The sequence below is a fragment of the Rhinichthys klamathensis genome, unplaced genomic scaffold, assembly GCF_029890125.1.
Source record: "Rhinichthys klamathensis goyatoka isolate OS25496 unplaced genomic scaffold, OSU_Roscu_1.1 h1tg000152l_1, whole genome shotgun sequence".
NCBI lineage: Eukaryota > Metazoa > Chordata > Actinopteri > Cypriniformes > Leuciscidae > Rhinichthys > Rhinichthys klamathensis.
The window spans coordinates 472,156-591,551 of record NW_026606687.1 but is presented as its reverse complement, the minus strand read 5'-3'; the positions used below and the strand labels follow the sequence as shown (position 1 = coordinate 591,551).

Genomic DNA, 119,396 nt, shown 5'->3' with positions numbered 1-119,396 from the left:
ACGAAAAATTATTTTCTCAGTGAAAACAGTGCACATGAATTAATTGCACTTGGTATCATTAACGGCAAAGGATAAATAACCGAGACAAATAATTTAAGTATATCTTTTGGTATGTAATTAATTCTATAACTATAGTGTCAGCTTCAGATGCCGTTCCCACAGTATGTGATTGACTGATGCATATGGCACAAAACTGTATATTCTACTTTTTTTCTTATGTCTGGGAAATAATCCATAGTTATTTTCTGTACTGTACATTTTCAACTATATTTACATGCATTTTATGCACAATTGATCATAAACTGCTACACCATTTGTTCATAACAATATGTTATTGTGGGGTATTATATTAATCAATCTCAGATAAACCTGCCCTTATCTGTCACGTAAAAACAAAAAATCAATCGCTTTACATTAGGGTCAAACAGCAAGAGGGCAGCAGGTGGCCAGAATAAGCGGAAATATGGACCAGACCTTTTGCTGTTTAGTCCAGCTATGCAATAATAGGATGTAATGAAGTATTTACCTGACAGGAACAAAATATTTTATTGACTCCAGTATCAGCAGCAAAGAGATGTTCTTAGTCTCACAATAATGTCTTGTCCATGGTTTAATGCTGATGTCTCATATTTGTACAGGAAAACAACTGATGCAGATCTTAATGATGACATTTTTACAGCAGCCTATTTGCTTCATGTACTGTCAGCACAAATACAGGCAAACAAGAGGTTTTCCTGTTCGCCCGTTTTTCCCAAGTCACCTGATGCCAATAAAAGTGATGCAGAGGCCAGATCGATGGCTTTTAGGAAGCAATCAGTCATTTTAAATGGTCTTCACACTTTCCACCTGCTAATTTCTTGTCCGATCACAAAACGGTTCCGCATATTCTAGACTTAGTGAATTAATGCCTTTGTTAGCTAATAAAACCCAAACTGATCTCTGTCTCTCCTTTGCCTTTTCCGTGCCAATTCAGGAAAGTAGGCGTTGTTGTATGGTCTGTCTCTATCACCCATCTCTCGCTCGTGCTCTTTTTCCTTCCCGCCTCCACTCCTCTGTTCCAGTAAAGCCTTTGTCCTTTTCCTCTCCTCCGCTTCTCTCTGCAGTCGTTCAGCCCGTAACCTCTCAATTGAACTGTCATGAGAGTAAAATAAATCATTACAGGATGAAAAACAAGATGTTACTACTGCAGTGGGCATCTACTGAGTGTAACTAACTTATGTAATACTTCATCATTTCTTTTTCTATATCCAGTAATTCTAAACTGACTGGAAAATGACATCAGGAAAATATTTAAAAGCAAATTATAGATGCATATATACCGTTCAAAAGATTTGGAAAAAGTAATACTTTTAGTCAGCATGAACATGTTAAGATGATCAAAAGTAACAGTGAAAACATTTATAATGTTACGAAAGATTTCTATTTAAAATAAATGCTGTACATTTGATGCATTATTTAAAGGATCCTGCAAGAATATTAAGCAGCACAACTGTTTTCAACATTGATAATAATAAGAAATGTTACTTGAGCAGCAATATTGTAATATCAGCATTTTAGAATGATTTCTGAAGGATCATGTGACACTGAATATTGCATTAATGGCTGCTAACAATTCAGCTTTGCCATTAAAGCAACCAATTACATTTTAAAATACATTATAAAGGTATTTTATATTGTAATAATATTTAACAACATTACTTTTTTACTGTATTTTTTTTTTTTATCAAATAAATGCAGCTATGATGAGCATAAGAGACTTCTTGCAAAAATATGAACATAATTATATCAAATTCTTGCAGGTTGCAAATAATCATGGTCACATTTTCACTTTCAAGAAATGGCTCAGTAATCATTATGACTTGTGAAGTATGACTAAATTGTTGTGTAGCCAGGCAAGATGCTTTACTGGTGTTGACAGAAATAGAAAAATGATTTCGCACCTCTCTCCACTCCTCTTCTCTCCTCTGTCATTCTTCTCCTTCTTCTTATGCTTTTTCAGCTTTCTGTCTTTCACTGCCAGTGCCTTTTTCATTTCTTTAAGAGGATCCAAACTGTCTTTCAGCTTCCTGTCTTTCTTTTCTCTTTCCTCTTCAGTCATGGTTCTTTGCTTGCTTTTGCCTTTTTCTTTTTTGTCTCTCTCTTCCTCTTTGTCTTTTCCGTCTTTCAGGTACCAGGGAGTGGCTTCTGTTCCAGGAGCGGGACCTAGAGACACTAAAATACCAATAGCACGCTCCTGCTTCTCCTAGAATAAAATATTTGGGGGAAAAAACAGCTTTAAAATTACAATTTTAAGTAGACTATGTCACAATGGCAGTATGGAAAGTATACAGCTAAATCTTAAAGTCAGCATGAAACGGATTGCTGTGACCTCAGTGACAGGTCATCCTGCCCTCGCGCCAGTAAACACGTCATCAGAGAAAAGATGTCGTTGCAAGGAGGGAGGGGAAGTTATTTTGATTCAAGATTACAAGGGCATTTGAATTTTAAAAATATGATATGCCCGGATAAATCATTTATAAAAAATATAGAAATATTCCATAAAAAAATTAAGAATTGTCATTAAAAAAACATACATTACAACTGTAGAAAGGATGTTTTTAATCGTTTAGACACACCTTCTCTTCCTTCTTCTCTTTGAGGTATTCTGCATTTCCTTTCTTTTCAGACGAGTCCTCTAGAGGAAAAAGATTTAGGTGTTCTATCTCTCTGGCTCCCCGGCTTGTCTCCGCCGCCTCTCCGTCCTCTGTCCATTCCCCTGTCTGCTGCAGGCCTGCTTGAGCTTTCTTTCTCAAATACTCGGTTCGGGCCTGAGGGATTATGGGACAGACATTCAGCTCAAAATGCAAGCCATAAAATATAGATAGCAACGTAGGTGGAATACAGACTGCATTTTTAAGCATGCATTATAATTATGATACATGCAAAACCAACAAAGACTGACAAAATCAAGCACGTTTTATTTTAAACATATTATTTTGTTTTTTTTTTCTCCATGAGGGGCTGAGAATGTAGTGAATTAACCTAGAAACAGTGGAAGGATGCTGGGTTGCTATGGTTACCTCTTGCTCTGCGCGTTCCACTCGCCTTTGAATCTCGCGTTCTTCCTCTGCTGCATTAGCCTCGTCGCGGCGCACGCGCGCAATGTTGTCCTTATTGCGCACATGCCAGCTCTTTTTAGGCAAAATGTTCATTGCGAAATACTTAGGAGAACAGCCAAACGGACAAATATAATTGCGGGTTCGTAGCGAGTGTGTCAGGCCACATACAAGATCCAACAATTGCGGAAATAGCTCAGTTTATGACTCGAAATAAACAGCCTCGTCGACTAACGTTACGCAACGAAATTCGAACTCGTCAGTGTATCTCGTCGGTAAATGTCAGATTCGTTTATTTCATACTGCCTATTCACAACCAAACACATTTAAACATCTGTCGAAAAATACACCTACTGAGTGGTATGGAAAGAGCTTTGTAAACACCGGAAGTTGTCGTAGTGTGACCTACGTCACACGTAAAATATTTGTGACGCAGTGTAGAACGTGTAGAGTACCACACGAGGGCGCACCTAAAAAAACATAAAAGAAAGCCTTTTGTTTACCAGAGATGCAATTCTCATAGCTCAATTCATGAAATACTTACTCATGTGAGGAATATCTTCGTAGTCATCATAACGCTCAGCATTGTATACTGATAGTGTATTTACATTTTTTGAAAATGTTTTTAAAATAGAAGCAGTTTGTGTAGAGGTCCTCAGTTTTTTGTGTGATGTTTTCATGGTTTAAAAAAGAATGGAATACTCATCCAAATTAATAAAGACTTGAGTAAAAAAATAATTAGGATTTTATGCTTAAGGAGGTACAGCATAACAAAGCCCAGGACACTAGAGTACATTATCCATCACAAAAGTTTTGAGAGGCAAAGCACTCAAGGCATTTCACACAAAGTAAGAAATGTGTACATTGACTCTTAAACATGCATATATTGTATACATAAACATTTATACACTGCTGTTCAAAGGTATGGGGTTGTTAATGTTATAAAATGTTTTTGAAAGAAGTCTCTTAAGCTCACCAAGACTTTATAATTTGATCACAGTAAAACAGTAATATTGTGAAATATTACTCATCAAAAAAACACTATATTTATTTTACAGTTAAAGTTAAAATATAGCTCTGTTCTACTATATTTTAAAATGTAATTTATTCCTGTGATGACAAAGCTGAATTTTCAGCATCATTACTCCACTCTTCAGTGTCACATGATTCTACAGAAATCATTCTAATATGCTAATTTGCTGCTCAAGAAACATTTCTTATTATTATTGAAAACGGTTGTGCTTATTAATATTTTTTTTAGAAACCATGATACTTTTTTTAGGATTCTTTGATGAATAGAAAGTTGAAAAGAACAGCATTTGTTCAGAACAGAAATCTATCTATCAGAAAATATCTTACTGACCCCGAACTTTTTAACGGCCGTAAAAGTATCATTGGATGTATTTGTGTAAAATAATGGAGTGCACGATTTTTTTTAATTCCAGCATACACTGCACTTTATCAACAAAGTCTTAATATGGCCTTGGATCTTCATCGTGGTCAAATGCATAATTGTCATGTTGATTCCACCGTGTTGCTGTGTCAGTCTCTCTCTGGGGCTGCTGTGGTTCACGTTGTTCCTTCTGCACTGTGGCATTCAGCTCTTCAATTTGTCGGACCAGGAATTGCTTGTCACGCTGTTCCTGTTACACCCAGATAAATACAGATTAAAGGAGGGATTAATAATGGTTCCAGTCAGAGGTTAAACTGGAAAAAAGAAAGTCTTAGCTTAGGTAGGTAATCACACCCCTTATTTTAAATGTTATATTATTTTATCGTGGCTTTCAGTGTTATTTATATTATATCCAGACCTCAAACACTTTTTGCTTAAATGTATACCAATGGAATTTATTGTAAATAAATATTATTGTATAATACAATGACACAAATTTACAGCCTGTGTCCCTGTCGGGGTTGTATTCGCTATAACAACCACCTCGCTCTACATTATCCCTTACATAACCATTCTAGTCTGCGAATTTGGATTAATAACCAAGCACTTACCAGCTTACACTGAGATTTCAGGAGTGCTACACTTTTCCCATGGACAGATGTTAAAGCGCTTACATAGCACAGGAGCACACTGTGTATAAAATATCAAATACATGTAATGCATAAATGTACGTTTTTATCACATTTTCATCAACAATTATATCATAAGCAGTCCTATCTTTACAGCATTATTTATCAATCTAAATCAATGATTTAGTAAACTGATAGAATGCATGTTGAGTAAAGTTTTACATGAAACCATAAGAAATTCTGAATTGACCCATGGCTGTTTATACTGACCAGGAGAAGATGAAGAGTGGGATAGAGAATTTCTGGGAGCCGATATAAAACAGGAATTCTGCACTCGTGCTGTTTAGCATTTCGGCAGATCGTGGTACAACCTCCCACATTGTTGGGTAAAACCGGAAAGGCCCACAGCCATAAGATGGATGGATCCTACCAAAACAAAAAAAAGCATGACATACATGATCATACTTGAATATTCTCTCTCTGTCATTAAAAACCATTCATGGAGAGTGGCAGGCCTCACTCACTTAGTCACACTGTAAAGGAGAACCATGGTGGCCAACATCCATCCAAAGAGCAGAACCAAAAGGAAGAAGAAGTTGGAGGTGGTGGACCGGAAGTTTCTTGTTGCTGGTTGACAGTTCTGGAAGAGAGTTATCTGATACAAGCAAACATGGACAAAATTAGCAATTTCAATCAATTGCGTGTACGTGTCTGAGAAGGTTGTCCTCATGCCATGGTACCTTTTTGCAGTAATAAAAGAGGATGAATTTGATGGTGTTGATGAATGGCAGCAATGGACAGAAAAGAGCTCCAGTCCAAACCACCGTTTGACTGTAAACTAGAGCAAGAACATTTGGGGCAACCAGAAACTCTTGCCGTCCCACCCACTGAGTTAGTTTGCATGAGCAATGATCCACCACAATCCTGAACATGGCAAAAATAAGTTAAAGACATACATTTTTAATATAGAATTATATGACCTAACACACACAAACAGACCTGCGTGGGAATTCTACCAGGATCAGTGTAGCAATTGTAATCAGGAAGTCAAAAAGAGTCAGTTTATACATTTCCTGTCCAACTCGTGTCTCCCAGCACTATGTGGTTGTGAAAGAGGGATTTGAAGTAAAAAAAGAAAAGGAAATAAGCAGCATTTATACTCTTTTGGCATTAAACAGTAAGACATTGATTAGAACTTATACTATTCTGTTCAAAAGTTTGGTCTCAGTAAGATTTTTAAACAATTAATTTTATATAGCCATTTAAGACTTACATTTTTACAAAATATTTCTATTTCAAATAAATGCTGTTCTTTTAAACTTTCTATTCATCAAAAATCCTGAAGAAAGATACATCACTGTTTACACAAAAATATTAAGCAGCACAACTGTTTTTAACATTGATAATAATAAGAAATGTTTCTTGAGCACAAAATTAGCAAATTTGAATGATCAAATGACACTGAAGACTGATGCTGAAAACTCAGCTTCGTCATCACAGGAATAAATTACATTACACTTTTTTTCCAAATACATTTAAAAATCTTACCGACCCCAAATTTTGGAACGTTAGTGTATCTGACAAATTATGAATGAGTGCATATCTTATGTTGTTTACCTTATATTCGTTGTAATAATAATGGCAGGGTATACAGTTTTGTTTGTCGATATCTCCCTCACAGGTAATCTGTTCCCACAGAGTGTACAGCAAAACACCCAAACTCACCAAACGCAGGAAGACTGCCCTACAATGACAAATGGAGAGAATGAGTAAAAGTGAGCAAGCAGAATACGTTTCTAAAAGAACAATGACAAAGATCAAATCAAAGAGAGCAGTGGTTGAACAAACAATGTGATATTTAGCGAAAATGATGGTGCTTTATTTGAAATGATTCATTTTGAAAGCTATTAAATGAACAAAAGAAACTGCAGGCTAATAGCTCTCAATGAGGTTTTAACCAAGGCTAAACGTAGTACTGCTCTTCATTTTCTGCTCTTTGTTCTCTTTGATATCTTTATTTGGTGTGGGTGCGAGAATTGATCTAACCGCAGCAAGGCCAGGATGACCGTGGTACTGGGAGAATACTTCTCCAGTAATGCAATCTTGTCACACAGTAAAGGCACCACAAAATTGCTTGCTGTTATGACCATGGAGGGTAAGTATTGCAACAGCAGCCCCTTAAAGCCTGTTGTTTTCATAAGCTGAAAGGAAGAGAGATTTAATCAATTCATTGTCAAAAAACATAAAGCCCAAAAAGGTAATCAGAACCTCAACCAAATAAATAAACACAATGACATGGATTTTTATATTCTTACTTGTAAATCATCTTAAAACATCCTCTAAGGAAAAAAACAGACCTACGCTGTGTCCGAAATCATATGCTGTATAGTAGGTGCTACACTTGGTTTGAAACTTACTATGTGGCCATTAAAAAAGTGCATTCTGTACAGTATTAATGTGTGTGGTATGAATGAAATTCGGACGTACTACATCCGCCATGTTGTCACTGTCATGTGATCAGTTCTGGATAGATTACTTACAAACTGTAATCCATTACTAAATACAAATTACATGATGAAAACTTTTTATTTAGTAATGTAATCTATTATTTAACATTTCACATTTTATTAATATAATCTGATTACTTTTGCCCTAACTCATTTATCATTTTGAATAGAATCATCTAGTAGCATATTGATTTAAAAAAGCAAAGAGAAAGAATAGGTATTCCACTCTTTGTTATCAACAGCGTGAAGTGCATTAAACATATGTCAGGCTGTCTCAAACCGGCGTTTGCGTAGGAATTGCAGGGGGTTCGGAAACTGATGAAAAGCTAATAATTAATCTAATCTAAAAAATGGTAAATTGACAGAAAAATATTTTTCTTGTTTATGCTGTGCGGCCTCTCAATTTTCCATGTAATTATAGCTGTGTAACTAGTGCGTAATCATTCTTGTGTGCGCAATTCCACAAAACTGGAAGACTTTCCGAACATATAAATAAGATAAAGGCTTTTTTTGAAAGGAACATGTAATAAATAAGGAGAATTGAATTATTAATAATTTACTGCCATTTTGTGAATGTTAAGTAATCATGTAATCAATAAATAAGTACTGTAGTCTGATTACAAGTACTTTTTTAAATGTAATATAATCCAACTACAAGTATGTAATTTTAACAATCTGATTACGTAATACAGGATTATGTATAATCATTTACTACCCAGCAATGCATGTGACCTAAGGTTTTAGTTGCACCGCTTTACCGCCATTCAAAACTCCTCTCCTATGGCCTCATGGGACAGTAAAGTGTCCACCGAATGCACATTTCAAAACCTCTGCGGAAGTAGTAGGTCATCCATTCAGGTACTGTTTTTCGAATACTATTTATTCAGACATACTATGTCTGTTGGCATACAGTTTTTCACATATTCTACAGTAGGGAAGTATTTGATTTCAGACGCAGCACTAGACAAATTCATCTCCACATAAGTTTTAATGTGACTGTTTAGTTTTAGTTACTGTTTTGGTCTTTTTTAACTTCAGCTAACCTGGCTGAACTGTGTTGCCTCAGCAATGCCATAGAAAGTTGCACCGATGAGAATTAAGACAACTATGTTGAGGAAAACACGGAGCGCGTAGAGAGAGACTGTTTGGCCCAAAGTCAGGGAGGCAGCCTTTTTTTTTAGTCTTTCCTCTTCTAGATCCACCTGAGGGAAAGAGACACGGTGAGAAAGATAAAATATATATATGTTGTCAAGATAATTATAAACATAATTCTGCACTAGCAGTTTCCTTTTAATGATTCCTTCTCCAAAAGGAACCTGCTCCTACACAATACCTGAAGGTATTTAATTTAAAACTTGTTTTCCAAACAGACCTGTAACCGGTAGCGAAAATTGCTCTGTTTAAGTTTTGTTGTACGGTCTCCTTGGAGACCGTGATCCCATCCTGTAAACACCAGCGTACTGTAACCCCCTGTCGCTCCTCCACCCGTCACAACGGCAACACGTGCCGTGCCGCCCATTCTATTGGTTAATCAGGGATGTCGGCTTAATACTTCAGCAATGTTCTTTTAATATGCTGGTAGAAAATTCTGAAAAAGCTGATAAAACTCACCTAATAATCATACAAATGAAGCAGAAGAGGAAGTAGAAGGCTGCCGTCAACAGATACGCAAGAGGGATGTTGTAAGAGAAGCCATTACTCTCAACCATTGAATTGTTATAGTAGCCATAAAACAGGTATGAATACTCCATAAATCCCTGAAGGAAGACATGACCGTGATGAGTGAAGATCGTTTAGAAGATATTCACAATAAAAAATAAGATGTGACAGACTAATAAACAGGTATTTAATACAAAATAAATTATATTTTAAAATGTATTACAATAGAAAAGATATACTAGGGCCCGGTTTCACAGACAGGACTTAGATTAAGCCAGGATTAGATCAATTGGGACATTTAAGTAGCTTTCATAAATGTGCCTTAGAAAAAAACATTACTGATGTGCATCTTGAGACAAAACAATGGCACTGACATGTTTTAAGATATATCACTGCAAGTTGCTTTCAGTTAAAACAGCTCAAACGTGCATTTTAGTCTGCGACTAGCTTAAAGAGGTGGTATAATGCTCATTTCACAAGATGTTAAATAAATCTCCGATGCCCCCAGAGAGTGTATGTGAAGTGTTAGCTCAAAATACCCCACAGATATTTTTATATAGCATGTTAAAATTGTCACTTTTTGAGGGTGAGCAAAAACGCACCGTTTTTGTCTGTCCCTTTAAATGCGGCACAGAGGGCGGAGCCACAACAACTTGTGTCCTTTTACCTCACACACACCGAACATTTCAAAAACGTTTCGCCTTTTATGTTCAAACCGGAGTCAGAATTTTTGTAGAAGTGTAAATTGTAGGGTTCGTGATGTCACTAACCCGGGAGGAATGTGTGTAGTCCCTACCAGCCGTTTGTTGTAGTCCTTAAAAAGCAAATTATTTTAAAGCAAATATCTCCCTTTGCTTTCAACTTTGAGCGTCGTAACTTTGCAGATGTTGTTTATGCTCAAACAGCAGCATTACACACTAACTAAAGTTAGAAAAGTGAAATCATAATCAACCACCCCTTTAAGCTTTGTCTGTGAAACCGGGGGTATTTAGAAATGTATTCATTAAGTGCGTCCATACAGTTCCTGAGATCAGATCCAGAAAGTATGTGATGAACACCATCAGGGTATCAGGTTTTGGATCATACTGCAAGCATATTTCCACACCTGTTTCAAACAAAATAATTGAACATTTGACTGCAGAATTTTTTTTTTAAGTGAACTGAATTAAAAACTAGTTCATTGTATTTAATGAGAACAGTATTTCAACAAAGAGGGTTATTTCCTGATAGTGTTGTGTACTCTTAATCCAATAAAATTAGGAGTAGAGGGTTAGTAAAATGACAGCAAACTATTTATTAATAACTACAGGAAACAACTTTCCCTAATAATAGTTCAACTGTTTCTAAAGTGATATAAGGTTTTCTTTTAAAGGATTAGTTATTACAATGAATTATTAACCAATTCAACAAATACATTTGAACTGATGTCTTCAACCCCGGTCCTGGGGACCCACTGTCCTGCAGTTTAGCTCAAGCCCTAAAATTAAACACAGATGAACCAGCTTATCAAGCTCTCCAGGATCGCCTGCAAATCACAGGCAGGTGTGCTGAAGCAGGTTTAAAATAAACTTTGAAGAACAGTGGATCTCCAGGAGCAGGGTTGAAGACCCCTGCTTATGAACATGACATGACATCAGCACTGTTTTATTTATTTTATTTAATATGACTGTTTGTTTCTTAGTTAGACTGTGAAGGTACTAATGCTAAACATGTTGTCAGGGTCTTGCAGCTTTACCAGATATTATAAAGGGTCTCAGTCCAGAGAAAGAGGATTGTGTTATCCAGTAACCAGCTAGCTTCTCATTCTGAAGCATGGAAATTAGTTTTTTATACCAGAGAGACAATGTTCCTACCGGTTAGATTGACTGTAGGGATGGTGGAGTTGAAGTTCATAGAGCGAAACACAATGCTGGGAATGAGGACAAATGCTGCGATTAACAAGGAAGACAGGAAGTTGAGAATCACAAGAAATCTCAGGAACAGGAAGTAGGATTGGACTCCTCCACCAAAGTGACCTACAAGAAAACAAGTGGATAAAGGAAAGGGGAAAAAAATAAATGAATAATTTTTTTATTTTTGAATACAAAGTTTCTTTCATCTCCACTAGGCTTTTATACTATCTTGTTATTGGTGTCTTTTCTTAGATGACCAGTTGATTTACTTCCTATGTATGTGCTGATGAAAGCAGAATGTCTATTTTATATTTTTATAATTTTTTTATTTCACCTCCTATCCTTTGGATTCCCCTTTTCCACAGAACAAAATAGCTGAGAACATATTTGACAACCTCACAGAAACGGCGAAATGTCTGTGACTGTTTGATATTCCAAGAGCTAGAAACAACTGGAATTCTCATCTGTTGCACCTGCCTGGAATAAAGTGAGAGAGAAACAAGCCCTATTACGATTTAACCTTTTGAAACTAAAAGTTTCAATGGATAATTCTGTCTGAAACCTTTGGGAGCTAGTGTTAAGAGTACAGCTGAAATTTTGGTAATGTAAAAATGTAATTTGTTGACCCTGGTATGTAATGAGATAATGCATTTATACCATACTGCTCTCTTCAGGCCCATGTGCAGCGGCAGCTCGCGGAGATCTCGAGGCTCATTAGAGTCTTCAGCATCTTCAGGGGGGGAGGCCCAATCAAACTGAACCGCACTGGTGGTCTCTTGGGCTGGAACTGTCCGTAACCTCAATGAATGCTGGGAACCATAAGGACTAGGGTAGTCTTTTGGTGTTCAGAGAAAACAGATGTATTTTAGTGCAGTAATAATTACAAAAGTTGCTAAATGATATATGGCAAGTAAACTATAATACTGAAGTTTAACTGTACTATGAGACATTACAGTATAATACAGGAAAAATAGGACTGAGAACAAACTGGAGCAGCATTTTCCCATCAGCTCTGAAAATATTCTATGCACCACATTTCTATACATAGCCATGACCCATATATCCCTGCCACTTCTCCTTCTCCTATTTTGTAAAATAACAGACTTTACATCATAGACTTCACACTGAACATGGTTAAAACTAAGGACATACATCATTAGTCATTGTAATAAATAAAGAACATAAAAAAGCAACAGTAAAAAGCTAAATAACTGATTAGTTACCTCACCAAATACAGTAATCGAAAAAAGGTAGTTAGTAAATATAATGATTATTTACACACACACACACACACACACACACACACACACACACACACACACACACACACACACACACACACACACACACACACACACACACGCACACACACACACACACACACACACACACACACACACACACAATATTTGGAAATGGCATTCTTGGAATTCCCTAAATTACATTTGTTTAGATTTTACTCAAAATGTTTGGTTATTTTTATGTACATTGTAGTGTTATTTAACAGTGCATTTTACAGTAAGAAACATGTTTTAATAGCTCAAACAAGTTGATAAAGAAATGACATAATTTAATGATATACATACAGTTAAAGAACTGTCAAATATATACAGTATCCAAAATGATGCCTTATAGTAGCTTAAGATTTTCCAGTTATTCAGCAGTAAATTAAAACATGTATAGCTCCCCTAGTGAAAAATAAATAATATGTATTTGAAATAGGGCCAATACTTCAATATGTATTTGAATTATAATATCCTTTTAGTTCCTAATTCTTAACTAGAAACTAACTGGCCAAGCTAAACCTTGACCCCCATTGGTTGAACCAGAAGTTGACATGTCAGACCACCATGGTTGATCTAAGTTTGGAACACGCCATAGAGCCAATGCCATCACACTCATCAACAATCGGTTTTGGTGTACTTTGGCTAAACAACCGAACTCGCCTAGAGTGCACACTGCACACTATTGGGAATCTGTATTGCAGATTTGGCACATTTGTCAGAAGGACACATTTAGAGTCTAGAAATTAATTGCAGCTAAAGACACAAGTCTCACCATTGTCACAGTTCCGTGTATCACTACGTACACTACATGTCCCATCATCCTCTCTGGTTCACACCTGCACTCACTACATCATTTTCCACACCTGCCAGTGATCATCATTATCACAGCTGTCTGGTCTTTATCTGTGTACTTAAGTTCCTGCTTGTCTGTTGTTCTTTGTCCAGTCTCGTATGTGTTTGGTTGTGTCTGCACTAGTCTATTGTATAACCTTGTTGATCATTAAATTTATCTTGGAAACCTTTCATCCTCATCTTCGTGCCTTCATTGACAGAGCAACCGCTACAACCATGTATTTCAAATCTGAGAATGATGAAATTATCTTTAGATGATGCTATGTAATTTTTTTTAGATGAGACTATTTTTGTGCAAACCAAAGAAAATGTGAGGTATGAACTGAAACATCTAGTTTGTTTCTGCTAACATGTGCTGTAAGGGCAGAATTTCCATACACGTTTTCCTACAGCGCAAATGTAACAATGAGCAATTTGCAAATAAAATTATTTAATTTGTTAAATATTTAAGTATTACGTCAGCAATTTATTTTTGTTGAATCCTCTGTTGACCTGTTATGATTAAATGTACAATACAATGAACTGTATTTGAGTTCTACTTGTTGAGTATAAAAATAATATAGCCTAGATAAAAGTTTACAGGAAATGTGTTTTGAGAAATAATTTGCCTACACTTTGAATATCAGGTAGGCTATTGCTTAATTCAGTGGTTCTTCAACTACAGGCACTTTTGGCCTTGTGAACTTGAGGGGGAAAAAAGTGTTCAAATCAAAATTGTCACAGTCTAACAGTTAAATATAACTAGTCTAGTTTAATGATCCATAAGAGAACGCACTTACATTATAAGACAAATGGGTGTTTTTTTGCATATTTTCCGATCCGCACTGAACAAATGTCATTTCCATCACATGTAAATATTTGATTATTATTTTAAAATATTATAATATAGATCATTTCGCAGTGTAAGACCACTTTCACACATAGTATTACCAGTTTATGCCTATATTGCAATTACCATAGATTTGTGGATTAAGTAAATTAATTGTCATGAGGCCCAAACACAAAGCTTACATCCACCACAACCTGAAATATAATATTGGATTGGTTAGATACATTTAAGAAAAATAACTACTTGTGTTATTACATTAAGTGGACCATTATCCCATAAACTATGCAGAAGTTTTTAATGAGTGATTAGAATTTTGTATATATTTTTTAAAAAGTTATGAGGGGGTGGAAATGACTGGTGTTGTGGAAATGACAATGAATGGACGTCCATGTAGAAAAACAGAAGACTTTTATTTGAAACTTTCTGAAACAGACAATTCCATTTAACAAATCATTAATCTCATTAGTCATTAGTTTGTTTGGTTCTGTTTTGGTATAGGACTGAGACCTTTCTGCAGTTGACTTCCGCGGCATCTTAAAAATAGATGAAAAGGCATTTCAACAAATATATATTTGAATAAATACATTAGCATTGCACATTTCAATAAATAAACTATACATATGTAGCCCCACAATCTATGAATTGCACCTTGTAAGCATAAATGTCATTTCCACCTCACCTTTGTCATTTCCACCCAAGAAGGAATGTGTTGGAAATGACAGTGGTGGAAATGACAATCCTGCAGTATTTTGTAAAAAAATCCAAGCTAGTATTACAGATTAGCTATGAATTGGTAGCTAGCATTGCATGCATGCAAAATACATCTATTTATGTTAAAAAATCTATTTATTTACAAACTCAATTGATGTTACGCCATTTTTGGAAATGACATACAATAAAAATATTTTCATTTCAAGCAATATTTACCTTGAGTTTTCTTCTCCAAGTTGGTGAAGAAATGAAAAATTTCCTCCATGTCAGACATGTGCTGTGATGTCATTGTTCATCTCCATAGAAACTACCCAAACAATCTTTCAAAAAAAACTTTTAAAAGGGACATTACAGCGTTGTGGTGGAAATGACGGCAATACTGTGGGACAACTACATTTTGTATATAAAATCACATTAATAGTTGTCTGACCTTAAATACCACAATTATGTTTTGATTATTTTACTGATACTGTATACAGTCATATTAAAAAAAAATAGATACATCATTTTTTTACACTTCTTTTTCATTATTGAAGATCAGAAGTCTGGGTGTGGGACAAGCATAAAACAGCAATATTTGCATCTATAATGATGTTTAAAAAGGTGAAAAAATCATCGTAGACTACCGGTAAAAAGTTTCTAAAGTACTTTCATTGTAAAGTTAACTATGAAAGTGTGAATTTTTCTAAATTAAATGTTTTTTCATAAAATATGATCAAAGGACATGAAAGTGCCCATAGTCTAAGAATTGCCCACTTTTCACAATTTTGCATGTTTGCAAAGCAGCTTTACATACATAGGCTATAGAAAGTAGTTACTAAAGTAAATATATGTAATTGAAATGGTGAAAGAAATTCACGTACCTGATCAGAAGTTTTATTAGGCTACTTTAGTGTATTCTCCAATGCACCTACTGTAATACTCTTTTCCCATTAATGGTACTTTAATGGCCCGTTGCACTTTGAAATATGGACTGCAGCCATTTGGACTGTCAAAATATTATGGATTATTAAACAAATTATTAAAATTATGGTGGCTCCACTGGTAAAAAGTCCATAGTATTTCCTACATATGTATCTGTTCCCATTGTCTCACTGATGATGTTGTCCGGATTTGTGAGAACTGAGTGGTTTCAGTAAGGCAAATTCTTAAGCTGTGCCATATAAAGATTACTTGTTCAACACTCTTACAGTGAACGCAAATTGAATTGCAATTGTACCTAAATATATTTTAAGTTTATGCTTAGTGAATTCTGCATTTGAAAACTTAAATGTAAGAGTATATTTAAAGTGTACTCAAGTATACTTGGAATATTTCCACTGCTTTTGGACTAAAATGCATCACAATTAGTTTTTCCAATTTAAGAATTTAAGTCAATTTATAGTGTGCCACAAATACATTTAGTTATAATAAAGTACATACGAATAAATTGTTCTTAAGTAGGCATATAGGCTACTATTTTTACACTTATAGGGTCTTTCTTGTACTCGGGGAAACTAGTTTAAACTGCAACGTTATCACATTAGCTCTCAGTTACACATAATCTCTTACCTGGAGTTGGATGGACTTGATTGTTGAAATTTCTCAGCTCCATCAGAAATCAGTAATTATCAACATAGATTCCACATAAAACAAACACGAAGACAACCAACACAATCCAAAAAATGCAGTTGTCAGATGTGCATAGCTATAGTTTGGCCAATTCCCACTGACGGAGAACGCAGGTGTGATCTGGACTTTGTATCTCATGAAAATAAACTTTGGAAACACTTCCTTGTACTTACTGCCAGCTGAACACCAGTTTTACACGCTATAAGACTAATGACAAAGAGACAAAGGCAACCTTGACAGATCCCGTTACCAAAGACAACTCTCTTCAATCGGAAAATTTCCTTTCTCTGTGGATTGATAGCAATTTACTAAATTGGCTGATTTTTTTTTTTGAATAATGACTTATAAATGAATAATAAAGTTTTAAATATGTTGAAAAATAAGTCTTGCATGTTATGAGCCTTGGTAAGCATATTCCTGTGGTTTATTATTGCCTGTTAATAATGTTGTCATGGAGACGAGGGGCATAACCTTTTTGTCGCATAAGCCAGTAACAACAGAGTAGACTAATCAAATCATTTCACTAAACTTACACACCATTACTCAACACGAGAACTAAATAATACAAAATTTCAATGCAACTTATGAAACATTCACTAAAATGGGCAAAAGTATTCCGACAATTGGTATCCTACTATAAAAAATAAAGGTTTAATGTCAGTCAATTTTTTAAAAGAAATTAATACTTTTATCCAGAACATTAAACATTAAATTGATCAAAAGAGACCGTATAGACATGTATAGTGCTATAAAACATTTCTAATTTAAATAAATGCTGTTCTTTTGAATTTTCATCAAAGAATAAAAAATATTTCACGGTTTCCAAAAAAATAATTTCTGAAGGATCATGTGACACTCACAGGAATAAATCACATTTTATATTAAAATATCACAGTTTTTTTGAATCAAATAAATATACGTTGGTGAGCATAAAATACTTTTTTTTAAAAAGAAGAAAAAATCGTGCCCACCTTTGAAAAGTAGGGCAGGTCAAGGCAGAATGTGAGCAATTACAGCGAGAGAAAAATAGGAATAACAAAAATGTTTGAGGCAATAATGAAAAATCAGGTGAGACTTTTTAATATACAGTGTCTCACAAAAGTGAGTACACCCCTCACATTTCATATCTTCTCAAGGCACAATACTATAGAAATGAAACTCGGATATATTTTAGAGTTGTCAATGTGCTGCTTGTATAGCAGTATATATTTACTGTCTGAAAATAACTTAACATACAGCCATTATTGTCAAAATAGCTGGCAACAAAAGTGTGTACACAAGTGAATATGTCAAAACTGTGTCCAAAGTGTCAATATTTTGTGTGAGCACCATTGTTATCTAGCACTGTCTTAATCCTCCTGGGCATGGATTTCACCAGAGCTGCACAGGTTGTTGCTGGGACCCTCTTCCACTCCTCCATAATGACATCACGGAGCTGCTGGATGTTAGACACATGTAGCTTCTCCACCTTCCGCTTCAGGATGACCCACGGGTGCTCAATAGAGTTCAGAACAAGTTTATCTTAATCTCATCAGACCACAGGACATGGTTCCAGTAATTCATGCTCTTGGACCGGTTGCTTTCAGCTGACCTTCCGCTTCTGCAACCTCTAAAGCAATGCTGGCTGCACTCATGCGTCTGTTTTTTGAAGCCAGCTTCTGCACCTGACGCACAGCACGAGGACTCAACTTCTTTGATTGACCCTTGCGAGGCCTGTTCCAAGTGGAACCTGTCTTGGAAAACTTCTGTATGTCCCTGGCCTATACTCAGTTTCAGGGTGTTACCAATCTTCTTATAGACTAGGTAAACTTTGTGGAGAGCAACAATTCTAATTCTCAAATCCTTAGAGAGTTATTTGCCATGAAGTGCCATGTTGAACATCCAGTGGTCAGTATGAGAGAATTGTACTCATAGCACAAATTTTAACTGCTCTACTACAAGATACAAACATTTGTCCTGTCAAGCAGACAAAAACATGAACATGATGAATAGGACATGTGGCTTTGCATGGTTAAACGACGTACAGCTATTATCACTTAGGGTGTACTCACTTATTTGCCAGCTATTTTGACAATAATGGCTGCATGTTGAGTTATTTTCAGAGGACAGTAAATATATACTGCTATACAAGCAGCAAATTGACAACTCTAAAATATATCCAAGTTTCATTTCTATGGTGTTGTCCCTTGAGTATATATACTAAAATGTTTGCTGAAATGTGAGGGGTGTACTCACTTTTGTGAGATACTGTACTTTGTATCCAAACAAAGAAATTACATCAGGAGAAGGAAGTTTGGCAGGGATAAAAATCACTTATTTTATTGAAAACACTGATTTTTCAAACAAAACCTGAAAGGATATGAGTGGTACATCCTGTGTCCAATATATATAGTCCAGAAGGTAAACATTAGAGGTAAAATATAGCAGGTAGACATTATAGGAACCAGCATACAATCTGAAACGATCAATACACTAAACACCAGCACTATCCTCCAGTGTACGAGAACAAAAAAAAAATCAGAATGTTTTGGAATATTATTGTTTTTATATAATAATTTAATTTTGCAGGAAAGAATTTACATCTGATCTTTTGAGAAGATCTTTCATACTTATTCAGACTCAACCAGACTTTAATTGCTCTTAGTAATAACATATTACTTTGTTGATACATGTTTAGCAACACTTAACATTAGGTTGCACTTTACATCTGGTATCAAACTAAAGAGCAAATGAACAAAATAGCAAAAACATTCACTCCTACTTTCTGAAAATGTGAGAAAAAGAAAGTTTCCAAATACTTTCACATTCTTTGTAGAATAATAAAAATAATAGTGATACATAACCATCAATGGATACTCAGAATGGATGAAAAAAAAAGGCAGAGCAACTTTTAATATCCCATATATACAACTTTGTTATCACAAAGGTTGTGTGACCTCATTGACACTATTACAGAGTGTAAATCTCCACAAATTTGAACTCAATGTAGTGATCGGGCCGGGGTCTAACATTCATCAGTGTTGGTGTGTGTGTGTGTATACGGATGGATTCAGTTATAAGTCCTCTGTGTGGTAGCTGAATTCGAGTCCCATGGCCACTGATTAGCAGAAAAACTCTATTAATATAAATACAATACTGACCTGGTCAGGATGAATCTATAAGGTTGCACTGTTTTTCACCGGACAACAAAAATAAGCATTTTACAATATATGTAATAAAAAAACAAATTATAACATTAAAAGTATGGAAATTAATTGAAAGCTATTTTCACTGTTAATAAAAGAAAGATTGATATCCTTGGCTTTATCACAAATTACGCTTCTCTCTGTGTTGCTTTTTAAAAACAAAATCCGTTAAATGGCAGTTGATGGCTATTACAGTGCATGTTGGGAAATGTTTTTTTTTTGTGTGAGTGTGTGTGTAAACATACCAACTCTCCAGTTATCATCACAATCATCACATCACACATTTGTTTCACTCAGCCTTCTCTCTTACCACATCCTGTTTCTCTCCTTCAGCTCCTTCCCTCCTCTCTCTCTTTTTCCCTCCTTTCATCATTTGTCCTACTCCTATACAAACAATGGCGATGATATGAATTATGAAGTATATGGAGCTCCAGTAGTTGACGGTGTCGCTGGCCTTTAGGAGAACAAATCCCATGCACATGCAGTCGTAAGCCCTCATCTTGAGGAACCAGTGGATCCAGTCGAAGATGCTCTGGCCCTTTGGCCCCAGACGGGCTCTGACAGAAGCCTCCATGGACGATTCTGCTGCGATACACAGTGGGATGGTGAGAAAAGAGAGGTAGTAACCAGCATGGAGGCCATGCCAGTAAGCGCTGATTAACATTGTCCATCCAGCCCTGCCACAATGTGAGAAAAAAGACAAAACAAAGATTGTGTAGGTCAATAACAGAGCCTTTTAACCACAGTGCAGTTGAAAGGTCAAATGTACATGCTCGTACCTGAGAGCGTATGCTCTGAAAGGGGCATTGGGGTAGATATAGTGGTGAAGCCACCACTGCACCGTCATGTTCCAGTAGCGCATGCCATGCCGAACCTTGACGCAGAAATCTGTATTATAACAGTCAATGTTCTGGATAGTTTTGAAGTCATACTCCACAGCTGTGTCTGGATCAGGACTGAAACATACAACAACATCAACCACATGACTAAACCTCAAATGAGATTGTAATTTCCTGTAGATAATCTCGCTTAATGCGTCTTATAGGTACAGGCTGAAGAAACTGACGTTTTTTATTGTGAGTACTGTTTACACTAATGATTTACAATATATCGTTACCAGTGACTGTCTGATATTAACAGATTTTTTTATTTACTTTATTTAATTTTCACTTAAAGCTAATCTTTAAAAAAGCAATGAATTTATTAACACTGTTAAATATGATCTTTAGCAATTATTATCAAACTTGGAATAAGTAAATAAATATTTTCATTTTTTTTCTATATTTTCACAGTTGAAAACAGTTGTGCTGCTTGAACTGCTGTTCAAAAATCACTTGAGATCACCTAGAAATTTCCTTGTTTTCCATGAAAACACACATGAAATTAGTTTGAAGAGGAAATATAGCAAATGAATAGGAAATGCAGTAATTGACAGATTTAATGATTGTGATCAACAAACTTTGCTTTCATCAAAAAAGCCACATTTCGCAGCATTTACAGCCTTACAGATGGCATTCTAGCTGTCCATTTTTTAAGGTAATCTGACGAGATTAAACCCCATGCTTCCAGAAGCATCCCGCACAAGATGGATTGGCTTGATGGACACGCTTGATGGACACTTCCTCCGTACTATACGATCAAGGTGTTCCTACAACAGCTCGATAGGGTTCAGATCCGGAGACTGTGCTGCCCACTCCATTACAGACAGAATTCCTGCAGACTGCTTCTTCCCTAAATAATTCTGGCATAGTTTGGAAGTGTGTTTTGAGTCATTATCCTGTTGTAGGACGTAATAGGCCCCAATCAAGAGCTGTCCACAGGGTACGGCATGCATGGCGTTGCAAAATGTCAAGGTCTTCAAGGTCTGTTTTACTATACTGTACTGTATGATATCCTTACTGTACAAATGTCCCATTGTACCACCACCAAAGCACCCTCAGACCATCACACTGCCTCCACCATGCTTGACAGATCCTCTTGCATCGTTTCCATTGTTCAGCATCTCACAAATGTTCTTCTGTTTGACCCCGAAAACCTCAAACTTGGACTCATCGGTCCACAACATATTTCTCCAGTCTTCCTCTGTCCAGTGTCTGTGCTCTTTTGCCCATCTTAATCTTTTCTTTTTATTGGCCAGCCTGAGATATGGCTTTTTGTTTGCTACTCTGCCTAAAAGCCCAGAATCCCAGAGTTGCCTCTTCACTGTTGATGACACTGGTGTTTAGAAGGTACTATTTAGTGAAGCTGTCATTTGAGGACCTGTGAGGAGTCTGTTTCTAAACTAGAAACAGTATTGTTTTTAAACAAGACACTCTAAGGTATTTGTCCTCTTTCGCATTTGGGCACAGGGGCCTCCCCTTCCTCTTTCTATTCTGGTTAGAAGCAGTCTGTGCTGTTCTATGAAGGAAGTAGTTCAATATCTCACAAGGCTTAAATAGCCTTCATTTCTCAGCACAAAAATAGACTGGCGCGTTTCCAAAGAACAGTCTTTGTTTCTGGTCATTTTAAGCCTGTAATCAAACCCATAACTCCTGATGCAGCAGAGACTCAACTAATCTAAAGAAGGCCACTTTTATTGCTTCCTTAAGCAGTGCAACAGTTTTCAGCTGTGCAAAAGGGATTTCTAATGATCAATTAGCCTTTTAAAATGATTAACTTGGATTAGCAAACATAACATGAGATTAAAAAAGGACTGATGGTTGCTGACAATGGGACTTTGAGCAACTGTAGATCTTTAAAAATCAGCTGTTTCCAGCCACAATTATTATTATGTCTGCACTGTATTTGTGATCAATTTTAAGCTTTTGTAATGGATAAAAAATGTGTTTAATTGCTTCTCCTATTCTAATGTAACATGTTTGTCTTGACATGTACAGTTTAATATTGCCTAACTGTAACCCTGCTGACCTCTGATGTTGTGCTTTGATCCTGCTTCAAGTCTATTACTGTAACATGTAAATTTCTATTCTTGGATAATTCAAGTTCTATCATATCCTTTTATAGAACATGCCATGTTTTCCCTGATATACCTCCTTATTAGATAAAATCCTCAAAGTTCAGGTCATCATATTTACAAGTTACAGTCAAACTGTAAAAGCACATTAAAAAGCTATCAGGAAATAAAGCTACCTATATTTCACCGTTGGTCCTCCCCCAGGTTTGGACAGCGCCCCCTGGGGGTAACAGCCAAGACCTGCGCTGATGCAACCTGCCTCTGCCCCACACCATGCGGAGTAGAAACGCATCCGGAATACAAAGAATATTGCCACCATGTAGAAAAATCTGAAACATAACCACTATGAATCTTAATATGGTAGAAAAAAAAATTGTGATAAAGTGTGATTTAAATATAATTATGTCCTTTGGACTTTAGTTTTAGATTCAGTCTGGATTGGTCCTTTAATCCAGAAAAACAAACCTGTAAAAATAGTTGTGCTCCAGGAATTCTTCAGTACGGACATAGGACAAGGGAAAGACAGAGTTGACAGCCATAAAGAGAACTCCGTAAACGGGCACCATCTTCAGCCTCTGCAGGCAGGGCTCTTTACCCGGCAGCGACAGGGGACAGGACTGCTGCAACCAGTCTGCATACGTCTGATAGCGGAAGAAGGGACCTGGGGGACACCGGCAAGAGTGGGTGGGACAAAGAATGGAAAATGAAGGAATGTGAGGAGAGCATGGTAAGAGTTATCAATGGAGACATGGCGTAGATGGGCAAAGATGACACATGATATTGGGATAGAATGGAGTATAGGTATGGAATCGAATGCAATAGTGAGCCAGATCAATGTGCCACAGGGGATGACAAAATGAAGCATATGGATGTATGGTTTGGGAGGACAAATCATGGTAAAAGAGGAGCAATAATAACAATCAGTTATAAAAAGAAATTGGACTCACACATTACTGAACTAGTAGCAGAGAGAAACAGAGAAAGACAAGTTAGCATACATGCAAAACATACAGCACAGAACGTTTGAACAGACTCAATAGCATTCGAGGAAATTCCAGTCAATATGCAAAATACCTGTCATTATGCCCACATAGCAGTAGCTATATGATATCATTTCATAGAGTGAAGGCTCATGGGAAAGTCCTCCAACAACTGGGGACTTGGTGAAGGTGCTCACTTCCTTTTTCTTCTCCAAGTAATAACTTTGAACCTCATTAGCTAAGCTGACCATCTGTGTATTCAAAACAAAACTCATTCAATAATTATATCAAGAGATTAAAACATGGAAAATGTGTCTAATCTTGTTGCGTTTTACCTTTAATGTTAAAAGAAGCTGAATGGCATTGGCAAAAGGTGTTGGCTGAGGGAGGCCAAACCAGGTGACCAGACGGAAAAAGAGGAGGTACAGAAACGTCCAGCCCAAAGACAGAGCAGGGGCACTTCTAAATAAAAAAATAAGAGCACAGGGAAATAGCTCCGAATCTAATGTAAAATTCCAGACAGCTACATATCACACTTACCTCCAACTGATCTTTATAATCAGCCATGTTCCTAAAACTGTAAAGAAAGAGTGTAGAGTGTGGATCCCACAGGTAGCAATGGAGATGATCAAACCCAAGAGCAATGCCGCCCCCTGCTTGACTGGAGGGCCTGGAAAATAATGCACACAAAAGTGATCAAGAGTTGTTAAAATCATGATAAAACAGAAGTAGTGACACTTTATTCACCCTATTATTAACACATTTTAATATGTGGGCTCTAACTTAAAGAAGACATAGTCAGACTTACTTAGGTAGCGGAAGAGGAATCCTACAGGTATTGATGCACCAAGGATTCCTAGATAGACTAATTCATCTGGTGACATCTTTCTGTTTACACCAATAACAAAGCATAACAATTATCATACTGTTTATATATTCAAGCTTATCCATCCAACATTAAAATAGTGTTTGGGTTAATCAGTTTAAAGAACTCCCAACATTTAGCCAGCTATCCCATCTTTGACTATCCCATCCCTGAGCATATTTAATCTTTTCTTAGATTTAATTAATGATTTTATTGAACCAAACATTTCCAATTTGTCATGGCAGGAGCAGGCAGGTCTGTAAATCATACACTTCCTGACACTATAGTCATCCAACACTTCTTAACAACGTTAAAATAGTTTTTAGAAAACTGACATTTGAAAAGTGATTTGAATCATATGGGATGCATCTAATAGACTGGCCTTACAGAAGCAGACAGCCTTTGGCACAGTGAGACTGGATAATATATACATACCACCTATAATTATTAAATGACCACAGCAATACTTACAGCAGTGAGGTATGAAGGTGTGCTATCAAAGACTAGTTATTCTGACGGATATTGTATTTCCCAAAGTCCCCTTTAACCGCCCAAGCACTAGCCTGTTCTCTCCTCATTCACCACTTCCACTTCCTACTACCGCATATGTGCACTGCATGCGTCGCATTCGAGTTGCCAGATATTCACAAAAACTGCAACAGCAAATACCGGTAACTGTCTAAGAAACCGTAACAGCAGATAATTAATTAATCATATTGATTTTTTTCTTTATCTGTTTTTTTATACTTAAAAAAAGTGCTGTTCATAACAGTGATGTTTCAACAACACAACTATTCCGCTTCTGAGAACCCCGGAAATGTGGTCAATTAATAGGCTACATCTAAAAAAAATACGTAAAGAACCTTCATGGTCTTATAAAAAATAGTTTTATAAATGTTTTGTAATAAATGTTTTAATTTATCCAAGCCCTTGTGTATTGTGGTAACTTAGTTTGCATTTTTTTTTATTAATTTTCTTATTGTAAAAGAGACTACATTTTAAAATATATTAGAATATCAGAAAAAACTGCAGGTTCACAATTTTTACTACATTTGTGACTATGGTATTTATGATGTTTACAATATAAACGTAATTTATTTTTCCATATATCCAACATAACAAGACGTACTAACTGAAAAAAATAATAATCTGGCAACCACTTTAACAGACGGGAACCTTCACTTTGACTGCTAGGGGGCGGAGCATCAGTGTATGAGCTCAAGCACTACGGAAACATTTGGAATTCGTTGTTTGTTAATGAACGAATTCCATTTACTTAAATTGAAACTACATTCGTTCAATATCACCACTGTCATGTTATTATAATACAAATGTATAAAAAAATAAAAAAATAATTGTTTTAAATCGAAAGTGTATCGTGCAAAAAAGCTGGCGATTAGTTTTTAATCAGAAGCCAGTTATTTTTATTGCATTTACTTTTTTCTTCAGCAGGTCTAAAAAAATTCAATAAATTCTGAACTTTACGTGCTGCTCACGCCTATTTCGGAAGATGTTGTGGGAGAAACGAAGCTTTTTAAAGCTTCGAATCAAGTGAACCAATTGCTTCGCATTTCGCAAAATGATTCACTGTTTCGAAGCGTTCGAAACACCACACGCTAGTGAACCCTGCTGGTCAGAACAGTGGAAATGCAAAAACTCAGGCCAAGCATGCATAAAAGATCTTTTACAAACACCTTGCAAATGTTTTATTGACAGTAAAATCTATCAAATGCAATGAACTAATCATCTAATAAGATTAAATATCAAGTGTCTATGTAATGTGCTCTTTTATCAAATTTCAAGGCGTTGTTTTGTTTGTTGCATCATGGATTGCTCAGCTAATCACAGGCCAATAAGAGACTAACTAGTACTATTATTCCTTTTAATTATACTAATGTTTAAACACAAATGTATACATCTTCTGATCAGAGATCAGGTAAAATGGGTAAAACCCATAGACACTTGTTCAATGGTTTACCGCTGGGGGCGATCTCTGTAAACTCATGAATCATGCGGATTGCATGAGTTTACACCAAAGCCCGTCTATACAGATATATCCCCCCCAGCGGTAAACCTTTTTTTACTTTCTTCTACTAAAATCACGTGACTTTGTTTGATACACGCTCCGAACCACTGATTCGAAACAAAAGATTCAAAAATGTTTCGAAGCTTCATGAAGCAGTGTTAATGCGAAATCGCCCGACACTACCTTGTGAACGTCCTTCACAATTTATACAAATACAATTTGTTGTAGAATTTAGACAATCGTTGCTAGACTCTCGTAGCAAATGAACGGTATTCTGCCATAAACAGTGGGTCTATTTGTTTCTCGATCTAATTGTGTTGAACTTTGACAGTTTCTTTTCAAGTACAGCAGTGAGACTGACTGACGCCACCAGGGTAATGTGTACTACGCATGCACGTAAATGACATTGTTCGAATACTTTTTAGTGTATGTAATGCGAATATCCTTATTCGTTACAGATGTCCAGTCCCAGAAAAGTCGTCGAGTTGTTTTATGATGTCGTTTCTCCGTATTCCTGGCTGGCATTTGAGGTACATGATGTTTTCGCCCCTTAGTATAGTTCATTGAAATCCAAGCTGCTTAATATGTTTTCATGTTTGTATTAATTGTGTGTGTTAAGGTGCTGTGTCGCTATAGAAATATTTGGAACATCGACCTCAAATTTAAACCAGCATTTTTAGGGGGAGTCATGCAAGGCTCAGGTAGGCTAATAAAGAAATAACATGTCCACAATCACAAAATATACAAAAATCATGATCAGAAAGAGCTTTATTGCCAAGTGTGCTTGCACATACAATGAATTTACCTTGGCATTGAAGCATTCAGTACACACATATAAATATAACAAGACACATAATAGCGTTTAAAAATAACAAATATAAAAAAGTATAAAACATGTATAGAGTAATTTTATTAAACATTAAGATATGTTTTTAGAAAAGTTTGGGTACTATGTGATTAAAACCAGGAGGCTTTTGGCCTCAGTCACTATGACCCACAACTGTGGGTCAGAGTACAAACTTGCACCTGGACAATGATAATAAACTGCTCTTTTGATTTGCATGGCCTTCAATGTTCTCTTGTTTAATGTTTCTTTTTAAAAACAGACCAGCTGGTGGCACGCCATAATTAAAAAGAAGCCAGAAAGACAGGAAATTAATTGGGGCAGGTGAAGGAAGATGGGCTACGAGTGAGATTGTCAGATGTTCTGAGTGCAGGCATCTCAGCTTTGTTGTCTCAACCAATAAAGTCTTAAATTTTGGCATCTGGAACTCCGTGACTTGGGTACTTTTTGCAAAGAGAAGAAGACTTTGTTCCACAACACGTCACATTAACCTTCATACTGTCATGAGAACGTTACGTCACCTACCTGTGATCATTTGGGCAAATTTGTCGCAACCTGAAAACCATTAAAAACAACTAGATTCAGTTCAAGTTTTATATAGTTTTAAAGGTGACATTTTATGTCCATTTTCACAAGATGTAATATAAATCTATGGTGTCACCAGAACCCCCCCAGATAATTTATTATAGCGTGTCAAATTTGCCCCTTTTTGGTTGTGAACCAAAAAGCGCCGTTTTTGTCTGTGTCCCTTTAAATGCAACTGCTGCTCTCTGCCTCCCTTCAGAAGACCGCCGATCCTTTACACGAGCTTTGGATACGCAGGCAATAACAAAACACGCAAATCTCATCCAACATCACAGAAATAACCAGTAGCAGTGTGCAGCCTTATGGAGAGACTCAGGGAAAGGTTGCAACTTTTAGAATGCACCTGGATGTTTCTCAATGGTTAGTGGATCCATTTATGTAGTTGTTATGGATTTGCAGACATTCATGTTTAACTTTTTACACAAGTTGACACAGTTCCCTGAGATCTTTATAAGACAGCTGGGACATTTTTTGGTCAAAATACCACAAGTATGAAGCCTGAGCAAGAAATGCTTTGCTCAAACCTTTGCCATTGCATTAGAACTGGTTACACTGTTGTCTCTTGTGAAAACCAAATGGCGGCGCTGTGGGAGGAAACGTGCAGATTAAGGGGCGGTAATATTATAATAAGATACCCTTCCTAAGTCAGAAGGGGAGAGAAATCTGATCGGCTTATTTTTTGACATGCTTGAAGAGAAAGGCTTACCAAAACAAAGATACTGTGTTGTCACTTTTCACATTTTCTGGATTGGTAGATGCACTGGGGACCTGGTTATAGCATGGAAAAAGTCAGATTCTCATGACATGTCCCCTTTAAAACATATTATGATATATATTTTTCTAAATGAATGTTGATGGATGTGTGACATTGTACTTTTATAGATGATAAGATAATACATGATCAAGTTTCTTCTATTCCTAGGTAACCGCCCCCCTGCAGTGATCCCTAATAAGTTTTATTATATGAACACCGATCTGAAACGGCTGTCTGAGTACTTTGTGGTCCCTTTGAATCCACCTTCAAATCCTGTTGAGGCGATGTTTGAGAAAGGTATTCAAACTGCTGTTTATTTACGATGACACTGATGACTACATGCACAATGCAAGCCATACTTGTAGATTTCTTTCTCTCATAGAAAAAAGGATGTTGGACTGTTTCTAGAGTATTTTTTTGCTTACTTGGATTTATTTTACAATCTAAAAAGGATAATCTTGTGTTTTTAGGTAAATCCTTTCTGTCACAGTCTCTTTTATTTTCTCTTGTCCTCCATCTTTCCATGTAGGCTCTTTGAATGCGATGCGTTTTGTGACAGCTGTAGCAGAAAAGGACAAAGAGGGAGACGTGCTGGTGGAGAGGGTGTCTAGAGAGCTGTGGAAAAGAATCTGGAGCACTGATCAGGACATTACCCAGCCTGCCTCATTCATTGAGGTATCAAATACCCTAGATTAGCGCTTGTTAAAGTCTGCATGAAACGGAAGTTGGGATAGACTTTTCTACCCAATTGTTATGTAAATCAGAATGTAGGCCGGGACTTGATTTTGTCTTTTGGGAATTGATTGGATTTTAGGAAGTTGGGCATTGATAACTTAATGGAGGCAGATCTGAATGCCAGTTTTCAGTCAGTAAATTGACATGTTAATCTTCTATTACTTCATAAAACTATATACATGAAAACATTTGATATCATCCATTGTACTTCACCACGGACTTTGACTTCAGTGTGTTCACTAATGTCTTGCCTTTCTGTTTTGCACAGGTGGGATTAAAGGCAGGTCTCTCAGCCAATGAGGTGGAGGAAATTCTGACCCTCGCCAAATCTCAGCCAATCAAAGACAAGCTGAAGAGTGTCACACAGGAAGTACTGGAGTATAGAGTCAGTGCCTTTTACTTGCGTCTTTGCACCCTTTGTCTTTCTAACTAAAATGTTCCTTACAGTGATTTTCCCTTCCGTTTTTGTAGTGCTTTGGTTTTCCGTGCACTGTGTGTCATGTGAACGGAAAGGCTGAGGTCTTCTTTGGCTCTGACAGATTTGAGCTCATGGCTCATTGCATTGGTAACTTTGGATTTCTACTTCTTTTATTAGATAGGATAATGGTTATATTTATCATACCCAGTTTACTTGATGGTTTATTGCACTTTATCATGTTTTAAACCATAAATTCTGAAGTAATCTTGGGATATTACAATCTTAGGTTATATATCGTTCATTGTCCAATCACTTTCTTTCTTTTTGTGATCCAGGGGAGAAGTGGATGGGGCCTCAGCCTCTCAAACCCACAGCCAAAATGTGATCACTACTCCTCCATACTCTGTATATTTCAACAACTTCTAAATAAAAATTTAATTTGATGTAAATTCACTTTTTTTATTCAACAGCAAACATAAACACACAAAATAATAAAGGAAAGCCATGGAGACAGAAATAAGATTTATGTCTATATGCTTATCAAGGCTGCATTTATTTGATCAAAAATACAGTAAAAACAGTAATAATGTGAAATGTGTAAATGTTTTCTATTTTAATATATTTTAAAATGTAATTTATTTCTGTGATGGCAAAGCTGTATTTCAGTTAATATGGGTAATATACTATCGAACGTTGTTGATTCTGACTCCAGTCTAGTAGGTGGCAGAAAAGCACTATAAACTAGTCTGACAACCGCTATTAAACCGAATCAGAAGAAGAAACCGAAGGAGAGGGCGAAAGGGTTACTAACGCTAGCTAAGGGTAAGTTGAGGACATGCATTTAAATACAATTTTCCAGTTTTCAAGTGTGAACACCGTAACCAAATGCAGCTGGTAAAAAGTCGCAGCACATCAGCCATGGTTCTCAACTCTTGTGAACATCAGATTCAAGGACACCTTCAAATTTCATATCAAGCAACTATCGAAATCACAGCAAATATTTAATATGTGAACAACTTTTTTAAAGCTTAGTATCTTATTCTTAATGCTTACAATTGGTCAATGTTTCCAGGTCAACTGTAAAGACAAAATCATGCCACATATATTTGCAAAAATAAATCAATAAAATAAAAGTATCACAAACAATAAAGCTGTATTTAAATGCATGTAACTGATGTTAATTGTGTTAATTGATTATAATTTAATTGGCAATAAAAAAAACTGATGAATTAATGGCTGAGTGGAGATATAGGTTTTTTTTTTCAACGGGGATACAGACTCACAAAGCAGATAAATCCACATATACATATTTAACAGTTTCACACTTTTTTTCTTCATAACTTATTCCCACAGAGACCATACTTATCTTAAAAGTCTTGCAGGGATCTTGAAGGATTGTAGTTGTTTTTAAACGGATGATAAAGGAATTGTGCATGACAAAATGAAATTCCTATGGGTAAATTCCTGATGGAGTCCTGTAGGTTGATCCACATACTTGTCCTGCAAGATTGCATAATGTTATATTTATTATGATTTATTATATACCTGTAAGACTTCAGTATTGACTGGTGCTTTTTAGCAATTGAAAAAAACTGTAAATGGCCTGCAGAGAAGTCAATGTCCTAAGAGAAAAGAATCAAGAACTAAAGGGCCTGAACTTGTTTTTTTTTTTGCAAAAAGGTACCATATTCATACACATGATTCTAGAACTTTTCGTGTGAACATTATTTTTAACATTTAGAGATTAATAACAGATTTGAACTAAAATTATTTTGACATTGCATTTTTAACATCGCTTTGTCTCCTGCGTCCTGCTCATCCCCTGCCTCTGTCTGGGCTGATAGAACTGAGTTTTTGTTTACCATTTTGAATATCAATAGCTGTTGATAGTGTTAGTCAATAGCTGTTGTAATTACGAGTTCTACGGGAATGACGTATTTTTGTAGGCCAAAACCCAGAAATGAGTTAGCATTTTAGCACTTTTGTTCCATTGTCCTGAAGTCAATAGATTTTTTTGAATGGGTTTTTTGGTTAAATGCTTGAAATAAAGTCTGTGGTGAACACAAGCTCAAGGTATTTTCACCATGTATTCGACAATATAAAATACATCAGTAATACCCTCTTCTGATTTGTAAAAGGCGATTGCTAACAAGTAGCTAACTGGGACTATAGAGGTTGTCGGGGACATTAAACGTCCTCAAGCAGAACACATAAAATCATCTACTCACCAGTCTGCTTTCATATCCTCGGTGTGTTCATAACTGTGCTCTTGCAAACTATTATAACTCGAACTCTCAGGGAAAATGTTTTTAAACAAAGTGATGGTGACGTTGAAGTCATGTGGCAGTGGTGTATTTCGTTTATAGCCTACGTTTAGCTTTTGACTACTGCCGATTGTATTTACTCTTCAAAATTCATGAAAGTTGTGTTCATGATGAACAAATTGTGTAAGAATCTTAAGCTTAAGCTTTTCACAGATCTTATTTTCTGCAATAATTAGTTAAGAAAAAACTATTCTTAACCCCGGTTTTTGTCGAGGGAACCAGGCTGATGCTAACTTCCAGTTTGGCCAACAAAAATACGTCATCCCTGCACCACTCTATTCCTGACGACTCGTTTCAGCAGTTCAGAATCTATTCTTCTTTTTAGTAGACAATAATTTTACTTGTCATACACTTTGATCTTGAAAATTTTGCAGACCTTTTACATTCACAAACAGCTATTATACATGAAAGGTAATATTTAAAATAAATAAAGCATAATATTGGCACTTTAAAATATCTATATTTCTGCACTGACTAATAAAATTTAGTCTGGTCTTAATTTAACTCACAAATTGGGTAAACACAAACAATTGCACTTTTCACATTTTTATTGAGTACAATATGAGTGATCATTCACAGTCCTTGGGAAAATAAGTGAACCCATGAATTTAGTAAAGTGTAGATCTGCATTTTGTAGCAAAGCATCCACCAAATATTTTCTGTAGTTGCTTATTTACCTCTTGACCATCCCTCCCTTCAGTGTATACATATATATCTGGGTTGTCTCATTGGCACAGTCCTCTTTATGTTATTCATGAACACCCAAGTCTTGATGTAGCCTTTTTTCAGCCTGTACTGTAAATGATAACCCAATGTTTTAAAATTATAAACATAAATTATATGTTTATCTCTGTAAAGCTGCTTTGAAACAATCTCCATTGTTAAAAGCGCTATATAAATGAGGATGACTTGACTTTTCAACATTTTGAAAAGTACAACTGTTTGTCAAGCTGTTATCAGTTAAGAGAGCGTTTGTGACTATAATTGTGACATGAAAAGCGGCTCACTTTTCATCAATGTAGAAATCCACAAACTTGCCACTATAGATGATTATGAAGATATGTTTAAAATATTTTTCAAGCGATACTTTCTATTTTTATGTACTTTTCATTTTTGCTGTTGTGGTGCATATCCTATACAAATGTATTGTGAGGCTGTAATGTGCACTGAGGCAGCCACCATCCCTTCCTCTTCTCTTACCAAAAGTAAACTTAAAAAAGTAGCCTATTAACAAATTACTTTCATAGTAGCACATGAATGACCCCAAAAAGCTCTGATGAATCAATGAAAAAATAAAGATTCCAAAAGTATTTTCACTCAGTGATGCGAAGAATAATTTTTGGTTCCCCAAAGAACTTTTGCGCGATATTTTAACATTGCGCGATATTTCAAAATGCTTTTCGTCAATTTGACATAACAAATAACGAATTTCCCATTTGAAACCTTCCCGTTAACGCTGGCAATATGGATTAGAAGTGAAAAGGCTGAGAATATTGCGAGATAAACCGGGGGAAACGTGAGTGAGGATTTAGGGAGAAGAACAAAAGATTATTAGATTCAATTCATGGATACTATTAAATCTGAAGAGCGTAGCCTACCACAGTGCGCAGTGCCTGTTGTCTTTGAATATTATTACAGCGGAAAAGAAAAAGGAAATAATCAGGGGCAGAACACAGAAAATAACTCTTACCATATTAGGTGATCATTCATCTGTCTTCTTTTTTGAACCTTAAAAAGTGTTTCATATAGCCTAAAATGTCCAGGATTTGTTTTCCTATTGACGTGCTCTCTGCGACCCTTCTGTGTCTGTGACAGATAGTGGTATTTTCAATGTGTTGACCGTTCTCTCCAATAGTATCCAGCTGCAGACCCGCAGCAACACCAGTTTCAGAACCCCAGCGCCAGAACCGGAAGTAAGGGGTGGAGCTTACGTTCTAACACCAGCGCCAGGACCGGAAGTGAGGGGCGGAGCTTACGTTCTAAACCGAGTAACGCCACCTAACGTTTTGGAGCGTAATTTGCTTAGACACGAAACGGCATTATTACTTATACGTATTATAATGATACATTAAGGTATAGTACAATAAGCATTTTAAAACATTGATTTTGTGTAATATAATTCTATATAGTTATCCGTTTCATTGTATTATGAGAGTTACTTCCTGATCATGATGGTGAAAAATAATGCTTGAAACTTATGGCCATTTTATATAAAATATACTTTATTTCACAAGAACATGTGCAGCATGCATTTTCCTTTACGTAAAATAATGTCAAAAATCTAAAAAGAGAGAGAAAATCCGGCATTGTTTTAAAATAAACAATAAAAATGTACCGTACTTCAAATAATAGCCGAGTCCCAAATAGACGATTGTCTCTTTACACGCCTGGTGTGGCTGCAGGTCTGGGTAAATAGGCTATAAGGCCGGTCTCAAATAGAGGTCGGGTCTGTTTTTTAGTTTCAGGTTGTATTAAATCTTCTAAAACCCGTCAGATCGTCCGCTTTTTGGCGGCCGCCAAAGCAAATTTTTGTCCCGCCAAAGCCTATTTTGATCGGCGAGTGATGTAGAATAGAATGACTGCTGCGCTTGACAGGGCAGAGCAGAGAGAGAGCCCTGGCCGCGCGCGCGCGTACTCTCACGTCTTCAAACAACACGAGCGCTGTCTTGCTCTTTATTTGTCACATACCAGTTATAGTTCATACAACGAGCAGTGACTCACTGTGTAATAAAAACACACCCTAAATATTATTTAAAAGGTGCAACAATTTTAAATATTTTTAAATACTTGCAAAAATAACCATGCTTGTGTCATTGTAAATAATTCCGCCCCTCCCTCACTTCCGGTTCTGGCGCTGGGGTTCTGGCACTGGGGTTCTGAAACTGGTGGTGCTGCGGGTCTGCAGCTGGATATATCTCGTTCTCTGTATAATCCCGCCTTCTCGCACGATTCTGCACCCCTTTAAGATGGAAACATGGTCACGTTTTTATGTGGGCGGAGCTTAGGTGGAGGCAGAACCTCTGGGCAGAACGATCCCTCTGGCCGCTTCACTAACGCTAGTTTGCAAGTTTTGTTAGTTTGTTTTTTAACAATGACGGGAGAAAATCAGATTTGATCTTAATGTGCAAGGTCACTCGCTGTCCAGGCCCGCGATTGTTATTTGCAAAAGTTAATTTTAACGGACGGAACCAGATTGGATTAACGACCGGTGGATGGACGATCTGACAGGATTAACGTTGTTACCTCGGTTGAGCCTGACTTCTACACCTACTTGATAAAGAAACCGAGCGTAAAGACAAACTGAAGGCATATAAATCTTTAGATGCCTATAACGATGTGATGAATGGTCTTGACTACATTGCGCAGGACGTCCTGCCTAGCCAGCGCCAAGGCCAGAAGACGACAAAGAGTGACATTACATTGCAAGTTTAATGATGTGAATATTTTCTAGAAATAAAAATATTTTTTATGTATTAAAATTATTTAATTAACTATGTATTTGATTATTCTTTCTTACCAGGTTCTTCAAAAAGTCTTATCACAATTCACAACAATGTATACAATCATAGATGATTCACAAATAATCACAATAATTTAGAAAACATTATGTGATACAATTTCAAATTGGAGCCTGTAGGTGATCCTTGCACCCAGAAACACAACAAGATGACATTTAATAATAATAATTTAAGCTCCTTATTATGTTGCCGAATCTGTGCTGGTTTGGCCGCCTCCAGTTTTCACTTTAGGCTTGTTTGAGATGAGCAAAATCTGAGCAGAACCGATCACCGGTGATCAGCGCGAGAAGATGCATGATGCATGCCGATTAGTGGCCCGACTTGCTGTGATGTCATGCTCATAGATATCCGACCATAATAATGGTGCGTTATTATTGTCAACGAACCGACTTACAACATGCCCCAACTGCACAACTGGGTTTAAACCCTGCTAGTGTCTTCTGCCGTTAGCAAAGCATTAAAGAACTAGCCTATATCAACTGTTAAACAACAAATTGGAGATTAAAATAATATCAGATTTGTCTAATTTTAAATAAACACAAAAAATAGAGATGAAAAATTAACTTAAGTAAGAAATGTACTTTTGCTATGGTTAAATAAATGTTCAGTGATATCTTACAAAGATTTCTGAATTTTGGCGCAATTTTTTCTCTATAGTGTTGAAATGGCAACTAGTAAATACACCACGTTTCGTCACGCTGGTGTGTGTGGAAGCATTTAAAACAAGTGTGTCACCAGTGTTGGGAAAGTTCATTTTCTACATGAACTAGTTCAAAGTTCAGTTCACAAATTTTAAAATGAACTAGTTCAGTTCATACTTCAAAAAAATGAACTAGTTCATAGTTCTTTTTTTCCATATGTTGCTGCGAGCTTAGTTTTTTTTATTTATTGCCACAGCCCATATACAACCACAGACAATTATTTTATCGATGGGCAAAGTTTGCACAGAAATGTAAGATTTTCCCCATCCTCACCGACCTTGTCATAAAACTCGTTTAAATGATCATACGACGCCTCCTCGCTCGCTTTGTCGAGTTCATGCCGCTTTTTGTTTTGATGACGCATGCGGCGGTGCGTGCGACACTGGTATGGGGTTAGAATTCGGTCACAATTCTGCGCGCGCAAGATCACATTTTGAGCGCGCAAAAGGGCATTTCGCACGCGCGTGAACTGAGTTTTGCGGAGAAATGTTCGTCTCGCAGATAAGAAAATATTTCGAGCGAACGAAAATCAATTTTGCATTTAAAATAAGTATTTGGATGTGCGCAGACGTTCTCTTTCGCATGTGCAAAGTTTCACTTTCTTGCTCCTCTCATACCAGCCATAAGCGCTCTCGAAGCGCAGACGGCTCGCGTGCTCAACACAAGCCAGCGTTACAATATGCCATAATTCCAGCCAATCAGAGATGAGGCTGCTCAATTCTGATTGGCTGGCTTGAAAACCAATCACAAGACTCCCTGCAGCTGTGGACGAGGAAAAATACATGGTGGAAGATATTTATGTTTAATTTGTTTAATGGATTGAACACTTCAATTTAAGTTCAAGTAAACAAAAACATTCACAGCAGATATGTTCTGTAAAAAGAACTATCATACTAAAAAAAATATACTGTATTTTCTTATATACTATTTTAGGATGGATAGTGTGCACATATGCAGGCTTGTTCCCCTCACTGCAAAAAAAAAAAAAAAAAAAGACATGTGGGTAACAATGCAAACATATGCAAATATATAACTGTAAGTGAAAATCTTGGGTGTGTGACCCACAAGACTTCTATATAATTACTCGCATAATTCGATTTTTATTTTTTTGCAGTGAGGGGAACAAGCCTGCATCCCAATGTGCACATATCCATCCTAAAATTATATATATAAGAAAATACAGTATATTTTTTTTAGTATGATAGTTCTTTTTACATGACATCTGCTGTGAATGTTTTTGTTTAAATAATTCCAAGGATATGTAGATTGATTATTATTTTAACGTTATTACATTGCATTTCTACGTTTATTTGATGGCTTTTTTTATTCTGATGTGAGTGATGTACCGTTTTTACACACTATTCATTAAAAGGGGAAAAGTCTGTCCATCTTCATTTCTGAAAATGTGTAACATTTGAGACCCCAGCTCGGTCACATTCATATTTCACTAATGTTAATTACATAACTTGCAGTTCAGAAAGAAGTTAGAACTACCTATTGAGGTGTAGCAAACACTGGGACATGCCATTATGTACAGTAGCCTAATAGTACGATTTGATTTTGATTAAAAATAAGCTAAAGAAAATTAGCTTAAAATAAGCTAAAAAATAAACTGTGGTCATCGAGTGGTAGACAATTGAACTTAAATAGAAGTGTTCAAGCCATTAAACAAATTAAACATAAACATCTTCCACCATGTATTTTTCCTCGTCCACAGTCGGTGATGCAGGGAGTCTTGTGATTGGTTTTCAAGCCAGCCAATCAGAATTGAGCAGCCTCATCTCTGATTGGCTGGAATTATGGCATATTGTAACGCTGGCTTGTGTTGAGCACGCGAGCCGTCTGCGCTTCGAGAGCGCTTATGGCTGGTATGAGAGGAGCAAGAAAGTGAAACTTTGCACATGCGAAAGAGAACATCTGCGCACATCCAAATACTTATTTTAAATGCAAAATTGATTTTCGTTCGCTCGAAATATTTTTTTTATCTGCGAGACGAACATTTCTCCGCAAAACTCAGTTCACGCGCGTGCGAAATGCCCTTTTGCGCGCTCAAAATGTGATTTTGTGCGCGCAGAATTGTGACCGAAATCTAATCCCATACACTGGTGGCTGGTGTTGCCAGATTGGGTGTTTTTTCGCTACATATTAAGGCCTGAGAGAGCGTGCGTTCACAGACACCAGAATGAACGAGTTCACAGTAACGTTCATCAGGCAGTAATTCAGTACGTTCAGTTCACGTTCGCCCAAAATATGAACGAGTTCATGAACTATCGTTCATTGAACGGGTTCAGGCAGGCACAACACTGGTTACAATCGGTTACAACTATAGCCCCGCGTTACGTTTACCCCGCGCCATGACAGTAATGCTTCAACTTAATGATGTAGCTTACATATTCAGGATGTGGTGCATTCCCTGAGAACAATAACTTTGGATCTGAAATAAATTGTTTCAGAAATATAGCTTTTGGGGAAAAAAGTGGTCTCGTGGCACAACTTGCCCCTGGTGCGGGGTAAGTTGTGCCTTTGGGGGAATACGTTGGGGTAAATTGTGCCAGTGATTTCTGAAGTAAAACAGAACATTTTAATGTTATGACCTGTAATGCTATAGGCTATGAAAGGAAGACACATTCGATACAAAATTACTCATTTAAGGTTCATTTAGATATTGTAACCCTATTAAACTGTTGGAATAAATCATATTTTGTAGTTTTTTGGAAAACACAAAAACATTAAATACACAATATATGATATTTGTGAATCATTTCAGGCAAAAAGGCTTTGGCAATAGATGCCTGTTGACATAGAATGCTGTCTGTCAATTATGTAACATGAATAAAGTGACTAGGCTAATTTCTAAACATCTTATTGTGACTTAGGCCACTTGAAAACTTAATAAAACTTCTCTTTAATAACATACTGCAAACTCAAAACTGAAATCAGTGTTAGCTAAATTAAACAAATGACAGGTAGGCCTAAGTCAAACACTGATGAGGCATGCCCATGTCCTCACTTCTCCAGATTATCCCCTGTGAGTATGTAGGTCTAGGTGGTCTGGATCTGGCCTACTATTTAACATCCCACTTGGCAATGCTGCAGGGGAATGAATATAAACGTCTGCTCCCTTCTGGCTGTACCACCAAGTTTTTGGGGTGTGGGTAGTTTCTTGAGCACATCGCCTCTACGGATGACTCCATCATTTTCTTTAAATGTAAAGATGGGCTTTCCATCCACAGACTTCTTACAACTTTGCCTTAGAAACTTTGCGCTGATGTCTGCACCCTCAACCTTCTCCACCAATCCAACGTAGTTATAGGATTTGGTTTTACCAGCAAAGCTCACAATGACAAAGTCACCAGCAGACAGATCCTTGTCACTATCATCATCATCATCATTCTGGACATCTGAACTATCATAATCAGTGGTGTCGTTAAGTGGAATGGAGATGTCACTCTCTTCTGAGCTATACTAGACAGTCACTTTCTTTTTGGGTTTGGTTGGTTTGGACACTTTCAGAGCCCCTCTCTTCTTATTTTCATTCATTTTCTGTTTTTCAGTCCTTTTATTTTCTCTGCTGTGTGTATTCTCCAGGTCATCTTCTGCTTCATCGTCAGTGGTGTCATCAAGTGGATCACTAAAAGTGGCACTGACTTATCTGCAGGGTAAATTAATAGTAGACTAAATCTAAAACCGTGTATCATTTATCAGCAACATGTGATATCGCCTAGCCATAAAACTGCTCAATATGAAAGCGTACAATATTTTTTGTAAAGCTGCCTTGAAACGATGTGAATTGAGCGCTATACGAATACATTTTGACAGTAACTTCATCTAACTTGATTCGTAAGTTCATCAAAACATTATTGATCGTTCCTGAAATCGCCATGGTTATCACTTAATATTTCTGTAGTAGCCTAGGCTACGGCCAAACAGCGTCGTAGATCATTCATAAACTCGTACCATAGACTCGATTAAAACTATATTTTTATATTTACCATAGATTGTTTTGTCTCAAGATGCAAAGCAGCAATGTTGTTTTCTAAGGCATGTTTATAAAAGCTATATGTCCTATAAATAGGCCTAATCCTGGCTTAATCTAAGCCCTGTCTGTGAAACCAGGCCTTACGCCAGGGACACACTTAACGACTGCAAGGCCGATGGGCTATATGCACGCATAACTTCCGCGTTTGACGCAAGGATGCTCTTGCGTTTCCGGTTGGGGAGATTTAAAGCGGAGGAAAACCGAGGAAAACGGGATTATGGCAGAGTCTTCGAAATTTACTGTCCTCTCGTCTTTGAAACGAAACTTTAATACGTTTAGATGTAATTTTATATATAGTTATGTTTATTTAATATAATAAACAAAGAAGCATAAACAAAATGAGGGGTGTCTGTTTTGTCTGTTTTTGTGACTAACGTTTATTTAGTATAGCAATAGAGTATAAAAACCAATATAAATTCTCGGTATAGCATTGGACTCTACGATCGGCGGAAGTAATCCAGCATCCTTAGACCTTCACCGGAAATACCGCCGTGCATAGAGCCCATTATGAATGTAATTTGATACTTACGTCTGATCGTGCCAGACGCGCCAAGTCAGAGACAGTTGCGTTCAGTCGGTGTTCAAAAGCCTTCAAAAAGGTCTCTTCAATATGACGGACAAATACAACCACATTTACAGAAAAGTTGGGACATTTTGTAATATGCAATAAAATCAATAATCTGCTATTTGTTAATTCTCTTTCAACTTTATTTCAACAATTTTGATGACATCATTCTGCAGTTCAGCTTCTCATCATCTGCAAATGCTCTATAGAATCTCAAGCATCCCACCCCCTACATCGAAAAGAAAATTAAATTGTCCACATGCTAACCAATTAATGTTTGTGATAATGTGCGTATTCATTACAGATGTTAAGTTCAGAAAAAGTGGTCAAGTTATACTATGATGTTGCCTCTCCTTACTCCTGGCTGGCATTTGAGGTGCATAATGTTTTTATTATGTGTTTATTAACATAGTTAATTGAAATCTAATCTGCTCAAGATGTTTTAATGTATGTTGATTGTGTGTGTTAAGGTGCTGTTTCGCTAAAGAAATGTTTGGAACATCGACCTAAAATTGAAACCAGCATATTTAGGAGGAGTCATACACGGCTCAGGTAATGGGGAAATGACATAATAGATTTTCCAGACTGTAATTAACTACTGGGAGCAATAATCTAACCGCTTAAGTAGAACTTGTAACACACATTTGTCAACTGTGACACTTTGTATTTTTTTTATAGATTTACTTTTCAATTCTTAACAATTTATCAATTCTTTTTCTAGGTAACCGGCCCCCTGGATTTATCCCAAATAAGATTCAGTACATGGCCTCAGATCTGAAGCTGCTGTCTGAGTACTTTGGGGTCCCTATGTTTAAACCTTCAAAACTTTATGAGACAGGTATTCAAGCCACTGTTTCTCTACAATGGCACTCTTGACCAGATTTATAATGCGGCATGCAAGCCATACTTGTTTTCTTTCTCTAATAAAGAAACAGAAGTGCTAGTAGTGCTAATGCTAAATTTTGTGCAAATTTAAACTTAAAGGGATAGTTCCCGCAATAATGAAAATTACCCCATGATTTACGCAAACCATCCTAGGTGTATATCTTTCTTCTTTCAGACAAATACAATCGGAATTATATATAAAAAAAATGTCCTGGTTCTTCCAAGCTTTATAATGGCAGTGAATGGAGGACAAATTTTAAAGCCCATCCATCCATCCATCATAAACGTATACTCCACAAGGCTCCAGGGGGTTAATAAAGGCCTTCTGAAGCGAAGCGATTATAAACTAAACGTTATAAACTAAAATAATTAGTTTACGACAGACGGCCGTACGCGTCGATTTACGGAGAAAGAGTAACCCCTGACTTGACGCATGACGTATATTTACGAACGCGGAAGTGCAGAGGATAGAGCAAAACAAAACACCCGTCATGAATTAGAAGTCTAAAACCAGAATTTTTAAACAGAAATGTCGGAGGATTTCGATATAAGAGAAGAGGAGCTTGTGTTTGTTGCCCAGCCCTATTTGTTTGAACCGCGAGAGGCATCAAAGCTTACGCTACCTACATCCATCGCGTCAGGGGTTACTCTTTTGGCTTAAGTTGTCTGCTGGAAGCTAGTTTTTAAAGTTTTAAATATGGATATTTTTCCTACACAAACGCATCACTTCGCTTCAGAAGGCCTTTATTAACCCCCTGGAGCCGTGTTGATTACTTTTATGATGGATGGATGCACTTTTATGGGCTTCAAAATTTCATTCTCCATTCACTGCCATTATAAGCTTGGAAGAGCCAGGACAGTTTTTAATATATCTCTGATTTTATTAATCTAAAAGAAGAAAATCATATACACCTACCTAGGTTGGCTTGAGGTTAGAGTAAATCATGGGGTAATTTTAATTTTTGGGTGAACTAACCCTTTAAGTGCTAAATTTTGGCACTTAACTCGTCCGAATAGATTGTTTTTACACTCTAAAACAGGATATTCTTGTGTTTCTAAGTAAATCACATCTCTTTTTTGACCTTTTTTCTCTTGACATTTTAGACTCTTTGTTTCCGATGCGTTTTGTGACAGCTGTGGCAGAGCAGGACAAAGAGGGAGACGTGCTGGTGGAGAGGGTGTCTAGAGAGCTGTGGAAAAGAATGTGGCGCACTCATCAGGACATTACCCAGCCTGCCTCATTCATTGAGGTATCATATAGCCGCCTACCCAAGATTAAGAAATTAAATCAAATTAATAAAAAAGAAAAATCACTGGTACAGTGATTTAAATTATTACTTTATACCAGTGGTTCTCAAACCTCTCCTGGAGTGCTAAGAGCCCTGCACATTTTTTATGTCTCCTATATCTGCCACACCCATTTCAGGTCGTGCAGTCTCTACTAATGATAGATGAGGGAGGAAAGGTTCTCCAGGAAAGGTTTGAGAACCACTGCTCTATACAATTATACATGTGAGGAAATTTCACAACATATTTTAGCATTACGATGATGGAGACCGTCATTTGTATCTAGCGAAGACAATAAAACAAATTATTGTCTGGTAATTTATATTGTTCTCCAATGTCCTTCTATTTTGCACAGGCGGGATTAAATGCAGGTCTCTCAACAAATGAGGTGGAGGAAATTCTGACCCTTGCCAAATCTCAGCCAATCAAAGACAAGCTGAAGAGTGTCACAAAGGAAGCACTGGAGTTTAAGGTCAGTGCTTTTACTTGCATCTTTGCACCCTTTGTCTTTCACACTGAAATGTTTTTGTGGTAAAAATATTATAAAACATCCTTACACAGTTTCCCCCCATTTTTGCACTGCTTTGGTCTTCCATTCATTGTGTGTCATGTGAATGGGAAGGCTGAGGTCTTCTTTGGTTCTGTGGTGGTGATGGCGCAGTGGATAAGACACATGCCTTTGGTGTGAGAGACCCGGGTTCGAATCCACTGTGAGACACCAATGTGTCCCTGAGCAAGACACTTAACCCCTAGTTGCTCCAGAGGCGTGCGACCTCTGAAATATAGCAATTGTAAGTCGCTTTGGATAAAAGCGTCAGCAAAATGAATAAATGTAAATGTAAATGTAAATGGTTCTGACAGATTTGAGCTCATGGCTTATTTCATCGGTAATTATAAGGAATGTAGACGGTTAACTGATTAACCCATTAACCAACAACTTGTTTGACTAATGCCTTTTTAATAACACATTTATGCTTTCCTTTTTATTTTTATAAAGGCTACTCTAAAAATAATAAACAATACAATTATTTAAAGAGCTGTTATCTCTTGCAAGATGAGCAAAGTATGGTATGTTATTCATGCTTTGTTATTCATTATTCGGTGATTCGGTCACTTTCCAGCTTTGTTTAGCACTACAATGACCTGGGAAAACTGACTGCAAATGATGAACAGCATTTTGAATTATCCATCTGTGTTTTTGAAATGAGTAAAGATTTGTTGACAAATAATTGGCCTATGAGTTTGTTTGATCACACACGTTTTATCAAGTGTTTATGTCGGATTTTAACCGGTTAAATATGCTAATCGGTTGCTAATGCTATTAATGACAATCAAAGAATTTGCCAAACTGTGCATTCATAGAAAAACTATATTTTTATATTTACCATACAATTTTTTGGATGTTTATTGTGCTGTGTAATGTTTTAAACCTAAATTCCTAACTAACCTTAGGATATTCAAATCGTATGTGATTTACTGTTCATTGTCCAATTTCTCTCTCTATCTCTTTTTTGTGTTCCAGGGGAGAAGTGGATGGGGCCTCAGCCTACCAAACTCACAGCCACAATGTGATCACGACTCCTCCATACTCTGTATATTTTAACAACTTCTAAATAAAAATTTGGTGGTGTAAATTCACATTGTTTTTATTTCAACAGCACACACACACACCACAAAGTTATGAGCCATGACCCATCTTTGCTGGCAAAGACTGAGATGCTCCTTTTATACTCAATCACGATACACTCACCTATTACTAATTCACCTACTTATTGTGGAATGTTTCAAAAGAGTTTAGCTTGGATATTTTACAAGATTTTCAAGTTTATTTTGCCTCTGTCCCAACTTTTTTTGGAGTGTGTTGCAGCCATAGACTGTAAAAAAAGATGGACGACGCCCCTTCGCTCTTTTCCATTGGAGAACTGAAGCCGCCAGTGTCCCGATATGGCGCTGAGTCGCTGACATATTGGAATTTGAGTTTGCGCAGTAGCGTTTTCGGGACCAGTCATGCGCAGTAGTGAGCAGGAAGTAAAGCCGCGAAATCAAGGCCCCGCCCTCACTCTGAATCAATCGCAAGCACACGCCCCTGCACTTTTCTTAAAGTTGGCATGAAAGGGAAGTTGAGATTGTCATTTTTCCTTGTTGTGACGTATATCCGAGTGAAACAGCTTCTGAAATTAGAAAAAAATGTAGGGCGGGGCTTGATTTCGTCCTTCGGGAATTGATTGGATCGTTGGAGGTTGGGCGTTGCAAACAAAATGGAGGCAGATTTGAATGTATCTTCTCTGAGAGGCGGTGCACCGATAGCCGCACCCTCATCGGGTCTGGCCGCACCCTTTCGCCATTGCACGTGACCGAAAGAGAAGAGAGGTCGTTTCGAGGGGGGAGGGAAGGGTAATGTATTTGATTAAAGATTATAAGGGTACATGAATTTAATGAAGTGCACAGATAAATCATTTATAATAAACACTACAATATTACATATAAAAAGAAGATTTGTCAAATTTGATTTCATGCCGACTTTAAGTGGCCTTTGTCTGCTCCGTTCCTCTCCAATGATGTCTGCTGATTGCAGTACCTCGTTAAAATAAGGTAAATACAACTACTAACCACATAGTCAACATTATGAAAAAAAGTCCGTTGGTGCTTCAGTGACTACTTCACACAGAGAACCTGTCAATCACAGCTGTCAATCATGTCACAGCACCGTTTTTATAGCATCAAATAACTAACTAAAAACTATCTTATTTTAAAAACAAAAACTTGAAATTACATCAACGTGATAGAAACTACAGTAAATGACAGAAACTATCTTTATAAAAAAGATATGTGAAGTGTAATTTAATTGTTTAGTTGGTCTCGCGTCCCGTTGAATAACATGGGGAGGCGGGATTTATGACCTATACTAGGACCGGCCTCTGGGGGGCGATCGAGACGTTTTGGCTTCACTTTTGAGGGCTTGTGCGGCACGCTTGGTTGCAGCCATCAAAATTTGTTTATATTTACAAAATACAATTAAGAATTAAGTTGTTCAAGTAAAAAACATTGGAATTTTTTTTTGTATACTTTTGTCAGTTAAAGCAACACCAAGTAACTTTTCCTCTGCAGTCGCCCTACAGGTTGGAAGCTGAATTGTCCATTACCGCTGTCGTAAATCTTACCTGATTTGGCAATCTTACATAGCGTGGTTATAGCAGATATAGGACCGCAAAGCGAATCCAGAAGTGCCTTTCACCCTGTTACGACTTAATGAACCACTGAAATGATTTTGGAAACATTATTTTAAGGTAAAAAATCTTACTTAGTGTTGCTTTAAATAAAGTTATTATTAACAAATCACAGATTCTTGATTTTATTGCATTTTACAAAATGTCCCAACTTCTCTTGATTTGGGGTTGTATTAAGTAAGGTATAATGTACATACTGTTATAGCAGAATAAATCCAGTCAGGGTGATCAGGACCCCGATGCGAAGCGGAGGAGCAAAAAGCTCACAACCAGTTTTCTTCTACTTAAAATGAATGGATGCCAACATTGTCTATTGTGATGTGCAACACAAACACCTCCTGTTAAGATATCAGAAAATGTAGTTTAGGGTTTCATGACACTTTAATAAACTCATTCCATTTATCAAATTCTGTTACCCATTTTATTGTAACAAAATAATCAAACACATAATTAATTCCAGTCAAAGCCCTTCCAGAGTCTGTTCCAGTCAAAGCCCTAAATGATGGCACTCATGACCACATGCACAAAGTAAGCCATACTTTAAAGTCGGCATGTTGTGCAGATCTTATTTTGAACAATTAATCAGTGCATAATTTTTTTTAATGTGACTTCGTAATGTTTAATCAAAATGTCATAACTTGACCTTCCAATGAAAACAACAGACTTCTCTCTGATGACGTATACAGGACTCCAATTATTTAGTCTAAACCCAGCCCCTTTTGAGGGCAACGCACATCTCAACATCCAATCAACAACTGATGCATAGAACCAAGTCTCCGCTCTGCTTTTTGTCTTTTTTGACAATCTGTTACATTTGGAAAGTACATCACAATTCGGACAAAAAAGATCTGTTGCTACTTTGGTTTCATTGTGACTTTAAGTTGATTACTATCTCTCTCTCTCTCCTTACAAGGGCATTTAAATTAAGAGCTAAACTTTGGCCTTAAACCCATCCTGTAAGATTGTATTTACAATTTAATAAAACATAATCTTCTGTTTCTAGGTTAATCACAGGTTAATTCTAGGTTAATCACAGGTTAATTCTAGGTTAATCAAAGTTAATCTCTTTTTTCTCCCATTCTTTCCATTTAAGACACTTTGACTGCAATGCGTTTTGTGACAGCTGTAACAGAAGGACAAAGAGCTAATGGAGAGGGTCTAGTGTGGCGCACTCATCAGGACATTACCCAGCCTGCCTTACTCATTGAGGTATCAAATACCCAAGATTAAGAAATGTAATAAAAGTAAATAAAAAAGAATAGAATAGAATAGAATACATTTACATGATGATCTTTAAATTATTACTCAATGCAATTATGTACATGAAGAAATGTCATTATATTTTAGAACCAAGATATAGACTGACATGTCTACTGTATGCCTAAACCTGTAGTGAAGACAATAAAACAAACTATTTTCTGATACTTTAGTGTGTTCACAACAGGCCTGCCTTTCTGTTTTGCATAGGCAGGATTAAAGGCAGGTCTCTCAGCCAATGAGGTGGAGGAAATTCTGAACCTTGCCAAATACCAGCCAATCAAAGACAAGCTGAAGAGTGTCACACAAAGTACTGGAGTATCAAATCAGTGAATTTACTTGCATCTTTGCACCCTTTGTGTGCAAAAGTTCTTACCAAAATGTTGTTGTGTTAATTGTTTTTATAAAACATCTACTTCGTTCCCAATAGTTTACAGTGCTTCGGTCTTCCGTTTATTGTGTGTCATGTTAATGGAAACACTGAGTTCTTCTTTGGCTCTGACAGATTTGAGCTCATGGCTCATTGCATCGGTAAATATAGACTAGGGAAAGCCGATTAACCAACCTTAACAATTTGTTTGACTAGCCTAATAATGTAATTGGAGTAGCTTGTCTAAAAATATAAAGCAAAATGTAGTTGTGTAAATTAATTAATGTTTAATTTACACAACTAACTTACCCTCAAATATGAGCAAAACTTGATTGTGAATCTTAATCTTTCATTTTTAGTGCTAATAACCTGGAAATGGATTAATTTGTGGATCACTGACAAGCACAAGTTTGGAGAAACAGGTGTTGTGTTTATTAGTGTTGAGGAACATGTCGTCCGTCCGTCCGTCCATCCATCCATTCTCCTCACCAGTTGTCCTTTGTTGGGTCGCGGGGATGCTGGAACCCATCCCAGCGTCTCGCTCTGAAGGCACGAAAACCACACCATGGGCAGGTGGCCAGTCCATCACGAGAACAGCGTGTCCTAGCCAGACACACGATAAAACCACAGAGGTCACTGTGTAATGCGGACCCTGCACACATTCACACACAGACTGACACCTACGGGAAATTTAGTATCTTAATTTCAGCTGTCCTGCATGTGTTTGGAATGAAGGGGAAACCCTGAGCCCGGCAACACGGGGAGAACACAGAAAGGCTTTACCTCCAACAAGGGACCTTCTTTGAGGAGCATATAACATTATTGCGTCACAGATACCTAAACTAATTGATTATGCTACATATTTACTTCATATGGAAAGTAGAATGCTTTTTTCTGTCAAAATGACGGAAAGCATTTTGAATTATCCGTCAGTAAAGTAGAAAAAATTGGCCTTTGTCATGTCTGTTTGATCACACGGTTATTTATGGCTTGTCGATTAACCGATTGTAACCGGTTGATGATGGAAGCGAATGGTATTTTCCTACTAAGGACAGAGTTATTGAGCTGTGACATGTTTTTAACCAAGAATTCCTAAGTTGGATTTTGAAATGACAGACGGTTCATTGTCCAATCATTCTTTCTTTTGTCTTCCAGGGAAGAAGGTGATGGGGCCTCAACCCACCAAGCCCACAGCCACAATGTGATCACTACTCCTCCATACTCTGTATATTTCAACAACTTCTGAATAAAATTGGTGCAAATTCACATTGTTTTTATGTCATACTTGAAGCCATCAGCTGTCATGCACGGAATGCAATGGTTGAACAAACCTTTTCTGTTCCAAATTATAAACTGAGTGAAAGTTAAACCTGTATATCCTCTTTAACTCAGTCAGAATTTGTGTCTGGATGTCTGACCCTCCTAGAGAAACTCGAGGAGCTGGATAATCAGGTTTCAGTTTAGTTTAATGCAGGAAGGAGAAACTGACACATATGCTTAACTTGATAGATGATTATGTTAATACACCAATAGGGAATTTCATCATTCACAGGGTTTGACAGCTGAAAATGATACACTGTAAAATGTAAAAAGGGCTTGGCATTTACCCTTTGATGGGTAAATAATGTTTTTGGTAACCCTACACAGTAAAGGAGGGTGTTAACAACAACAGCAAGTAGCACAGGTGAGGAGGGTGGAGCTAAGTAACCAAGAAAGGTGTGACATAGACAAACACAAGCAGACTTAGTCCTACAGTACACCATAAGGAAATTCTCTAGAAACGAGGAAGGGGACGAATAAGAGGGACCGATGACACTGCATAACATTGGGAATACAGTGGTGATGTATTCAACAATGGGATATTATTTTCATCCTGGAAAACTATCTGAATAGAGAGAATCTGAAACTGAACATCACGGAGTAAGATCACCTATAACCACAGTGACCAGCAGGTAGGGCAGTGGAGACCTGAACATGACCACGGTGCTTATGGGTTAGCAAGACGTGACTTAGTGCTTGTGTTTACAAGGCAGGCCTATGTGTTGAATTAGCAGTCAGATGATTTGATGTATTTATTGCCAATTTGATTCAAAACATACCTCATTTAAGGACAAAAGGCACTATGGAGAGTATTGCATTACTGTGTAAAAGTTTGGGGTCGGTACAAATTTTTAACTGTTTTTGAAAAGGCTCAACAAGGCTGCATTTTTTAAATCAAATTTACAGTAATATTGTGGAATATTGCAATTTAAAATAACTTTTATGTTTACATTTATATTGTGTCATGTAATTTATTCATGTGATGGCACAGCTGAATTTTCAGCATCATTTCTCCAGTCTTCAGCGTCACATGATAATTCAGAAATAATTTTAATATACTGGTACTCAAGGAACATTTCTTATTATTATCATTGTTGAAAACAGTCGTGCTGCTTAATATTTTTGTGGTAACTGTGATACATTTTTCAGGATTCTTTGATGAATATATAAGGTTAAAAAGAATAGGATTTATTTGTAATAAACCAACATTTTTAATGTCTTTGTTGTCATTTTAGATGAATTTAATGCATCCTTGCTGCATAAAAGTATTGGACAATTTTTAAATACACTATTTAAAATACACTTTTTAAATACACTTACTCAGTAAAGATATTCATACACAATATATCTCACTTGCTTTTGTGAGTTTCTATATGTATATGACATGTCGTTGTGTAGTTTTCAAGAAAGAAAAATGCAGACAAACAGGTTGAGCATCATAATCCAAATAAAAAGGCTGTTCCGTGTGTGTCAGAGACGGAGCTAAAACAGCTGCCTTTTACTTCACAGTCTGAAAACACAATTAGTCGCATTTATGGGCCTAGAAAGAACACATTCACCTTTTAGCACATCAAAGATGACAATTACAGCTATGAGCACATACTAACTATGGCAAATGTACTGTTGTACTGACTTCATAAAAAAATGCATTGGGTGTGTTCACTTTTTGTTCACAAATGAGGTCATCTCATATTGCACTTAAAGCTCAAGTGTGTAGCCTGTTTGAGAATATACTAAAAAGATACCATCATTATGTACACATATTTCACTTGTGTATACAGTAAATATTTACATGTAAAATGTATTTTATATTATTTTTTCCTCATTCTCTCTGTGGATATTCTAGAAAAACCCTTCTCTGAGAACTGATGATGAGAAAAGATGCGTCTCACCTGCCCAAAGCTTTTTTATGATTAAAAAGACTGATCATGTTACACTGACCCAGAACTCAGCATAATGTTTCATACTGCCATTATACACTGAACAAAATTATAAACGCAAACACTTTTGTTTTTGCCCCCATTTTTCATGAGCTGAACTCAAAGATCTAAGACTTTTTCTATGTACACAAAAGGCCTATTTCTCTCAAATATTGTTCACAAATCTGTCTAAATCTGTGTCTAAAACATATGGTTTCAATGTTCTCTGCATTTGGAAATCAACCTACAACACAGTGCAATTTTGGTGAACAAGTAGGTAGCTAATTAAAAAAAAAACTCTCCAACCTTTTAAATCCATATTCTGTCTCTGCACAGGATGGCGACCTCGTCCAGTTCTGCATATTCGGAATGTAAAACTGGAGATACATTTTGCGGTGAGTAGATCAAGTCTGCCAGATAAAACACAGGCATCATCAACATTAGACAGCTGTCACCAAAGTTGTAAGCAGAAATTTCAAACTTCACACTCATATTCCTTGCGAACATGTGATCTGCTCCCTCAGAGATACGGGTGTATGAACAGGAAGTGATAATCGTACCGGTGCTGTTTTTGATGGTTTTCTTGGTCACGCTGGTTTTTCTACTACTGCTGAGGTTCTGTCCTGAGAAGGTGGATCGCCTGCAAAACCACTCAAGTCGAGCAACCAGGACTAGGAGAAATTTGCAAGGCATTGATGGTGAGTGTCTGCTACTATATATTTAAGAAGCAACATGCCAAGTTTTTTGTATATATATATATATATATATATATATGCATGTATGTTACATGTATGTTGCATAACAAAATAAATGGATGTGTACATATCACAATTTAATAAAAAGTTGATCGCAAAAAACATTTCTTAATAACACAATATGTCTGTACATAATACAGGGATTAAATGTAACTGCTGCATGCAAACTACTGTGCTTACGCGTCGTAACAAGGGCGTAGGAAAATATTTGATGCTGCATTTCAGCACACCTCTTTTCTACACAGTGGAATTGTTTGCATAGTTGCATGGTTTTGATACTCAATGCTTTTATTTAAGTAAACATACATGACATTTGACTTTATATTTGATTAAGAATCCTAGTCTGCTTTTTTCATACTTTTGATTCGTCACACCCCACCTAAACAATCTCTCTCACCCTCTTTCTATCTCCTTTTGAGTCTAGCTCCCATTGGTCTGAATGCTCTGGAAGGTGAGCCAATAGCACTGGGCACTACATCTTACATGACGTTCAACCCTACATCACAAGTTCGAGACTCCTATAGGCATGACCCTGCCTCCTTAAACGCACACGTGGACTTTATCGATGGTGGAGGTTCTTTTGGGGCCGCAGCTTCAGCCTTCTCAAAGCCCAGGGAACTTCCACGTCAGCGACTGCCAGAGAACTTCAAAGGGGTGTCTCCTCTCCCAGCATCATACTCTCTGAAGTCAGACAGCTCCACCTCACTCTATAGGGCTCGTATGGAAAACAGAAACGTGGTGCTGCGTGTACTTAAAGGTGCCCGAGTGGTTTATTTATGACATGATCATGAAGTCTGACTGAGATCTTGAACTCCAGTTTCACTCTCTCTTTTTTTCGTTCTCATATTCAGATTCAGCAAATAACCAGGAAAGTCAGTCATTCTTGGGCTTTGCGGCCTTCCTTTCCCAGTTAGGGCCTCATCCCTTCTTACCAGAGCTTCTGGGAGTAATATCCCTGCGGGCTCCTCTCATTACTGTTATTGAAGAGATAGAGAACAGAGATCTGCTTGGATTCCTGTGGAGGTGTAGACAGGTGAGAGGTTGGATCAGGATGTTTTATAGCAGTGGCTCTAAACTGGTGTGTAACAGGTTTAGGCCACAGGTCTGGTAGGTCACTGACAACGGGAAATGCAGATTAGCAAAAAAATTATATAAAACATAAAAAAAATATCAAGTAAATTGATATGGAACCCCGCAGATGACAAAAAAGAAAGAAAAAAAGGTAAATCCTAATAATAAAAAAATGCAAAATAGCAATAAAAATAAATAAATCTAATAATATAAAATAAATTGGTACAGAGTCCTGCACATGACAAGTGGGAGGAAAACAAGTTATTATGAACATGTAAAAATAACTTGTTCCCTTGTTTTAGTTAAACCGAATTAATACATTTTGGGAACAAATTGATAAGTCATGGGAACAATTATGGCCACAATATATTTCTTTCTTTCGTCATGTGTGGCGTGCCATAAATTGGCTCATTGACTTTTGTTTTAAAATGCTTTTAAAATGTATTAATTTTTACATTTTAAAAAACTGTTGTTGACCTAAAAAATTGTGCATCTAAATAAACCTAATGGTTTTTTGGTGCAAATTCATTTGGTACCTTGTTTACTATATGTATTAACTGTTGTTTGTGCTTGATGGCTTTATGAAATATGGGGGATTTGAAGCAAAACAAGTTGAGAACCACTGTTATTTCAATATCATTGATATACTACTAGTTTCAGTAATCATTTTATGGTTTTAGTTTTAGTTAATTATACGATTGTTTAATTATAATGACTGTTTTAATTTTATTCTTATTTTCATTTCTTCTATGTAAAGCACTTTGAATTACCATTGTGTATGAAATGTGCTATATAAATAAACTTGCCTTGCCTTAATGAAAATAACACTGTCTCAAATAGGATAATGTTGGACCAGACGGCATGCATCAGATGACAGAGAGAAAGATCTTCACCATGGCCTCACATGTATCCTCTGCACTGGTGAGTACAAAGTTGTTATCACCACTATCTCAGGGAAAGATTCAAGCATTTTGGCATTTGAATTAACAAAATAATCCCTAGCAAATCAAAATCTTGGCCAATCATGGTGTCATTTGATATTTTTGCTCAGTTTCAAGATCGGACATCATGGCTACACAGTACACACCTTTTTTTTCTTCTTTCTCTGTAGGAGTTTCTCCATAGCAAAGATCTTCTCCACTGCAACATCAAGGCTCGTAGCGTACTGGTCAGCAGGATTTGTACCGCAAAACTCTGGGGTTTGGATGATTTATATGCAAGGACATTAGAAAGTGCTAATCACAGTGAAGATCCTGGAAGAAAAAAGTGGCAGGCTCCTGAGCTATTGGCCAAGAGACCTGCCACTCCAAAAAGTGATGTGTACGTAAAAAGCACAATACATGTCATGAGGAAAAGCAACTTTCAAGGTTTCAATTAAGATATCTGTATTTCTTTTTTTTTCTTTACTTTTTCGTAGTTGGTCATTTGGGCTGCTGCTGTATGAAATGGTTACTCTTGGTGAGTCTACGGTCTGGTTCTTTTTAGATGATTTAAAGGGTTAGTTCACCCAAAAATGTTAGGTTAATTCTTTCATTAATTACTCACCCTCATGTCGTTTCAAACCTGTAAGACTTTCGTTCATCTTCGGAACACAAATGAAGATATTTTTAATGAAATCTGAGAGCTTTCTGTACCTCCATTGGCAGCTACGCAACTACGACTTTGACACTTCAATAAGTTCATAAAGCAATCAGCGAATATAAACAAAAGCTAAACAACCGAACCTGTTTGACGCACGAGAACAAACCACATTGGTTCTTTCCGAAGCTCAAACATGCCACGTAACAAACGAGAATTAACCTTGCTTGATGAGTGAGTTGATAAATGTTTATATGTGAATAAAAGACTAAATTCAATCTGTTCATTATATAAAGCGATCATGTCTCTTCAGAAAACTTTGACTAAACCACTACGATCTCTTTATGAACTTTTCGAAGTGTCAAAGTGGTAGTTGCGTAGCTGTCAATGGAGTGACAGAAAGCTCTGATTTCATACAAAATCTTTTCATTTGTGTTCTGAAGATGAACTAAAGTCTTGCGGATTTGGAATGACACGAGGGTAAGTAATTAATGCCAGAATTATCATTTTTGGTGAGCTATCCCTTTAAGTCAACTGTATACTGATAGAATGATTAACAAATCTCCCTTTAAGTTCTTTCTCACATTTTTGTTTATCCTATTTTTTACACTCTTTCCATACTTTCAGGTGAGGTCCCCTTTGCTGAAATCCCTGCAAAGGAACTTCTACAGTATCATCAGAGAGCCAAAACACTGAAGAAACCAAACAACTGCTCCAACTCACTGTAAATGCAACTTTAGAAACATTTGTTTTATAAAAAATATTGTATAATGTTTTTGTATTTTTTTGTATTTTAATTTACTGTTCGTACAGTGCTTGTTTTGTACATTCAAAATAACAATTTGCTACTGTTTTTCTCCAGTTACTCGATTATTAAAGCCTGCTGTCAGTGGAAGGAGCACGACCGCCCCTCATTGGCTGAGGTCAGGCATAAACTCCAGTCTGGAGAGAAGAGTGCCAATGACAGCAGTATTCTCCGTGTGCCTGAGCCAATCAATCTTGAACAGTATCTGAAGGAGGCGGGATATGGAGAATCCAACAACTACACAGTTTTCTGAACTCCAGATGACTCCACATACAAATACATCACATCTATATAAAAACTCAGTTTTGTTTGTGGTGTACACTAACACGATGCATCTCCAGTGTGATTCCTAAAGAGAGAATTGACTGTCGACCAGCCATACAGACGTAAAAAAAAAGTAAAGTATGAAATGTTAATTTTAACGAATACTTTCAAATATAATCTTCTTTAATGTTGCCAAATTTTCTGATTTGATTTGTTATCAAATCACTATTTTATTGTACTGTGTGAGATATTTGAACCTGCTGGTGCTGTGGAAAGCTAGAATTCAAAGTAATGAACCGAGAAGCTCCTTGGACTGGTCTGATCCATAGACTGTGGTCTGATCAAGCAAAATTGAGATCCAGGACAGTCCAGAGCCAGTTTAATGATGCAGCCACGTGGCAGGTCCATTTGCACATTTACTGTATCATAATAAATAAATAGTTCTGGAAGTCACTGGAAAATGACTGACTATTTGACACTAAGAGGCTTCTTTAACTACTGCTCACATGCCGCGGATGAGGAGGAGACCGTTTACACACTTACAGGCCACCATTTTGTTAAAGCACTATCACACGAGCAAAATTGTTGCGAATAACAGCCATGCTTATATTCAAACCAACATTGGGAGTGTGATATTGCTTTAATAGAACAGTTCAATAAATAAAAATGAAAATATTGAGTAACTTACTTTTTTAGATATAATACTGCCAACGAGAATACTTCCAAACGAAGGCAAGGCTGAATCGACGCGCGTGGCGGTTCTTGCTGAATTGAATGAATCCGTTATTTGAACGAATCGGTTGAGTGAATGATCAATTTGACTCACTACTGGTCACTCGTTTCCACCTACTGGCATAACGATGTAACCTGCAGAAATAAGTCATTGAAAAATCACTATAATATACACAAACTGACATTTATACATACATTTAAAGATATGTCTTTAATTATAGCAAATTCAGAAATTGAAACCAAGTAATGTTTTTACACAATATTGATTAAAAATTCACAAAAAATACTTTAAAGGGGTGGTATAATGCCCCTTTTTACATTATGTAAAATAAGTCTATGTTGTCCCCAGAGTGTGTATGTGAAGTTTTAGCTCAAAATACCCCACAGATAATTTTTTACAGCATGTTTTGAGGGTCAGTCAAAACGCGACGTTTAGTGTGTGTCTCTTTAAATGCAAATGAGCTGCTGATTCCTGCACAGAGGGCGGAGCTTCAAGAGCTTGTGTGTGTTAGCAGCTCCGATTACCTCACACAGACAAGCACTAAAATGTCAGAAACTGTTCTGCCTTTTATGTTTAAACTGGAGTCGGACAATGATGGAGACTCAAGAAGAAGTGACAACATGTAGAATACAACAGTACGTTTCTGAATGGTTAGTTGATGAATTTGTTACTGATGTGGAGTTAACCATCTTCAAGTCTTTGATTAGCATATTCTGTCATGATAATCTATAAAAATCGATTGTGTGGGAACTGTTGTAAGATGCCTATAGAGTGGCATGCTATTGCAAATTTTTCTATGTAAATTTAGCGTTTGTGATGTCACTAACCCGGGAGGAATGTCCTGTAGTCCCTACCAGCCATTTGTTGTAGTCCTTAAAAATCGATTTCTTTAAAAGAAAATATCTTCCTTTGCTTTGAACTTTGAGCGTTGTAACTTTGCAGATGTTGTTTATGCTCAAACAGCAACATTACACACTAACTAAAGTTAGAAAAGTGAAATCATAATCAACCACCCCTTTAAAAAAATTATATTATACATGAACAAAGCAGTCAATACATTTGGAACACAGGGGAAACATAGCCAAACAGGAAATAAAGACTTGAGATGTGAATGTCACAGCACTTTCTTTATTCATATTTATGCATACAAAGAAACTCAGCCATGTTAAGAGCACCAGCACACAGCTTTCTCAGGCACTCTCTCTCTCTCTTATACACTCTCACACTTGCTCTCATGTGCTGCAAGGCTCTCAGGTAAAGCTACTAATACTTGTCTATGAAGCTGGTAAACTGTACCCAAAAATAATGATGCTATTTTTAATACAAATGAAACATTTCCTACAATCGTCTACTGTAGAAAAAAAAGAAAATAAACAATTTGTTGTTCTAGGATCAGTTATCCAAGCACTCCTTCAGTCTGTTATTTATAAAAGAAATAAAACCTACTTCCATTCAGTAATACTGTGTAAGAACATAGCTCCAGATTTTTCATCTCTCACAGTCTCTGACCCATTAATAGCAGTGATACAGGAATGGCCACAGTATTAACTTCCAAAATAGCACACGAAGACAACCGACAGTCCCCTAGTCAAGTGCTGATCAACTGAAAATAACAGATTTTCCAAAGAAAAGTAGTGAAATGATGCTCGGGTGACTTTTTTTTTTTTGGGGGGAGCCCATGTCAGAGGCAACATACTGTTATTTTTTGAAAGGCAACTTATTCACGTCTTTGACTCTGATAGTCAAAAACACTACAGGAATAACATTGATTACTGTCTCTAATGTCATCATCAGTCATACTTTGATTACAAATGTATAAAACAACCACCAATCACAAAAGAACACAAACATACTTAAAGACAACACATTTACAGTAACAGCAAAAAAAAAAAAAAAAAACAGACGCAGGACTCACATGCCCATTCAAACAAGTCCCTAATATTATATATGTAGCACATTCAAAATACAGGACTGAGACGTTTTTGTTTACCATCTCCAAACAAAACGATCTAGTCATTTAAAGATTATACATGATCATATTTGTGCTATTTTTCCTTTAAGATAACTTCCAATATTCTTTCTCGAAGTGTTTGAAAACTGGACAAATTAAAGTGAGAATTAGTCAGGTACAATCTAGCCATCGTTGAAGACAAAACCATTAATAACGCAGGCTTTCACATTTAAACAAAAATACTAAAGGTAAATTGTTTGCTTTTAAAGGGATAGTTCACCCCAAAAGGAAAATTCGGTCATCATTCACTCACCCTCAAGTTGTTCCAAACCTGTATGAGTTCCTTTCCTCTGTTGAACAAAATACTTTAAAGAATTTTGGTAATCAAGGAGTTGATGGTAGCCATTGACTTCCATAGTAGGAACAAAGTCAATGGCTACCTGGTAACTCTTGGTAACTGTCTGGTTACTGACATTCTTTAAAATATCTTGGTTTATGTTTAAAAGACAAAAAAAACATACAGGTTTGGAAAAACATGACGGAGAGTAAATGAAGACAACATTTTCATTTTTGGTTGAACGATCCCTTTAATAAGGCATCACTTATTATTTTACCGTTCAGATGACATTCTCTCCCGTTCTTCCCTGTTGTTTTGAGTAAACTTTAGGTCAAATCTAAAGTCTTTTCATCCCCATCAGTTTCCGTTTCTCAGGCTGGCGACGGAAGTATAAAGCTCTAATCCTGCAACTCATCTCTCTCACCGACCCTCGTTCAATCCCTCAGGCTGTTGATAGACGCGCAGATTTTGAGCGCAGGACCGAGTTTGATGTTCATAGTGGACATGAGATGCTCTTCTTTGAGAAGCAACAGCGCCTGCCCATCAATCTCCTGTGACAGGAACTGGGATGCCAAGTCCTCACAACCTGACAAGAGATGTCACAATGGAGGAGTACATTAAATAATATTGTAAATATACAGGAGAACACAAAGCACACCTCACGTTTGGCGTCAGAACACTGACCTTGAAGAGAAGAAATGAACTGACACACTTCCTCCACACTCCAGCGAGCAGGGTTCCCAGATAAGAAGTGGTTCTCGTCCACTGGGAGGCCACTTGGTGCCGTGTCATCCAACTGAGGGCCACAGTGGGTTGGTCTTGGGCATGAGAAGGACGAGCTGGGAGAGAGTGAGAAGAAGTCTTCTTCTTCCTCACAGCTGGAGATGTCCTCAGAACGACTAGATTCTGAACGACACTGCGAAATAGAAAAAGTCATATTAATTTACTTTGTTTTGAAATTTCAAAAAAGAAACGTAATTATTTAAAACCTAGAAGCTGTAAAACCATACATGTTTAATTTCAGTTCCCAAAGTTAAGCTAAAGGGAACTGAAATTAAACATTTCTTCTTCTTTTTTAAATTTTTGAAACACGTCGCTTATGCTCAATTCCTATGCATTTACTTGATCAAAAATGCAGTAAAAACAATAATGTTTTGAAATATTATTTAAATGTTTCTTCTCTATTTTAATATATTACATTTAAAATTGAAAAGTTTATTCCCATGATGGCAAAACTAAATTTTCAGCATCACGATCTTTCAGAAATCATTCTAATATGCTAATTTAGTGTTCAAGAAACATTTCTTACCATTGATTATTGAAAACAGTTGTGCTGCTTAATATTTTTGTGGAATTTTTTATTTTTTATTTCAGGATTCTTTAAAGAACATAAAGTTCAAAGGAACAGCATTTATTTGAAATATTATTTTTTGAAACATTTTAAATGTCTTTACTGTAACTATTGGTCAATTCAATGCATCCTTGCTGAATAAAAGTATTAAATTATTTAAAAAAAAACATTGTACAGACCCGAAACTGCAACGTCCATCATCTCACCTTTACTGGAAGATGCCTGCCTGATATTTTAGCACAGGCAATCTCAGAGCTGCTCCTGCGAGGACCCCTGCGCCTAGCAATAACATCCTGCACCACGGGGCTCCCTGGTGGCCGTTCAGCACCCTCAAGACCCCTACTAACACGGTAGTGGTTACTGCAGCTGACATTGTACCTGAATCAAAAGGTTCAGAAGTCAGCGATAAACAATACACACTCAATCAGGTTTATTCATAGTTGGTTACATTTTGTCCATATATTTTTTTTTAATTAAAAATCTTTTAAAGAATCTATCAATGATATGGGATGATTTTGGTCTTACCTCTTGGCACAGGTTTTGGAACAGAAGCGCTTGGATCGTCTGAACTGGTTGGCTGGTGCAAATCTTTGACAGTATTCACACTTTAACTCTGTAAACAATATATAGACACAATGTGTGTGTGAGAGAGAGAGACTATAAATGATATGTCTAAACAACTTAAACGGTTTTTCCACAAAGCTTTGTTTGAAACGCACGACCACTCACTATCAGAACGGATGTTCTCTCGGTGTAGGATGGGTGGAACAGCCACAGGAAGTTCTTTCACTGGCCCAGTCACCTGTCATGTCAATCAGCAGGACAATTTCATGCATGTTCTATTCCTCTCAGACCATTGGTCCATTAATTAATGAATGTTTTAATGCTTGATTATCTTTGTACAGTGGTCTGAAAACACATTTAGCCTTTCCATGAAACACTAGATTTGTATTAAGCAGAAAGACTTACAGGGAAAGGTTCGGCTCCCTCCTGGATAACAAAGCCCTCAATGAGGTGAGTGAGAACCTGAGGTTTGACCACAGCCTGTGGCACAGGTGCTCGATCGCCCTGTCCTCCAACACGAGGAAGAGGGAGAGAAAGAGAGAGAGTAGGAGGAGAAGAGAATGCCATCTCTGGGGCTAAATCAGAAAATAGACAGGGAGAAACAGTTTGTTCAGAAAAGCAAAAACGTTAATAAAAAGACAGATGGGAAGAATAAATACTGCTATTCATACAGAAAATAAATTGTATATATAATAATAAATATATATATATAACCTATTAGTATTTTTAAAGTTTAGCTTTTTAAGTGAGTGTTGTTAAATGATGGCAAATGTAAAAATAGGGGGGAATTGAGTATGAGCAATTAAATATCCAGTATCGACCATTAAGATGAATAAAAAATGGCTTATAACCAATTTGGAACCGATATTATGTGCATCTGTAATCATGACAGGCTGGTTGTACATTTGATAACATGTAGGTAAAGATGCAAATTTGCGTGTTTTTTTTTAAATAGTTTATTAAAAAATACATTTTATAAAACTATGAATTAACCCTTTAGGTATTAAAATGTGACCAACAACAGTTGTGCTGCTTAATATTTTTGTGGAAAACGTGATAAAAAATTTTCTGAATTTGTTGATGAATAGAAAGTTCAAAAGAACAGCATTTATTTAAAGAAGCCTTTACTTTTACTTATGATCAATTTAAAAAAAAGAAATTCTGAATAAAAGTATTCTTTAAAAAAAAAACTAACTAACCTCGAACTTTTTCAATAGTAGTGTATAATTTTGGGTATTTTTGGGCACCACAAAAACAGCATTTTGTATGAAACACTGCGTCTCAGGCATGCCATCCCTTGCCTATGGCTTACCTGTATCTAGTGAGGGAGCTGGTGAAAGAGGAGGGGCGGAGTCTTGCATTAACAGACTTGCATTGATGGTCTCGGTTGACATCTCATTGGGTAAATCGGATTCTGATTTCCTTTTTAATGGACCAATCACAGGCTTTGTCTATAAGAGAAGGAAGATCACACAAGTGTCACAGCATAAACACACCATGAGGAAATACAGTTCACCTATTATCTACTAACCTGAACTGGTCCAGACTGAACGAACACGGAGTCTCCAGAGTTATTCTGTCCATCCATCGAGTGTGTGACAGATGCAGAATTGCCATGATTCAACGCTGCGCACTGATTGGTCTGCATCTGAGACATTGGGAGGGCACTTTGGGCTGTTTTAAGGCACATGCCAGCTCCGCCTGTTTCCCCGGGAGTCATCATAGTAACAACATTGGTACCGGAGTTATTGACGGGCACGACAGCTGTGGCGTCCTGCTGGGCGCAACAGGTCCGAGCCTGGGCCACTGCTAATGCCTGGGAGTTTCCTAGTGTGCTCTGCCTTGCGCCAACCAGCTGAACTGGGACGTGGGGAGGGTGATGGCCCCCAGTGGCCTGGCCATTGTTGGGTGGTGCTGGGAGAATGGGCGGTGGGTGACGAGGTGTCATCTGCACTGGCGGCCGATGCCCCTGAGCCGTTTTGGGTTGAATGGGCACATGCCCTGTTCCATGACCCAGTTTTTCCGAGCTCAGATTCACCCCCGTCTGCTGGAGTGGCTGCACCACTAACGTCTGGGCAGTCATGTTGGATTTGGTTGCCACCGTGCCCATCGGATAGCCTTGAGAAGATGTGGGAACATTGGATGTGGGCACCAGGATGTGGGTTACGGTGGCCGCAGCAGCTGGTACTCCTCGAGCTTGGCACAAGCCAGATTGAGAAAGGAGGAGCTGGGAGAGAGGGAGCGAGGAGGAAGGCGAAGAGGACGGAGGGTTGGAGGAACCTCCTGCTTGCTGTGGGGTGACAGCGGATTGATTGGAGCCCTTCACAGTGAGACCAGACATATTGGGATTGGTGGTGTTGGAGTAGTTTTGCAGTTTGGTGTTGGCGAGCGGTTGAGTCTGCGCTTGAATCTGCTGAGCTGACTGACCAAACTGCTGCTGAGTCTGAGGTTGCTGGTTAAGTGGGTATGAACCTTAAAGTCATAGAAAGATAGAGAAACTACAGTTCATTTCATAGTGCATTTGGAAATGACGGCAGCAGACGCATACATCTAGGAATTTGAAAGGAAATGTATAACAATAAGCAACATTTGAAAATGAATAGTCAATAATTGTCAATACTGAAATGTTATGCAATATTCTGTCAGATAAGGTAAATTATCTATCTGGCTGACATGAAGTATTGTAACAGCCTTGGTAGTATCATTTAGAATAGGTTGAAAATTACAAGCCAATCTGAAATGTTTTGCTCATCAAGACTGAATTTATGTAATTAAAATTACAGTAAAAACAGTAAAACTGTTAAGTATGACAATTTTAAATAACTGTTTGCTATTTGAATCTTTTTTTAAATGCAACTATTTTTCTGTCATGGAATAAAACTTTTTTTTTTTCAAATGTCATGAATATATGTGAATAATAAAAAAATACATGTAAAGATGAAACTAGAATACATTTATATTTTTCGTGTTGGGGCAGGGCAAGCGGAAATCTGAACTACTGGCTCAACTGGGCAAGCAGAAATAACCTGTTGAGGCCTATAATATCTTAATTTTATTCCTCACCACTCGTCTCCTTCCTGTCTGCAAACTCGGTCTTCACAGTAGCCACCCTTGGAGTGGACACGCAACGCATTGCCAAGTTCTGTACCTAAAAATGGGAGAGACAAAAAAAATAATGCAAGAGCCAAAACAATGAAAAGTGTGAAAGGGACCAACATCACAATGAACAACAATCTCAACACTAAGGTCTAACGGGCCATGATATGACAGGTTTCCACCGACAAGTAATTTGTCTTTTTAAAAACTAAAGGTGAAATTCTGTAAAACAGAATTACAGGCAGTAAGAATATCTTTGATGTTTAATGGACGCTTTTCACATTTCCGGGGTTCTGAGAAGCGGATGTCGCCATAGTTGGGTAAACTTCTAAAGCGTAAACGGGAGCAAATACAATTTTTGTATTTCCATTTGCTCCAGTAGAAAAAGAAAAAAATCTGTGATTTCCAAAGAGGGAAAAAATATAGAGAGATTGATTACAGCAGTGAGGAGAGAGAAAGATGTCAAATTTGCCATTATTCCCTCAGTCGTTGTATTAGAAACACCCTCTCATCAGTATTAATACATTTGGCAGTGGTTCATGTAGGTTGTCTACAAACCGGAAGGTTGGTGGTTCAATCCCCGGTTCCACCTGACCAAGTGTCGAGGTGTCCATGAGCAAGACACCTAACCCCAGCTGCTCCCGACGAGCTGGATGGCGCCTTGTTTATCGTGCAATTTCTACGCAGAAATTAGTTTTTACGTGCATAGGATACGCATGGGTAGGTTCAGTAGTGGTGTGGGTGTGTAGCCTATTATACGTTTGGTTAGGATTAGTATGGCAAGCCAAGAGGTTCAGAATTACGCCCTAAATTAATCGCGTTTAAAGCCAAACCCCGTCAAATTAAGCTTGATGTGTATATTGCCTAATTGCAAGCTTGTTCAGAAATGGTGACAAAAACTTAAAAAATAACGGCTTTTCCATCATTATAGGATTATTAGGTTGAATGAGTAAGGATTAACTGTTTTATTAATCATTAGAATATAGACATTAAGAGAAAAATTGTTATGCAAGTACTTTTACTTTTAATACTTAAAGTACATTTAAAATCAGGTACTTTTTACTTAAGTAGGGTTGTCATTGTGGTACTTCTACTTTCATTAAAGTAAACATGTCTCTGGTTATTTGTACTTTTACTTAAGTACTGAGATTCAGTACTTCCTCCACCACTGGTAATATAACACAAAGTATAGCGTTATAAATTGATTACAAATGAAAATATGAAAAACACTAGATTTGTGATGTGGAATGAGATTTCTCAGTTGAAAAAGAAAGACACACAAACCAAGCGACATAAAGAATGTCTTGTTGCATGGTGAAGATGTTTAGGAAATAGGATTTATACCACAGTGTAAGAGTAGAGACAAAAATCACTCAGAAGGCCAAATGTCACACCTGATCATTGTCTGACTGGTTACTTGAGGATGTAGGAGTCGTTTCCTGTTGCTGCTGCTGGGTTTGCTGTTGGGCAACCGTTGCCACAGCAGCTGTCGCTGTACCACCAGGCATGAAAATGAGCTGAGGGGCGAGAGGTGTCTTGAGAGAGCGGTTTACCTGTGTGGTGGAAAGACCAGTTAAATCACACCCTTAGGAAAAGAGCGAGGTTGGATAAATATTATACTAATGTTCACCAGGTGAACAGTTTCATACTGTTGTTATGACAAGTTGTAAAAAGATATGTTAGGTCTATGTCTGGATTTAAGTACTATGACAAGGCACTTACTCTCAGGTACATCTGACCCTGTCCACCAGAGTTTCCACCTAACAAAACTGACTGGCTAAGGGCTGTTGATGTTGCCAAGGTGGCAGGTCCTATCGGACGGGGGTTTGACATGGTCCCTCCGCCAGAAGTGGTACTTAAGTTCACCTAAAAAAAGCACACCACAGATCAGCTTTTACTTATTTAATGAAACATTCCAAAATGACCATCAAAAGCATTAAGCGCACAAGCAGAGAATCAGAAACTGAGCATAGTTATCATACTTAGTTATGATTCTCATACATACATATTTATGATACCAGCTGCTTTACAGATTAATTGAACTCCGTTTGCATCACTGAATCATTTTCCTGTTGATCACTGTAAAGCTGCCTTGAAACTTTCTATATTGTATAAAGCGCAATAAAAGATTTGCAACACTTATTTAATAGATTTAAAACCAGAGACTCACTGTGCATTGTGCTGTGCTTGTAGCTTGAGAGACGCTGTTACTGGGAGAGCTGGACTGACGACTGGCTGCAAGAGTTGCCTGAAAATATAAAAAGGAAACCTCTAAACAACATTTGCAGAACGACACTACAAGCAGAATCAAATCTTTAAAGGGTGGTGCATTTTTAGATCTGAAAATAATTAGCAACCTATCATCACATTTAAGAAACTAAATGAAAGAATATTTTTCATTGAATGTCAATAATAATAATGGTAATCATAAATAAAATAACATCAATAAAAATAAATAATAAAATGATCATTAGTAATAATTATTCGTTTTTTTGCAATAATTTGCAATAAAAATCATACAACTACAATGTTACATGATGTCACAAAATAATTACATATGATGCAAAACAATGCTTATATATAAACAAGATTATCTATACTACCATTCAAAAGTTTGGGGTTGGTAAGATTTTTTAATGCTTTTGAAAGAAGTCACCAAGGTTGAATTTATTAAATTCAATAACACAGTAAAAATCGTAATATTGTGAAATATTATTATAATTTAACAGATTTCTGTTTTAATACATTTTGAAATGTGATTTATTCCTGTGGTGGTAAAGCTGTATTTTCAGCATCATTACCCCAGTCTTCACTGTCACATGATCCTTCAGAAATCATTCTAATATGCTGATGTGGTGCTCAAAAAATATTTAGTATTATTATTATTATTGGAGACTTCAGATGCCCCAACACCTGCGATGAGATGACTAACCGCCCGTGAAGAGACGACTCGACGCCTGTGAAGAGACGACTTAACTCCGGCGATATGTTATGCCCTAAATTAATACATGATTAACTAACTGTATTTTTCTATGTACATTTCTGAAATGCACTTTCTGTAAAGCTGCTTTGAAACAATATGTATTGTGAAAAGCACTATACAAGTAAATTTGAATTTAATTGAATTATTATCAGATACCCAGTATTCTTTGATGAATAGAAAATGAAAAAGAACAGCACTTTTTTTGGAATAGAAATCTTTTGTAACATTATAAATTTCTTTACTATTACTTTTGATCAATTTAATGCAACCTTGCTGTAAAAAATATTAATTTCTTTCAAATATTTTTTTTTTATAAAATACTGACCCCAAACTTAATTTATCCAACCAGGTAAAGATGATGAATACTCGAGTGAAACACTAGGGCAGCGATTTTAGTCCTACAGACTAATTTTACAAGCTGGTGGAATTATTTTAAGATACTTTGCATAATTTGGTTGTTTTTCATCATCCATCAGGGCAAATATCTCCTGCTCCAAATATATTCCTGCTGAACTAAAATGATTTTTTGTGGATTTTGCATGACATGACTGACTGAATTACCAGACCTGTTGCACAGCAGCCAGGTTGTGGAGTTGAGCGCTGTTGATCTGCTGCTGGAGCATCAGCTGCTGGAAGTACTGAGCTGCATTGGGCTGCCTCTGTAATGCCTGCAGAGCCTGGGAACATATTTAAGAGTACAGACAACTACATTTCCCAAAAATCAAGACATTCTAAGTCAAACCGAGGCACTGAGGTGAATAAGTGATTTAAATGACACTTTAATTTGGCTGTAAGTCTAGATCGCTGTGGCTTTGTGACCCACCTGCACAGCTTGCCTTTCATAAAGAGACATTTGAGCTATCTGAGGGGGGCGGGAGTTTCCCCCTGATGCTGCACTGCTATTGGCTGAGCTGGAGTTGGTCTGGTCTTCTCCTGCCTCCATGCTCACTGGATGGACGACCAGTCAATCAAACTTTGTAATAGAATACCAGAGAAAAATATGCACAAACAAAACAATTTAGAACGGGGTTTTATGCTTAATCCGTTTCATAAAATGTTAATTAAAACAGATAAAAGTCGTTTGAACACTTTCGCAAAGACACACTTGTTAACTTGTAAGAGCCCCTAAGTCTTTTAAAATCTTGAGTAGAATATCTTTAAAATAATGCACCGATATCAAGTAAGTTAGTTTTAATATACATAACAGTAATAACGAATAAGTAACTGTTTTAGTTATCTGTCATCTGCGGGTGATCGAGGTTCTGTGCAATATTTACGTATCAGCAAGTTGCAAAGCTTACTAGACAAAATAACACCGTGCACAATAATTTATTTTAATATGTGTATGAGCAGACGCAATGCATAGGGTGAAAATAAACACCATGTCCACTCCCAGTATCTCAACTGCAGCTGCAAAAATGTTGGCGGACTGGCGACTCCTAAAGTGCCAAACAGACATAATTTTACCTCTCTGCGATCGGCAGTGTTTTTGCTTCCCCCTCTCGTAATGGAAACAACCAGCTGGAAACGTTGAGTCCACAGTGCCTGTAATCGAAGTAATATAGTTCCGCTATGTGTTTATTTCTATATTTTTTTGCTTTTTTAAGTATTGTTGGAATTCTTCAAACAACGGTGATTGTGATGAGGCTAAAAAAAAAAAAAAAACCGATGAAACACCTCCCCGCCCCCCGTACTGTTTACTATTCTTTTTCCGGCGCCAAAAATGACGTACCAGATAGAAGTCTGAAGCGTTGTCTTATAATTACATAATAAAAGTCTCGTCTGTCTTTCTGTCTGCCCATCCACCTATCTGTACACATCTATCTATCTATCTATCTATCTATCTATCTATCTATCTATCTATCTATCTATCTATCTATCTATCTATCTATCTATCTATCTATCTATCTATCTATCTATCTATCTATCTATCTATCTATCTATCTATCTATCTATCTATCTATCTATCTATCTATCTATCTATCTATCTATCTATCTATCTAATCTAGGCCTGCTGTACATACATGCAATATATATAGGCTAATATGTGTTAGATATTAAAAAAAATAAAATAATCCAGGAGTGGAAACTACCAGTGCCAAGTTCTTGAATCTAAAATCCAACATTTTGATCCATCAAATAACAAATAAATATATTATGTGTGTACTGTATGTATTCATTTATACATTTAAAAAAAATCAAATGGTGAATTTTCCTTTTTTTGAGTGTATATGCTGCTATACCATTACACAATAATTTAAAATATTTTTAAACATTTTAAGGTAAATTACTTTTTATAAATATAATGCATTTTTGAATATCAAGACTATAATTTTCTTACCACATTTGTCATGAATAAAATAATAAATTATAAGTTATAACTATATGTTTTTTTAAGTCACATTTATGTCAGTTATGCCTCATTAACTTTGATTTGGCCAAGCAATGTATTTAAAATGTTATTATATTTTAAAAGATTTTTTTTTAATTATTCTAATTTATTTCAATTATTCTTTTACAACTTTTATTACTGAAATTCCATCTTTAAAGAGATTTATGCAAGCCATTTTTATATGACTCAGCCCGATACTTAATGATTTACGAAAAGAAGAACACAATCTAAACACACATGACATCAGCTAGAAAACGAAAGTGTGCCTGAAAAAGGCTTGCATGGAAATGACTCATTTACAATCTGGACTGACCTGTTTTTCAGCTGACAGATCACCTGAAAACATAAGCACAGGTAGTCATGTTAGCCTATATGCGCTTGAAGTCTTGACAAGATTTGACTGCTTGAAGTTCGAACCATATAAAAACCTCAGTAAGTATATATTTTCTACACTGTTTTAGAGACGACACTTATTATGTATGTTATATATCAGCAATATGAGTAGTCAGACTTAAATTAGATGTAGTCTACCTAAACAAATGCTTCATATATCCTGGTAATTACAAAAACACACAAATGGTTAACATATTTTAACATGATTTACTGAACAAAAGTGAAGTGTTAACATTTTAAAAGAAGTGTAAACTTTAAGACTAATAAAGCATAGAGATCACATGACAGGTTGTGGCACATGCAAATTTCCAGATGCCATGTTGGTTTACTCTAACAAGATTAAATCAGATTTTTAAATAGATATTTATATTCCATTATAATAGGGTGTCTACAGATATAAACAATTTAAATTTAAGACTTTTTAAGACCTTTTTAATACCACCTTGTATGAAATTTAAGACCAAACTTGTGATGGAAATACACATTACATTACATACGTATATGTAATAATTAATGTTTAATATAAAAAGAAAACTAATTATAAACGCTGTTATACATGCTATTTATTATTATGATATACGGTGAACTTTCATATCAACAGACAATATCCCATACAAAAAATCTCCACAAAAGCACAGCATCACCGAGATGTTTGGTTGTGTAAACATAGTTTATTCTGAAGAAATATTTTTTTGTCAGTGTTCTATCAGTGTTCTATCAGCTTTTCCATACACTGTAAAAAAGTCGCTGCCTTAATTTTTTAAGTGCAATCAACGCAATGCTCATATTTTCCAGATATAAAGAATTTTAAAGATAAAAAACATGAAGCCTACAAGATCCAGCGTGTGGTGTACGGAAGCAGAGGCTGGTGCAGAGAAAGATGGGAGATGGAAAAGGGAAAATTGGTTGGATAGGCAGAAGGGATGGAGTAATGTTGACGAGCTAGAACTGAAAATAAGGATGGAGGTCGGCTTGACTGAAAATACAGGTGGAAAGAATGAAAGACAAACACAAAATCAGGCTTTAGGACATGCTACAAAAGGACAAAGTCAAATGAAGCATTCAAGAGTTTGGGTATCTGGGAGTGGAAAGACAACTTCTAAAGAACAGATGAACAAAGAAGCAAAGGGACAATGGAGGAATGAAGACTTACTAAAAGAACATGTTAGTGTAAAAAGTCCAACTAAAGGACCACAGCTGGATGTCAGTTCCCATTTTTCCAGTGGGGCTGATGCCGGAGTTGACAGTTCGGAACCAGGATTTAGGCTCCAGTCTAGGGTTTCTTTGAATGAAAAAGCACATCCTGGCTCCAGATTGGTGACCAGCTCTAGCACCAGCCCCAGTGGAATGTCTGTAAGTGACTACCTTGTACTTCTAAAGTCACTCCGGATTAACCTGCCCAAAGGTGTTTTAAATCCTAAAGTCATCAGGCTATCACAGAATGCAGGCATCATTCAGAAAGCCCAGGATATTGTAAAAGAGCTGGAAAACTTCAAGCTTCAGTTTAACAGCATTCCACGTCTTGGCTGCAGGGAACTTAAGAACTCACTGTCACTGAAAGACAATGGAAAAGTTCTTGAAATCACAGTGATGATTTTCTTTGAAAAAAGAGAAGTTTCCGAGGCAAATCTAAGAGCGCAGTGGAGAAAGAATGTATCAAACACAAGCTGTGGATTCAGGTTCAGAGACAAATACAAGACAATGGCCATCTCCACACCCGCTATATACGCTACAACACAGACAAGGAGCTGGAGACAGTTAGAAGTTGGAGACAATCTTGCAAACATTTCTGAGGGTGTGACAGTAAATGTCCATGACATTGAGAACAGAGACTATTGTGACGAGTCAGCTCTATGGACGACCTCCTCTCCTCAAAGGTTCGGCAAATATTTCCAGAACCCAGAAGATGAACGTGAATGCCTCAAGTTCTACCATGAGCTGCAAACAAACAGGACAGTGAGGTACACCAAAGGTAACAAAGTAGAGTTTGGATTCATCACTGGAAGACTAGACTTCTTAGCAGAAGTAAAAGGGGAAAAAAGAGAAAAAATGGTGATTGAGTGTAAAGGAACCACTGGAGATATGATAAGCAAAGTCTTCACTAAACCAAAAAATGGTGGTCGTTGTGCAGACCTTAATGAAACACATGAGTACTGCTATCAAGTTCAGGCCTACATGTACATCTTAAACAGGGTAGCAAAAGGCTTCAACTCTGACAGGGCCGTCATGGTGTTTAGACAGTACCACAAGAATGGTAGAGAACCCAGAGATTTCTACTGGAATTACCTGAAAATGAATGAAGCAACACAGCAGAAAATCAATCAATTGCGTGTTTTCTGTGAAGAAGAGGTTCTGTCCTGTTTCCTGGCTGTTCTACATCTGGTATTCCAGAAAGCCACATAAGTGAAGAACTTCTAGAAGTTAAGTCTCAATTACAAAATTAAATACGCTTGTAAGGACAGTGTGTTGGGTAGAAACGTGACATGTTACAAAGCATTATGTTGCTAAAATAGATATTATAAGAATCAGGAACTATAATTTTTTTTTTTTAAAAAGCAGTTATGGTTTTATTTCTCCATAGGTCAGTAATTCACATACCGGCCAGGATTAATATAGTTTTGAATATAAAGAAATAGACAATACCATACAATGCCATTTTTTGCTCATTATTGATTATTGCTATCGCTGACGTTTAGGGTCAGGGTTCCAAACTTATGTTTCTAAGCAAATTGAGTTATGTTTTTCCAGTTCAAGCGGGCAAAACTTTTATTAATAAGAAAGCACCTTCGAAAAAGCAGCAGCCCGAATTCGTTCATTCGTTTCCTCCTTCAAGTGGACTATGTTAGTGACTGTATGTTCTGATGTCGGTTAACAACACATGATATGCAGGCACAAAAATGTTTTATTTTAAAATAATTTTTTTAATGTCACATTTGTATGATTTGACATAAAACCATGAACCGCCCGCAGTTCCAAAATATAAAATGCATATAAAATGCATTGTAATGACTTTGTATGAGATTTCCACTGTATGTTTGAAGTAATATGTAAATAAATTGCTTTCAGATTGATTCATGTAAAAAATGGTATGCCTTTACAATTTAACAACATAAACTAATAAAGTGAGTGCCTTATTCGAGTGTCTGCCCCCTCTCGACATCACTTTTTCATTTCTCTATTCTCTCGTTGGTTAAGTCCCCCTCCTCTCTCTCTTCCTCTTTTTCCTGCTCCCTCCCTCTCTCCCCTGCTGCCTTGCCTCCTCTCTCTAAGAGAGTTTGGTCAATAATTGATGAATCTTGCTTACTGAAAGGGTAACAGGTCTATAGCAGTAGTCCATTGCCCATTCATGTAGTCCTCCCAGAGCAGTTTTTTTGAGAGGCTGTATAAACGCTACACAAACAGTTTAAGACGATTTCAGCGAGCAAATATTCACCATTGTATCTATTCAAAGCATTTTAGTTGGTCTGTATATGTGCAGTAGTTCACCGACCTCTGATGTCAGTGGCAGTAGATGGGCATGCAAGAGTTACTCCTGTCAGTCAAAAGACAGCAGGAGACAAGGAAGGATGTAAGGAGAGATTAAATGAGAGAGTAGCAGGGGGCAGAGAGAAAAGAGAGAGAGAGAGAGAGAGAGAGAGAGAGAGAGAGAGAGAGAGAGAGAGAGAGAGAGAGAGATGGATACACATACACACACACACACGCACACACACACAGAGAGAGAGAGACAGAGAGAAGCAGTTAATTCCCTATCAGGAGTGATGGCCTGCATGCCTGGTTAGCATATTTCTGTGGCTGTCTGTAATAAACACTTACCATGGAGGGGAGAAACGAGAAGTTGTTCTCCAGAAAAAGAAGTTTCACATTCGGAGCTTACGGAGGGTGAGTAAATAAGACAAATAGCATTCAGTTACTACTGTAATTTGAACACAATGTTGTCTGAATTAAGAAATTCTTAAGAAGTTCCATCTTTATTCTCTTCACAGGATTGACAAGTTCATCACTGGAAATGAGAGCAGGTCAGCTTACAGTTTGGGTTTGTTGCTGTTCTCAGGTGTTTGAACTCAGTTATCGCATGCAGACTTTTCCATGACGCTTGTCTCTGTGTGTTACAGTTGTGCAGAATCTGTGAGTCACAGCATACTGGATATTTTGGATTCCCCCTCCAGTGAGGCTAAGCCACTCACTTCTGCACCGTCCAGTCAGAAGGTAAGAAATCTCCCGTTTTAGACGTTCTGAAGATGTTGAAAATGAAACTATGGAGATAGTAAACGCATCATGGAAACATTGAGGAGAAACTGGACAAATGACATTTTATATTGATAATATTCTGATTATACCTTGCAGGGTGCATTATCTGAAACATTCACTGCTTCTGTCATTTCCTCGTCATTTCTCTGCAGGTCACTGAGTTGTTTGCAATCATTGAAAAGCTACAGGTAACGTCATGATCTTTCTCTCCACATTCTTATTCAGAGTAAACAACGCAGTGTAAAATTGAAATACAGTATGGTTGCAATGATGATGATGATTTCACTGTGATTGTGTTTGTCTGCAGGGTAGCAGATTGGATGAACAACGTTGTGAGTTCCCACCACCTCTCAAGGTAGGGGTTTTACTTTTACCTATAAAAATATAAATGAGCGCTGGTTACCCAAAACTATTTATTTATGTGAAAGTTTCAGTCTATAGAGAATTAATTTAGCAAATCATAAGGGGTGTTTCTTCAACTTTAACCACTTTTATGTACCAGGTTTTATTATTTTTTATAAATGAAGGTCACATTTAAAATGTCTTTTTTTTTTTTTTTAAGAAATGTCATTTTCATCACAGAATACTATTAAACACACAGTATATACTTTGTGGTGGAATTTCTCTTACAAGAGTACTCTCGTGTTGCGTAAGCTAGCTTACACTATGGGAAAATCCCTTTTTTCGAGAATACTGAAGCCAAAAAATGATCCTTAATTTTACATTAAAGGTACAATATGTAAGAATTTTGTAATAAAATATCCAAAAATCACTTGCACAGTGTGATATATTTCCTGCAGTTGTGTACTTACAAAATCCCAAAAGTCTCCAAAGATTTTTTATTTCAGAGAAATTCCAATTTTAAATAAGTGGCCGCCCCGGAAAGAAATGTCGCCTGTCACGCTATCCTCGGTTTCCGTTCATACTGCCATAGCCATGACGTAACCATGGCGACAGACGTGGAGAACTGCGTCATAAACCTACGCCTTTGTTTATTGTTGGAAACTGCAACCTCTTGTGGCGAAAAAAACCTACATATTGTGCCTTTAATTTAAAACGCATTGCTGCACAGAGCAGACCTAGGCGAGGCAGCTCACACACCTATTGGTTGCTCTGCGGCAACTGCTGCAACCTATCGTGGGACTGTACGTGACGTAAGCACCAATGAGGGTGCGGGCGTCACGTCCCGCCAGAAGGGGCGTGGCTTATGTCTATATAAGCAGAGTCCAGATAGGGTGTTCTTTGATTTTTCACCTCTTCAGCGAAGTGTTCACTTTACATCGCTGGTCTCCGGAGAAGCCTACGCCGTCGAAAAAGCCCTATCAGCGGGACGAGCCATCTTCTCGCCGCTTCACTGCCGTTCCTGCTGCGCTATCCGGCACCCATATCCTTTTCAAATCTTTCTCCTAAAAGAGCCGAGGCATTATAATGCCTAGTTTTTCCAAATGAGGCTCTTGTCGAGCCCCTCTCAGCAACGGGGACGGTCACATCTTGTGCAATTCCTGCCTGGGACTTAACCACGCGGACCTTGCGCTTTCCAGGGGCGGCTGCCCGGTATGCGACATGATGGCTGTCTCGACCCTGCGGGCTCGATTAGCCTCTTTCACTGCGGACCCCTCTCCTCCGCTTCTCTCGTCAGGGCCGCGCCGTAAGAAGCGCCGTTCGCAAAGAACCCCGGAGGACATCCCAGCGAGCGACCGCATGCCGGCGAGTTCCCCGTGTGCATCGCTCTCCGGTTCTCCCGCCTCGATCACGGCCGGCCAGCACCCCACCGCTCCCGCCGTGCATCTCGAGTCTGAAGGGGACAACGCGGCTGAGGACGCCTGTTCCCTCTTCGCTTCAGAGAGCGAAGGATGGTCGGGCCCCGATCCGGACCCCGCCCCTTCCCTGCAAAAGTCGAGCGGCGTGCGGGCCAACAAAGCTCTTTTGAAAAGATCGTTCAAAATGCTCACGACCAGACAAATCCTCGCGCAAATTCGCCCGAGGGACTGGTTTATTTCAGTGGATCTGAAGGATGCATACTTTCAAATTCAAATAATACCCCATCACAGGCCTTTCTTGCGATTCGCCTTCGAGGGTCAAAGCTATCAGTACACCGTCCTGCCGTTCCGTCTATCTTTAGCACCCCGTACTTTCACGAGATGTATGGACGCGGCGCTCGCCCCCCTGAGACTTTGGGGGATGGGCATACTGAACTATCTGGGCGACTGGCTTATTCTAGCCCAGTCAGAGTCAGAATTGATAGCGCACATGGCTTTATTGCTAAACCATTTGCAAAACTTGGGTCTCCAAGTCAACTGGACCAAGAGCTCGCTGTCTCCCAGCCAGAAAATGTCTTTTCTGGGAACAGACTTAGACTCTGTTTCAATGACAGAGCGGCTGACGTCACAGCCCGCGCTGCGGATACAATGCTCAGCAGCGTCATTCAGGGCCGACAGTATTCTCTTTCTCAAGAACTTTCAGAGGATGCTTGCTAGGCCTTATGGCTTCGGCCTCGGCAGTGCTTCGGCTGGGCCTACTTCACATGCGCCCTCTCCAGCACTGGCTGAAAACGCAGGTCCTGCTTCGAGCATGGACTTCAGGTCACCATGAGACTTCGCCTCAGGGTAACCCAGAACTGTGTTACAGCTCTGGAACCCTGGAAGGTGTCAGACTGGTACCAGTCAGGCGTGGATCTGGGAACGATCTCGAAACTGAAAGTAATCTCGACAGACACCTCCAACTCAGGTCAGGCCGGTCTTTGGCCTGTGGACAGCCCAGGAAGGGCGCTTACACATAAACTGTCTAGAGATGAAAGCGGTCGAGAACTCCTTGGGGCATTTTCTCCCTTTCTTGAAGGGCCACAATGTCCTAGTCCGCACGGACAACATGGCGGTAGTGTCCTACATAAACCACCAGGGCGGCATAGGCGGAAATCGCGGGGGGGTCGGGGGGGTCAGGGGACCCACACCCATAGAGTACGCATACACTACGACTACGTGATGTACGTTAACGTTAGTCTTGTAGCACTCACGCTCTCTCAGTTTAACTTCATTCAATAGGGTGCCAGATTTCTATAGAGTCTTCCAGGTGAAAACCCGGCTAAAAATTCTTCAAACCCATACATTTTTTGTAAATAAGTTGTTTACACAAAACAACTTATTTACAAAAAAATTATGGTTTTGAAGAATTTTTTTGGTCAATTTAGTCAGCTTTTTCATTAAACCAGAAAGAAACTTTGAGAAGAATGATAATGGAACGGTCTCCATGCTACACTAATAATAGTAGTAAGTAGGGGTGTGACGAGACGCTTATCTCACGAGACGAGACTAGACACGAGATTGGGTTCACGAGAACGAGACGAGACGAGATTTTTGCACAATTTTTCAGAAATCCTCAATGACAAAATTCATGGCTGGAAAAATAGTATGCAGGTGCATTTTTCAATGTTTTAACTAATAATCTTCTAATGCATGTCATTTCAGGTCTACTTTATGAGTATGAATTATCAAATGCATTGAAAGAAAACAATATTCAAGCACTGTAAAAGGTTTTTATTGACTGGCTTTTCTCCTGTATAATTTCACATTAGTCTCTTCAGACCTTACTGTACATTTAAGAGCTTTCAGAACTTCTGATTGAGGCTGTGTGTGACCTCCTAACTGAACTCCTTTTAACACACATTTAACAGAGAAATAAAAACCGTATAAATAACAAAAATAAATAACTGTTTTCTCTTAGTCTTATTAAGTGCAAACAATAAGTGCGAGTGCAACCATAATCAAAGTTAGCACACAGACTCTTTATAATTGTTGTGAAATTGCGGTTTTATTTTGCACCGGCAGTTATAGGGTTAATGCGGTGAGTTCGGAAAAGGCCGAGAGAAACGAGGCTGTTTGTCTCTACAGTTGTTCTTGCGTTCCGATTATAAGTTCAGAAACGGAGCCTCCCTTGTCTGTTGTCCTTTGTACGTTACAGTGCTCTCTCAATATTCGCAGTGCCAACAGAGACCAGAGCCGCAAATAAACAGTCCAGAGATGGGTATTGGGAGACGGATTATTTTATGTATGCAGCCTAATTTGTGCGCAATGCACATCAGGGAGCTTGTGTTTTACTTTCACTTACAAATTCGTGACCGCGCGTATAGGGAGCAGCGGTGCTGAGCGCGCATTCTAAATGATAAGACATTTACCAGACGTTTTAGTCTGTTGCGCAACGAATCCTCCGCCATCGTCATGCGATCAGTGAACTGTGATTCGTGCTGCACTGATTGCAACGGCAACTCGCGCTGGATGAGCAGAGCAGACTTTTGCATTAGTTTATAATGGTTTTTATTTTTTTATAAAAACAACAAAACGATAGTTTAGGCGAATGTGAGTGTAGCGGTGGAATATTAATGGGGATATCGCGAGACAGCTTTTTCACTCGACGAGAAATCTCGTCATATTTAGTCTCGCGAGATCTCGTGGCACGAGATCTCGTCACACCCCTAGTAGTAAGGCTTTCCTCGGTGTACACATATCCTTGCAAGTACAATTTTGCCTGTATTATTGGTGTCCCCTTCAAAAATTGCTCTTGAGAATTGTTATGTTTAATGTCCCCCCCAACATTTTGATGAAATTTTCGCCCCTGCAGGGCGGTCTCAGATCCCGGAGCCTTCATGCACTGGCAGAATGCCTCCTTGTGTGGTCTCAGCACAACATGCGCTCGCTAACAGTGGCACATGTGCCGGGCTGCCGGAATGTGGGTCCGGACATGCTGTCCGGAGACAAAGTTCCCCCAGGGGAATGGTCACTGCACCCTCAGGTAGTCCAACTACTGTGGGACAGCTTTGGCAGAGCAGAAATCGATCTCTTTGCGTCATCAGAGAACGCGCACTGCCCAATATTTTTCACAAAAAACAAGGACGTGCTGGCCCACAGCTGGCCCAGCTGCCCGCTCTATGCGTTTCCCCCGATCACACTGTTGCCACAGGTGATCAAGCGAATCAGGGAGGACAAATGCTCTGTGCTCCTCGTAGCGCCGCTTTGAAGGAACAAGGTTTGGTTCCCGGAGCTGATGCAGTTAGTGAGCACGGCCCCGTGGCCTATCCCAGTGAGGACGGATCTCCTCTCTCAGGTCAGGGGCGCGATTTGGCACCCGCGCCCCGACTTATGGGCCCTGCACGCATGGACTATCAACGGGTACCCGCTGATCTCCCACCAGGAGTGTTAAGTACAATTACACAGGCTAGAGCGCCCTCTACTAGACGGCTCTATGCTTCAAAGTGGTCAGTGTTTTCCGGGTGGTGCTCGGCTAAAAACCTAGACCCACAGCGCTGTGGCGAGATTCTCTCCTTCCTACAGGAGCTTCTGGACGAGGGCAGGTCCCCCTCCACGCTCAAAGTGTATGTTGCAGCCATAGCAGCGTTTACAAAACCCTTGCATGGCCAGTCATTGGGAAGGAACGATCTCATCGTCCGCTTCCTTAGAGGGGCTAGGAGGCTAAACCCTTCTCGACCCCCTATGGTTCCGGTCTGGGACCTTTCCACGGTCCTAGACGCTACGAAAACCGACCCCTTCGAACCACTGCAGTCTGTGGATCTGCGGTGTCTCTCGCTCAAAACCGCTTTTCTCATGGCTCTCGCTTCAGTCTCGCTTCAGTGAGCGCTACGTGCGTTGAGTTTGGGCCTAACGACTCTAAAGTCATTCTCAAACCAAGACATGGCTATGTCCCCAAAGTGCTCTCCACTCCGTTCAGAGCGCAAGTCATTTAACTGTCAGCCCTCCCAGGATCTGATGGTGAGAACGGCGTAAATCTTCTTTGCCCGGTCAGGGTGCTAAGAATATACGTCGAGCGTCCGGCTGCTTTCAGGCAGTCAGAACAGCTTTTTGTTTCGTTTGGCGGCCGCACCAAAGGGCTAGCCGCCTCGAAGCAGAGACTTTCCAGATGGATAATTGATGAATATCGCTCTGGCTTATAAGTCTAAGGGCCTTCGATGCCCTTTAGGCGTTAGGGCCCATTCCACTAGAGGCATGGCCTCTTCATGGGCCTGGTCCAGTGGGGTTTCACTCCAAGATATTTGTATGGCGGCAGGCTGGGCATCTCCGTCTACATTTGTAAGGTTTCACAACCTGGAAGTTCCTGCCCTACAGGCTAAGCTGTTTTCAGTCTAGAAAACTTCCTGACTGACAGACTGTACCATTATTTCTTCATGCAGCTCAGGCTGACTTCGTCCATCCCGACTGTTGTACTGTGCTAAGCACCCATTCCATTAAAACATACATATGGCTATGTTATATTCTTAGTACCACGCCTCGTTGGCCTAGACATTACCCACTATCATGTGTACCCTGGGCACATGCCCTTGGGGCCATGTGTGGACGACCTTAGCACGCACGGCGCTTTACATTGGGTTCCCGTAGCGAAAGCTAGCTTACGCAACACGAGAGTACTCGGTTACTAACGTAACCTCGGTTCTCTCTAGATGAGGGAACGAGTGTTGCGTAACCCTGCCGTGCTTGTAAATTAATGTAAAATTAAGGATAATTTTTTGGCTTCAGTATTCTCGAGAAAAGGGATTTTTCCGTAGCGTAAGCTAGCATACGCAACACTCGTTCCCTCATCTAGAGAAAACCGAGGTTATGTTAGTAACCGAGTACGTATCATTGTGGTGGAATTTATGCTATAAAAAGATGAAACTTCTAGTGATGCACATATATACACTGTTAGAGGAAAAAAATTTAATATTTAGTGAGAGTAAAAAGCATTTTTACTCTCACTAAATTTTTTTATTTTATTTTTTTTATTTTTTTTTATTAATACTTTTATTCAGCAAGGACACTTTAAATGGATCAAAGGGGACAATAAAGACATTTATAATGTTACAAAATAATTCATATTTCATATTCTTAAATAACAAATATTTCAAATAAACTTTCTATTAATCAAAGAATCCTGAAAATTATTTTCCAACAAAATATTAAGCAGCACAACTGTTTTCAACATTGCTAAAATAAGAAATGCTTCTTGAGCAGCCAATCAGCATATTAGAATGATTTTTGAAGGATCATATGACACTGAAAACTGGAGTAATGGCTACTGAAAATTCTGCATTGCCACCATAGGAATAAAATACATCTTTAAAAAACATAAAAGAAATTCTTGCTGACCCCAAACCTTTGAACCATAGTGTATAGTTTCAAGTTCCCATAATCACTATTGATCACTCAGACACGGCTGTTAAAGATTGGAGATGGCTTACCTCTCATCCTGCCCCCTAAATCTGGAGGTTATTGGATCGACCCTCCCCTGGATAGACATGTGGAGACCAGCCCTACTCTCTCACAGGGGGGATTTGGTCTGGAGAGCTATGACATCATGGAGAGAGATAGTGAAGCTAAAGTCTATCAGGAATTCTTCCGACACAGAGTCAGTGATAATGTTTTCTTTTCTTTTTTTTTTCATTTGGAAAACTTCATCAACTCCACATATAGTTTGAATGTTTTTATTATTTGTATGCCTTTCTTTCATCTTTGCTGCAGTATCATCATTCATTCACTGCCTGTGACCCCTCCCTTGGGCCCCTAGTTTTATCTGTTTGTCTTGAGGAAGAGGAAAATCGCCTGAGAGTCATTCTGAGGTTCGTATTTTGTAACCACGTTACATGTAATTCATTATGATGGTGTGCAGTAACCCCCTGTACCACATCATCCTGATTAGTTTTCTTTCTTTCTTCTTTTTTTCCATTTTATCAGAATGAAGGAGTGCTCAATTAATGGCACATTCTCTGTTTCTCTCTTTCAACAATTTCCCACGGCAGTGGAGCTAGCAAAGGTATCTCACAACCCCACAACCAGTTCTACTTCATTCACATATGAATGAAAGTGAATAGAAGTTTAATTAGCTTTCATTTGTTTTTATTTAAGATGCTGTGCTCAAGTGTCAGCGTGTCATTTTTTGAAGCTGTGAGTTACTTAAAGGTACATCTTCCCTTTCAAATCTGTCTGTACTATGATCTGGTGAAAGTGCTAACTTGCAATTCTTCTTTTATAAACTGATAAATTCCATAAAGTAAAAACTTTTCTGACACAATCAATGCGAATGTCGTCCATCATCTCTTTTCTTTCTGCATCGAAAGGCCCCAGAGGTCATAATGGCGTTTGATGAACACAGAGTGTCTCAAAACTTTAAATTCGGTGTCTTATACCAGAGAGAAGGACAGGTATGCAGATACAAAAAATATGCCTTGTTCACCGGTTCACCTAACATGTTCACCAGTTTTCTAATGCCAGCTTTGTTAGTTTGACTAGGTTTGACGAATAAATAGCCTAAATGGATATTTGTAATTTCTTGTTACAGTAACATTATTTTGTTTTCGATGTATGATGTAGTTAACAGAGGAAGATATTCTCACTAACAATGAGGAAAGTGAGGAGTTTTTGGAGTTTTTATCAATACTCGGACAGACAGTCAAACTGCAAGGATTTACTGGGTAAGAGGGTTAGGACTCGCTCCTATTGATATTGATTGATATCAATGTGCTATATCTCACAACCTGATTTTACCAAGTACATGTTCCTGGATCAACATCTTTGATGATCCTGGAACAACATTTCAATTTATGTTTACAGTTTATGTCAAGTTTAGGCTTACATCCAGGGTTTGGTGCTTCTACATCAGTGTTATTCACCTATCATTTCCCTCGGATGTTAGGGATAACTTATTGTTAGGGTTAGATTTAGGGGTAGGGATGGGGTTAGGGCTGCATTTTTGGACAGGAGCATTGTTTCTCGACCTCGATCAATAAAAATATGTTGACTCAGTAACCCGTCTAACTCTGCAAAATCAGGACGTGCATCAATATCAATAACAAAACACTACTTTGAAATGTGTTGTCACCTGCCAAAAGAACATAAACATTTTCCATCTCTTAGGTTCAGGGGAGGACTGGATGTCTCTCATGGCCAGACAGGAAATGAAGCAGTTTTCACTTCCTTCCATGGACGAGAGATTATGTTCCATGTTGTCACCAAACTGCCGTTCACAGAAGGAGATACACAACAGGTTAAATTGAATGAATGTGTGTTGTTTTTTATTTTATTTTATTCAAATAATCAATTAACCTCTTTTACCAAATTTCTGTAACATAGCCTAATGCATGTTAATGTATGCTAACTACTGATGTTTTGCTTTTAAGCAACAGTTCAACAATAAACTAGAAGTTAATATTGAGTAACTTACATTTTAGACGCAACATTGATAGTTGCTTATGCTTAATTGCACCGGCAATGAAAATATTTCCCCCCAAAAAATTCCAATCTGCGTCTCCCATCAACACAGTCGTGGAGGTTCCCGAATGAATCAGTGTGGTTGAACGAATCTGTTGAGTCACTGTTTCGTTCATGAATTAATGATTCACTAAAAAAGTCACTACTCTCGCTACCTGGTGTATCGATATAACTTGCTAAAAGAACCCCTGAAATCCTCACCACTAATACACAGATTGGAACAATCACAGACAAGCGGAGTAATAAGTGCTTGAATATCCTTCATAAAAACAAACAAAAAGTCTTCTTTTCTGTTGAATTACAACCCTACTCTTCTGTTTTTCCTCCTCAGTTGCAGAGAAAGAGACACATTGGGAATGATATTGTTGCCCTGGTTTACCAAGAGGGTCACACTCCCTTTATTTCGGATGTGATCAGATCCCACTTCTTGCATTGTTTCATTGCAGTACGGAGAATAAAGAGAGAAAATGAGGGAGATGGAGGATCATTTCAGGTAAAAGAGAAGAAGCTACATTTAGCTTTATCAACACTCTTTTTAAATTATTTCATTTTAATTGCAGATTTATATTTCAATAAAAAATACAAAAACTAGAGAACCAAAAAGAACAAGTGGGGAATAAGGTTAAAAAATATAAATATAAAAAGTAATTTACAGTTTACTTGAAGTTGTTCTAGCTTTTTTATTGGTGGAGATTTTTTGAAGTGATGATAATAGTAAATGTAAATCAGAAGAAAATACGTTACAGTTAGGTTTAAATTTAGGATACTTTGCTTTGTCAATGTGGTATTTACCCATCATAAAAATGAAATTTAATGTATCATCTAGCACCTTATTGTCAGAAACATCAGAGTTAAAACGCTTTATCAGCACTCACTGTGTACTTCAAAATCTCTTGTTTGATTGACAGGTATCTATCACTGCTAGGGAGGATGTGCCTCCATTTGGCCCACCCCTTCCTACACCGCCCATCTTTACTGAGGTGAGATCACATGACTTATAATAATTCAGAGGTTTCAGCAAGGCAGCTTTCAACCCTCTTACATCAGTACAATTATTTACCATTTGGTCTCAAATAAGAAACATGATAGACCCATTACATTTCCTTTGCCATATGTCAATGTTTATAAAATATAAAATCAACAAATCTCATTATATTTTAAAAACAAACAAAAAAAAGTTTTAATTAGTCCCTGACAATGCTCTGAATTTCTACTTCCAGGGCTCAGTTTTAAGAGAGTTCCTTTTGACCAAACTTATAAACGCTGAAATCTCTTGTTACAAGGCAGAGAAATTCAGTCGACTAGAGGTAACCAACCAACCAGACATAAAACACCTGAACTAACCATTCTCTTATAATATCACAGGCTTATTTTATAACACTTGTGCTTCTATTTCTCTTCTTTTGTGGTCTCAGTCACGTACACGTTCATCGCTCTTGGAAGCACTGCGATCTGAACTGTCTTCCCGTTCCCAATGCATGCTGGGAGAAGCGTCACTACCCAGCATCCCCCTCACTGAAGGGGGGAGGAGTGTTCCAGAGGGTGGTGGAGGATTCATTGAGAACTTTAAGGTAGAAAATCTCAGAGCAATATACAGTAGGCCATGATATTGCTACTGTTTGACATTAAAATGAGCATCAAATAAATCACTTTATGTCTCCCTTTTCATCTTAAGAGAGCTATTAGAGTGCGAAGCCACTCATTCGATACCTTGGGAGTACCAAAGAAGGCAGGTGGTGTAGCAGGGCAGCGACCAAAGGTCAGCAAATACCAGTTACACACTAATATTCTCTTAACACATGTGACAATATATTTTATCATTATTTTTGTGGTTTTGCTAAAGTATGACCATCTTTTTTTTTTTTTTACTGCTAAAACACTGGAAAAGGATGGTGAAAGGTAAGAACAAATACATGCAATATTTGATAATTTTCCTGTGATGTTAAGTGCAATGCAACTCACAGCTTCTCACACAAGTTGTGTATAGTTTTATATTTTACCTCACTCACAGCGAGCAGACAAGCGGAGTGGGATACACTGAAATGAGAGGTCAAACCAGTCCCCAGGATGAACTATAAATGAAGGATGTGTCGCTATTTCGGGACTAAGCACAAAAAAGACTTCCAAGACTTCAAGATAGGTGCTTACCATCCAGTAAAGAGGGCAAAGCACAATTAAGTAAATAGATAATGTAACTAAAACTTTGTATTAAGGTAAGTTGTGACTAGCTGCAAGTGCAATCGTAAAGATATGAATATATAAGATTTCATATTATGTTTATCATCATTTGAATGTCTTCTTTGAAGTAGCATAGTGTAGATTCAGTGGCTGCTTATAACCAATGTACCCCAGTGAAAGTGGGTTTAATTTCTGGAATTGAATTTTGTTTCTATCCAACTGTGATTAAATGTGTATTAAAAATATTTTTCAGTTTGATCTGCAACGAGACCCAATAAATCTGATTAGAACATTATGTATTATTCAGCCTGCCAGGCCCAGGTTGGGGAAAATGCCATATTTTCTATCCACCTTTTTTTTTTCTACATCAAATATACAATTCTATACACCTTATGTGAAGATGTCAGTCACTTCCAGTTTTTAGTTATACAAAAGTGTCATGTTGCTTTATTTTGAAAACTTTTTTTGGTAAACACTGATTTGTAGCACAAATAGCTTTATATGCACTTGTTACTTTAGTCATTTACTTAACAGCTAATGAACCAGAAATCTCACATTCACGTGAAAAATCAGTAGGAACTTTAACCATATTCCGCAGTAATACTTTAAGTCTTGCAACACAACCCATTGGATCCATTTAGAAACCTTTGGGTTAAACAACCGAATCAAGAAAATGTTGAAGCTCATGATGTAATTTATGAACAATTCATTAATGGTAACATTTAGTTTAAGTGTAACATTTTGTTAAGGACAAGCAAATACAATTCGGAATAAACCATTTTTATTGAAAATTTGAGGGAGAAGAGAAACAAAAGCAAGCACTGCTGAGTGTCTCCACCCCCCTGAAAGGGAAGAGTTTAATCCTCCTCTTCATCATCACCGCCTCCACCGCCACCCTGGGCCTTCTTGGCATTCTTTCTCTTCACACGGCCAGGGCGACCACCACCATATGGTGAGCGGAGAGAGAAGTCGATATGCTTCTGGCTGTCCAGCCTCACCACAAAGGAGGGGATGTTCACAACCTGCTTGCGCACCCTGCAGAACGAGAGAAAAATAAAATGTAGCCACATGCACTGAAGGTTATTCACTTCGAGAACTATGTTGCTGCTCTCGAGGCCTCATTCACGAGGAATTCTTGACACCACTGACAATCTGACAGTTTAAAGTTTTTTTAATCACTGGCCAAGAGAATTGTAGCAACATTACAGTACAAGACCTGCCAAAGCGCCCACATACGTTACCTGGTAGACTCTGTTTCGTGCAATAATGCACCCCAGACGTCATGGAAAGCTCTGGCTTTTGGGCTTTTACTACAAGCAAAGGTATACGGTATAATACCGAATTGACCTTGCAGAATATTTCATTCCCACTCACCAGGAGGAGTTTAAACATGGTCAGCTAATGAAAGGGGAAGAAAACCTCAATGCACAAGACGTTCAGGAAAATGGTTTACAATGTTAAAAAGTCCTAAACTAAGGGGGTTCTACACATCCAGCACACTTCTGAATCTTACCGGATGTGCCTCTGACGGATGAGCACACGTGCGTGGTGGATGCTCTTGGCAAGGCCAAGCTTGAAGACCTGGGTCTGCAGCCTCCTCTCCAAGAAATCCTCCACTTTCAAGCCCAGAATGTAATCGAGCTTCATCTTGCCCTCATCTAGCACTCCAATACGCACCAGACGCCTAAGCAAAGCATTACCTAGAATAAGATGATTAAACGGTGAGAAGAAAGGGATAGATACAATACCAAACATCAAAGTTAAAAGCAAATAAATGGCCTCATTGACGAGGAATTCTAGGCAGCACTGACAATCAGACTTGTAACATTTTAATCATTGGCCACTCAGTTTCAGATACAAGTCATACATCATCTACCTTCAAATAGACGTCTAGCATCCTTCTCATCCAGAGTGAGAAGCTCTCTGGCAGCTTTGCGGATTTTGGCCAGAGTGAACTTCACACGCCAGACTTCTCTCTTGTTTCTGAGTCCATACTCGCCTGTGGAAAAAAGGATTTAAAATGTAATGTATACACCAATCACATTAGGTACACAGAAGTCACAAAATATTTTTCCTTCATTTTGTTCTCACCAATGAGTTTCAACTCCTGGTCGAGACGTGACTTCTCGAAGGGACGTCTGGGGGTGACGTATGTCTTACTACAAACCCAACTCCTGGCAACCGGCATGGCGACTTACTGACGCCTGTGAATTAAAAACATTTGATTTGACATTGTAAATTAAAAATAAAATACACTAAAGTTTTAACACTTAACCAGCACAGGGTTTCCTCTTATCTTTGTAACAGCATAAGCCTTCGTATAAAAATATTTTATACCATCATATGGCTTCAAATTATACTTGAAGAACCATGATGTAGTCAACCGTTTAGGCGGAAATTAAATGAACAAATTAGGAGCATGAGAGATCACTTCATGACTAGGCCGTAACGCCTTACACGTTGCGCTACACCGCGCGATATGCAGAGAAACTAGCTTTAATGTAACCAACTACAATACTGGATGTGAAAATTGGTTCCTTACTTAGCACACGTTTCTTAATGTTAGATTAAAAACCTTCAAAGCACGAACGGTGAGTAATTATGACAGAAATAAGGAGGACCAGGCCGCCATTACCTCTCTGTGTCAGGCTCGCAGAGTAAAGAGAACGTGTCCCCAGCCTCGCCGTAAATTTATATACGGCTGTTAAACTACAGTACCCACAACGCTTCGCGTCTTCCGTTTAAATCCCTATTTATGAATTATTTGCTTCCCCCTACTGGCCAAAAGGCGCATTTCTATTAAATGCCCACTTCTATAAACAACAGAGAAATTATTTGATGTCCATTATTCACAAAGGAATTAAAAACGCCTTATTCAGAACTGAGCGAAGAGAAGACAATCACCCATGAAGAATATATGGTCTTTAAGTGGAATTAGAACAGTTTTCCAAGCACACGAATTACTCAACGAAGTCATATTACAAGTGGGGAAACTTGATTCAAGTGTTGCCGGACTGTTGTGACCTTGGTAATGAATTAGCCACTATGAACGAAAAGGCTTCAAGACATCAAATCTAAAGTTGATCACTCTTCTTTCACTGTTTAATTTATGCAAAGTAAATATTTTTTGTTAGATAGGCCTACCATAAATAAGTAATACAAAAATAAAGTACAAGATACAATGAGCATAAAGGCAGCATGCAACAAATGAGACAAATTCAGTTTTTTTTCTTGACTAATTCTTACAAAAAAATTTCTTGACTAATTCTTGCATTCAACTGATTTAGTAGCGTAACTTTTTTTTTTTTTTTTTTTTACAACCAAAGCTTTTTTTTTACATTCACACAATACATTTTTCAAGTGTTAGGCCTACCTGAATTATTATTATTTTTTAAATAAAACTATAAACATATATTGAGTGGGTTTGCATAATAATGGTCCAGTGATTTGAATATGACACTTTGTTCAGTATTCTTGTGAAATAATTGATGATATATAGGCCTATTCTTAAACTTTATGATAAAACAGATTGGCCCCAACATTAGAGCATAATTCATTGTAGAAGTTAGTAAGTTTTAACAATTAAAGAAAGATAATATTAGTTAAACAATGGTGCTGAAAGAAAATTAAAATGTTTTTTTTTTGTTCTGATAATAATGTAAAATACCTACATTTTCATTTACGTTCAATGCTTTCAACATGCAGTTATTGGTTAGAGGTGGAGTTAATGCACTTTTATCACATTTTTTTTCAGACAAGTAAGCCAGCATTTTAACCGTCAGATTTTTAAAACAAAGTGACTCATGCCTGTGGCTTTACATTTTGGCCTTTTTATGTAGCATTTGCTTGTGTCTTTTTCAGTAAGACATGATGAGAAACATACGTGTTATTAAATTTGGACTAAATTATGAATTTTTGCATGGCTTGTTGTTTAATTTCTATTGGTGATACTAGCACAACTAAAGGAGGAAGGGGGGACTATTTATAAAGGAGTGTAACACAACTCTGAGCATGTGTTTCTGTCTATCAAATATACCGACTGACACACACACACAAACACACATGCGGTGTCCCCCAGAGATCTTTCAGTACTGATCTCCTCTGCCATTTGTGAGACAGACTAACTCGGCACTCTTAACTTTTGGAGAAGGTCTTATTTTTGCCTTTTTTAATTATTGTTTTGTTTATTGCTTATTTGTTTTATTAGTGCAGTGAAACCCACTCTTCTTCACCTTTTCTTTTTCACACCCCTGGATCTTTTTCCTCTTCTGTTTGGATTCTAAAACTTCTCAGTCTGGTACTTTCTTGATTCAGAAAGCTCTCCTTTCCCTCTCTCTCCTCCTGGTCTCCCATCCCTTAGTGGTTCCTTTTTTTTCTGTCCTTTTCTCTGGCTATGCACCATGCTGTCCTCCCCTACTGTGATCCTTCAGCCCTATGGACTCCCTGTTTACCCCCAGACAGCCTCCTGCTACCCCAGCATTGTACAGGTAAACGTGTCCCTTTCTCTCTCTGTCTCTTCCTCTTTCACACTTTCTCTGGAATCGTTTTTTTTTAAATGTATTTATTTACATACTTATTTTTATTTAATTTTATTTATTAATTTATTTGTTTATTAATTTCTAAGCATTTTAAGAACTTTCCTTGTGCAGTTTCTGTCACATGTCTGGTAAAATGTTGAACAAATCAACCAATCACTGAGAAGCAAGAGGCTTCCTTTGTACTAAAGTAAACGGTCGTCCACCAGTTTTTGTCTCTGTCAGTAAAGGACGCTGTGTACCTTTGTTAGTTATTTTTGTACCTGAGAGGTGGCAAGCTGAAAACAGGTTCAGTGTGTGTGTGTGTGTGTGTGTGAGAGAGAGAGAGAGAGAGAGAGAGAGAGAGAGAGAGAGAGAGAGAGAGAGAGAGAGAGAGAGAGAGAGAGAGAGAGAGAGAGATTCCAGGACAGCTGATAAACGGCGTGCCTGCTCTTTCTCTCTGTCACACTCGCTGTATTTTTAGTCTGTTCTCGGTTACACTTTATTTTAAGGTGTCATTGTTACAGTGTAATTATATATAGCTACTGAGTGATATTAAGCAACTACATGTACTTACTATAGGGTTAGGGTAGGATTAGGATTTGGTTGAGGGTTAGTTGCATGTAATTAGGCCTATGCATAATGTAGCCTATACTGTTACTATGGTAAGTACATGTAACAAGGACACCGAAAAAATAAAGTGTCACCCTGTTCTCACTGCCGATTCCATCAAACAGACAGATTAGAGATATAGAAATAGATGTATAGTCTCAGATTGCCTCATTATTATACACAGTGACAGATTTATATCTAAAGTGTAGGATTTATGCTGCCTTCACGTGCTATCGGAATTATCGGACACGAACTCCCTCTCTCAAATCAAAAATTTAATCCGATGAGCTCGTAATCACGATTTCAGAAGTGGGAAGTAGGAATTTTCCGATAGCACGTGAAGGCAGCATTAATTAGCAGATAAATTTTCTTAGTTGCTTTCTGCTAACTTGAATGAATAGTTCACCAAAACATTACAATTCTGTCATCATTTACTCACCCTCAAGTTGTTTCAAACCTGTCTGTTTTTTCTTCTGCTGAACACAAAATAATATATTTTAAAGAATGTTGGTAACCAAGCAGCCATTGACTTCCACAGTATGGAAAATAAATAAATAAAGTGTTTGGATACCGACATTCTTCAAAATAGCCTATCTTCCTTTGTGTTCAGCAGAAGAAAGAAATTCAGACAGGTTTGGAACAACATGAGGGTGAGTAAATTATGACAGAATTTTCTTATGGATTAATTAATTATGGATGGATGCATTCATTAATGGATCAATGAATATGTTAGGAATAATGTACAGACATTATCATAAAATAACCCCCCCCCCCCCCCCCCCAAAAAGACCATGATGTGAATCTGAGGAGTAATGTATCATCTTAAAATGGTTTATTTTGCAATAATAACTTGCAGAACCAATATTGCGGCTAATAAAGAAATACATTTATGTAAATTGCTGATTTGAGTTTAAAGAGAGTGAAACAATGTAAACTGTTACTTGGAAAATACTCATTTTAATATACACTGTAAAAAAATTGCTGTAGTTATGCAGCTGTTTGCCAGTAACTTACTGTAGATTTAAATTGATGTATATTTACTGGCAACAGTTTGTTCAAAGTTAAATGAACATTAAACATTAACAAGTCTTTGTCTTTACAGAATACAATTATAAAATAACAATCTAATGCAAATCATTCTGGGAACCAGAAATCTTCATCAACCTTTTTCTGTTTTTTTTTCCTTCAGATTTTGGTTCCCAGAATGCTTTGCATGAGGCTGTTATTTTAGTTTTATTCTGTAAAGATAAAGACTTATTAATGTTTAATGTTCATTTAACTTTGAACAAACTGTTGCCAGTAAATAACATCAATTTAAAACTACAGTAAGTTACTGGCAAGCAGCTGCCAGTAATACTGTATTTTCTACAGATTTTTTTTACAGTGTAGCTTTGGATCAGTTAATTGAAATAAAGCTGAAATAAAATTAAATATACTTATTTGATCCTTATCTTAAATAACTTAAATAAAATATATATCAATTTGAGTTTTAGTTTTTTATATAATGACTAAAACTTAAACTAAAATGTACAAATAAAAGCTAATTTAAAATGAATACTATAACAGTATATTAATAATAAAAAAAAAAATACTGCTTTGGACAAAACTGATATTGTTTAGCAGTCAATATATAAATATCTCTGACCCCAGAATCCCACAATTGGCCAACTAAATCAAGTATTCCAAAGAGCCTTGTAATACATGAGTATAGACTACATACGCAGTTCTTGTCATCAGGACTGTGTGTGTGTGTGTTTAAATGATCCCGCAGCTGTCAGATGAGGCACCTGGCACCCTGCCTCTGATCTTTAACCCCGATCTTGACAGCTGAAGAGGCCAAAGTGTGTGTGAGGGGGAAGAAATCTTGTATCATGTCAGTGTGCCTGAAAAGACCCTTTATCTGCTAAATAGAAGCATTATTTAAATACTCTAACAGTAACAAAGAATTAGGATGGCAAACTGAACAGTTTATGTTCTCCATAACCCCTGTGCCAGAACATGGTCTGGTATTGTTAATTTAAGTTATTCTGTTGCAAACAAAAGCAGTACTTGTTGAATAAAGCTTCCAAAGTCTAAAGGTACTTAAAGTCTGTCATGCACTTCTTAATTTTGATCTTTGATTTGGTTTGCGGCCAGCAACAACAGCACACCGAGTGACATTTTGAGTCAGCAATCTGTAGTTTAAGTTTGCGGGTCGGACAACACCTGTTGCATCTCATAAATCTTGTTAAGGGGTATCAAGTTGCTCCTGTGGATTATTTTTTTTTTTTTAAAGAATGAAAGTATATATATATATATATATATATATATATATATATACTGTACAGTGGTTACAGAAAACATTGTAATTACGGTATGGTATATAATACCACAAGGCTGAATAGCTGTGATGAGAAACAGACACTGATGTAACACGATACTTTTGTTTCTGTTGAAGGAATCTGTGTGGCTGTGATATTTAATCAGAGCCGTGTCTTTTAGTGTCACAGTTTATCAGTAAAGTCTAAATTTACTCTGCCTTATCTGCTTGGTGATTAAGAGTAAACACTTTGTGTAAAAAAAAAAAAAGAAAGAATTGTTGCTAAAGTTGCTGTCTCAAATTATTAGGTACAATCACCTTGGCCAAAGTCATTTCACCTTAAATTACATTAAACTGACTTAAAAAATGAGTTCAATCTTGTATAACTTATAACTTATTTTGAGTTAAGCGATGTAAAAACATATGTTGTCATAACCTTTTGATCATATAATTTTTTACAGTGTAGAAGTGTGAAGAGCTTCATATCAGCTTTATCTATTATTTTGCCAATCATTTTATTTTATTTTTGAAACCTAAAACCTTTTTGTCGCAAAACACACAAGCTTGACAACACTATCAATATAATTAGAAGTTTCTGCATAAAATGTGTTATAGTTTATATTTGAGTGAATTTAATGTCTTACGTTTCCACTTTTCGTGCATTTTTTTGTTCTATGTTTGACCGAACAGTTATTTTAATGTGTTTGTGTGATCTTACCTGTTTTTACCTTATCTGTTTCATACACACTGTACACACTTTCAATAGTCACAGAAATCTGGTTGGTCTGGTATAAATAAATAAAGGTCATTGTATTCCATGCATTGAACATGATTAGGATCACCGAGTTTTACAGAGCAGGAACATTGAGGTGTTTGTATGTAAGAATCAACTTTTTGAATCCAAACAGACGTGTGTCTGTTGAGTGTCTACACAGTGTAGGAGGGGGAAATGGGTTGATGATTGACATGAACAAATGAACACAGCTGGTGTAAAGACCCCCCTTGAGAAAGGTTTGGAGCTCTGTGATTGGTGGGTGCGAGGGACTTATGGTGAGGTGGGCGTGTGAAAGCTTTGCATTAAAAGCATGCTTCAGTTGTTGGTGAGTATTGGGCCGTCTGTGGAATGCACTGAAGGGGTGAGATACATCATTTATACTACATTCATACTCCTTTTTTTTTAATAAATTGTGTCTTTGCTAAGACTTGTATGTGATGTCTGGTTTAGCTGTGTTATGTGATGTGCAGTATGCATTTCTGCAAACAGACTGTAACAGGCTTCTTTATTCTAGTTGGTAAATTCAGGTCAGTTTTATTTGGCATTTATTATTATAATTATTATTAGTACATTTTCGCTATCTTCCAGAAAGTATTTTTTGTGAAAAAACGAATAAGAGTACTTATATTAAATATGAAGGCCTTAAATCAAAATATGAAAAAAAAAAATCCTGCATTTAAAGGGATAGTTCCCCCCAAAATGAAAATTGAGTCATCATTTACTCACCCTCATGTCCAAACCTGTATGAGTTTACTTCTTCTGCTGAACAATTAAATGATGACTAAATAATGACAATTTTCATTTTTGGGGGAACTATCCCTTTAATTACAGACAGATCTTTTCTCTAATTTGACCTAATTCTTGAACAGTTTATGAACAGTTTGAACGGAACTTATATTTCTGTTAGTAAACAGCATCTCTATCTCATTATAGGGTGCCGCCGCCCAAGAGGCGGGGCCAGGCAATGGTGACCCTTCACTTCCTCAGGTCTATGCCCAACCCCCTTCATACCCTCCACCTGGACAAGCCCCACCCACACCTGCTGCCCGACTGCCACCCCTCGATTTCACTGCTGCCCACCCAAACCCTGAATATGCAGATCATCATCAATTGAGAGTCTATCAGGGCCCTCAGCACGACGGGACGGAGTCTATACCTGCCAATAACACAGTAAGATTGATTAACTGATCAGTAAATTACTGAATAAAGAGTGTTTTAGAGAAGAATATGATCTTAAACATCAGTTAACACTGGGAAGAATCTAAAGTAGAGAAATAACTTAAACAATAGAAATAGCTTTAAAGTGAAAATGCATTTGTTAGTATACGCAAAAATGTAAATATTACACAACTTAAAAAAACCCAAGTGAACATATAAATCAAGCACAAACATTTATTTAAATAATCTAATGCTGCAACAGTCAAGCAGTGTTCATATGAGTATAAACAATTATTATTTTACAGTGACAACACTGTGCAACTGCTGTGAATTCTGTATATACACACAGTAAAATCAGCGTATATTCAGATGTATTTGCGTCAGAGAAGGTATGTCAGGAATATGTATGGGCTGCTGATATATAATCTCATGCTTCGGTCCTCTGGGATCTCCTGTCTGAGCTTAAAATATCTCTCCTTTACACATCCTTCCTTTGCCTTGTCCATGTATGGCAATTCAGCTGGCTCAGGGCACCATATAGAGTATTTAAGTTTACTGGAAGAAAAACGTATTCAAACTTCCCTCTTCTTCTGGTCTCTAATTCTCTTTTCAAAGAACTTTTAAACTTTGAAGTTTTAATCTTAAATGTTTATATACTATGCTTTAATAAGCAGAAATTCAGAGATGTGTTTGAATTGTATGTTTCATTCTCCTCTGTATTTACTCTTAACATGAATTACATTCATTTAGATTCTGAGTAATGTGTTAACATACTGTCGGGGTTTTCAAAATGGGGGTCCAGGAACCAAAATGTATTTTAGGTTAGGTTTTAACAAGCTCATTTATAGCCTATATTAGTACGCTAATATGGGATAATATTATGGATTCCCCCTTCCATATGTAAAGCGCTATGAGTACCTAAAGCGCTATATAAATGTAACAAATTATTATTATTATTATATGTATATGTATAATTTGATATTATTACTGTTTCATTTGCTTTCTATAGCCTGGTTGAAATTCACAAGATTATTTTACCATTATTAAATTGTAATTTAGTTAATTTAGTGTATTAGTTTAGTTGATTTTAGTCAAATTTTTTAACAGTAAGAAATGATAATACTAATTATATATATATATATATACAGTATATATATTGCCAACTTATCACTAAGTAAATATTCTCCAGATAATATAATAATAATATGCTTTGGCTTCAGTAAAGACAATATAATTTTGTACATGTTGTAAGATATAATATGACGCTTAATATTTGAAATACATGAAATTATATAACTGTTTATATTTTAGCATAATGATGAGCATATTTTTGAGTTCATGGCATCAAAAAGTTTGAAAACCCCTAAAATATATCCCCAGTGAATCAACCTGAGATACATTAATTTAGTTAAATAACTCAAATATATTATTATTACTATATATGACTGTGACTTTTTTCAGTGTGATCAATGCAATGAAATGCATTTACTAATATTTTTAAGGCACCAGAACTGAAATGCCAGTCATGAGCCCAGATGTAAATATTGTCTTTAAAGGACAATCTGTAATTGCTGAAATATTGTCTCTTGGACCCATGCCATAACTTTAATTTCTTTAATGTGTCACCATGGACATGTATGATGTGTTTTTTTAGAATGTGTTTTGGGCCATTACTAATGGCTCATCGGGTATAGTAATTGCAGAAGGCCATTTTAAGTTTAACAAAGGACTTGTGGGAAGGACTGAGAGTAATAATTTCACTATGAAAGTTTTTTTTTTTTTTCACTGAAAAAGTTCATGCAATGAGTTCTCTCTTTCTCTGTCACACCATCTTCTGTCCACATTGCTTATATCACTAGAGAGCGCCAGATATTGGGACTATGAGACGCCGCCGTGGAGGGAGGGGTCAAGGGGGGGAGTCAGACGGGATGACCCCTCCCCCCTCATCTATGTTAACCAGGTCCAGTTCAGAAAAGCACTCTGCATCGTGACGTGATATCATCACATACCTTCCCATCACACCTTCCCTCAATCTGTCACTTTTCCCAAAACCCTCCCTAGCCTGTGTCTCTGGATGAATGTAATGATGATGATGATTCAACAGTATTTTCTGTGTGACTGTCTGCTGTCGTAGTCATTACAGCTAGCAATCAGCCCGGCCAGCTCAGAGTTAACCATAACCATGATCTGTTTGTGTGTGTGGATGCGTGTGTGTGTGTGTGTGTGTGTGTGTGTGTGTGTGTGTGTCTGTGCGTAAATCTCTCCTACCTCTTACTTCCTTATTAATACACTGTTCTGTCTTGGTTCAAAAAATGGCACAATGTTGCAGTTTTGCAATCAACCTGTAAAATGATATGCTGAAATGCGTAAGCTGCTTGAATTCCCCTGTTTAGAGCTTCTGTCTTTTACTCTCCGTTTTGGGGTTCACTCGGTTCTAGACCCTTCCTTACCCTCTTGCCAATTGAGGGAACACTAAGGAGGGTTAGTCATTACAGTGGAATTTATTAATAGAAATTGAATTATTTAGGAATTATGCAACTTCTGGTGAAATGCACTGAAAATGAGCCGATGAATTAAACTCTTCTTTCTCATAATTGAATCTATAGGGATACATTGATATTGAAATTTCTGATAAACTGATAAACTGAGACTGATAAACAATAAATATTTTTATGTTATGGTCAACAATCGAATAATGGCAGATAATATAAATTTTATATTTATATATATACACAAAGTCCATTGTACTTATTTTTTTTTTTTTTTTTTTTTTTTAAACACGTTTTAGTGTTAAATTAAAATTGAAGCATCTCAACATGGTAGTGCAAAGATATTTAAAAAAAAAAAGATTTTGAGAAGTATACAGTCTGAATCAGTCCTCTGGAGGAGGGACCTCTGGGATGATGGTTGAAAAACTTAAAATAAATTTAAAAAAAAGATTTTTTTTTATGTAGAATCAAAGGAAGGGAACATGATGAACCGAATGCACCCCCTTTTTTCTGCCCAGATTAGAGCTGTTTTGTTGCCCTTTACCCTTTATATCTCAGTATTGCAGATCTGTAATGGATGAGTTAAAGCAGAGGTCATTTAGCCTTTCTGCTTTAACTTTTTCCATCAAGATATGGAATTGGCCATCTGTCTGTCCTTCTTTCTCGTTCTAATGACTCTATCATTTGCATAACAATTTTTTTCCACTGCTTTGAGATTCACTTAATGCGTTGTGCCCTCACATTTCCTTTTTTTACCTAAACTTCTTTTTGACCTTTATCACCATTTTCCCTTCCTCTTTTTCACCATTTTCCCTTTCATTCCTCTACTTTGTCACGCTATGCTCGCCTACTCTTTTTCTTCTAGCTATTGGCTCTTTCTGTTTTTGAACATTTTTAATACACTTTCTTTTGACTTCTTAATCCATTTTTTAATGGTAACAGTTTTGTGCCGTTTGGTGAGGTAGGCTGTGCAGACATACGAACTGGCATCGTGATGCATTGTGGGATAGTGTATGTGTTGGGTTTGAAGCACAAAACACTCCTATGTATTGATCTGCATGGGGGCATTTTATTCACAGTCATGTACAATCAGTGCAATAGGAAATGCTGTGTACCATGCATTTATGACAATATTTCAGTTGCAGCACTCAGAAAGTTACACGTTGTTAAGTATGCTAGTAATCTTTAATGACTTTAAGCTGGTATTGACTTCACTGAATTTAAAATTGGACTGTGCTCTATTTTCAATGCAAATTGTGTTTTTTTTTGTCTAACAGGCATGTACTTAGACAGCTCACTAAAATGGGAACTTGTTCACATTTCCTCACTTTTGCTTGAGAGGAATCACTGGATGAGGAATGCTCCTTTACGTTTTGTTGTGGTCACTTTATAAAACCAGTTTTCTCCCAATAAAATGTTAGATTGCAGTAAGTTTAATAAGAGATCTTATAAGAACTAAAGGTTTGTTGTCATGAAATGCATTCTAATGTTTTTTTTTCTATTCTTCTCTTTAACTTCCTCCTCACTCTTTCTACGTCTGTTCCCTCTTTCTGCTCCAACATTTTCTCCCTTCCCTATCTTTCATTCCTGTCACCCTCATAGGATGATTCTTTGGCACCTGTAACATCGGACCCACAGTCTCTTACTGTGGCATCTGGAAGTGGAACAGGAAGTGGAAGTGAGGAGGAAGGAGCTGGGAAGGCCCAACCCAAAAGGCTCCATGTTTCCAATATCCCCTTTAGGTTTCGGGACCCAGACCTGAGGCAGATGTTTGGGGTAAGAGCATGTGCGTTTGTCCCAAATGTAATGCATAACTCTTTTTTTTTTTTTGCCAATTAAATATCGCCCAACAATGAACATTCAGTTATCATTTACTCAGTCTCATGTCATTCCAAATCTATGACTTTCTTCTGCAGAGCACAAAAGAAGATATCTTGAGAAATGTTTCAACATTTTTATATACAAATAAAGTCATTGAGGTTTAAAATAACATTCGAACCACCTGACTTTCATTGTATGGACAAAAACAAAGACTAAGATATTTTAAGTATCTTCTTTTGCAGAAGAAAGAAATTCATACTGGTTTGGAACAACATGAGAGTTAGTAAATGATGACCGAATGCTCATTTTTGGGTGAACTATCCCTTCAGCTAAACCCATTTCCATATGTGTAACTGTTAAGTCAATATATGTTGTTTTTTTTCTATCTCTCAGCAATTTGGCAAGATTCTAGATGTGGAGATCATCTTTAATGAGAGAGGGTCAAAGGTCAGTAGGTCTAGCAGTTGTGTTGAGTTAGTCACTTCTTTATTTGAGTTTCAACTCTGATTCAATTTGATTTCAAACCTTTCTTTAGGGTTTTGGATTTGTGACATTCGAGAGTGCAGGGGAGGCAGATAGAGCGAGAGAGAAGCTCAACGGAACGATCGTCGAGGGAAGGAAGATTGAGGTATGAGGATAGGTTACTGTGTTAGAGTGAAGGGACAACTAAACAACTAAATGACTCTGATCCTCAGGTGAACAACGCCACAGCGAGGGTGGTAACAAAAAAGCCCCAGACGCCATTAGTGAACGGTGAGCTTCCTTCATAATGTTCTGCCCCCCAAAAAATTGTTACTCATTGTTACAAGTATGAAAATAAAGGGTTGATAGAATTCAGCTCTCACTTATTTGTCTATTCCTGTAGCTGCTGGGTGGAAAATCAATCAAGTAATGGGGGCCATGTACGCCCCGGAACTTTACACAGGTATGGATATTTTTAATCCTAACCTTTATTCCATTTTCAAATTAAAAAATGTAATAGTTATCAGAAATTTCCTGTCCTAAATTGACTTTAGAATATGTGATTTTTTGTTTTGCCCTCTGATATTCACTTTTTGGGTTTAATAGTCGCCAGCTTCCCTTATGCTGTTCCCACACCGACCTTGGCCTACAGAGGCTCTGGCCTCCGTGGACGTGGTCGGGCAGTCTACAATACAATCCGCTCCGCTACAGCCGCAGCCACACCAGCTGCAGTACCAGCCTATCCCGGGTCAGTCACTCTCTCAATGGCCATGTTATGACTACAAAACGTTTAGTTAGTATTTACACTATACTGGAATTATTGAAATCTTTTAAATGATTTTGAACTCATGTTATTATGTACGTAAGCGTATTGCATTCACTTGAGGAAAAAAAAATCTACTCTGTTTTTCTGAATTAACGAGTTAATTATCTCAGAATTACGAGATATTTTTGTCATGAAAAAAAGTTTTTGCTCTGTTTTTCTGAATTAACGAGGTAATATCTCAGAATTATGAGATAAATTTTTCTTGAAAAACATTTTTTTTCCACTCTGTTTTTATGAATTAATGAGTTACTCATAATTTTGAGATAATTAAGTAATTAATTCAGAAAAACAGAGCAAAAACTTTTTTCCATGAAAAATTATCTCGTAATTCTGAGATAATTAACTCGTTAATTCAGAAAAACAGAGTAGATTTTTTTTCTCAAGTGAATGCAATACACTTCCGTAATAATGTAATATACATTAAATGAAATTAAACTTACATTAAATGTGATTTTAATTTTAGTTTATATTATTTAATTTTATTTATGGCGTTATGTAATGTGCCTGCTTTCTATCTCCTGCAGAGTGGTGTATCAAGACGGATTGTATGGTGCCGAGGTCTATGTACGTTTCCAGTTAACTTTTACCTTTTGTACCGGCACATTTGAGAGTTTACTGTTAGCCTACTTGGTGTAGTCATATCTACCCTTAACCATAAAGTACTTACCATAAAGTTCTTTAGGAATGAAAAGACATGATCTTGGCCTACATAGAAATGTGATTGCTTAAAATGAAAGTCACAAGATGCGTTACATATGTAATAGTGCTGGTGAGTGTGGTTAAAGCTATTAGCTGGTAAAGAAGCAGAGAAAGTGACTCATCATGCACTGCCAGCCAGGATCCTGCAAAAGCCTAAATATAGACTACTACAATTAACTGCAGTTTCTAGGTGAAATGTCCACTGAAAGGACTCATCCAAGTTTATATTTTTTTCAAGGCGGACTCCTAACACAAACAAATTTAAACCTACCTGGAAACTTTATGTTGAATATTAAAATCCAAGCACAAAGCATTTTCTGATGCACTGAAGGTTTCGCTGATAACACCAGGGTGCCCCATGAGGACTGTCCCTCTAGCAAACAGGTTTTGCAAGTTAAATAGTTTTCTGAATGAATAACAATGCAATTCTTCAAACTTCCTGTTTTTAGGGAGGATATCCAGCTACATATCGAGTGGCCCAGTCGGCCTCAGCAGCTGCAACGGCCACATACAGTGATGGGTAAGAACATCAATCTGTCTATCTATCTATCTATCTATCTATCTATCTATCTATCTATCTATCTATCTATCTATCTATCTATCTATCTATCTATCTATCTATCTATCTATCTATCTATCTATCTATCTATCTATCTATCTATCTATCTATCTATCTATCTATACCATCCATCTTTTCTTATTTTTTTATTTATTTAAATTGTTAAGATATGGAAGAGTCTATACCACAACAACAGACCCCTACCATCACTCAGTGGGACCCACCACCACTTATGGAGTTGGAACAATGGTAAGTACGGTCAGTTGTGACTTTCTTGACCGATTGATATGACAGAATGTCTGATTTATTCTGTTTTGTTTACAGGCAAGTTTGTACCGTGGAGGCTACAACCGCTTTACTCCGTACTGAACGAAAACCACTCTTTGACTCACTTCTGCTTATATTGGCTAGGAAATGACGAGACTTCATGAACCACTGTCTTCTGAGGAACCATTTGACCTTAAGATTGTAAATACTGCTGATATTTATTGAGGAAAACAGACAAATCCAGCCTGAAAATATAATTATTTATATTTAGGGACTTTTATTTAATTCCTAATTTAAGAAAATATCCCATCAAAAAAAAAAAGTACATACATACTTTTCAGACTGCACAGTGTCTAGCTTATTATAGTGTTGTTGTTATCGAAAGCACATACTGATACTATCATAATGGTGCCATGATAAGGAAGTCATCATGTGCTCATAGAGGCTCACAGGTAGATGACAGGCCTCACCAAGCGGCCCAACACTGTAATTTTATTATAACCTTAGGATTAGGATCTGTTGCACTGCTGAATGCTGATGTTATACAATAGACAAAGACAAATACCTCTAGTGGAACTTCCCCCTGAGAGAAATACAAAACTCTGAACTTGTCTAGTATGTATAGGACTGTGTGTGTGTTTGTTGGAGTTTCTTTGGAGTGTTCGAGTGTGTGTAATTTTTCTGCTGTCACAAGCATTACTGTGAGATACAGCAATGGCACTGGGGTGGGTGATATTTTTCTCACAATGTAATCTACCTCTGAGCTAAACATTTCTTTATTCTATCTATCTATCTATCTATCTATCTATCTATCTATCTATCTATCTATCTATCTATCTATCTATCTATCTATCTATCTATCTATCTATCTATCTATCTATCTATCTATCTATCTATCTATCTATCTATCTGTCTGTCTGTCTGTCTGTCTGTCTGTCTGTCTGTCTGTCTGTCTGTCTGTCTGTCTGTCTGTCTGTCTGTCTGTCTGTCTGTCTGTCTGTCTATCTATCTATCTATCTATCTATCTATCTATCTATCTATCTATCTATCTATCTATCTATCTATCTATCTATCTATCTATCTATCTATCTATCTATCTATCTTTTTACAAAAAAGAATGCTTTCCTTACTGATTTTCTCCAGTTATTTCCTGTTACGTTATGCTGTTCAGCTCATGTCTGTTCACCTTCATTTTTTTCTGTTAATTTTCTGCTGTTTTTGCTTCAGCATATAACTTTTGTATTCTTATTCTATCTTTATTCTTCTTTTACCACTTTCAACTTCTTTTTTAATGCTTATTTTATCCTCTTTTGTGCTTTATTTCCCTTTACTGTCTGCTTTTAATGACTTTCTTCTTTCTAAAAGGCTTAGTGCATTAATGTCTGTTTTAAATTCCAAATTACTGATTCAAAAATGAATCAAAAGACTATTTAGATGTTTTATCTCTCTGTCTAGGGAACTGTTCTGTGCTCTTTCTTTCTTTCTTTCTTTCTTTCTTTCTTTCTTTCTTTCTTTCTTTCTTTCTTTCTTTCTTTCTTTCTTTCTTTCTTTCTTTCTTTCTTTCTTTCTTTCTTTCTTTGGCTGGTTGGCTTGATTTTTTTCTTATACTATTAAATGTTAGTGTCCCCACTTTTAATATTACATTTTTATTCTCATACGAGTCACACCATCTTATTTCCATTTGACTGTTTTTCTATCTCTCATTCCTTCTCTGGGGTGATATTGTTGTTGTGCACGTGCTTTCATATTTTTGTGATCTATCTTATTATCTGATTATGTAACTCTTCCTTCATTTGACTCTCACTATGCTTATAAGGCTTATTTAATATTCTTACAGCTGATTTATTTTCTCCAGTCTTCTTTCTTTTCACCTCTTTTTCTTCTTTTCCCACACTTCCTTTCTGCCCTGTGTTCTTTCTTTGTTTCTGCATTTAACCTGTCTCTTATCTTTTATATTTCCGTGCATTTCTCTTAGTGTTGTTTGCAGAGTTTATTTTCTTTAGTTTAGTTCAATTCATAATTTCCTTCTCTTTTTTCTCTCTAGACAGTTTGATTATTCTTTTATCTCACATCCATTATAGGACCCTATGATGTCATTGCTGTATCTTTTTTTTTCAACTCACTAAAGTGTAAGCTTTAACTCTGTGGCTGAATTGTACATTAAAAGAGTTTAAAGATGTTTAAGATTTGTGTCTTATGATCATTGAGCAGTTATTTCATTATGCTAATTTTGAAACATAACAGCAAATAACACTTTTCACACACCTTCTCAGATTTCAAGTTTATTTTCTTTATGTTTACTTTAGTCTTTTTCTCATGTAACGGATCACTGGTCGCACCACAGCCTTTTTTAAGGTGTTTACTTAATGTGGGACACTAAGCTTCAGTGCATTTAACTCTTCCTAAACAACATTAAAGTGAACATGACTGGTGTTGAATACAAGCAGGCGTGTCAAGTAAATTAAATCACATGACTTTCTGGAAATGATGTCATAAATGCAGCCATGAAAATGATCAAGAAGGAAGTACGTATTGTGTAGTACATTCAAAGGTGAGTCACATTGGATTTAGCCAAAAGTATGATAAGGATATAAATCTGTTATAATAAATAAAACAATGTTCTAAATTGTTATCAAATTATATTTGTGATGTATTTGTACAAATGTTGCAATAATATTGTTAAAATCTTCTATTTGAAGCAATCTTTCGTTTGTTTACTATGTTGTGTTATGTACTACTTTGTACTTTTTGTTTGTGCTGCCTATCTTGACCAGGACTCCCTGGTAGAAGAGATATTGATATCTCAATGGGACCTTCCTGGTCAAAAAAAAAAAAAAAAAAAATGTTGTCATCAAACTTTAGAAAATGTTGTTTTAAAAATGGGACAGCATGATTTGACTAATGTGGGACAGTCAAATGTTATTCAATTGAAAACGAGCATTAAAAGATTAGACAATTCTGTCATAATTTACTCATCCTCAAGTTGTTCCAAACCTGCATGAATTTCTTTCTTCTGCTGAACACAAAAGAAGATATTTTGAAGAATGTTGGTAGCCAGACAGATATTTTTCCTACTATAGAAGTCGATGGGGTCCAAATTAAATTTTTAAGGTAACTGTTCCTTTAAGAAATTTAAATGCCATAGCCTATGTATTTTTGTTAAAATGTTGGGCTTATAATGCAGAAATATTATTTGTTTTAAGATGAGGATTCAAAACCTAGACCAGAGGACAATGGGATCCTGGGCCATGATGAATCTTTGACTGGCAAGGACTGCTATCTACTTAACTACAGCAGTATGCTCAGCCAAAAGACTAAACCCCAGACAAGCCAGGTGGGCCCTGTTCTTCACTCGATAAAATGTTTCAATCACTTATGGTCCAGGATCAAAGAACATCAAAGCCGACTCACTATCCTGCCAATATGACTCCCCCCTCAGACCCCATCATCTCACCTTCTCTAATTCTAGCTCCAGTCCAGTGGGACATCATGTCCGAAATCACCCAGGCTCACGCACAGAACCCACCACCTCCGGAATGCCCGCCCAACCGACCTTTTGTTCCCCTAAGACTACGAGAAAAGGTAATCCACTAGGTGCACTCCTCCACAAGCTCCGGCCACCCAGGTATCACTACCACAGTTCGACTATTGAGAAGCCGGTTCTGGTGGGAGACTTTACAGGCAGACACCAGCACTTCATGAATTCTTGTCACACCTGCGCTGCAGCAAAAAAAACCCCCAAAAAACAGACAACAACCAGCAGGACTACTACAACCCCTACCCATCCCACAACGACCATGGTCCCACATCGCCATTGATTTCGTCACCGATCTACCAGTCTCTCAGGGTAACACTGCCATATTAAATGTGGAGTTATTATCGTTTCTCCAAGGCATGTTGACTAATACCACTGTCTAAGCTCCCATCAGCCTTCGAAACCACAGAACACCTCTTCCACTTTGTATTCCGCTATTATGGTCTTCCTGAAGACATTGTCTCTGACAGGGGTCCCCAGTTCACATCAAGGGTTTGGACAGCTTTCTTTCGATTATTCAATGTCAATATAAGTCTCACTTCAGGCACCACCCCCAATCTAATGGCCAAACGGAACGACTAAACCAAGAACTCACCAAATTCCTCAGAATGTACTGTCAGCAGAACCAATCCGACTGGTGCTGCCTTCTTCCCTGGGCAGAATATGCACAGAACTCGATTCTCAAACCCTCCACAAAATTAACACCTTTTTAGAACGTTCTGGGGTTCCAACCTCTACTTTTCCCATGGTCCAGTGAGCCGTCCACAGTACCTGCTGTGAACGATTGGTTTCAACGAAGTGAGGCTGTTTGGAACCAAGCGCATGTCCACCTACAACATGCCATAAACGGGGGTAAAGAGCAAGCTGACCGACATCACCGCCCCAGTCCCATATGCACTCCTGGACAGTGGGCGTGGCTTTCAACTCGAGACCTCCACCTTCGATTACCGTGCAAGAAACTCAGTCCCAGTTATGTGGGCCCTTTCAAAATTTTGAGACAAATCAATACTGTGTCATACCGCCTTGAATTACCTACCACTTATCGCATTTCTCCTACTTTCCATGTCTCTCTGAAACCTGCCGGTTGCCCGAGGGTGGAGGAGGAAGGCGGTGACTCAGGCCCCCCACCCATGACCGTGGATGGCGAGGAGGCATTTCAAGTGCGAGATTTGCTAGATTCCAGAGGTCTAGGGATGCTAGATCCAATATCTGGTAAACTGGGAGGGGTACGGCCCGGAGGTGAGGTCCTGGGTCAATGCGGATGACATCCTCGACCCCATTCTCGTCGTTGAATTTCATAGGACCCACCCGGAGAGACTGGCCCCACGACCTCGAGGAAGACCCCGACGACAGATGTGCTCTCGCGTCAGGAGCCGTCTTGTTTGCCCCAGCAGCATTTCTGAGCGTTATTCTATCATTGTATCTTCTGCCTGTGTTTTGACCCTGCCTTGGATTACCGTTTACGACTCTTCTCTGCCTGCCTTTGATCTGTTTACCTGGACTCTTACGTCTGCCGTTTGCTGCCTGTCCTGACCCACTGCCTGTTATGACCACGTTTGATGTCCTATCTCTATTGTTGTTCACTCTGGTATTTCGACCCACCCTGTTTGTACACTGAGCTTGCTTTATTTAAATAAACCGCACATGGATCCTACTCAGCCTGAGTTTCTGTTACAACAAGATGTATTTATATATATTAACATCTTAAATTGTTCTATTCAATAAAATTCATAACACCAAATGGATATTTTCAATAAAACTAACACAAATCTATGAATTTTGAATGAAAATTGAAATAATAAAACAAAATAAATACAATAACACGTGCTAGTATGTATCCAAAATTTCAGATTCTATTAAAAAAGGGCTTGTGCCCTAATAACCCATGCACACATGCAAGCATAAAATGGGACAGTGTAGCCTATCTGTTCTGTTTCAAAATCTGAAAATTTCACTTTGACTCATCATTACATTCAGTTAGTACATGATTGTCCTGTCTCTCTAATATGCAAGCAACTATTATACCACAAAGTCACAACTCACAGTTTCAGGTTTCAACCATATATGTTTAAGCCATGAACTACATGACCTAAGATGCATAGCCAATTACTGGGGCGCACACTTCACTCTGTGCCGCAACAAATTAACCACTTGTATTTTTCAAACAGAATGAAATAAAACTGTTTCTTACTTATGACAATGAACACAGGAAGTGTGATTTAATACTTGAGGTTCTAATATACAATAATCTCACATACACCTTCACATAACAGGGTCAACAACAATTTTTCCATTATATTTTATTTAGATCTCGTCATAAAATTCTATTTAATATAGGCCTAAGAGCTTGTTTGAGTTGTTCATTAACTGAAAAGCCAACAGTGCTTCCTGAAGATTGAGTGCAGCACCCGGGGATTTTACCACTGAAAAGAATGCAGTATTCCAAAATGCCAACAAAGAACATAAAACATCTTTCAAGTAATAGCAGTAATTACAGTATTCAATAACCACTAAGACTAGAATTCTGCGTAAACACACTCAGATTTCCAAACTGCGTATTCATACTCCTACATAGCCTATACTCTCACTCCCTATTGAAATGAATCCCTCTCTCCGCACCAAAACCTGCTTATCTATTTAATAAAGATCATATGTTCGAAAGATAGTGTGGGTATCACCCTGTAGCCCAAGACTGAAGCTAAGCAGGGCCCTTGCCAATCATGGCCTCATCCACTGAATTGGCTCCACTCTCACTCTCATCTTCACCCATAGCTGGTGTGTGGTGAGCGTACTGGCACTGATATACTGTGGCTGCCGTCGCATCATCCAAGTGGATGCTGCACACTGGTAGTGGTTGAGGAGAGATTCCCTGATATGATTGTAAAGCGCTTCAGGTGTACAGTAGTACATATGAAAGCGCTCTAAATAAATGCCTCATTCATTATGGCATGTGGTATCATATTGTTCAGCAAAACACTCTGTCACTTCAAACTTTCACTAAGAGTTATCATTTATCATTTATAAAGTTATAATTCATGTAAGTTTAGCCAAAATCATAGCACATCCATTGTCTTATGATTAGTAAAGGGCCTATGATGATTTTGTCAGACCAGGTTGCGATTATTAATCATTACGCTGTGCAGAAAAGCAGCTGACTCATTTACGTTTCAGACAACATCGTATTCATTCTGTTATCTATGTAGACTAAATTTGGCTGTATTAAAATCTTAATAAAGATAAATCAACATAACATTTAATAAAATACAAAAGAAAATTACTGAATTAACTGATGCATTATCCTAATATTAAGGTAAAGAAACAGAAACCATTGTCGAGCATGCTTTACAAGTTAAGAGTTATCATTCGCCCTCACCACTTCTGTATCAATAATAAAATGGGCTGACAGTTTACAGAATGCTTATTGGTGTCATAATGAATCTGGTGACATCATACAGATACTTTATTCTCCGAGTGAGGGTAGCAAGTTGAGTAGCAGGCTAAGTATTTTTCTCATGTAGCGCATCACCCTTCCGGTATAGCCTACATGATGGATAACAAAGGCATACATTTTTCTAAAGGTTTAAAGAGTGTCGTGAGTCGTGACCAAAAAAGTTTGAGAACTGGATGAACTTTGAGAACACGCCTCCTTTGGCACACCCAACCTCCTGTGCTGCTGTCTCCCCTCCCCACTCTTTCGCTGCTCCACTGTAGAAAGCAACTTTGTTGTTATCCCTGTCAAACCACAGTTGACCCGTGTTCGGAACTTATTAATCATTAAATCGTCTAATCTACGGCAATCCAAACTATGAACCCAAAGGATTTTGCGATACCCTGTAAGTATAAGATTCTATATTTTGTTATAATAGCCTAAACTTAATCGTATTCATTTACGTTAATTTGTGTGCAGTTCACGTCTTTATTTTTCATCTTTCTAAAAGTGAAAGTGATTTTTGTAGGCTAATGCCATTTTGTCTAAGAATTTGCTTTCCAATAGATGTTAAATTTCAGTTATACATTTATCTTAATCAAAGTGACCTAAATGGTGCACTAAATCACATAGGCTACATGGTTTCGATATGGGAACACGAGCTCTGTTATGGTTATGAGCAGTGAGGTTTGCATCTGAGCACCTTTAGCCTGTTTACTTTCGGAAATATGATCATATAAAATTACTCTTTTTGTATCTATAATAAATAATAGTAGCTATAGAACCCTTTTGCACTATCAGTTTGTAAGGAATCACTATGTAGTGATACATTAACTCTTCGTGCATGCACAAGTGCTCGAACGCGTAGCCTATAGCTCGCATGGTTTATCCACACGAGAGCCCGGTAAGCAGCGCTTTTGGGGGGATTAAATTTTGAACATTTAAATACTTAAATACTTCATTAATACTTCTAGATTAATACTTCTTGATGCCAGTTAGAAAGCTCAGTGACAGGCCACATGCACAAACACTGCTTTTGATTAATACCTCTGAGTAAATCCGCCCTTATGAAAAGTAACCATGGCTGTATAGGCTACACTGTAAAAACGCCAATTAATAAAATGTTGGAAGAGCAAAAATATTTAAGTTGAACCAATATTCATGCGTGGGATTAGTTAAGAAGACATATTATATTAAGTCTGCAAAAATATATTTGAAAAAAAAAAAAAATTAAATGAAGGGATATTTTCAAATCCAGTCAACTTTAGGATGGCTAATGTTGACTGGCAAACACAAATCTAGCCAATATTTGCTAAAAGTATAAGGCCAGCTATGCTATACAATATTTTAATGCGTAAAACAGAACATAGGCTATTTGTTGTTTTGTTGTTAAAATGAACATTTATAAATATTTAATAAACATTTGATATAATATCAAAACAACATTTAGCCTATCAAATTGTCGAGGTTTCATTTCTGCACCATGAGAGCGGATGGATCCTATGCAACACTTTAATATATAAAATCTTTTTTTTAATATATATTTTATAAATTTATATATATTATAATTTATTTAAATCTTGAATTTAAGCTGTCTATTTAAGCCGTCTGTAAAAGAGTTGGCTAGTAGCCTAACCATTTTTTGGCGGATTGATTACCATTTGTATAACCACAGTTTTACTACAAATACCATGGCTAAACTATGGCTAATAGCAAACCTATGGTTAATTTGGTTTGACTAAACATGTTTTTTTTTTAATGTTCCTCTTTTTTAATAGCCTAAGTAAAGTTAAATCAAAATTAATTTTCGTCAGGGCAGATAATTAAACAGTTTATATTCAGCAGTTTGAGATTTAGTACGCCAATATTTTTTCAATCAAAATATATAAACATAGAACAACATATTAAGCATAAAAAACATTTAACTCAATGGCAGAAGCGAATTTAGAGTGAATTGCTTTACAGTAGCCAATGTGTGATTCTTGAAAATAAAACCCATTTCCTTCCCTAATTGTGAATACTTGCTTACATCATTGACTAGGCTATATCTCTCACATAAAAAAACAAAAACATTTTTTTTCTAAAGGTAAGTTGTTTAATGTTTACTTTATATTAATATAGCCTAGCTAGTAAACAAATAGTTAAAATTAAAATATTAAATAGATTAGATTAATCATATATTTGTCACATATAAAAAAATAATCAGTCAACTGTTTCTCTAAATCTAAAGGTGTTATGAGTTTTATCACAGAAATATGAAAATAGCAATTATTAATGCACATTTTAAAAACAATCTTATGTTCTGATAATTCTGTTCTTATTTTTTAAATTGTTTGTAACATTGAGGGTCATTAAGGACATTATCAGTTTTCCTTTTCTCCATGAACAGGCTTTATATCCATTCTCTTGAATTGCTCAATAAAGGGATATGGTTCAAGTTTGAAGTGCTGTTTTGAGATTTTGAGAAACCACTCGGTTTCCTATAATCTTAGCGAGCCACCTGGAGCCTTCTGCACACCAACATGGTCAGCAATGGTGAGTACTGATCACTATCTCAATATCTTCAATATCTTCAGAGTCATAAACCATTTGGTACCAGGCATTGTGGTAGCCTATGCACTAAAGGGTTAGACGGGCAAAAAAAAAGTAATAATTGACTCACCCTCATGTCGTTCCAAACCCGTAAAACTTTTGTTCATTTTCAAAACACAAATGAAGATCTTTTTGATCAAATCTGAGCTTTCTGTCCCCCTGTTAACAGCTACGCAACTATCACTTTGACGCTTCAAAACTGAATTGAGCGGTTTAGTCCATATTTTCTAAAGAGACTTGATGGCTTTATATGATAAACAGATTAATTTTAGGCTTTTATTCACAATAAAACATTGATCAGTTAACATAAACAGAAGCTAGAGATATATAAAGCAATCACGTCTCTTCAGAAAATTTTGAATAAACCGCTGAATTCATATTAGTTTTACGATCTCTTTGTGAATGTTTCGAAGGAATAAAGTGGTAGTTGCGTAGATGGTCAGTAGAGAGACAGACATCTCTCAGATTCCATTAAAGAGATGTTCATTTGTGTTTCGAAGATGAACGAAAGTCTTATGGGTTCGGAACGACATGACATTAGGGTGAGCAAATGATCACAGAATTATCATTTTTGGGTGAACTAACCCTTTAAGTGTTTTTTAGTTTGTAATAGTCTGAATATTGGTTTAAAATAGACACGACAATGGCTGTGGACTCAAGTAGGAAGTCCAAAAGATGACCTTTGTTAAAAGTAAGAAACTCCCTCAGAAAATAGAATATAAAAATGAAACTATATTTTCCTTGCAAGCACATGACAAACCAAATTTATTCAATGTTTAAAAATAATTTGCGAGCTCCCAATTTATAGCACAGAGGATGTATAATTGTGGTCTAATTTTCAGCTCGGTTTGAACATTGAAAGTTATACAGATTTAGAACAAAATGAGGGTGATTAAATCACAACAGAATTTTCATTTTTGGGTGAGCTATCCCTTTAATTCACTTAATATAACATTTGTTTAACACAGTCATGAACAAACAGAAAGTCTGGAGGATACAGAGCACAGACACAAACACTTCTGGTCGTTTCAAAAGACAATCAGAAACATCGTGAACACATCAAAAACACATTGTGTTTGTGTTTTTTTAGGAATTTGTTGTGGTTGATGAACATGGAAATGTGGATGAGACGAAGGTAGTATATCTTGAACCCCAGAAGTTGATTATCAAAGGAAACATTGGTGAAAAGGCCAAGCAGGTCACATACCGAAAGGACTGTCCACGCACTGGGGTAAACATCAGCATTATGGGCCTAGCCTAAATAGGATATTTTGAATTAAATATGAATGTTGTTATGTTTAGTCTTCAGAGATTGTGTTTCTCTTCTTCTCTCGGTGTTCCTCTTTCTTTTGATTCAACAGCATGCTTACACTGCAGAATGTCATGGTAAGTTTGTCTCAAGTGCCTTAATATAAGGGTTATGTTTTGAATTCCATGATTTAAGATCATATTCAACAAATCAACATTCAAACAATGTTTTAAAACACGCGTGACACCATCACACACTTTTATATTTTTGATAAAGCAAAGTCTAAGCTTTCAAATGATGTCTTTTTTATTACAATATTCAAATATCACCTGTCATACAATTAGTGCTTCAACCCTAGACAAAAAACAGCTTATATGAACAGTGTCATCTTGCTAGAAAACCTAGAGAAGAGCATATCGCAATAATTGTACATATATTGTTAAATATATGCACTAAATTATAAATGATTTTTTTTTTTTTTTTTTTACTTATGTATTAAATATATGTTATAAAAAAATATTGATTTTAGCTCGGTTATGATTGTCAAGTTGCTTTTCGGATTTCACACATCAGTTCTGCTTTTAACTTGAAAAAATGCTTAGTCAACCATGGACACAGGAATCATCTCAAGAATGGCTTTCTTACAATCTTGACTTGCAGTTTTTTTACTCTCCATTCATGTCACAATACATTGGAACAGATGAACTTGCAGTTAGATTTTCTTCAAACAGTCAATTCTTTGGTAGAAAGGTTCAAGCTCAAACTAGGTTGATAACCTTTTTAAAAGAAAGACAAAAAAACGGGAAGAGAAAAATACAAAATCTAGTTACAATCGGACATCTTGACATTGCATTACAAAAATATACACATTCTACTAGACATTTAAATTCATATGTACATCGTATATACTCTTAATCATAATCAAGTAAAAATATCTTATCAGAAAATAAGTCAATCAAGCTTCAAGCAGTCATCCTACCAGCAGCGTCTCGGGTTGATTAGTCACTGATGCGCATCCGATTTCTGTTGTATTTCTCTCTCATACCTCATAACTTCAAGTTACAAAGCTTTCCCCTTTCTTCAAAGGGAAGCAAGCTGGAAACCCCACGGGACAAGCGGTGTTCTCACCCCTCTCGTTTCTGCCTGTGTTTGGTCTTTACTGCGCTCTTATGATGAATCAATCTCTATCAGGTGCGCTCGCAATCAGAGTTCGGCTTTTTCCGACAGATTCCGGATGACGTCACCCGGAAGACGGCGCTCTTCGTTACTTTCCGTAACACCATCTATGACAGTCATTTCGCCATAAACCTCTTTTCTTCATTAATTTCTCAAGTAATATTTACAGTCACATAAATACGTGTTTTAACTTCACAATGATGCTGTAAGAAATACACTGAACAACCGTATACTGCCATTGCTTACTTTAGGGGAAAGTTTGGGAATCTCCCAACATGCACAAACATCTCCCTCCCTATCCAGGAATTATTTTGCTGAATAATTATATTTTAAAAAATATTAATAAAAAAAAATAAAAAAAAGTGTGCCAGCAGCAACATTGAAGAATGTTGTTAAATGAATGCAGATTGTTACCATTTATGGTCTGATTAGAAGTTTGCCCTGGCGGTTAAGGCTTTTATGTTTACTGATGTATTAGATTTATTGTCTGATCTATTAGCTTTATTGTCTGATGTATTAGATTTATTGTCTGAGTAAAATCTCTGTTTTGCATGCCAGATCCTTGTGATGCTTTGGATGTGAACTATAGGTAAGATCAAATAAATGAATTTTTATGTTGCATGTAATGGATTTATGAGTAGTTTGAGGCTCTTGCTACATTACAATATGTGCTATTTAGAGAACAATATTTTTGGGAAAGGTTTCGTGGTATTCTAACATTAGTGTTTCAGGAAACACAGGCTTAATCAGACTTGATTATGTAAGTTACATACTCACGCAGAGATATTTATAATGTTACTTCAATTTGTCCTGCATAATCATTGTTGTATGCAGAATAATCAAATACTTATACTAGAAGAGTTTTAATCTTTTGTTTGATACAAAAGAGCACTGTTTAAGCATTGTTTTTTTAATATGAGAGAACTGTTTGTATACCTTTCAGTATACAGTATAGTAGGCATGTTTCCAACAGGGGAAAGCAGAGATTTAAAAATGTCAATAGCAATATCAATCTCATAGGCCAATTTTAATAGTTATAATGTGAAATAATTTTCACACTATTACTATTAAAGAATTGTAGTATTTTAGTATAGTATTTAAATAATTTTTACTATTAAAGATTTTTTGTCTCACCAGCTAAAATTTATTTTACACTGTTGGTTTTGTTGTTGCTTTTCGCAATAAATAAATAAATAAATGTGATTTTTCTTTTGCATGCGTAGAGCTGTAAGTTTTAAGTTTAGACTAAACCCTAGTTTATTTATCGTTTCTAGCCAGTGACACTACTCAAATAACAGTCAGAGATCATGGCATTATGTATACCATTGTCGGCATCATCACCATCATCATCATCATCATCATCACCACTGTCATCTGTCTCCAAAGAAATAAGTGCCAAGCTTTAAGGTAAAAAGTGGTTTTATAATATCACTGCAGAGAATAAAAAATATCTTAGATAGACCAGACTGTTACAGTATGTCACAATAAAAGATAAATCATATCAGAACTTTTGAACGCAATGCCATGAAAACCAAAGTGATACATTTCAGAGAACAATTTTTAAAACCTACAGCAGGTGTGCACATCCTTTTATAATTGGGTATGTGGTGGTGTTCAGAATTAATCATCAAACTCATGTAGTATTCTCTTTACCTGAATTAATTCCATATAAATCTCAGCAGTTCTCAAGATTTTTCTTGTAAGATCTTCTTGGTTCCATTCTAAAAGATCTGATTTATCTTTGTTATCACAAAAACTAGATGTTTTAACAGGGGTATGTAGATTTTTTATATTCCACTGTAGGCTATATCCCAATTCTGCTATTTTGAATGTTTTCAGGTGGATTTGGAAAGCAGTGCCAAAGAATGAAACCTCAACTGTTTAGGAGGTCACTGATGCCTCCAGAACAAGAACTATTAATGATAACACTTAAGGAAAATAAAAATTAAATTCTTGCTCACTTGCTCAGTAGGAGTGAGGTTTTTTTTTTTTTTTTTTGATAGTAAAAGCTGTGGAAGCTCATAATAATATTATTAATTGATTAATATATTATATTATATTAGCCTATATTATATTAGCCTATATTATATTATATTATATTATATTATATTATATTATATTATATTATATTATATGTAAGCAATAAGGTACGAGAGGCTGTGCTGTATCATGAATAAGTCACGGCTGAAGGGCGTTGTTAGGCACGACGCAAAGTGGAGTTTGCAAGGACTAAAAGTGACGATGATGAGCTAAATGACGAGCATGTCAGGGCACGGGAGAAGATATCGCAGCGCACTCAGTCTATATTGTTATATAACAATTAACCTATACAATATTAAAGTATTTTTAACAAATATTAATCACACTTGTTATAACATAAAATAACTATTACTGACAGTATATATATATATATATATCTAATATATATATATTCTTGTTATGTATCTATCTATATATAGGCTATATATATGGAATAATCTGAATCAGCATGTTTTCTTAAAAAAAAAGCATGTTATCTTTTATTAAAATATAAGCAGATGTAGCACTTTCCAACGTGCTTCTATTGAACTTATGTTGTGATGGGAGATAGTGTAGGCTATTGATTATTTTGACAAAAAGGAAAAAAGTTGATTTATGACTGATTAATGTCACAATTATGTTCAGTTAGTTTCACTTTCTAATGGACTTTTAGTTTGTTTATCGTCTGATTGGTAATAGCCTAAATAAAACAGCATTTGGATATTCATTTAATTATCAAAACTGATCATTATTGAGTTTGTTATCACTGAGTTTAAGTTAATCATTTCCTTTCTGTCTTGGGTCATTATTGTTTGTCATTTCCTATGTCTCGAGTTGGGTGCTTTTTTTTATTTTTTATTAAACCCTGTTACTATTTTCAAACTCTTAACCTGCCATCATCTTTTAACATTAAACATGACAGTTAAAGAGTCACTTTTGGTGAGACCATGCAATAAACAATTTTTCTATTTATGGAGCTTGTCGTGTTCATTTTTTCTTTTTTTGTGATTTTCGTAATTATTTTTTATTATTGTTGAGTACCATCATTGAGCTTTTATATCTACCGGCTCCAGGTCTACAGCCTCCCCAGAATTATTTATTAACACCATGAATAATGACTCCCGTATATGACTCCCCTATGGCTTGCACTCTTCTTTAACTGTTTTTCTATCCTCCTGTCAAAGTGCTCCTGCTGCTCACTGATAAATAAAATAAAATAAAATAAAATAAAAATTGATCTTGTCACTGTTGGATGTGTGTGGGTGTGCTGCCCAAAATTGATGTCAGGTGAGTGTGGATTGCATCAATTTGCTCCTGATCTTCAAAGTACAACGGCCACCCTTTAAGTGGGCAACAAAACCACCCTTTAAGTGCACATACCCTACATTTTAGTCCAGATCAGTAAGCTATTTTAAGAAAAATGTATATTAAGATATTAATTAGATAATTAGATCATCTCATTTATAAGAAACAACTCAAACCAGAATCTACATTCAAACCATATGGGAAAAGGGTTTAATGTATGACGTTGGAAATAATCAAAATATTTGAGTGTGTACACTCTTTACTTAGCGAGAGAGATTTACATACATAGGCCTATATGGCTATTATAAATGTGTCTTTTCACCATAGACTGTAAAATAAAACAAGTTCACATATTTCCAATATCTACTGTAATGTCGCCCCAGAAACCATGTGGAGTAGCCTATGTTTTAATGCAAGGAGTAAACAGGGTCTTACCAGAACAGGCCATCTCACACAAGCTAAAGACAGGCAAAAAAAGAAAATTCATTTTAAAAAGTGAGTAGATAATTAGGGGCAGCTAAACCTACAAGTGGTTATAGCTAAGTTTGAGCCAGACAGAACATCAACCTGACCGTCAATAACTTTTTGTCTCTCGAAATAAATTATAGACCCATCCATTGATAGAAATGAATTGATAGCTACCTACCCTAGCTTTATCTATCTAGTCGTTTATAAATAATACATGTTCAGATTATTTAACATACCTCAATTCGTGTCACTGTACAGCCTCCCCCTACTGGACGCATGAGGAACAACAGGGGCTTAAAACTGCCTGTGCCGTAGTATCTACCGGCTCCAGGTCTGCAGCCTCCCCCTATTTCCACTGCATGTTCGGTACGGCTCACTTTGGCGCTTTTCTCCCCCACCCCCAAAAGGAGTTCCTAGAACTAAAATCGTTCCTGCGAATGCGATGCGAACACGTCACGCCAAAATCCGAGTACTTTCCTATAGTTCTAGGAAAAGGTTCACCCGGTGCGAAGGATTACCGGTAGCACATATGAGGTCATAATGCGCAGACGTGAAAAGGTTATTCTGGACCAACATAAAGGAAACAGCTCAGTATTTAAAGGTAATTTCCAATTAATTGACGTCACAGAGTTTACCGGTATTTTGGTACTGATATGTGAAGATTGGTATCTTACCAGTAAAAAGTCTAAACATTCATGCAGGTTTTCTATGCAAAAAAACTGGGTGCCCAACGGCTTTACATTATATTCCGTTCTTTTGAAATCTTGAGAATCGTGATTTGGAATCATAGGGTGTCACTGGTAAATGAAGTCTGTTATTATGGGAAGTAGCCTACATTAATATGGAAATACTGAAAAAGGGGATAAATGCAGAAATGGACCTCTGCTGTAAGCACAGCCAGTTTCTTTGTTCTTGTGTGTTTCCAAACTTTTGTTCCAAGAATAACAAAATTTCAAATATATTCATTGTTTGGTGAGCAGATCACCGTGCTGGTTGATGAGAAGGGGAACATTTACCGTCCAGTTGTTTTGCATGCTGAACCGCAAAGGATTCTCACCATAGATTCTCAGAATAATGTCACATATCACACGGAATGTCTGGAACTTCGGGTATAGGCCAGTGAAAGATTTCTAATCTTTTTTTATGTACTTGTGTAACTAGACAAAACCATGTGTATTATGTGTATAATGTTTATATGATACATACCAATTCCACATAACAATGATAACTGATGATGCCTACTTTTTTAGTCTAAATGCCTAATGTTTGACACCCTAAATGTGCTGCATTTTTTGCCTTAGGTTTCCTTGGTGGTCAAATGCGACTGTGAGTAGCCTACTGCTTCTTTCTGTTCCTTAAAACAGCTTGGAGCTATTTTTTAGCACTACTCAGTGAGCTATCCTGTGATTTAGATTAATTGAGTGCAGTTTTTTTATTTTAATTTGTTAATTTAATAATGTTAATTATTAAATGGACCACATAAGCAATTAAGCATATGGTGATATGCTGAGATTATCCCAATTTACTCATATTTGGGGTAATGAACAATTTATACCTGGTAATAAAGATGGAGGATTTAAGTTATGGAATATAAGAGGCATTCAGAAAATGATGGATCTATATGAAGATGGTGTTTTACTTTCATTTGATCAGCTGTGCCAGAAATATACAATCCCCAAAAAGCATTTTTTAAAAGTATTTGCAGTTGAAAAGATACGTTATCAAAAGAAGAACAGATAATCTGTATGCCCTTTATCAAAATTAGAAGAAATAAAGAAATTTAGAAGGCAAGGGTCACGTTTCTGTGTACTATAATTTAAAGGGTCACTTCACCCATTTGCATTAAGGTTTGTATTGTTAGAAACCCAGTCATATATTATAATGATGGTGGAATTTTGCTTGTTTTTTTTCTGAGATGGGAGAAAAAAGGATTTAAGTGTTTTACTTCCGTCCTATCGTGACGTAAATATCGTCAT

General features: G+C 37.1%; 10 protein-coding genes, 2 long non-coding RNA genes and 1 pseudogene across 15 annotated transcripts; 7 read left to right on the top strand and 6 right to left on the bottom strand.

Annotated features, from left to right (window-relative positions):
• Positions 1 to 666: 666 nt before the first annotated feature.
• On the bottom strand, positions 667 to 4,284 carry leng1 (leukocyte receptor cluster (LRC) member 1). The gene is made up of 4 exons (XM_056258479.1): positions 3,060 to 4,284; positions 2,616 to 2,807; positions 1,941 to 2,242; positions 667 to 1,131 (listed from the first exon to the last, which is right to left on the bottom strand). The coding sequence occupies exons 1-4, from the start codon at positions 3,189 to 3,191 to the stop codon at positions 918 to 920; spliced, it is 840 nt and encodes a 279-aa protein (XP_056114454.1). The 5' UTR covers positions 3,192 to 4,284; the 3' UTR covers positions 667 to 917.
• Positions 4,285 to 4,448: 164 nt separating this feature from the next.
• tmc4 (transmembrane channel-like 4) lies at positions 4,449 to 16,573 on the bottom strand. The gene is made up of 16 exons (XM_056258477.1): positions 16,405 to 16,573; positions 11,833 to 12,010; positions 11,510 to 11,652; positions 11,137 to 11,298; positions 10,303 to 10,388; positions 9,236 to 9,381; positions 8,997 to 9,144; positions 8,668 to 8,826; positions 7,164 to 7,318; positions 6,735 to 6,861; positions 6,117 to 6,214; positions 5,858 to 6,041; positions 5,642 to 5,772; positions 5,388 to 5,543; positions 5,100 to 5,178; positions 4,449 to 4,738 (listed from the first exon to the last, which is right to left on the bottom strand). The coding sequence occupies exons 1-16, from the start codon at positions 16,445 to 16,447 to the stop codon at positions 4,568 to 4,570; spliced, it is 2,166 nt and encodes a 721-aa protein (XP_056114452.1). The 5' UTR covers positions 16,448 to 16,573; the 3' UTR covers positions 4,449 to 4,567.
• A 3,309-nt stretch (positions 16,574 to 19,882) lies between these two features.
• Positions 19,883 to 25,039, bottom strand: mboat7 (membrane bound O-acyltransferase domain containing 7). The gene is made up of 9 exons (XM_056258476.1): positions 24,919 to 25,039; positions 24,391 to 24,470; positions 24,123 to 24,252; positions 23,918 to 24,044; positions 23,677 to 23,833; positions 23,068 to 23,263; positions 22,779 to 22,931; positions 20,429 to 20,605; positions 19,883 to 20,326 (listed from the first exon to the last, which is right to left on the bottom strand). Exons 2-9 carry the CDS (start codon positions 24,464 to 24,466, stop codon positions 19,939 to 19,941), a joined length of 1,404 nt encoding a protein of 467 aa, XP_056114451.1. The 5' UTR covers positions 24,467 to 24,470; positions 24,919 to 25,039; the 3' UTR covers positions 19,883 to 19,938.
• A 1,892-nt stretch (positions 25,040 to 26,931) lies between these two features.
• On the top strand, positions 26,932 to 30,258 carry LOC130090856 (glutathione S-transferase kappa 1-like). Its single transcript, XM_056258475.1, has 7 exons — positions 26,932 to 27,003; positions 27,093 to 27,174; positions 28,825 to 28,953; positions 29,186 to 29,331; positions 29,660 to 29,776; positions 29,863 to 29,956; positions 30,145 to 30,258. The coding sequence occupies exons 1-7, from the start codon at positions 26,932 to 26,934 to the stop codon at positions 30,192 to 30,194; spliced, it is 690 nt and encodes a 229-aa protein (XP_056114450.1). The 3' UTR covers positions 30,195 to 30,258.
• A 179-nt stretch (positions 30,259 to 30,437) lies between these two features.
• On the top strand, positions 30,438 to 44,757 carry LOC130090858 (glutathione S-transferase kappa 1-like; annotated as a pseudogene).
• A 4,886-nt stretch (positions 44,758 to 49,643) lies between these two features.
• On the top strand, positions 49,644 to 55,994 carry styk1b (serine/threonine/tyrosine kinase 1b). Its single transcript, XM_056258474.1, has 10 exons — positions 49,644 to 49,934; positions 51,558 to 51,616; positions 51,746 to 51,919; positions 52,401 to 52,733; positions 52,828 to 53,009; positions 53,888 to 53,968; positions 54,159 to 54,367; positions 54,465 to 54,505; positions 55,253 to 55,349; positions 55,488 to 55,994. The coding sequence occupies exons 2-10, from the start codon at positions 51,559 to 51,561 to the stop codon at positions 55,681 to 55,683; spliced, it is 1,371 nt and encodes a 456-aa protein (XP_056114449.1). The 5' UTR covers positions 49,644 to 49,934; position 51,558; the 3' UTR covers positions 55,684 to 55,994.
• A 2,118-nt stretch (positions 55,995 to 58,112) lies between these two features.
• On the bottom strand, positions 58,113 to 68,379 carry phc1 (polyhomeotic homolog 1). Its single transcript, XM_056258473.1, has 15 exons — positions 68,177 to 68,379; positions 67,533 to 67,682; positions 67,276 to 67,386; positions 65,897 to 65,974; positions 65,449 to 65,592; positions 65,121 to 65,279; positions 63,694 to 63,778; positions 62,162 to 63,102; positions 61,943 to 62,081; positions 61,036 to 61,205; positions 60,796 to 60,868; positions 60,592 to 60,679; positions 60,273 to 60,444; positions 59,400 to 59,631; positions 58,113 to 59,301 (listed from the first exon to the last, which is right to left on the bottom strand). Exons 2-15 carry the CDS (start codon positions 67,650 to 67,652, stop codon positions 59,150 to 59,152), a joined length of 2,664 nt encoding a protein of 887 aa, XP_056114448.1. The 5' UTR covers positions 67,653 to 67,682; positions 68,177 to 68,379; the 3' UTR covers positions 58,113 to 59,149.
• A 1,048-nt stretch (positions 68,380 to 69,427) lies between these two features.
• On the top strand, positions 69,428 to 72,031 carry LOC130090853 (uncharacterized). The gene is made up of 2 exons (XM_056258472.1): positions 69,428 to 69,533; positions 70,290 to 72,031. Exon 2 carries the CDS (start codon positions 70,317 to 70,319, stop codon positions 71,895 to 71,897), a length of 1,581 nt encoding a protein of 526 aa, XP_056114447.1. The 5' UTR covers positions 69,428 to 69,533; positions 70,290 to 70,316; the 3' UTR covers positions 71,898 to 72,031.
• Positions 72,032 to 73,206: 1,175 nt separating this feature from the next.
• Positions 73,207 to 85,419, top strand: rap1gapl (RAP1 GTPase activating protein-like). 2 transcript variants are annotated; one of them, XM_056258470.1, is made up of 19 exons: positions 73,207 to 73,373; positions 73,478 to 73,510; positions 73,607 to 73,700; positions 73,895 to 73,930; positions 74,050 to 74,097; positions 80,934 to 81,131; positions 81,245 to 81,342; positions 81,458 to 81,536; positions 81,629 to 81,682; positions 81,841 to 81,924; positions 82,094 to 82,194; positions 82,637 to 82,766; positions 83,322 to 83,483; positions 83,899 to 83,970; positions 84,211 to 84,297; positions 84,406 to 84,561; positions 84,666 to 84,749; positions 84,834 to 84,889; positions 85,002 to 85,419. In XM_056258470.1, exons 1-19 carry the CDS (start codon positions 73,309 to 73,311, stop codon positions 85,066 to 85,068), a joined length of 1,704 nt encoding a protein of 567 aa, XP_056114445.1. In that variant the 5' UTR covers positions 73,207 to 73,308; the 3' UTR covers positions 85,069 to 85,419. The 2 variants fall into 2 exon arrangements, with proteins under 2 accessions (XP_056114445.1, XP_056114446.1); XM_056258471.1 differs by having other exon boundaries at positions 84,879 to 84,889; positions 85,002 to 85,418.
• Positions 73,998 to 83,032, bottom strand: LOC130090852 (uncharacterized). The gene is made up of 4 exons (XR_008807741.1): positions 82,944 to 83,032; positions 82,602 to 82,736; positions 80,965 to 81,070; positions 73,998 to 74,116 (listed from the first exon to the last, which is right to left on the bottom strand). It is a non-coding gene; the product is annotated as an uncharacterized LOC130090852 (long non-coding RNA).
• A 508-nt stretch (positions 85,420 to 85,927) lies between the features above and the next one.
• rps9 (ribosomal protein S9) lies at positions 85,928 to 87,892 on the bottom strand. The gene is made up of 5 exons (XM_056258425.1): positions 87,804 to 87,892; positions 87,260 to 87,372; positions 87,045 to 87,167; positions 86,682 to 86,868; positions 85,928 to 86,203 (listed from the first exon to the last, which is right to left on the bottom strand). Exons 2-5 carry the CDS (start codon positions 87,354 to 87,356, stop codon positions 86,026 to 86,028), a joined length of 585 nt encoding a protein of 194 aa, XP_056114400.1. The 5' UTR covers positions 87,357 to 87,372; positions 87,804 to 87,892; the 3' UTR covers positions 85,928 to 86,025.
• A 1,345-nt stretch (positions 87,893 to 89,237) lies between these two features.
• Positions 89,238 to 102,153, top strand: rbfox1l (RNA binding fox-1 homolog 1, like). 3 transcript variants are annotated; one of them, XR_008807739.1, is made up of 13 exons: positions 89,238 to 89,655; positions 94,302 to 94,538; positions 98,618 to 98,791; positions 99,230 to 99,283; positions 99,372 to 99,464; positions 99,532 to 99,589; positions 99,702 to 99,761; positions 99,905 to 100,046; positions 100,649 to 100,688; positions 101,273 to 101,343; positions 101,550 to 101,631; positions 101,707 to 102,057; positions 102,092 to 102,153. XR_008807739.1 is itself a non-coding variant. In XM_056258469.1 (12 exons), the coding sequence occupies exons 1-12, from the start codon at positions 89,569 to 89,571 to the stop codon at positions 101,749 to 101,751; spliced, it is 1,143 nt and encodes a 380-aa protein (XP_056114444.1). In that variant the 5' UTR covers positions 89,238 to 89,568; the 3' UTR covers positions 101,752 to 102,153. The 3 variants fall into 3 exon arrangements, 1 of the variants encoding a protein (XP_056114444.1); XR_008807740.1 differs by lacking the exon at positions 89,238 to 89,655 and adding an exon at positions 93,635 to 93,729; XM_056258469.1 differs by having other exon boundaries at positions 101,707 to 102,153.
• A 12,748-nt stretch (positions 102,154 to 114,901) lies between these two features.
• Positions 114,902 to 115,590, top strand: LOC130090849 (uncharacterized). Its single transcript, XR_008807738.1, has 2 exons — positions 114,902 to 115,035; positions 115,468 to 115,590. It is a non-coding gene; the product is annotated as an uncharacterized LOC130090849 (long non-coding RNA).
• The last annotated feature ends 3,806 nt before the right edge of the window (positions 115,591 to 119,396 follow it).

Bases quoted from the DNA above. Each gene is read 5' to 3' on its own strand.
- leng1 (XM_056258479.1), bottom strand. From the start codon at position 3,191: ATGAACATTTTGCCTAAAAAGAGCTGGCATGTGCGCAATAAGGACAAC. The intron at 2,808-3,059 runs GTAACCATAGCA...ATAATCCCTCAG, and splicing joins TGGAACGCGCAGAGCAAGAG to GCCCGAACCGAGTATTTGAG. The intron at 1,132-1,940 runs GTGCGAAATCAT...CTCTCATGACAG, and splicing joins GAGAAGAGGAGTGGAGAGAG to TTCAATTGAGAGGTTACGGG.
- tmc4 (XM_056258477.1), bottom strand. From the start codon at position 16,447: ATGGAGCTGAGAAATTTCAACAATCAAGTCCATCCAACTCCAG. The intron at 7,319-8,667 runs GTTAGCTGAAGT...TCTTCCTTTCAG, and splicing joins AGGCAACACAGTTCAGCCAG to CTTATGAAAACAACAGGCTT. The intron at 6,215-6,734 runs GTAAACAACATA...ACAACCACATAG, and splicing joins ATTATTACAACGAATATAAG to TGCTGGGAGACACGAGTTGG.
- mboat7 (XM_056258476.1), bottom strand. From the start codon at position 24,466: ATGTCACCAGATGAATTAGTCTATCTAGGAATCCTTGGTGCATCAATA. The intron at 24,253-24,390 runs GTAAGTCTGACT...ATTATTTTCCAG, and splicing joins ATTCCTCTTCCGCTACCTAA to GCCCTCCAGTCAAGCAGGGG. The intron at 20,327-20,428 runs GTACGAGCATGT...ACATTGTGGCAG, and splicing joins TTCAGAGCATACGCTCTCAG to GGCTGGATGGACAATGTTAA.
- LOC130090856 (XM_056258475.1), top strand. From the start codon at position 26,932: ATGTCCAGTCCCAGAAAAGTCGTCGAGTTGTTTTATGATGTCGTTTCT. The intron at 27,175-28,824 runs GTAGGCTAATAA...TTCTATTCCTAG, and splicing joins GGGAGTCATGCAAGGCTCAG to GTAACCGCCCCCCTGCAGTG. The intron at 28,954-29,185 runs GTATTCAAACTG...CTTTCCATGTAG, and splicing joins TGAGGCGATGTTTGAGAAAG to GCTCTTTGAATGCGATGCGT.
- styk1b (XM_056258474.1), top strand. From the start codon at position 51,559: ATGGCGACCTCGTCCAGTTCTGCATATTCGGAATGTAAAACTGGAGAT. The intron at 53,969-54,158 runs GTGAGTACAAAG...CTTTCTCTGTAG, and splicing joins CACATGTATCCTCTGCACTG to GAGTTTCTCCATAGCAAAGA. The intron at 54,506-55,252 runs GTGAGTCTACGG...CCATACTTTCAG, and splicing joins GTATGAAATGGTTACTCTTG to GTGAGGTCCCCTTTGCTGAA.
- phc1 (XM_056258473.1), bottom strand. From the start codon at position 67,652: ATGGAGGCAGGAGAAGACCAGACCAACTCCAGCTCAGCCAATAGCAGT. The intron at 60,869-61,035 runs GTAAGTCTTTCT...TTGACATGACAG, and splicing joins AGGGAGCCGAACCTTTCCCT to GTGACTGGGCCAGTGAAAGA. The intron at 59,632-60,272 runs GTGAGATGATGG...TCTATTTCGCAG, and splicing joins GCAGGCATCTTCCAGTAAAG to TGTCGTTCAGAATCTAGTCG.
- LOC130090853 (XM_056258472.1), top strand. From the start codon at position 70,317: ATGAAGCCTACAAGATCCAGCGTGTGGTGTACGGAAGCAGAGGCTGGT.
- rap1gapl (XM_056258470.1), top strand. From the start codon at position 73,309: ATGGAGGGGAGAAACGAGAAGTTGTTCTCCAGAAAAAGAAGTTTCACA. The intron at 73,374-73,477 runs GTGAGTAAATAA...TTCTCTTCACAG, and splicing joins ACATTCGGAGCTTACGGAGG to GATTGACAAGTTCATCACTG. The intron at 84,750-84,833 runs GTCAGCAAATAC...GTTTTGCTAAAG, and splicing joins TAGCAGGGCAGCGACCAAAG to TATGACCATCTTTTTTTTTT.
- rps9 (XM_056258425.1), bottom strand. From the start codon at position 87,356: ATGCCGGTTGCCAGGAGTTGGGTTTGTAGTAAGACATACGTCACCCCC. The intron at 87,168-87,259 runs GTGAGAACAAAA...TTTTTTCCACAG, and splicing joins CCAGGAGTTGAAACTCATTG to GCGAGTATGGACTCAGAAAC. The intron at 86,869-87,044 runs GTAGATGATGTA...ATCTTATTCTAG, and splicing joins TGCTAGACGTCTATTTGAAG to GTAATGCTTTGCTTAGGCGT.
- rbfox1l (XM_056258469.1), top strand. From the start codon at position 89,569: ATGCTGTCCTCCCCTACTGTGATCCTTCAGCCCTATGGACTCCCTGTT. The intron at 89,656-94,301 runs GTAAACGTGTCC...ATCTCATTATAG, and splicing joins GCTACCCCAGCATTGTACAG to GGTGCCGCCGCCCAAGAGGC. The intron at 98,792-99,229 runs GTAAGAGCATGT...TCTATCTCTCAG, and splicing joins ACCTGAGGCAGATGTTTGGG to CAATTTGGCAAGATTCTAGA.